At 44.2% G+C, this 144179-nt stretch overlaps 3 protein-coding genes across 6 annotated transcripts; 1 reads left to right on the plus strand and 2 right to left on the minus strand.

The window, feature by feature from the left end:
• Window positions 1-2486: 2486 nt before the first annotated feature.
• Window positions 2487-42878, minus strand: TBC1D22B (TBC1 domain family member 22B). Of its 4 annotated transcripts, none has more exons than XM_063140897.1 (14): window positions 42675-42878; window positions 38727-38783; window positions 34637-34938; window positions 32598-32777; window positions 31536-31606; window positions 30723-30851; window positions 30342-30407; window positions 25687-25801; window positions 8042-8148; window positions 6289-6364; window positions 5650-5777; window positions 5258-5353; window positions 4468-4556; window positions 2487-4045 (listed from the first exon to the last, which is right to left on the minus strand). In XM_063140897.1, exons 1-14 carry the CDS (start codon window positions 42728-42730, stop codon window positions 3967-3969), a joined length of 1551 nt encoding a protein of 516 aa, XP_062996967.1. In that variant the 5' UTR covers window positions 42731-42878; the 3' UTR covers window positions 2487-3966. The 4 variants fall into 4 exon arrangements, with proteins under 4 accessions (XP_062996967.1, XP_062996985.1, XP_062996976.1 ...); XM_063140915.1 differs by lacking the exon at window positions 42675-42878 and adding an exon at window positions 41693-41769; XM_063140906.1 differs by having other exon boundaries at window positions 2487-4556.
• Window positions 42879-45521: 2643 nt separating this feature from the next.
• On the plus strand, window positions 45522-49147 carry TMEM217 (transmembrane protein 217). The gene is made up of 2 exons (XM_063118911.1): window positions 45522-45603; window positions 47481-49147. Exon 2 carries the CDS (start codon window positions 47501-47503, stop codon window positions 48077-48079), a length of 579 nt encoding a protein of 192 aa, XP_062974981.1. The 5' UTR covers window positions 45522-45603; window positions 47481-47500; the 3' UTR covers window positions 48080-49147.
• A 7873-nt stretch (window positions 49148-57020) lies between these two features.
• Window positions 57021-62041, minus strand: PIM1 (Pim-1 proto-oncogene, serine/threonine kinase). Its single transcript, XM_063140797.1, has 6 exons — window positions 61918-62041; window positions 61541-61647; window positions 61287-61337; window positions 60778-61144; window positions 58783-58959; window positions 57021-58349 (listed from the first exon to the last, which is right to left on the minus strand). Exons 1-6 carry the CDS (start codon window positions 61997-61999, stop codon window positions 58192-58194), a joined length of 942 nt encoding a protein of 313 aa, XP_062996867.1. The 5' UTR covers window positions 62000-62041; the 3' UTR covers window positions 57021-58191.
• Window positions 62042-144179: the final 82138 nt, after the last annotated feature.

Consider the following 144179-nt stretch of genomic DNA (forward strand, 5'->3'; position numbering starts at 1 on the left):
ATAAAATGATGAGAAACCAGGTTATAGACAGAAACATTCAAACAAGCCATATAGCCAGCATGCTGGTATAGCCCAGGCTGGGGTGGAGTCACAGGTTAGATTGAGCTGGCTAGGTGCCACAGCACAGGATTGTTGTGCCGGTTTTCTTTGGCCTTAGCTAGACCTAAGGTTTATCCCGGGATTGTCCCTGCCTGCTCCCGGGATATCCTGTGTGTCATTTACATGAACAGGGATTGCCCCAGGACAATCCCGGGATAAACCTTAGGTCTAGCTAAGGCCCTAGTCTTCAAACAGCAGAACCAAATGATTTGGAACTGTCAGGTGGAACAAAATGGTGATAGGCTAAAAGAGTGGGAGGGCAACTATCGCCAGGCAACGCAGTTTGCGAGAACAAAGGCAAGGGCAGAAGGATGGAGCAAATATGGACGGAATGAAAGGCGCTGGAAAATGTGCCAAAGTGTTCAAGCGTATGCTCAGGATTTGCCCCTAGCAGTGAAGCAGCTTTTGTTTTGCAGGTGAAAATGGAGCCTAGTGCTGTAAGGACAGCAAGGCAATGGAGCCTAGAGGAGCTTAAAAAAAAAACCAAGGATGCAGCCAGGTATAAATAAAGGCAGCGCAATGGAGGCACCGGAACAGAGACAACTGCAATCAGGACTGCGGAAAGCCCGCCATTTCAGAGTGGAGTCTGGTTTCTTCTGTGGGGGTATTAATTAGTTAATTCCAGAGCGAAGCAGACCATTAGCAATCAATTACAACAAAGCACTGGCAATAAATGCAGATAATTAGCCTCCCAAAAAGTAATTACGTTTGTTCCACTCCAGTGAACTTTTTATTTTAATAGTAATTAACTTACGGTGGGGGAGAGAAAGTTTGAGTGACCTGCTGTGCCCGGCCCAGTCTGCATGAAAAATGGAAGAGTGTTCAATTCCAGCTGCGAGCTCCTCTCAATAGATTCAAAACTACCTTTTGGGCTAAGGGAGGGGCACTAAAACAACCCCCTTCACAATAATTAATGGAAATAAATCAGAAGAGCTTAGCATAGCATAACAATGACTTCATTGTTTCATGTGTCCAGTCACAGGAACATGGGACGCAATCTTATACTTAATCAGACATTGGTCCATCTGGCCCAGTATTGTCGATACTGACTGGCAGTAGCAGTTCTCCAGGGTTTCAGGAGGGATTCTTTTCCTCGCCCTACCTGGAGCAGCCAGGGATCGAACCTGGGACCTTCTCCATGCAAAGCTATCACGTTCATATGCCTTGGTTAGCTGAATCATACTTTTTGTCAAGTCCGGCCATGAAAGAGATCTATTAGGACAGCAGGTTTGAGCATTGAGATCCATGGCCAAATGAACCATTTCAAGCTGCGATGCGTACCATTAAGAGGCAACCTGTCCATGGATTCCTCCCTTTCATTAGAGGCCCTTTGGTGAACCTGCTGAATGACACTGTGGCAAAGCTGTCAGTGACCCAGAACTTCCTTTAATGAAAACAGGTTTATATGCTGTATTAATTTCTGTAGCCTGCCTGAGGAGCCACATGGCCTTTTGCTGTTGCACATCATTGAAACTAGGCTAGAGTCCAGGGCTTGTTGACAAAACCTAGCAGACTGGCTCAGGCAGGTGTGAGATCATGCTCTTTGACAGCCCCAGGCAGTGGGGACTCCTCCACTTACCCACCCCAGATGGCAAAATCTATGCTGACCTATGCAAAGAAATAAACTTGGCAGAAAAACACATGCCCTTTGGATTCCTAAAGAAGCTCTCCTGCTATACAAATCATTCCAGCAAGCCTCAGAGAGGGAAGGCAGCTTGTACTTCTACTCTCCGTCCCCCATTCTCTACTCTCCAGGATACAGAATTTTTGCTTCCATGAAGCCCCATCCAGGTCCTGCTTTTGAGATGCCATATCCCAGATGTCACCCAAAGTGATCACTCTAAAACAGTGGTTCTCAACCTTCCTAATGCCGCGACCCTTTAATACAGTTCCTCATGTTGTGGTGACCCCCAACCATAAAATTATTTTCGTTCTTCTCTACACGATCCATTGTCATGGGATGGTTTGCTAATGAAAATAATACATAACAATAGCTTTAATAATACAAAAGATGATACATGACATAGTTCAGTCAATACAGTTTCCTAAGACCATCGGAAATATGTGTTTTCCGATGGTCTTATGCGACCCCTGTGAAAGGGTCATTCGACCCCCAAAGGGGTCCCGACCCACAGGTTGAGAACTGCTGCTCTAAAAGATGATGGATCTTTCTACACATGCAGCACAGGTTGGGAAAATTCCTGCTTCAACAGGCGCAGGACTGAAGCAAAACTTCTCAAAAAGAAATCATTTTGAGATTAAAGCCATTTTAGAGTGGAGTCTGGCACAACGTGAGATTGAAGCAGGAAAGGGAGGGTTTCTCAAAAGCCTTGTTGGTTCCTCATAATCCCATGAAACCCACCACTGATTAAAGATCGGCAACACAGGTTGGTTTTTTCTCTTTTAATTAGTCATGTTAAACTAATGACCACCAGGTCGCTGTCTCAAAGGAAACAACAAAAGGCACACACACAAAAGAAAATCAAGTCAGAATGCCTGAGAAAACAACTCCAGGTTAGGAAAGCAACTCGAGAGACACTGCTTGGTGTTTGAATGGCGGCAAAGCTCTCGCCTTCTCGTGCCTCCCGTCTCCCCTGGGGTCATCCCGGAAAGAAAGCCGCCGGATTGCTTTTCTTTTTCGGCCCCGAGAGGGAAAACAAAACGAAGGTGGGTGCAGTTTGAAGCCTGACGAGATCAGCAGAAGTCAGCCGGGCGCAAGCTGAGGAACTCAGCCCAGGGGAACCGATCTGACCTGGGAGGGCACGGCTTGGCACTAATGAGACTGTGCCTGCTTGGCTGGAATAAACCGTTAAATTAAAAAACACATTCTCCTTTATTCTCTGAAAATCACCTTGAGACGGCAGCGGGGAAGAGAGGGAAGCAGCCTGGGACGGAAGCCACCCCCTCCTCTCGTCTCCCCACGACAGTTCAGAGTTTTGAAACCGGAAGCCCGTCTGACCTGCCCACTGCCTGAAGGGAGGGCTGGAGATTCTGATCAGGGCTGGGAGGGGGAGTGTCAGGAGAGGCAGGCCGGGGGCCACGAGCCGTCTAGAGACGATCACAGCAAGCTGCAGGAGTGGTCTCAGCCATCACTGCACTGCTTGAGGATGGCATTGCGGGGCCTTCTGAAAAGGGCATGCTCTAGTGCAGATAGGGAGGACAGGCAAGCTTCAGGTCAAATCCTGCTGAGCCCAAGGCGCTGGTTGCAGCAGCAAGTGCCAGGCTCCTCCGCCTTGGAGATCACGCAGTGCCGTCTCGCTTGGGAGTCAGTTTTTTTCCTGATAGAAATGAAATGTGTATTTGTCCGGGGGTGTGGGGGGGTAGGGGCAGGGAAACGTGCTAGTACAGATAGTCCGACAGCTCCAAAACCCTGACAACCAGGGGAGGAAGGAGGCCCACTGTTATTTGTAACCTAGGCAGCCTGTACACGCTTGGGACACACATTATAAATATAAAACCATATCTGCTACAAACAGAAGACTTATATTGTACATCTTTTACCCATATACACAAGAACACAATATACACATAATGCCTTGGAGGAGTGCCATTGTCACAGAAAGGAGATTTTTTAGAAGCACAGCTCCTCCACCCTCCAGTTCAATGCACACCACAGGTCAATCAATCAGTCAATCACAGGAGGAGTCCTGTCTTGTTCACTTGCGTCATTCCAAACTGTGCGTGGACAAGGCAGCCTTTTGAACACATGTGCACCAACCTACGGGGAGAGACATGCTGCACAAGAGGGGTGTGTGCGTATGTGTGCATGTGTGTAAGTGGAGTGTGTGTGTGTGTGTGTGCCTTGTTAACCCTGGAAATGCTGCACTTCTTCAGACACGTGGAGTGAAGCTAAGCCCTGAGAGCTTCTCATGTCCAACGGCGCTGCCATCCCCTGGGCAGGACTCTTTGTAAGGCATCTTCATTGGGGAGTTTGATTGAACAGCATCTGAAGAAAAACAAACAACAACACAGGCCCAGCTGGGAGTGCGCATGTGTATCCGTGCTTAGGCGGGTTAACAAGAGGCTGCAAGGCATAGATGACTCAGGCTGGGGCTTGGAGGGCGTTCAGAGGCTGAGTTTATTCTTGTAGCCCCCACCCGAGCTCAGGCCACCGTCACAGCATGGGACACTACTGGTTTGTTTTGAGTGGCACATCCACGCACAGAGTGGCAGGCAGGCACACGCAAAAGTTAAGACAGAAGTCCGATGTGAGCTTTTTACAGCAAGGAGTGGCTCCTGGTCAGAGTGTCCGAGGACTCGGGTGATGAAACGCCACAGTGATTGGGATTGGGCCAGCAAGATGGGGAGCAGAAGCAGAACCATGGTGCTTATCGACGGTAGTGATTGGGGGCATCTGCAAACATGTACTTGAGTCTGTAGGCTTCAGCGAGGAGGAGTCCAATCTCTTCGTTGCCCCAGTGTATCGTGGGCAGGTTTTGCAGCAACATTAGAAGGCCCTGGAATGAAGGAAGGCACTCGTTACACCGAAAGCAGCGAGATGTGGCTCTTGCTTTAAGCAAGGAAAAACTGCTTTAGTTCTTTTGGGGCTTCACATCTCCAAATGTCTACAGCTAAGGCAGAAACTGTAATCCATGCTGTCTTGTTTCAAGTAAGCATGCATCGCAGCCAATGGGTAAACTGATATTTACCCTTTTGGGGAAATGTGACCCTGATAACAGCTAAGAAAGACGGCAATGTATTTCAGAGTTGGAATCAAAACCCCGAACAAAGCATTTTTGACTCTTGCCCTAACATTCCATGTTCACCAGATCCCACAGTTGGGAAAACTGTTATCCTGAACATGGGAAATGTCTGGATCTCTCTTTCATGCACCTAATCACATGTCAGAGATATCATTATTCATATTGCAGTCGGTTGTCTTACGGCAGATCACCCTTCCACAACCTGGTGCCCTCTAGATATATTGGACTACAAATCCCAGCAATCTCTAGCCAGCATATACAAAACCACCATGAAGCATAAAGCAGGCTTTTAAAGGCTTCTTCAGCCAAGCAACTGTGCTAAGTGGCTGGGAGTTGTAATCTAATACACCTGGAGGGCATCTGGTTGGGGAAAGCTGTCCTAGCTAGATAAATGCCTCAAGCAGGATAATTATGCTGTATCTTTTCCTACGTGTAGTTGCCTTCTGAAGATTTACCTGGAAGTCCTCTTCATCCAAGATCTCTTTCCGCCACTTAATCAAGAATGCAGCACAGACGTATAAATGGAAATGAGAGAATCCCTCTGGCTCAGACTGAAAAACAACCCACAACACTTGGGGTTAGAAAGAATGGATTAGCATACCCGATTTCTTACTGCTTCTCCACATCTTTATGGGATTGCGTGAGAGAGAGAGAGCAAAAACTCTTTTACATCTTCACATGAGTATGCTGGCATATGAAAGAGAATGCAAAATCCCCACAACAGAAAGGCTGTCTAATCAATGGCAGCAAGACACGGACAATTGAGCATCTGCATCAAGGCAGGCACCCCAGAAAGCTCCCAACGGCAAGGCTGGACAATCTAAACACTCCCCACCCCGCACCGTACCTGGTAAGTGTCCCAAAGGCGAATGGTGCAGCGAAGAGGAAGCTCCCTCATCAGTAAATTGTTCATCCAACGAAAGGCAAACTGCAGGTATTCCACTTCGTACTTCCTAAAGTGATTGTGTACCTGCTCTGAAACAGCACATTCCATTTACACAGCTGAATGCAGAATGTCCCCTGCTGTTATTACTCATAAGCCGTATCTCAGTGAAACGGCCCCTTCATCCATACAGAGCTTCTGTTCAGTTGAACCGAACCCCTCCCACAAAAGAACCCCCCGCAAAGGCCTCCCACTGGCATAGCTTAGATGCTTCAGCCCTTTCCCTGGTGAATCACATACTCTCTTGCATGCCTGTCAGCTTATGGCCTCTCCCCCATTCCCTTTTCCGAGCAGTGTCCCATTTCTAACATTCCTTAATGTCATCTACCTAATAGATTCAGCATCTCTACTACCCAGCACAGCTACCTGGGGATGAAGAAGCCTTTACAAGTCTGCTTTCTGCCTCATGGCAGCTTTGTATAATCCAGCTCCAACATCTTTCTCGCAATGTGCATCCACAGCTGTTGGGATTCAGCCGGAGATGCGAACAACAAAGGGTGTGGGATGTTCAAATTCTCCTTCAGTGGCTTGAATCTCACCTACCATCAATACGGCTGACGAGTTCCTCCAGTGCTTTGACTTTTTTTTGGATCCCTGGCTGTGCAAACGTGTAGTTGTCCTGCAGCACAAACACATGGCGAGTTTTAAGGAAAAGCAAGTCCAGCGCACATATCCACACGCTTTTTCAGCTAACCCAAGTACTGCCCATGCTGGAAGCGCCTTCCCAGGGCTTCAAGCAGATCTTCTCAAGAACTGCCAGAGATGGAAACAAGGATCTCTATACATGCAACGTGTTCTGCCACAAAGCTATGACCCTGGGGTGGCACACGGGTGGGGGTGGCACTGGATGAATGGGATTGCTTGTGGAGCTTTCACTAGCAGTGGCTAGAAGAGAAGGAAGGCAAGAGTTGAGATTTCAACCATTTCTCTCCCTCCTGTATACACTGAAACAAGCCCATTTGATTTGGGGGTAAGTCTTTCTGGAAAGCTGTTTTCCTCATTGGCAAGTGTACAAGTGCCGTTCTGTGAATATCTACTAAATTAAGAACCCACTACAGAATTAAGCATTCACTACACTATACCAGCGACTACAGTTTCAGGAAAGCCATTTTGAGGTAGCGCTCCCTAAAATAATGTAAGTTCAGATTCAAATACAGAGTCAGCTAGTCTAGCATATTCCCATCAAAGATTTATCAGTCAAGATGTTCCTTATTGCCAAGAGGTCTATCAGCCTCCAACTGGCAGGCACTCAGAAGAATATTTAGTAGATGGATGACTCCATAGTTGTCCAGTTTTTACATGTATCCTGTACGATCTATCTAATAGTGGCCACATTCAGAAACAAATACACTGGGTTAGACGGCACTAACTTTCTTTGCATGACACAGCACACTTGTTATGAGAGCTGAGGTGCCCAAGGGCACCACTTTACAGATCCAATCCCTGCTTGGGGGTTGTTGTGTCGAGTGAACCTGGCAAGTAGGGGTTATGTGAGGATTAAACAACTCTTGCATAACCCATAGTCTGTTATAGGATAGTTTAACCCTCGCATAACCCACACTCACTGGGTTCACATTACACAACAACTCCCAAGTGGGGATTGGATATGAAAAATCTCACCCCTACCCACATATGCTGCAGCCATGGGTTAAACAGCCCATGGTGGGCTGTTGTGTTGTGCAAATTGGCCCATTGATTTGGATAAATACAACTTCCTCAGAGTACAAACAAGTATGCAAAATGAAAAATTGGGTGCACAGTTCAGTTTCCTGAAAATCCCAACTTCCATGTTAGTTTGTTTTAAAAGAAGTTTCTAGTCCTTATGGCTGTGAAAGCAACCTTGTGTGGGGAATGCCTGCAGGAATCTCAGCAGCCAGAGAATACCCAGGAACTAGCAGATGGGGCTTCAGTACCCTGCATAACTCCTTTCCTGTCCCCACCACTACTAAAACCAGAATAAGTTATACAAATGTAGAATAGATTATGGAGAGCAAGAGAAATTATGCAAATGTGCTGACTTGGCTTAATTCATATAAGTGGGAGAATTAATTTTGGGGGGTTTAGAATTTAGATTGCCTGATCACAGCATTTTAAGTTTGGAGGTTCTTTGAAGCACAGAGCACACACAGCCCTGTACATCATGGAGGTTCAAAGGGAATGGCCAAAGAGGGTGAGGTGAACGCAACACCTCCTTTGGATGCCCCTGAAGTGCTAGTGAAGCAAATATGACCGGGATTATGGGCACAGGAGGGATTGTGTTATCTGAGGAAAGAGGCGGTGCACACATAGCTCCTACCTGTATCCCATCCAGGAGTTTGCTCATGCACCAAAAGCTGTCTGCTTCAATGCTCCTCAGCACATCCTGGGTCAGGTTTGTCACAGCAAAGTTCTCTACATCCTCTTCTGAAAAACAAAGGGCAACAGAAATTGAGGAAAGGGTAAAAGTTAGGGAAATGCACTTTCCATCTGCCTCCACTACTAATTTGGTGTCTATCTCAAACCTACAGGTGCATGTAAAAATTCAGGTTAGACAGTCTCCTCCATCTGCCTCATTGTGGGTCTGCTCTTCTTTCCTGGGCTGATGGCTGCTAGATCTGAACATGGCTATGTGCAACTCCACACAAACTCAGGGGGAAATAATGCAATGGATACCTAATCCAGTGGCCAGAAAATCACACCTTTCATGGCTTGTTTGTTTCAATGGGAATGTTTCTATACCTTATGGTTGCAGAGATAGGTTTTAAAATGCCAGGTGAAATCTCAGATGCCAGAGAAGTAGATGAGTGGGACTGCTATTGTTCAGAACTTGAGTGCCATACAGAACTCCTGTTCCCATCCCATGAGTATCAGAAGCTGAATGCATTACATTAAAAACAAACAAACACATATCTGCAAATTTGCATGATTATGTAAGTAAGAGAATGTGGTGGCTGCCTGGCTAAGGGATATCACAGAGTGTCCATAATAAGAGATGCTTTGGCTGGCAGCATTGAATGGCTATGCTTCCCCTGTTCTTCTTTTACAAAGCGAAGGACAAGCCAATAAAATCTCCCATAGTGTTAAGAGCTACTGCTGAGCAACTGGCCCAATTTTCGGGTTCAAGAGGTGGAGGGCTCTGAGCCCAGGACTAGTGGCTGCTTTGGGATGCAGACAAGCAGGCACCAAACTCTACAAGCTGAATTCAGGGGAGGTCTCGGCAAAGTCTGCTTTGGACTCTAGTTCCTTCCATCAGAGTCTGGTGCTCCTTCGGAGCCTCTTGGCCTCAAACACTTTTAACCTTCCTTTCAAAACCCAAATCCTCAAAGGAGGATTTACATTCACTGATCCCTTTAAATAAACTGCCCTCTTCTGTATTCCTGGTTACCCTCTAACCTAAAGACTGCTGCATTTTAATCCGGAATGTCTATTTGGATGAAAGGCTTTAAGAAAGCATGTTTCAGTGGCTAAAACACAGAGCTGCGACATGACACCAAGTTTGTGTGAATCCATCAGATCCAGAAATCCCACACTCTGTGTATAAAGGCTGAAGTGCAAGTTAGAGGGGACATCCATGATAGGGTCTTGTAACATTTTATTGTTATTTAAAAGCCATCATGGGAGATCTTTGAATTTGATGGGAGCAGTGATGCTAGAGGAAAGGGGTGTTTAATTTATTACATTTTTATACCGCCCAACAGCCGAAGCTCTCTGGGTGGTTCACAAAATTAAAACCATGAATAGCATAGTAAAACAACCAACGATCTAAAAACACAAATACATAATACAATATGAAAAGCACAACCAGGGTAAAACCAATGGGTAATCCTGACCCATTGTCCACTCTCCTGATAATAATCTCCATTCCTTGGGATGTAACAGACCTAGATTTCCGCTCACTTGAGTCTGGTGCAGCCCAATAGCTGATCAATACACAGCCCTTGTTTATTATGTGAGACCCTCCTAATTTAATTGGCTACAGCAGCAGTTGGGGAAAGCTAGGTAGTGCAAAAAAACTAGGACAAGCTTGTGAAGTAGCCAGCTCTATGAGCATGAGGGAAAGCCCCAACTGAGGAAGCATGTTAGCTCCAGTGAGAAAGAAGTTAAAGCCGACTATCGAGTTTAGCACCCATGTGAGTTTAGCAAATGGGTGAGACGGCCAAGGCAGTTGACCTTTCCTCCCGTCTGGTAGTCAGTAATTTAGCTTTCTGGATAAACAAGCCCAATAAAAAGCATCCATGAAGGGGGAAAGCCAGCAGGGCTGTGGAGATTATCCAGTATATTGCACACAATGTCACATGTTTGACTATCTGCCTGCTGGTCAGAAGTGCCCTTCACTCATAATCCTAGAACCCAGGGCCATCCAATTAAGCTGAATGGAGCAGCAGGAGGATTCAGAACAGACAGAAGGAAGCATACAGTTAAACTATGGAATTCACTACCACAAGATGCAATGTTGGTGAAAGGGAGATTAGATAAATCCATCAATGCCTACTAAGTCATGATGGCTATACATTATCTTCAGTATCAGAGGCAATATACCTATGTATACCAGTTGCTAGGATACACTATCAGGAGGATGCTGTTTCACTAATGACCTGCTTGTGGTTTTACAATGGGCAGTCAGTTGGCCACTGGGCAAACAGAATGCTGGATTAGATAGGCTTTCAGCCTGGTTCAGCACAGTTCTTCTTATGTTCAACATTCACACATGTATACAAACAGTGCGTGAGGGAGATGTTAATGTCATACATGAAAATGTCAGAAGCCATTTGAAATGCAAATTCATTAATTTTATTTAACACTTTGCGTATCAAGCACATTCTGGGCAGAGACGCATTGAATCTCCCGGTATGAACCTACCCATACACTATGATAATAATCTGAGGCCCTCCTCCAAGACAGGTTCAGAGGATGGCAACAAGGGTGGTACCTCCACCCTGCAGTACAGAATACTCTCCCCAGTGAGGTCCGCTGGTGGCAACATTATCATCTTTTCAATGCTAGGTTAAATCTTTCCTCTACTCCAGGCATAGACTGCCAGATGTCTAAAAATAGAGGAATGTTTTAACCTAGCACTACAAGACAGTATATGATAAAAGTTGTTAACAGATCCTGCGATAGTTAATGCTGATTGGATAAAATTGTATTATATTTTTGTACGTAAATGGTTTTATTATGTTATTATATTGTATTTTTAGGGGTTTTATTTTTGTAAACCGCCCAGAGAGCTTTAGCTATTCGGTGGTAGAGAAATGTAACAAATGAATAATGTGGGTTTTTCTAGATGGCTTTATTATGCAAGTTAAGAGATGGAGTAAGAGTTGCTGGGGATCCAAACATCTTTCCTAAAAGTAGAGCTTCCATTGCTAAGAAATTAATTCCCCCGCCCCACTATCATAAACTTGAGCTGTTTTGTTTTTTAAATGATGCTTTTCCTCCTGCAGCCAGCACTTCCAATAAACTTAAAATTGCTTATTAGATTGTGTGCTTGGATACATGACCAATTGACTGATATTGGGGTAACCAGATGCAAAAGAAGACAGGGCTCTTTCACCTTTAAGAGTGAATTTCAGTAGGTGTTGGTTACCAAGCCATTTTTGCTGAGATTCTCTTATAGAATCATAGAATAGAAGAGTTGGAAGGGGCCTATAAGGCCATCAAGGCCAAACCCTCCTGCTCAATGCGGGAATCCACCTTAAAACATCTCCTCTACATGACTGTTATGTATCTTGACCATGTAAATATGCACGCACCATTGACAGTTGATGGTACTTCATTTTTTGTATTTTTCCAAGTTAAACGTGGGTGATTTTGGTATCTGAATGGAAAACAAACAAAAAATGTGAATTTACCATCAGCGAGGATGTAAGGGCCAATTCCGACAATATGAATGTAAAAGTAGCCCTTCTTCAGAAGACACCTTAAACCACAGCTTTAACTATGGTGAATAAGTTCAGGGTGACCATATGAAAAGGAGGACAGGGCTCCTGTATCTTTAACTGTTGTAGAGAAAAGGGATTTTCAGCAGGTGTCATGTGTATGCATACAGCATCTGGTAAAATCCCCTCTTCATTGCAATAGTTAAAGCTGCAGGTGTCCTCCTCTCTTTTGTATCAGGTCAAGAGGGTAGGACTCCTGCAGCTTTAACTGTTACGATGAAGACAAAATTTCACCAGGTGCTACATGCATTCAAATGACCCCTGCTGAAATTCCCTTTTCCATACAACTTTAAAGATACAGGAGCCCTGTCCTCCTTTTCATATGGTCACCTTAAATAAGGCAAAGAGGCATGGTTTAAGATGTCTTCTGAACAGGGTCAGTGAGTGAAAGTGGCCTGACTTTGGTATGAAGCAGCAGCTGCGTTATCGATTCAAGATGCAATGTGTGAATAGCCCGTCCTCCATTTAACTGTGCCCTGCCAGCTCTATGGGACTCCAAGTGTTAACTTGCTGTAGTTGGAGGGTGCAAGCTTCTGCCTTTACCCTTCAAGCGATTCCTCTCCCAAGCACCAACATTTCAGCTTAGGAGGAACGATATCACAGAACAGCAGGAAGGCTCCAATGCTGTGGCAGCCCAGCAGCAAGCAGCGTATGAGGAGCATTAGGGTAATGGAGATGGCAGCAGGGGACTAACAGGCAATGACAGCCAGGGAAGAAAAGATGGGAGATGTTTCCAGGCAGCCACCCTGAGTCTTTGAAATACACATTGTCATCAACACTAATTGCAACTCCACAGACTCACAAAAGCAGAACAGCTTTTAAACTGTTTGTTGCCCATCACAGGTCTGAAAGTTAAGTCTAGCTCTAGGAAATTAGTGTCTGCAGCAATGATGAAATGTCTGCACATAAAGAGACCCCTCAACTCCACCTGCCTCCCCCACCAAACCTGAAAGGAAAGCACCATCTACTGCAACGAGGGTATCAAGCAGAATCTCATGGCAGCAACCTCTTTAAGAGAGACACAACCATTTGCTGCCCAGGTTTTCCAACTCTATTTGGTTCAGATTGCAGCAGTAGAAGATGGCCCTCTCTAAAGACTCAAGAGCTTTATAAACTCAAAAAGGCAAGTAACTATGATCCTGTGTGGGAGGGGAAGGGTTGATTAAATTGCAGCTATCCACTTGTTCAACAATTTATTTGATCAATCAGCTGCCTTTTAATATTATTAGTGCTCAGTTATAGGTGTCTTTTTGAGAAATTGAAGGAAAATAACATACATTATAATATAACTGAATAAGCAAAAGCTACCACTCACAGTTAGGATAGACCATTTTTAATATTTCCTTTTTTGTCACCTATTACAATAATACACCAGAACCGAAGTAGTCCCACAAAATTAAGAAGTATGCCCTTTGCTTTCAGCTGCATGGATTAAAATTTGACCTGATCAATAAAGGGCAGCTCTGAATAATCAAGAAAAACTTCTGGCAATTAGTGCACTGATTAAATATTGTACCACTAATTTACGTCAAAATTCTAGGGCAGGACAAAGAGTTGAATCTAATGCCAACAGAATGGAAACTACGAGTGGAACAGATTTCTCTCCCCCCCCCCCCCCCGGCATGTCCAGTGGTGGCACCAAATTTGTGGAATGTCTGCTCTAGAGTTCTGTCACTGACCTCTTTCAAATGCCAGGATAAAACCAGGCTTTTTCAAAAGGCAATGTGCAAATCTGGCTATTTTTGGTGCTGAGTTGGAATATTGCTGGCTAATGTTATTGTGATCACGGCAGCATCTTTGTTTTAGTTTTTGCTGAAGGAGTTCTGTTTTACTGGCTCTAAAAGCTTAGAGCTTCTTCACGTTATGCATCTGTTGCAGGACAGCAGGATTCCACTGGCATTTGCCAGGTTAAATACATGAAGTGGGAAATTAAGCTGCACACAACCAAAGACTCCGCAAACACACGATATGGAGCCATAGCTACTCATGGCTCCCCAGTGCAGAACCACTGCATCCCTTGAGTGTTTGGAGATGGGCACTATTCCTTCACCCTTTATACACATTTTCCCACAAACAGTGGTGATCCCAGGCTGCTATGTAAAGTGTGAAAAAGCCCATAACTTTCAGAATTCAAAGCTATCTTCCCTCTCTATCTAAAAGAGTGGAGGCTGCAGCTAAATGTATCATTTCTTTACTTACTGGCTATATAATAGTGCAGAAAAGGAACTTGACCCATGCTCTTGTTTCTTCATTGTGTTCTGGCAGGAGCTCTGATCACACTAAGCCTTGCACAAAACCTTAATCTAATAAACAAGAGTTTGAGTTGCTATGCATAAATGAGAATGTTCCCAGTTCAATTCTCAACCCAGCCACAAGCTTGCTAGGTGTCCTCATATAAGCTAGTATCTCTTAGTCTTAACCTGCTCCCTGCACCCCATGTGCCACACAAGGACAACAGTGCTGAGCTATCTTACTCAACTGATGTAAGAACTTGCTGGGATGTATGTGAAGCACTAAGAACACTCTGAAGCATCATTATTAAGCATCATAATGTTCAAAGTTTAGAATATTCTGCATTATTCTTTATAATACTTTAAATTAATTGCCACTGAATTCCAAATAGCAAATTGCCTTATTTAAAAACATGTATACATAGAATACAGCTACCCAGGCAACTATAAATAACAATGTTTGATATCTTGCATAGGTTGGCTTTGGAACTCAGAACAATATTTGACACAGAAGTAGAGGATAGCGTTTTTTTAATATATTTTCATTCCAGATGCAAGCGGGTAAGACCATCTGGTTTCTTTGGCACTTCTTCATACATTTTACTTTCCTGGAAACAAGAACTTGGAAGAGAAACACAGGCCAACAATATGGCGCATTGGCTCCAAAGGCCAATGATATGTTAGCAAGAACATGGTTTCCACACCTTAGGAACTCGGTTTCACACCATTTGTCACTGTTAAGACTTCATTTGGAGTATTGTGTTTACCACAATCAATCATAGTTCAACACAGATATTGAGAACTTGAAAGGGATTCATCTACAAAAGGGTATAGAAAGAAAATAAAGAAAAACAAAGCCATTTTCTTTTTAGGGTATTTTAGATGCCTAATTAAAAAATCAAAACACCGGTGTGTAAAATCTAGAGAAAAGAAGACGGCTTGGATGTCCAGTATTTAAGGATCACAAGAGGGAGCAACAGTTGTTGCGTACTGTTGCTCTAGTGTAGGGTGACCTTATGGAAAGGAGGACAGGGCTCCTACAGCTTTAACAGTTGCATAGAAAAGGGAATTTCAACAGGTGTCATTTGTATGCATGCAATACATACAACTGGTGAAATTGCCTCTTTATCACAACAGTTCAAGCTGCAGGAGCTATACTAGAATGATCAGATACAAAAGAGAGCAGGGCTCCTGCAGCTTTCACTGCTGTGATAAAGAGACAATTTCACCAGGTGCTGCAAGCATACAAATGACACCTGCTGAAATTCCCTTTTCTGTACAACTGTTAAAGATACAGGAACCCTGTTGTCCTTTCCATATGGTCACCCTACTCGAGTGTAGAGGAAGTTAAATAATGTTACAAAAAAGCACTTTCCAATTGTAAGAGTGGCTCAGCAATGAAATAAAATTCCTTCAGAGATGTGAGGTTCATTTCCTTGAGGCTTTTCAAGAAGTGCTTGGCTTGGTGTCTATCAGGGATGCATTACAGTATTATGTCTCAAAGGAGGGTTTACTAGATCAGGGGTGCGGAACATGTGGCCAACTGGAAGTTGTTGGACTGCAACTCCCATCATCCCTCACTGTCCATGCTGGCTAGGGCTGAGGGGAATTGCAGCCCATCTGGAGGGCCACCCATTCCCCAAACCTGATCTAATGGATACTTTGTAGAAAACTGTAAACGTTGTCATGTTTCAGTTTCTGTTGTGCTGTTCAACTTATTCTTAGATGTAGCTCGTTGGCAGACCTCTTCAAGATTGGTCAATGCTGTCCAATTGTAGGTGTGCTGGGGATATCAAAAGGTTATGATTTTAGACCTAGCTGCTTATCATTGGAGTTGAAAGGCATGATCTTCCCAGTTGGGTCAGACACGGTATTTCTCTTTACCTACTTGTCATGGGAAGTTTGGGATTTAACAGGTGACGTTGTGGAGAATTTGTAAATGTCTAGATCACCTGTTTCACCCTGTCACCCCAACCTGCCTTACTTCCTGAGGTGCAAAAGATCATATTAGCTAACCTCTGTTTCACCTTGCCCAAGATCCTGAAGAAGGTCTTGCCATTGCATCAGTTTCCAAAAAACCCCACGGCCTATTCTTCTAAGGAACTGTCTTCAACTGGAATTAGCCACCTATGCTTGCTGGACTCTATGCTACATCTTCTGGCAGAGGGGCTTTTGATTCCTGACTGAACTATTGGCTTTCAGTTTGGATTGCAGTAACACATAAGATATGACCAACTTGCTTGGTTATGCAAGCTAGTGCCAGGACTGGGAGTTAAAGAAAATATTCTCTTTGTTTATGTAATTGACTGCCATTCTATGTTGCGTGTGGTGTTAATAAAACATATCTTTGGGGTTAATTACAACTGGTGTGCTCTGATTCCAACCTAGTTTACCTCACCTTCCTCCCATCACTGCTTTGGGCCTCTTAGCCAAGCTATTGTAAATGCGTGTGCAAACTCTCTATGGGAGTTAAGAGGACATTTACTAGGAGGTGGCAGAGTGGGGATTTGGTATCCTAGTTAGGCCTCTCTTCCCCATAATACTTAGAATGTTCTACTTCTCTACTAAGGCAGCAGGTGATGACAGTCAGTCTTGATATCTAAACCACTCCACTAAATTGAATGGGCATCAAGTTGTCCCTGCTTCCAACTGGTATAAAGCGGAGGGTGACTAGACACCCATTTAGTTTGGTTGACCTAGTAAGCTCCAGGGGTGCCAGGATAAGGATTCTTTGTAGGAGCCCAGGAACATCACACCTACACTTTCACTTCAGGGAATCACCTTCCAGGAATGTCACCCACACACATGCCGAGCTGAAAACTCAAGGAAAGTTCCGAGAAAAGTGGGTATTATGTCACAGAGAAGTCCTGTGCCAGCACCACATCTGGTATCAGGGAACCAGTACAAGGCCCACTGTAGTCCCTTCAGCCTGCAGACGGGAGTGGGCCCATGATGAACTCTTCTCAGGGTACATGTAGAATGCAGGAATGAAATGAGCTGAGAGTTACTGTGCCAGTCCACAAGAATGTGCAATACACAATAGGTACGGGGTTCTCTCTTATTAGCCCAACATTTGTTGGTGCAGAGAGCATGCAAGCTTCTGGAAGGATTCTGCCTTAAGGCAGCAGCATTATATGCAACTGAAGGCTCTATTTCCCCATTCCAACTTGCTTGCGTTGCACCATAAACATGTGACGTTTTAACAAAATCCTTTAAAAGACAATGGCCCTTTTCACACATAATGGTAAACCATAGTGTAGTGCTCTGTGCATGAACAGCTAGCCTTGACTTGTGATTTCCCTCCCCTTCTAGCAAATGTTCTGTCCCCTGAGGGGATGCATACGGCAGTGGACCAGCCGTAGGCGAGCCGAGGCTCCTCTGCCTCAGCAGCATATATTTATAAAGTATGTATAAATATCTTCTCCCAACTCAGACCCTGCTCAGATGGCATGGTAAACCATGGTTAGGCTGCTAATTCTTTTGCAGCAAATAGTTAATGAGCATGTTTAAACCATGGTTATGTAGCCGCCATGGCTAGCAATGGTTCACACAACACACTAAGTCATAACGTTTAGCTCAAAATGCTTAACCACTGTGGCTTAGCATGCCATCTGAACAGGGTCGTTGTCTCTACACAGACCCCCCCCCCCCACACACACACCCTTTAGCTCCTCCTCTCCATGGGACATCTTGGGAGAAAATAGTTCATGGTTTCTCTCTCAAGAATATTATTCTTGAGAGTAAAACCACAGAATGGTGGGCTAGAGTGGCAAGGGAGTCCAGTTTAAACCCCAGAGATCTGAGGGATGTTGAGAGTGAGGCTGGGAGGGGAATGTGGAGGCGACTAAGACATTGGTAGGTGCAGGTTGTGCGCATGTGGCTTAAACTAATCAGAGTTTCCACAAGTGTGAATGTAACAGGGAACTCTAGTTAGGTTAAGAGCAGCAGCTTCTGATTTCCTCCTTGCAGCAGGACCAGAAGAGAGGGGAGAGAGAACACAGGAGCCTGAGGTTTGCTGCTGAGCACATACATTGCACTAATTATGATTTCACATTGCGTGCAAAACCAGCCAATGCAACCTCCTTCCCTCAAGTAAAAGACTGCTGCGTCTTTCAAGTGTAGAATGGTCTCCAACAGGTTGCAAGAGTCAGAAGATCCAATGAATCCACCTCTACCACCCACAAAATGAAGGCAGGTTTCTTTTCACCCGTCAACTTAAATTCCTTTGAGCAAACTACATTCAAACCAGCCATTTCATCCAAATCAGGAAACTATGGTTACTAGCTTCAGAACAAGCCATGATCTTAAACCATGGTTTGAAATTGGTTTGTTCTTTGCTTCTTCTGAAGCTAGTAACTACAGTTTCCCAGTTTGGGTAAAATGGGAAACTATGGTTAGAGACTTGCTGGTTTGACTGCTGTGTGCTGCAAAAGACTTGCATGTGTGGACAAAATGCTTGTGCATATCCCAGCTTCAAAGCCAAAACATGATCAATCTGAATGTGGCCAGTATCTTCTTTGAAGAAATTCAATTTTATTCAGTAGAATGATCCAGCGAAAGTAAAAACAAGCCAGGAATCACATTTCCCTATCTGCTCAGAATCCACTTTGTAAGTTCACTCCCATTTCCGTGGTGCAGCAGCCTCCTGAGAGGGAGTGTTAGTCAAAAGTGTGGTTTGTCAATAGTTTGTGAATTGAGACGTAAGAACAATCCACAGAAATAAGAGCAAACCACAAACTGTGGTTTGCAAACTAACTTCAAACCTGGTTTGATATCCTGATTTAGAGGCACTCACAAGCTGAAACACTTTCTGGCTTCTTTCGTCGGCCAGGGGAGCAAAGGCTGCTGGGTTGTATGCACATGAGGCCCACCTGTCCAGATCAGATGATACTGCTGACATTTTGTAACTATAAGAACTAGTGCCTGAAGCAGAGGTGATGCTTACGGAACATAGACAAATGCTGCAATATATCCAGTTCAGGCCCACCCTGACCCCTTCCCTAAAGAGAGGCCATCAGTGCAAACAGCACAATCAGCACTGAAAACCTGAGCCAGACCTCCTGGCAAAAGAGGAGCTTTGGAAAATTCTCTTGCATGCATATTACTGAACACAAACATCTGTTCTGTAAGAACCTTAGACAGGTTCCACATAAAGGGGATATTCAACATACGGCTCCGAGAAGAACTGAAAGGCAGCCAACGGCTTTGCCACTTGGGGCTGGCATAAAGAAGAGTCTAATGTGGATATGATTGACACCACAGCACTGAGGACTTTGGAGCCAGGTTAGGAGAGAATTAATATGCACAACTGTGGTTCACTATGCATGTGGCTGCAGAGGAGAGCAAAGATCTTTGGCCTGGAATTCAACCAAGAAGCCTGGAGATTGCACTGATAACCAACAAGTGGAGTTAATTTACACTAGACGTGAAGCATAGCTCAAGGCTCTGCCTACAGGGGGCTGTTTAAAACATGTAGGCCGCTGGCAAGTGAAGGATGTTCTTTTACTTACCTTACTGAAACACATCTACTATTCATTTATACCAGTCTTCCCCAATGTGGTAGATCTTTTAGACTACAATTCCCAGCATTCTCGACCACTGGCTATGCTGGCTGGGGTTACTGGAAGTTGAAATCCAAAACATCTGGAGGGCACCAGGCTGGAAAAGGCTGGTGCATACTATGACAATAAACGATTTTTAAAAGGTACTGTTTTAAAGTTATCAACTTAGCTGGCTTCCTTTACTTGCACTTCAGTACAAAGTGCTTAAGTAAAAGTGAGGCAACCATACAGGAAGACAATTTGTCATCCAAGTATTAATACCTATCATGTACACCAGCAGCAGATAGTGTAAACCCGCGATCCCTACTGCAGTGCTTTTTTAAAAAAAAGGGACCTCCGTGGCCACTTCTGTCTGGTAAAACGATGCATACATGGTGCATGGAAGAGAAAGTGTACAGATGGTTATCTGCAGTGAGAGAAGGTCGGGAAGTGTGAGTGGGTTGTGTGTGTTGGGGCTCACCCCCACCCCCCACCTTGTACTTAAGTTCTGGTGCAAGTTACTTGTCTTTTAGCACCACCAGTTTGTTTCTGTTAAATGGGTGTTTTACGATGGGCTGCGCCCACCATAGTAGCCATTTTGTTATGGCACCCATGAGACTTACTCAAAATTCTAAATGTGCCAAATGGTCCAAAAACTTTGGGGACCTCTGGTGTAACCAAACCAAATCCCTGCCCCCCCACACCACATAAGACAAAGAAGACAACACATTCCAGAGCTTTACCTGGAAAATATGTTTCCAAATGTACACCCAATTCGGGAATTAGAGGCATTGAAAAGAACAATGGAGGACAGAAATGCACAATAGGAGGTAACTTCCAAAGAGTGCCATGACCCACAACTGCCCTAAAAGGAACTTAATATAGGTTTTCCTCTTCATAGTACTTTGAGAAGTGTTTTATGCTTCTTCTCCATATATCCTGACATCATGGGCTGTCACTATTATTCCTAGTTTGCAGAATCAGATTTAGGGAATTTATGGAATCAGGATCTACGTGCCTGAATTACACATCAAAACACTGTCAAGTAGACTGCACTGGCACTTTAATTAATGTGATTTAGAAGGGCACTTAACCAGTTATTCCCGATTGTGCCACGTTGCGGCTTTGGAAAAATAATAATCCTGGACTTTTTTTTATCTATCTCCAGTAACCAGACAGCTAAGTGGACTCAGACTAACATACATTTTGAGTCCTTGATGTCCCAATCAAAGCATGCATATCCCAGCATGCCTGCCTTGCTTTCGCTGAGAGAAACCATCTATGCTGGAGACCATGCTACTTTAAGGCAACCCTTATATTTCTTAGAAGTCACCACTCAGCAAATCTCTCTAGGACATTTGGCAACCTGGACGATTTCCACCTGTAGGACACTAAACATCCACTGCAGCTCCAGCCCTGACAATGCCCATAAGCCATTCTGTCAGATGGCACTTGCTGAAACAAGCAGCGCTCAGCAATGTTCAACTGAAACCATTGATCTGATGCAGGGAGCAGCAGCAAAAACTCCATATATAGATCTATGACTGGCAGAGGCCCAGAAGTGCTCAACCAGCTCACAAAGGCAGATGGGTTTGTGCAAAAGGCCAACTGCAAACACCTAGTCAAGAGGCAACACCACACAAGAGGAGGGAAAATTGGGGAGAGGCGTGGGGCAGAGTCTGGTCTGGGGCATTGGCCAGATATCTCATGGGGAGCCAGCGGAGGCATTTTCAGACAGGTGAGAGCAGTTGTGGGCACTTGTCTGGGGAAACGAGAGAGAAATGGTTATCTCAATCAATTGTGGAGCAAATTGAACTCTTCTCTGTTCTGGTGCTTAGGAAATACGTCTGGACCTTTGCTGCTTTTCCCTATCCGTTTCAAGACAGGGCAACCAGATGCACACAGCTCTCAATGTGGAATATCTTGATAATGAAATGGCGTAATACCCAGTATCTATGGACGATTTCATAAATTCTTCTGACATGACATGTGAACTGCTTGGCTATTGTCCAGAAGTGGGCACTTTTAACTCCTTGAGTGTCCCTTGAATGATTGTCCAAAAAGGAAAGGAAAAAAACGATGACCAGACAACATGTAGTGGGCAACAGACCTTTTTGCAAGAGGTTACTCAACTGACCTCAAAAAAATATGCTGATGCAATCGGCTGAGAATGCAACATTACCCCTACAGAGAGGGGTTAATGAGCAGCAGTGACCTTGCAGACTAAGGTTGATCTGTCACTGAGCAAAGATGCGAAAAGACAGTAAATCCAGCGTTAAGAGGTACAGGTGTCAGCATAAATCCATGAGCAAGAGTTTATTTGGAGATAACTGCCTAGGAATTCCTACCTCCAAAGAAGGCAGTCATATAGCTGCTCATTATCTATGGTTTGAGCTGGTCCTTTACTCATCCATCCCCTAATGGCACAGCCAGCAGCATTGACAGCTGAGTCAGCAGCCAGCAGGGGCTCCCCGGGGAAGCATTTTGTTCCCCGGGGAGCATCCCCACAAAATGCTTCCCCGGGGAGCCCCTGCTGGCTGCTGACTCAGCTGTCAATGCTACTGGCTGTGCCATTAGGGGATGGATGAGTAAAGGACCAGCTCAAACCATAGATAATGAGCAGCTATATAAGGAAGGTTGTAATGAGAGAGAGCAGCAAAAAGGTTGCTACTGTGAGCTCCAGGTTCTGAGGCTTCACACCAGGGAAGGGATGCAAGTCATTTGTAGCCAACAGTAGGGATGAAGTTAGACGCTCCTTGTTGAGAAAAGGGAAGGGAAGATGCATTTCCCAATATTAAAGGGGTAGTATTTAGAACTAGGAGCACTAGCTGATTCTGTGCATGCATCTTCAGGCATCCTTGGACGAGACTGACATTGACCGACATCATCAATCTGGTTTCCGGATTGGATTTGACACAAAGAGGCCTCGGTTTCCCTGATAGATAATCTATACCAGGAGGAGGGCAGCGGAAACGTGACTCTGCTAATACTTATTTTCCTCTTGGCAGTTTTGGATGCCATCAACCATGACAATCTTCTCAATAGGCTCTCTGGGTTTGGGGGAATAGGGTTCCAGTGGTTCTGTTCCTACCTGGAGAGACAATTCCAGGTGCTGCTGAGGAACTCCCGCTGGCCTCATGCCATTTGTGCGACGGGGCTCCCTCTTGTCCCCCAAGCTTTTCAACAACTTCATAAAAACTGCTGAAGGAGAGTCTTGGAATTGTCTTTTCCACCCAGTTCAGGTGCGGTGACAAAAGTGCTCAATTGGTGTCTGAGATCAGTAATAAACTCAATCCTGATAAGCCACTTCAGATTATACCTGAGTCTTGAATGCTCAGGGAGGAGCACTTTTCCTGAAGTAACAGACTCATAGTCTGGAAGTGCATATAAATCAAGCTTTATCACTGAAGGTCCAAGTGGTATGGAACACTTTGTACCAGCTGATCGCACCAGGAATAACCCTTTCAAAAAAGAGATAGCCTGGCCAGGATCATTGATGCTCTGATAACCTCCAAATCTGGCTACTGCAATTCACTGTGTGGGGCTGTCATATAAAATCTGCATGGGAATGAGAGTTAATTCAAAATACAGCCACTAGGCTGCTAACTAGAACCTCTCGCTGGGATCCTGTTTCGCCAGTGCTTTAACAGCTCCAGTCACTCTCGGTCCATTTCCAAGCACAATTTAAAGTGCTGGTGCTGACCATCAAAGCCTTTCATGGCGCATATCAACATGCCTGTGTACACCAACACTCTCTTTCCTCCGAGTTCTCATGGACCTGAAATGAGGCCGATGGAGACTGGGGAAGGGCCTTCTCTGTTGTGGGACCCCTTTTGTGGCATACACTCCATAGAGAGACTGGCTTAGTGCCTACTTTTTGGTCCTTCCGGTGCTAGGCATAAATCTTTCAAAAAAGCTTATGCAAAGAAATTCTCCATGTGATTTTCTAACACAGGGGTGGGGCACCTTTTTCCTCATGAAGGGCCCACAGGACCTACAGGAAAAGTCAATCAGGGCCTGTGGCTGTTGGTGGCTGGAGCTTCCCGCATTGCACAGCTCTTCCTCTCTGTGCCCCACTTCTCTTCCTCTCACAAAATTCTGCACGCGCTCACATGCGAAGCAAAAGAGGAAGCAATTTCCAGAGGGATGGTCTGGGCAGCAAAAGCGGGCCTTCAGGTTCCAGATAGCCGGACAACACTGAGGGCCACTGGTTCCCCTCTCCAGTTCCAATACGTCTATTTTATCTGTTTTATTGGTACTTATTGTTTTATTTATTTTATTGATAGCCAGTATGGTGTTAATGGTTAGAGTGTAGGACTGGGGAGACCCAGGTTCAAGTCCCCACTCAGCGATGAAGCTCACTGGGTGGTTTAGGCCAGTCACTGACTCTCAGCCTAAACTACCTCACAGGGTTGTTATGAGGATAAAATGGAGAGGAGGAGGATCACGCATGCCACCTTGGGCTCCTTGGAGAATGAGGAAGGATGTAAAAGAAAATAAATTGACATTTATATTATATTATATATTACATTTATATCCCACCTTTTTTCCTCCAAGGAATCCAAGGTGGCGTACGTAATCTTCCTCCTCCCCTCCATTTTATCCTCAAACAACAACCCTGTGAGGTAGGTTGGGCTGAGTCTGTGACTGGCCCAAAGTCACTCAATGAGCTTCCATGGCTGAGAGTGGGGTGACCAATTCCTTTGCCCTTACTTACCAACCACCAGTATCTCAGGTTCCTTTCCATCTTCCCCTCCATTTACAATTAGAAGGGAGTACCAAACCTAGCATATTCAATGCATAGTCTCAAATAATCATTTGTCTGTTTTTATTGGTATTGTTTTAAGTTAAACAATTTTAAATTGCTGTTTTAGCCTTTTTATTGTTTATTCCTATGTTCACTGCTCCGGAATATATTTTAGATATGGAACGCTGTATAAATATTGTAAATGAATAATAAATTCCTTCTAATATTCAGCACTGGCTGATCAAGTTTCATTTGCACGCAAAACACATGTGCAACATATGCAAAACACATCATTTATTCTGCTCACCATGAAATTGCAGAAAGTGGATTTCCAGGTGATGAAATGCTAGTCTTTGATAGGCACTAAAACATAGTTTATGGCGGCTACCAAGGCAGGTCAAGGAGCAACTTCACAAGCAAAAGAACAGTAGGTGGCATGCGTGTGTGAACTTAAGAGTGACAGGAATATTGGTGTAGCTTGGCTTTCTTGCTTCAATATTCTCAGCAAGCTAATATCTACAGATGCACAACCCAATTTGCCATTCTTACCCTACACGTTTAAAAGCAGCACTTCTCAAACTATGCGACCTGAGCAGCAGATGTGACATACTATGAGGGTCTTTTATTTCATTTCCAGGGGATTGTCTTCTCTCACTGTGCTGAAAGGACACCACTACTGTTGTGTGGCCATTTCAAGAGAGAGGCTTGTCCGTCATGCTTAAATTCTATTTTCATTATTTAAAAATGAAAAATAAAACATACACTTGTTCAGTACTAAGTACTGATATGATATTGTTGAATTTTCTGTTGTAGAGTGGGAAAGCAGGGCTTGAAAAGTGGATTTAGTTTCCATCGTTTCCATTAAGTTGGGTCAATTTAGAGGTGGATTCCATTTCCAAACATTTCAGAAGCATCGATTAAATGCAAACACGACTCTGCTCCCAAAACAGATCATGATAACTGATCTACCAATTGTAAGGACAAAGTGAAATAGCCTCCATGGCTAAGATTATTTATCACCTTATATCCTGAACAATGTTATTGTCCAGTATATAAACATGATAAATGATCTTAGCCATGATGCCATTCTGTCACCTCTCTAGAAGTTACAGGAGACAAACAGGGCTTCCCTTGAGCTGAAGAAAGCCATGAAAGTATGCAATTTCCATAATGCACCCTGATTGCATGATGTTAGCACACAGAATTTAAGTATTTTTTTTACACAACTCCAGCTATTACTCTTTATGGAGTTTTAGTCACTTGTTTTGGTCCACTGGCAATCATATGCATTAAAAAGCCATTCCTACTTTCACTGTTAAGCATGGTACACTACTGACAAAACCCAATCTAGGAGAGAACTGGAAACAGTTGAATATGTAGTCCTAGCTTTACACAACAGCCAACAGCAAGGTATTTCTGGCATGATAAAGCTTATCCAACGACAACAATCTGAGTATTCAATAGCAAGGGCTAAGGGCATGTTACAGCCATCAAGCATTGCTTACCAACATATTCAGAGAGGAATACGACAAAGAATGGAGTGACCAGGTCATTAATCCCCTGCACGTAGCCACTGGCTGGGTGTCGGATGGCCCAGATAAACAGGATTCGTTCAAAGATCTAGAGATGAAGAAGGAAAGCCATGTGCCAGAGTTAGTCATGCCCAGGGGTAGACAGAGAAGTGAAAAGTCTGACAAGTGCAGGGGCAGAAAAGTGTGGGAAAAGTTAGAAATGCACACAGGTGAAGGACACAACCAGGTTTTGGGTTCTTAGCAGCACAGAAAGACAAGATCCAGGACAAGTTGCCAGACTTAGCCAATGCAAAGGCAAAATTATTAGTTATGTATGTGAGAACTCTCTGCACTGAAAACAACCAAATGTACAAAGAACATTTTTGGTCTGTTGCTTAGACACAAAGAGGGAATCAGACAGTAACTTGAAAGGGAAATGAAATGCAGTTTCAGGATAATGTGACTTCATTTTCACTGTGCCTGCTCAATAGCAGATGATAAGCTAGAGGCTGTTTTACTTCCCTGTCCCTTAGAAGAACTGTAGCCACTAAAAGGGAAGGAGGAGAGGCTCTGCGAGAGCTTGGGCTCTTCCTCTTTCATTTCTCCAAAGAGGAAATCCCTATCTCTTTTAGAAAAAAATAATACAGGCAGCACTTTACACAACTGCAGAGTAAGTTGCTCCCTTCTTCCTCTGTTAGGCAAACGAGAGCAAAAGGCACTGGGATGACTGAGAAGCACTTAGCAATGTCTTTCCTAAAATGCAAATATTTAAATTATTGAATAGGTTCTGGCTGTCTTGTGCTGACTCTTGATAGCTCCTCCAGTGGGCTATCCCACCACCACCACCACCACCACATTTCTGGCTGCTGGCTTGGCACAATGCCATACAATGTTGCTGCCAGCATTCATTTATTGGCCTCCCCTCAAGATCTTCTTCTTGCTTGTGGTCTTCACAGGAACAAAGATGGAACAGGAATAAGCAAGAAGGGCTTAAAGGAAGGGATTATTGAGATATTATGCTCCAGCCAGAAGGCTATGGGACAGGTTTACCCTAAATTGCATACACTTTTCTGTAACATGTAGAAACCCTTATTCACAGCCCACAACTACAGCAGCTTTCAACTACCAGACCTTGGCGGTCTTGGACAGATTAGCATGTTAATGTCTTTTGCGATAAGTTCAAGGATGCTGCAGAGAACACCCTAAGCTGGCTTCTCTCCCTAACCCTATCCCCTGATTTTGCTACAAGTAGTAGACCACGTTTTTCTTTAATTCGGATAGATCTCTCTCAAAATATATCTAGAGAAGAGAGGGTTTACAGCAGGGGAGGACAACATGTGGCCCACAGGTCACATGGGGGGAATCCCAACCATTTTTGTGGCTCCTACCATTTCCCTTGGTGCTGCCAAATTTGCTGCTAAAATCATGGCAGCAAAAATTATGGCAATTTTGCTTGAAAACAAGGTGCATTCCAGAAGTGTGAGTCTACTTGTAAACCTGGTGAGCGCATCCTGTGCGTCTTGTTTTCAAGCAAAATCGTTGCAAGTTGGCCACTGTAGCAAATTCAGCGGCAGATTCGGCAGTAGTGGGGTGCAGCTCTTCAACCCCCAAGAACTGCCCACCCCTGGTTTACAGGGAGGAATATGCTTTGCATGTAGAGGTTTCCAGGTTACCAATGCCTAGCAAAACCAGTTAAAAGGATCAGATCGCAGGTGATGGGACAGAGCTGCTGGGGAGCCGCCACAAGCCAGAGTAGATAATGCTGGATTAGAATGACAAATAATTGGATCTAAAACAGCTTCCTATGTTCTTAGTTCAACATACTATGCTCTTCCCTGCTGCATTAAGACAGCCTTACCAAGTCATGACCATGTCCTATTCTGCAGATTACCAAAACAACCCTTCACCTTATGTGGTGATGTTTCCCAATTAGCCCTGGGTCAAACTTTAAAGACCTTCTCATACAACATGGTACTGTCACCATAACTGCATGGTAAGGAAGTAACACACGAGCCACTGGGCCATGCTACTGCTCGGTAACATTTCACATGAGTGTGTCAGAACAAAAATGCAGTGACATCCTAGTGCAAGTCATTTCTACCTACTGGATCATACATTGCTTCCCCCAAGAGGCTCTTGTGACAGAGCTACACTTCACATGGGTCTTTTAAAGGTACGAACCAGGACTCTGACTTGTGAGCCCAGGAATGCTTTCAAATTGTACCAGGGATAAACATGATCTCCACAACCATGAGGGCTAGAAACATGCCATTTGAGGTTTAAGAAAGCTGAAATCTTCAAGAATCCAAGCAGCTTTGTTAAGTTTCATACATAACTTGACATGTGCAATCGCAAAGGATAAACAGACCTAGCTTCAAGACACTGGTGGACAGTTTGCTGAACCTCCTTACATTTGTATCCACAATGACTGAAATCTGCAAGCAGCAGGCAAAATGTCAGATCTGAAACCTTGTTGTTTAACAACAACAACAACAAAAAGCCAGGGTGTATGTACTACTAGTCACAAGAAACTCGCTGGACTATTACAGAAAAGACATCCTCCCCAACAACTTAGGTATAAATGCCTTGACAAACTTGCCTTTAAGGAGCCTGCATAGATTCATTTTACATCCTTGCAGACTGGTCAGCACAATTACAATAGATAGCTCTTGTTAATCATACTCTGAACATGACAGTTAGCTCTGCAGCACTACCACCTATGTTAACAGTGGAGTGCTCTAGCTCTTAAGCTGAACAATGCTTTAACCCAAAATCTATAAGCCATTGTCTGCTACTAGGAGAAAGGGGGCACACACCAGCAAAAAGGCCATATTATAGTAGCAGTGACAATGGGTTTCAGAACTGTCAAGGACTTATTAATTTCAAGGCCAATATCACACAGATTTTGTTAGGTATTTATGGGACTCACTGTGTGTTTCTGTGTTCCAGAAAGCTGTAGATCTGAAACAAATTTTCATGGTTGCAAGGCCTGCAATTTTAGACAGTCCTTGCATTAGTTATCATAAATTCCAACAGCCAATGGCCTACAGATCACACCATTTCAGTCAGTAAATATTCAGTAGGATTAGGTTGGCAGAAGGATTTTGAATTAACATGCAAAAGTCAGCTTTTGATTATTAACCCTTGCAATTCTGTCTGGTCCAGCCAGAAGCTCTAATTCGTCCCTGGCTCTGCCACTAAGACACTGTATAGCCTTAGGCAAGTCACACTGTTGCTGTGAAAATTCAGCCCCAACTCTGTTACACAGACACACTGACAAAGCACCTGCAGAACTGAGATGACCTCTTGACATGTGTAGAAAATGGCACCTAGCCCAACAGGTCACTAGCCTCTCTTAAGAGTTCCTAGGAGACACTGACTCAGATGCTACCATTACCCAGCACTCATGGTAAGCCTACAAACCATAACCTTCTCTCCCCCATAAACCTGCCTAAATATTAAGATCATCCTCAGAAGGCCTCCTCTGGGTCCTCCAGTGCCATTGGTAAGACAGCTAGTGACTAGAGATGGGATCTTCTTGGTCAGGGTGACCCAGCTTTGGAACTTTTCCCCAAAGAAGGCCCACATAGGGCAGATTTCATTTTGGTGCCAGGCAAAAACCTTTTTATTTGCAGAGGGCTTTTAGTTCTTTTAGTTTTAATCTTACTTCAATGCTAGAATTCTACCTGCTTCACTGCCAGGTTTTGATTTTTTAAAATAAAGTGTTATTTTCTTTTATAAGGTACTCTGGGAGTCGTTTTGGACAGAAGAGCAGGATATTAAATGCCCTAAATAAAGGAGGAGATTAGTGTCAAAGTTTTATACTCTTGGAACTAACTAAATATAATTCTGCAATTGTACAATAGTGCATGCCCAATGGAAAAGACCCAAGCCCTAAGGCAGTCTTGCCTGTCCTGGCTGTTTATTTTTGGCAATTTCACATAATGTCTGGATACGTAGGGAAGAAGGTAGTTTTTTTTTATTAAACGTAGACCAGAAGTAGACATTAAACAGCCCCGCATTTCCTCCTCCTCTCTTCCCTGCAGCATCTAGAAAAACAAGATATGACATCATATCGCCATGTTAAAAGCTTTTCCATCCACGCAAGCAGCCATGAAGGGGCAGGGGGAACTCGATGATGTCATGACACACATTTTGTATTACTAGACATTGCCAAGAAGAGAGAGAATAACACAGAGCTGTTGATTTTCAACAGCAGGCACACATCCTCTAACATATGGTTCCAGCCTTTCCAGATGGTGCGGGTCTTGCAGGAAAGATGGACAGTTCTGCTCCCATGAAAGGGCTGAGACTAAAGCATGGATACTGAGAATGCTCCTGCAAAATAAGCCTGTTTGCTTACAATGGATATGAGAGCTTGCTTTGAGCACAGAATCTGCACTTTTAAGATGTAGAATTTAGAGCTGGGTGGCAAACTTACTTTTGGAGTGAAAAGCACATAATCCAGCTGGCTACGTTTAAATGAACAGTGATTTTCTAGTCTATCTCAACAGTGGAAAGCAGCTGACCATGGAAGAACAATAATATGCTCGGTAGAACCAAAAAATCCTCAGGAAGCCATCCTTAGCCACCAACCTAGGCCGGCAAGCTGCACTAGAGAAACGCTAGAAAGAAAAGCCTCTTCTCACCTCCTGGACTAACGGCTGCTGGAACAGAGGGATGAGGGGGTTCGTCCGCGGAATGTCTATATGGATCTGAAAGGTAATTTTTTAAAAAAGCATCAGAGAACATTAAGGATTGCCAGCCACATCTGCTCTAGAGTCACTGGTCAGGTCAAGTGTCACATCTGCTCACTTCTGGCAGCACTCTCTACTCAGGAACTCTGCCATGAGACCTCCCATGTTGTGGCAGGCCCATCACATCCTACACAACAACGGGCAGGGCTACAAGCAAAATTGCAGTGGGTTGCTACCAGGCGCATCTCTAGGCTGTGTGTCATAGAACCCCAAAACACTCCAGGATGCTTCATGACAGAAACTGCAAGCATCAGGAAGGAGCCAGCTGGGTACCTGCCGGTATGTATCTTGATGGTGTTCCTCATTTCTAGAGTCATAATACTGCTCAATGAAGCCAAAATATTCCTCCCGTTTGCGCTGCAAGGTCAGCTTTCTTCGCTCCATGTTGGCAGGGAGATAACCCTGTAGGAGAAGAGAAGTGTCAAGGGTTCTTTTCTCTGCTTTGCTCAAAGTCTATTCGTCCTACCACCACCCCTTTTCTTCCAATCGGACAGTAACTTGCAGGAGAAATGGTTTAACTAGGGTTGCAGGGTACAGTAAGAGAAAAGCCCCATCAGAACCGCACAGAAAGGCAAAAGTTCAGCACTTGAAATGTCTTCCATCTAAGTGCTGCTGAAGTGGAAAAAGCTGCACCTACCAAAAATTCCCCCTTGCACACACTGCCTTGCATTGGACCTAGCAATCCTTAACAATCATGCAAAGATTTCCAATGGAAAATACTTTCTGGAGCCCTCCATGAGATTACCATGTTATCTTCCTTCACATTCTGCAGAGGCAGCCTTCTGGAATTCAGCTACATGCTTGCTTTCCCTCAAGCTGAACTAGTATAACAACATGGGCTATTCTTATTTCTCAATCTCAGTTTTTAGTAGTAGGCACAAAGTGTACTTCTCTCATACATTACAGGGGTGGGCATGACCCTCTCCAATTAAGACATCTCAGGAAGCTGGGCTGAGAAAGGCCTGCAGAACCCAACTAGGAGTACAAGTGGCTGCCACGTTGCCTAATCTTGTTCTGCCTCTTGTGTATATTCTCAATATTTAGGATGCAGACACATTGCCCCAGCTTGCAAGATGCAGCACTCACTGATAAAAGTCTCCAAGTCACAGGTCGGACCTCTCTGGGGACACCAGGCCAGCTGCATTTCCTCAATTCATCTGCAAATGGACAGCAATTAGTTTCTTCACATACAGTAGCTTGGCCAGCATTTCTACACTAGGGAAGAAAAGGAACTCCTGACTTCTTGGAAGGTTTCAAAACTCTAAGCCCCCGAGAGAGCTTTTTCTTGGGATATATAGATTTCTATGACAAAGGTATCTATGGTTGCTTTTTACAATTATGGATTTCTAATTGTATTTTTATTAATTTTTAATGCAAAGGAATGTTTTTAATCTATGCTACAAGCAGCCTTGAGCACTGGGAAAGGTGTGTTAGAAATATTTTCAATAGATGCAGAGTTGTACTGCTTTCTTGTTTGGACCAGCCTTCCTCAACCTAGAGCCCTCCACATGCACTGGATGAGCATATTTAAAGAGATCACCTAATGTGCTTACCTGCCTATTCGGTACTATGCTCATCAGGAGATACCTTCCTATGGGTGCCAAAGATATCAGAGCTCCAGTCCATGATGGCTCAGAATAGGGCCTTTAGTGTTACAGCCCCCACCCCCTGGAACCCCCAACCAGTACAGGTGTAAACCATTCTGGATTTTTGGCACCTACTAAAAAATGTACTTCTTCCAACAGGTATTGCCAGAAAACTAATCTTGTCTTCAGTATGCAGTAATATACAGTATTTTATTATGATCATATACTGTATTGTTTTGTACATCACTTAGTAATTTATTTAAATGTAAACATTAATCATCATCATCATCATCATCATCATCATCATCATCAACCACTCCAACCTTCCCCATGCTGGCCGGGAAAGATGAAAGTTGTACTCCAACACATCTCAAGGGCACCAGGCTGGGGCCTACAGTATATCAGGTGCTTGAATGCCACACCTTTCTTATTCCTCTAGTTCAGTGTTCAGCAAAGTAATATTGCTAACAGGAGAAAGGTGCCAAAGGAGAGCACACCTCTCTTTGCTGGTATCTCTGCCCTCCACCCCCAGACCTTGTTGCTTTCCCATCCTTGGACTCACCTAGATCCGTGTTGTGGCTGGACAGAAGCTGCCGGAATTTCTCCAAGCGGGTTTTCTCACGCACCGTCATGGGAGGAGCTCCTGAAGCATTTTGGTCAGAGATGCGAGCAACAAGAGGAATGATGGGTCGGAGTGGGAGGGATTGTTGTTTGTGAAGGGGGTTACGCATACAGGAATCCTCTAAAAGAGTTTAAAGAGGTCTGTCAGGCCATGGACAAATGGGACAGCAGCAAGCACTGTCTGGAACTTCTAGAAGCTACTATTTTCTTCATGCATCCAGGATTCCCAAATCCAGGAAAGCTTCCATGCCTTTAACACACACATGGCAGCAAAAGTCCCGAAAACTCCGAATTTTCTCTCCCACCACTGGATGATGGCAGAAGCTTCACCTGTTGAACTTCTTCCTACCATGCCATTATTAAAGTTATAAATGCAATTTTAAGATTGGATAACATAAACTGGAGACCTTCTCAACCCACTCCCACTGGGCAAGTTATAGTTATTCAACGGCTCTGCTTCATTTGCACATACTACAGAACAATAAGAATCTCTGTGTGGGCATTCCCCACAATTAATGGAGCACTTTAGGACCTACAGTGCAATTGATGCAGTGCTTTAGAAGTGGTCCAGAAGAATCTTGATCTTTTTTACCAACACTAATTAATGTGGTGAAAACACTGTGCCACTGTTCAGTGATTTACATGGATGGCTCCCAAACAACACTTGTTGACTGAGGCCAAGATTCTTTGGCCTGTCCTCCAACACTAAACATAGCCAGGTTCTCACTTGATCTCCTTCCATCATCTCCTCCTGTTCAATCCCTTCCATTTGCTCCCATTTTCATCCTTCTCTTTCCTTTCTTCTTCCTTTAGCATGTCAAACAGCAAACTCAACAGCATACAGAAGAGGAAGCAGGAAACCTCGAGGGCAATTTACAATCCAAGATTCCTTTCTTCTCTGTGCCATGTGGCCAGCAGTTTCCAGAGGAGGAAATGGACGTGTGACATGGGCTCTGATGCCATCTGGTGGTGGCGCTGAGATAGGTAGGCCAATTTCTCAAAGCCAGCAGCAGAATTTGCTTCACTGACTTCTCTAGCACTGTCACAAAGAGGACAGGTCTGTATTAGGTGAACTGTTTTGAGTTGGCTTTGCATGCCTGCTCAAGAGTTCCCAGCCAAGGCTCTACGCCAGGGCGGGGGCGGGGTATCAGTGGCCTGCCAGATGAGGTTGAACTGCAACTCCAATCATTCCTGACCGTTGGCCATGCTGGATAGGGCTGGTGGGAGGTGGAGCCCAGCAACATCTAGAGGACCACAGGTTCCCTACTCTTGCTCTACCTTTACTCTTCTACTATGACCCAAGCCCCCACCCCCCATTCCAACTGGTTTGTTAGCTAAAAATGCCTTTATTCATAGAAAGCTTGGCCCAATCACCTCAGAAGAGGTACACAAGGACTGGGACCAACAATAATCTACAGATAATAGGATTGATTGCCAGGGTCACCAGGCTATTATCCCATGGAAGCATATCAGGTAAAGAAACATGACTTGCAAAGTACACCAACGTAACCTAGATTCTGTGCCAAGTGAAGCCAAGTTCCACCAGATGTAGAAGGAGAATGCTACTGACACAGACCAAGCATTCATCTAGTCTAGCACGCTACTGTCAACAATGTCCACAAATAAGAATTATGCAAATCAAGAATATTTGCATATATCCATATTAAATTATTCTGCTCGTGAGAAAGACAGGTTAAAGAAGGGAGCTAAACAAGGCACTAATGTCCTGCCCTCTAGAATATTGTATTCAAGCCTTTGCTAGCTTTCAAGAGCTCATAAGGAATTGACACCACACACTTATCCTATTTTTGCAGCCATAAGGAAAATAAATCTGCACTTCTCAGCTACAATCCAAGATTCCTAGGATGTTCAATTCTGCACTTGACTCCAAATTGTACAGAACTATAGAACCCGCACAGCTTTGACAGAATCATACACCCTAAAAGGGCCAAAGGATGTAAAGAGCAATAGGGCTCTTACCAGGTGCTCTGGACAGCTGGGCATCACTATTGGACTTGATGACCTTACAGTTGGTTGGTGCTTCACTCAGAGCTGGCTGGGGCCACTCAGGTTTCACACGCAGCCTGCTGTGGTTCTCCAGGACCTGTGCGGCTGTGGCCTTTGCCACCTTAGAGTTCAAAGTCTGGAAAGATGAGAAGTCCTCATCTTCATCATCCCCAATGTCCCAGGCATCACTGGTATCGCGGGCAAACTCATGAAAACTACTGGCCTTCTTATTCTTCATGGGTAGTGCATTAACCTTGGAACGTTCCTTGATGAAACTAAAAGAAAGGATAGATGGTGTTATTGTAATTCTCTGCACAGTCCACCTCTGCAGCTAACCTTCCCCGCCCTGCAGTTAAATTTGCCCCCATCTATTTCATTTCCCTTTTGGGTCAAAGACCTCCCCATCCCTCATTGCTCCACCCCCCACCCCCGAACAATCCCTTCTCCTCTGATCAAGTTAAGAAGGAATGCAAAATCCTTCCATACAATCCCCACCAAGTACAAGGTTCAGCGACTGAACCAGAGCTTTACAGTCTTGGCATATAAGAGGCCAAATGCTTCTGCCAAATGCCTCCTTGATGCCAAAAGGCTTCCAGTCAGGCCTGCTGTGTGGCAAGCAAAGCAAGGGAGGAGGCTAGATTTGACTTCAGTGTGCATATATGCAATACTGAAGAACTGCAAAAATGTATATACATATGAAAGTAACCACATGAGAATACTACTTCGCGATCAGGTCAATCATGCACGTAGAATAAAGACACAATTCTGCCCATTATTCTTCCAAGCCTATAAGCCGCATTTGCTTTATCCTCCGTTACGCAAGTGAAAACCCTTGTGCCAAAGAGCTGAAGAGAAAGTTCATGTCCCAACAAGAAACACAGAAAGTACATAAAGTCCCCAAAAGGTAAAATGGACCAAGACAGACTTCATCAGAAAGCCCTACTACTAGCAGCACATGTAAGAGACAACACAGGAGGGGATGGGAGAGAGACTAATTCTACTCATTTGTTGCTCTTCTTTGTAGACAAGAGGGGAGGTACATGCACCCAAGATATTTTTTTAAGTTGTCAAACTTACATAAAGTAATGCATCTGGAGAAGGGCATCTTAGGCAAATTGACAAGCAGGATCAGAAGTATTTGCACAAGAGCCCTGAAGGAATTCAGATGCAAAAAGGTACCAAGCCTCCCTAGCCTATTACTGAAACCAAATCAATACAAAAGAGGAACACGGCACATCACTAATATCTAGCCCAAAAAAGAGCTCTGTGAAACATAGGAGGTAACTGTTTTGCAGTTTTTAGATAGACTCAATAAGGGTAATTTGTTAAGAGAGGCTCCTGATGAAACTCCAGAAATTAAACACCAAACTGCCTATCTTCTCTAATAGCTAAACCAGCCTTCCCCAACCTGGTGCACTCCAGATGTGTTGGAATGCAACTCCCATAATTCCCAGGCAGTACAGCCAACCACCAGGCTGGGGAAGGCTGAGCTACATTGATAAGAGAATGAGTAATAGTTGCAAAGTAACCACCAATTCCTTATACAGTTTCTTCCTTCTCAGACATATATCTTTAACAAAAACACATGGATTAAAGCAGAAGTGGGAAGAAGGCAGAGTGACTTCTACTGGTAGATCTCTGGATGGTTTGCAGTGCACTGGAAACTATTTTTAGGTCTAAAATAGACTGTTAGCATCCCTGATCTATAGTAACTGAGATGTAGATTTGGATATATAGGTCATCCTGGTGTATGGCTCGTGCAGTGCAATAGATAATTGACTCCATCCCCTGAGCCACCATTTTGCATCTTGCCCAAGTTGGTGCACCTTGGCATTCTAGTCAGAAACTAGATCTCCCAAACCTGAAGTCTGCTGTCCCTTGGACTAAAAGACTGAAGCAGGCTCTATGCAGCCCAAGGCAAGGTCTTTTTCAAACAATACAACTGGAAAGCTACATAAATATGTGATATACCAGAACCAGCAATTGTGAAGGACAATATGTATTTGCAGTATTTATGTACCAACTCAATAGGACTACTTTCAAACAGTTAAACACAAAAATATTTAAAAATCAGAACTGAAACGAAAAACTAATATCTAACAAAACAACAGCAGCACACATACCAAAAACCAGCGGATGAAGGCTCTCTCCCCATCTCCCAAAGTGTGTGTGTAGGGGGCATGCTCCAAAATAAATTCAAGTTCAAATACAGACACAATAAGCTTAGCTTATTCCCATCACAGACTTAACAGTCAAGATTGTAGGAGTAGTTTTCCTTATTGGCGAGATGTTGCTCAACCTCCAACTAGCAGGCACTGAGGAGAAGACTCCAAAGTTGTCCTAGTTTTACATACATCCTCTGTTATACACCTGGTAGAGGCCATGTTCAGCGATGAAGATACTAGGCTAAAGGGGCATCAATATGAATTATTATAGCTACTACACCTGCAAATTCTGTTTAATTCTATCAAAATGCAAGATTGTTATAGCCATTTGTTGATTTCTATTTGTTGGGAGGGCTTTTGCCCAGAAAGGCGGCCAAGAAATATTTGAAATAAATAAGTAAATAAATTTCCAATACTAGTCAATGAGGAGACATAAAGCTTCAGATTTCCCAAATCAAGTTCTGGGTTTGCACTCAAGTCAAATCAGGCGGTGTCCAAACCAATTGTTATGGTCGGAGCTGGAAAAAGTGAAGAAAAGGGCAACTAAAATGATTACGGGGCTGAAGTATCTCCCCTATGAGGGAAGGTTACATCAACTGGGATTGTTTAGCTTGGAAAAAAGGAGGCTAAGGGGAGACATGAGAGAGGTGTACAAAATTATGCATGGTGCGGAGAATGTGGGTAGGGAGACATTTTTCTTCCTCTCTCAAAATACTAGAACCAGGCGACATCCCATGAAGCTGATTGGTGGGAGATCCAGGACAAATAAAATGAAGTACTTCTTCACTTTGCGCATAGTTACATTATGAAACTCACTACTACAAGATGTAGTGATGGCCACCAATTTGGATGGCTTTAAAAGGGGGTTGGATAAATTCCTGAAGGCAAAGGCTATCAATGGCTACTAGCCCTGATAACTGTGTGCTATATCCAGTATTCGAGGCAGTAAGCTTGTGTGCACCAGTTGCTGGGGAAAATGGGTGGGCGGGTTCTGTTGCACCATGTCCTGCTTGTTGGTCCCTGGCTGATGGATGGATAGCCACTGTGTGAACAGAGTGCTGGAATAGATGGACCCTTGGTCAGATCCAGCATGGCACGTCTTATGTTCTTACATCAGTGCACATTCCTAATTTACAGCCTTTTGACTGCTACATGGTTTATATGTAACAAGCAGCATATAAGCCAGGATGGTGCTACACAGCTTGATTATCCAAGACTTATACGCCTAGAGAAATGTATTTCATGAGGCATTTAATAAGTTTAAGAAATAAATAAATAAGTCTTTGTCCTCTTAAGCCTTACCTTTTCCCTGGAAAAATCCCCTTCGGAGATTACATGGAGTTTTGACTCCAAAATCCAACAATGTCTTGGCATGCTGGCTCAGTGAGGGCAACTATTGTGATGGGGATGCCTTCCCAGAGTGACTCAACAGTGAGGCCACCACCTCATTAAATGCCCTCTACTCAGTGGCCAATAGTTTTTGGTGAAAGTAGCAAAGAGAGGTAAATCTCAACCTGGTACCTGAAGGAGAATTTATCAGTTCAAATACAGTGCCCATCAATGTGTATTGACAGAACATTTTCTGCTAAGGCAGTAATTACAAGTCCTCCCATTTAAAAAAGTGCTTCCTCAGAATTCTCATTCTCACAAGACATTAGAGTTCATAATTTTTACCTCCAAAGATGACAATTCAAACACATGGAATACTATGTTTCAAGTCAATATATTTACTTCCAGACACAAGTTTGAAGTACTGTTGCAACTTTTCTCTTTTTGCAATAGCTTTTGTGACCCCCCCCAACTCAGAAGTCTAGAAGGATGCTATTCCACAAGAGAGCAAAATAACTGGACAAACCCCAAAAGCCTTCCTTCCGTAGAGGCAAAGGGAGAGTACTTACTTTTTGGTGAGCCGGGGATCCAGCGGAGGGTGCTGAGCACCATAGACAGGTTGAATGCTGCAGAGGAAACAAGAGACTCAAATGACTTGTGAGAAACTGCTCTAGTCGCAGCTGTGAATGTATCAAGGGCCACACACAAATTACTTCAATAACTCCAAAATCACATAGAGCTTCTAAGACAGGAACAGATACCTCCTTTAGTGTTACTACAAATGATTGATAAACTAATGGAACAAGTACATAGAAGCAAAGAGAATGGAGCTAGCAAGTGCAGAGAGCTTTTTCAATCCTAGTCACAGTACTAGACAATAGGGATTTTAGAACATAGTTTTCCTAATCCAATTTTATGTTTCTTGATAAGGAAGTGATGGCCATCCTATGCACCCATTTTAGTTCCTGTAGCATCAAACGGAAATCCAAGCACTTAGAAAATTCAGAACTCCACTAGGGTAGAAAAATTGTTTTTGGAAACTCTTTGAAATTATTAACATAGTAGATAGGCATGCATTATTCACTCTTCAGTGAAGTAGCTAGTTTTCTTACACATGCCTAAAGAGTTTTGGGGCACAATCCTGTGTTTCCTAGACAGTATCTGGGGGACATAGCATTTTTCAGTTTCTGGGATCCGAGGTTGGCACTACTGCAATACAATTTTGAGCAAGTAACTTTCCCTCTATGTGCTTCTGTTTGTTCTCCTGCCCTTTAGTCCATTTTGAGTAGCAACACCATCATAGAGAAGATTAATTATGACTAAAAATAATAAAGCCTATAAAGTTTTGCAACTGAGTTACTACTAATCCTGTGCTACTGACATTTGCTATTGTGAGAATTTTTGAAATTATAGCACTGTCTGGTTGTATTGACATGTCAATTAACTAGCATGTCTATCATACACAACTGGTCAAAATTATGAAGCTGTGACAGATCTGAAGTACCAGCAGACCTGGTAATCAACTAGCCCAGCTTTCTGATCTAGGGCAGGGTGCTCCGTGCATCAACCTACACATTCAAATACATTAAGCCCTTTAGAGATTAACTTGCATTATCTAGACTATAGCATGCTGCAAGCAAAGCACAAGATTAAACATAATGCTCTGCACCAAAACTGCCTAATCATTTCAAGGAATAAGTCAATAAACACTCTCATAGCTCAACGGTCAGCAAACTATCCACTACAAGGAAAAGAATCAACAAAATTGATAATCTACTCTGCCCTCATAACTCCTCCTTCGCTGCCCCCTTGGCTGAGAAAGGGGGAAGATTTCCCATTTTGATAAGCAGCTCTTTAAGAGTTTCCACTGCCCTCTAACCCCAAACATAATATATCCTCCTTCCCTCCTTCGAGACTTAATAGAGGCCAATTCACATGACTACACATACGCCAAGTGCTTTTTCTTCTCAGCTTGGATTATACAGTCTAAAGGATGAATGGGTCATCAGAACCATTTGTCACAAGCACAAACTTTCATAGCACAGGTTAAACAGTGATGTACAAAATGGCAAACTGTGTACGTAACAAACAATTCAGACAAGTCTGAAGAGAGAGAGAGACGCAGCGAGGCGAATACCACATCATAGCTTGCTTCAGTTCTCACAGGGTCACTTACCACCACCTGTCCTGTGGGAACGGTCATAGACACTATATATAATATATTCTTCATTGTGATCTTATTAACAATTGCTGATGGTACTTGCAAGCTACCTTGAAAGGATTTGTATCCTGAAAAGTGAGACTGAAAAAATTGTAATAATAACTTATTCACAGCATGCACAACACAATGTGGGGGTGGGAGAGAAAGCTATATGTAGAAGGGCTGCATGAATTGGCCCTTAGACTATCAGTTTATAGACTAATTTCAAGCTCACATGCTTCACAAAAAAGAGCATGTAACAAAAACTGACAAATATGCATGCACACAAATCACCTCCCTTCCATAGGCCTGAGATACCAGAGCAGCTTATTGATTGGTGGATAACTTATGCCGAAAGTAGATGAAGTTTAAGTTCACTGGTTGGTGGTTGGGCTGAAGTTCAAGTTGGCTCATTTGTTTTCCCAAAACCGGTTTACCTGGTTGAGTCAACTTTACTGTTTTAAATAGCTAGAAATGGAAGCAACGTGTTGCTTTAGACTTAAGAGGCAGAAAACATAAATGCAAACAGGATGTGGTACTGAGATAAGAAATCTAAGACGGTATGTCCTTAGCGCATTTGTAGAATTAACACTTGTCTTTTTCTTCTCAAGAATACATTAGTTGACATGTATCTGCAGTTTCCCCACACATCTGAACTAACTATTCCAGCAAATTGGTGGTGTTTGATAGAGAGACAGCATTAGAGGCAGAAACAGAATTAACTAGCATGGCAGGATTTAAAGCCAGCTAAGCATTCCAGAGGCCTTGCAGTTGTGAATTGAATTGAGACTGCAGGGTCAAGATGAGGTTAGAGGGCAGGTCAAGAATGTAACATCCATAAGAACTATACAGACTTTATTCCACAGTTGTGGCCACCCGGAAGGATTGCCTCTTTGTCTTTCCTCACTTTCTTCAGGGGCACATACTTCTGTTCATGTTAACAGGGATTGGTTATCCCCCATCCTATTTTATGGTGGCCAGACAATTGTGTGTAGTTTACCCCCATTTTCAAGTGCATTCTTAACGGATGAGGAGGGGGATCTAATCAGAGGTCATGATTACAAATCAAGGGAAAGAAGTTATTCCAAAATAATTCACGTTAAAAGTATAAGAGTGTGATCTTGCACGTTTGCGGTGTGAGAAGCCTCTCAGAGATGAAAGAGGTTGCCAGAGCCTAGACTGTAGGGATTTTATTATATTTAGCAGTATATAAGTATCACAAATAAATAAATAAAACAATAGCCAAGCCTCTTGCTGGCAACAGTTTCACCAGGGCCGATATTCCCAAAAAATACAATGATGAAGGGGGAAAGAAACTTGGATATATTCACATACCCACACCTTGAACCATGAAGGAAGAAACAGGGGAACCAGGCCCCACGCCATCCCCACTATTGTTCAAGCACTGCAAAAACTCCCACTCCACCAGGGTTGGAAATGTCTGGTGCCACAACTAAAGGAGGAACTCCCAAATGGAAGACTCGGACTTCTGCTTCAATGTTTTACAAAACCAGCCTTGTGTCCTGAAGTTGTTCACATAACTTTCCCGGCTGGACCAGGTAAAACATTGTCAATTCCTGTTTTACAACGGGCCTAACGAGTTCAATGGTTGTTGCCGCTGAAAGCCTGGCTGATTCTCTTGGCTACCTTGTCTCCTATTAATAATCAGAGAGTTCAGCCTGGGCGTAATAAACACATATGGACGTACACCGATTAGCCTGTGCAAATGAAGGAGCGACTTCTCTTCCTGGGCAAAGTCGCACTCCTTAGGCACCTGTCCGCAGCGTTTACTTTGACCGACTTTTCAACACAAAGTGGCCCAGGAAGCAGGCGGGTCGGAGGGGCATCGAGAACTCTAGTATCCCCAGCCTTCCTCACCACAGCGGGCTTAGGAACGCGGGAGCCGAGCAAGTAGCTGCCCCACCGCGACTTCGCCCGCCCAGGCTACGCGCCCGCGTCGTGTCCCCAACTAGCGAAGGAGTTCAGAGTGCAGCTGCTGCTGACTAACGGAGCCGGCCGCGAGAAAGGAATCGTGTCATGACCCCAATCCTGGGCACGGGCACAGGATTTTCTGAGTCAGACGGCCACCCTTCTTTCCCCATCTTTTCCCGCAGTTCCTCCTGTCCTTCTCCCTCTACAGAGGCGATAAGCGGGGCCACTACGCGGCTTCAAAAAGCGAGCCGCGCGGCTACGCGCGCCCCTCTCGGAAATGAATGGCGGCGGGAACTGCCCGCTAAACCGGCATCGCCGCCTGCCTCCGTGCAGAATGACTGACTAGTCGGCATCGATACCGGGTCGGAGCCCGAGCTTCCCTCACCTGCCCGGCAGCTTGGCGCTCCGCTTCCAGAACTGCTTGCTACTTTCCGCAGCCATGGCTGGGGCAAGAGGCCCAGTCCCCCCGCCGTCCCCGGGAAGGAAGGGACGAGCCGGAGCGGTGGGGCCGAAAGCCTCCGGCCGAGGCCGCTTCACCTCCTCCCTCCAGGGGCCCCGTTGCTAGTCCCCAGCGCCGCCATCTTGGATTCGGGCGGGCACTGCCCAGCCATTGGCTGCCTGACCGATAGTCTCCAAGTCTAGCCAATCCAGAGTCTCATAGCTCAAGCAACGTGAAGCGCCAAAGGGGAAGAAAAAAGCGAGGAATCAGAAGCCGCGCAGAGCTTGGGAGGCGGGATCATCCACCCATTGCTGCGGAGGGGAGGGGCGGAGAAGAAGGGGAGGGAGCAAGGAGGCCATGTGCAGTGCGGGGAAGGTGGTTTAACTGTCAAAACTAGCTGCGCTCTCGGAGAAGCGGGAATAGAAAGCCACCGTCAAAGCCAACTGTCATGAGGAGGGGCTGAACCACCCAAAGAAGGTGCCAGCTGAGGAGCCTCAGGGTGGCCGTCTGACTCAGAAAATGAACGGCTAGTGGAGGCTGGTGGCTCCGATGTCACTGGAGCTGCGAATTCACTCTGAGTTTCTGGCGGAGCCAGCCAGAACTCCAATTGAGTTCCAAGGTGCTGAACCCCATCCCAAATCGCTTCAGCACTTTGGATAGTTCCTTTAGAGTTCTGGCTGGCTCTGATTGAAACCCAGAGTGAATTCACAGCCCCACCAAAATCGGAGCCACCACCCTCCACTGGCCCGTTGGCTCGCTTGCTTTCAAATATCGGCAGATTTGAAATGGGCTCCGCCCCCTGTGTTTGCTGCGCACAGTCCGTGGCTGAAAACAATATCGTAAACGGAGGCTTGACAGCAAATCAACGCGCGAGCCAATGCTGACCTCGCCCGGAGTGGTGCTGAGTTACTGGGTGTCCCCTCCATCCGCTTGGGCGTCGCTTGCCTAAATTTCATCAAAGTGAAGATGCAGTGATAGGGGCAGAGACGAAGAGGCTTCGATATATCAGCTGAGTTGCTCAACCTCCCTAAACTAGGCTAATTCGCTTTTGCTGGATACTGTGTTAACTTTCACTGCAGCATGATCCTATTTCCTAACATCATCCATGGGACTGCACTCCAAAAGTGCTTAGGACTGCAAAATTGGAGTGTTTTTATATCCTGTGTCTTCTCTCTTTTGTTCTTGAAAACTAAGTCATTTTCACCTCTGAGGGTCACATTTTTTTAGTTTTCCCCCCTAAAATCTATCTTCAACACAAATGTAAAACCAACAATGGGAAGAATATACATTAAGGTTTAAAAGGGCTTTTTGACTTTCTGTCGTATGTTAACGAAGTTCATGTATAGTGAGAGACTGAAAGGCACTTTTTAGGAGCAAACTAAACAAGACAGATCCATATAATGCAAAAGTGTTCATAACGAAAGCAAAAGAGATATGCCGATGAGGGGTGCTAAACAATGTTTGCCATGTTTCTTCAGGGCAGACAGTCCTCTGTTTGAAGGCATCCTCATCATGCATTTCCTTTACATTTTGAAGCAGCCTTCTCTAACCTGGTGCCCTCCAGAAGTGTTGGATCACAGCTCCTATCATCTTCAGCCAACCTGGCAGGGCATAATGGTAATTGTGGTGGGGAAGGCTGCTTTAAGATATGAAGGAGATGCAGGGACTGTATTCCAGGGGTGCAATGCTATGCATGTTTAGACGGGGGGGAGGGGGAATCCTACAATTCCCAGCATTCCTCAGCCAAGGTGACTGGGGAATGCTGGGAATTGTAAGACTTTTTTCTGTCTAAATGTGCATAGATTTGTGCCCTTAAAGTAGCAGATATGTCTGTAGTTCTTTGGGAAGTGTGGTCTGAGGGGAATTTGGTCTACATCGCTTTTCTGTATGTATTCTGTTGGTATTGTCCTTTCACTGCACAACAGACAGAAGTATTAGCTATTTTGTGGCTTATTAAAAAGAAAAATCCATAAATGAAGAGTGGGATTGTTTTTGTTTGTTTTTAATGCACACATTTAGTGTAACACTCCGCTGAATCTCAGCATTTGTGGTGGGTGGGTGGGTGTCTTCACTCGGCTATCCAGCCTGCAGGATTTGCATGCTTCTAAGCCCGTAAAGGCATTCAACTGCATTATGTCTGTGCAAACAGCAGCAGTATTGGTATGGGGGTGCCCTGCACCATATTCCCTTCTGTGTATAAAACAGGGAACCATTTGTTCCAATTCTATTTATCCACTTTAAGCTGAAACAGAGGTGGAATAGACCCGCTGTGCAGCCACAGCACCATTTTTATTTTATTTTTTATTACATTTCTATATTACCCAATAGTTGAAGCAGTTTTCAAGCACTATGAACAAACAAAAATACATAATGGGTGAAATAAGCACATTGTTTGTTTACATTGTTCTTAGCTGTTTACATTGTTTTAATTTTTCTATGTTAAAAAATTAGACTATTTTAGTTATGTTGTATTATGTATTTTTATGAATTGTTGCAAACCGTCCGGAGAGCTTCAGCTATAGGGCAGTATAGAAATGAAATAAATCATCACCATTGTCATACTATCCATCTGAACAATCCTTAGAAAATTATGCCCCCAGTGTAACATGGTTCAGTGGACTGAACTGAGGTCTGTATCAGTCACCACTAGATGTCAATAGAATTCTGCCACAAATGGAAACCAGGTCCTATTTTCTATTGCAGTTGCATTCCTTATCCTCTTCCCCTTTCTACAAAACAAACAGAGAGTCTGATGAAGGCATCTGATTTTGTTTCTTTTAGTCCAGAAGAAGTTGGAAAGTGAAGGAAAAAGCTAGTTCTCTGTGCTGCAATACCGAAAACAAAAACTAGGATTTGAGATTGACAAAACCAAAAGGTATTATTATGACTCACACCCTGCTACGCAAATCTATATGTGTGTTTTTTACAGTGAAGGGGAAAACTGGACCAGTTTCTTGATTAAAGTCTTGCTTAAAATTTGGTAAGATACAATGCAGCAGATATAGACAAACCTGTTTTAGCAAGTTTGAATACTCTTCTTGTCAACAACTTTCAACATGGTACCAAATAAAGATAAACTTGAGTTTTTAAAGTCTTTAAAAATGCTGGTTGTTGTAGGACTTTTTTCTGTCTAAACATGCATAGTATTTGCCCTTCAGATGCAGAAAGCATCATGTAATTTGCATATGTATATACCATAAACTGTTGACAGACTGGATTAAGGTCATCTGGGCATCAGCTCATGTATGACTTAAGTGAGAGTCCCGGCATCACCCTTGCCTATGCCCTCTGCCAAGCTTGCTTGCCTGCTTTCCACTGTGAAACTTATTTTCAAATACAAAATCTTATTTAGAATTGTTGCTCTAGCTGCATATCTCTGATAGTTTTTATTGTGTTTTAAAGGATTTTTAAAGTTTCTAAGAGAGCAATGCCAAGCTCCCTGTCAGAGGGCTCCAATATAAGAGCCTCCAGTGTATCTTAAGAGAGGATAGAGGAAGGAGCCATCTTATTATTATTCCTGCATTGAGCAGGGGGTTGGACTCGATGGCCTTGTAGGCCCCTTCCAACTCTTCTATTCTATGACTCTATGATTCTATTACTTCCTCCCCACACCTCCTCAGAAGTTTCTAGGGGGGGAAATTAAATTCTAAGCTCCAGGGCTGGTCTATATGCCCATTAACCCCTCCCCCCCCCCAGTGTTAGGAGTCATCCTATAAATCTACAGCTGTTCCCTATCCACTGGCATACCTCAACACGTTCCCTCCATGAGATCAGCTTCCTGACCTCAGAGAAGAAGCAACCGTGGAAGTTTTCATGGTGGCTGGGAGGGGGAAATCATGGGTCCATTTGATAATAATATGTCAATTTAGACTGAAGAAAAGCATTTCCACAGGTCACCATTTTAGAACCTTTTGGATGAGGATGGAGTTAAGCATGAATACTACTTTTTGTTTAAAGACAGGATCCACTAATCTTGCATTTAAATCAGTCCTATTATGGTCCAGATTTGGAAGCCTGAGGATGCAGTAAAGCACTGCATCCTCAGGCTTCCAAATCTGGACCATAATAGGCTGGTTTAGTTCTGAGGGAAATTATACATTCTTTGCAGTGCAACCCTGTGCATGGAGATTACTTCCAAATAACCCTGTATTATTCAGAAGTTATCTCTACTGCATTCAGTGAGACTTATTCCCAGGTAAGTATGCATAGTATTGCAGCATTAGTGGAAAGTTATATTTTGGTGAAAAGATACCGCCCTGGTAGATGCTCACACACTCTTTCCAGCCTTTGGGATCTATCTATTTTAGATCCTTTGGGATCTAAAGCTTTTAAAACTTGATTTTGTTCTGACTTTTATACTGCCTGTTTGGTGCATTCTCTTCCCCTCCTTATTGTTTTATTATGATTTTATTAGAATGTAAGCCTATGCGGCAGGGTCTTGCTATTTATGGTTTTACTCTGTACAGCACCATGTACATTGATGGTGCTGTATAAATAAATAATAATAATAATATCAAGTCGATGCTGCAAACACATTTTTACACTTCCATGTTGTTCATACATCCACGTGTGCATCAACACCATTGCCTCCTCTCCTATATCAGCTGTTCACGTTCATCCCTCTTCCTCCTCCTCCTCCTCCTCCTCTTCTTCTTCCATATTTAAGCTTGCTCCCCAGAAGTTCTTCTTCAAATAGCTCTGAACACATTTTCCATATCCTTCACTACTGATTCTGTTTCCTTTGTCTTTCAGGTATTCCTGGAGAACGCTCAATGTTTTCTCTGTGTGCAGATGGCTTCTGCGGCATAGCACCAAAAGCAGGGTCTACTCTAGCTGGTGTCTATATGATTCTGATGAGCAATATGTGCCTTATCTTTGAGTATGGTCACCTCAACCGGTCTGTAGTTTTGTTACACAGAGCTGACCTACAGGAGAGCACTACCCTAGTGTGGATTATCCCATATTGTTATTACGTATCAATTACACTGACCCTTATAACTTATCCTATCTGTGCCTACTTTCTGTATTCCATCCAGAAGCGAAACACTGTAGGACTATTTATCTACATTATTTGGATAATCTTCTATGATGTCTCCTGTTGCATCAACAAAGTCCTGGTTAGCAGGGCTGCACATTTTGCTCGGTTTTCCATCAGTCCTTTGGAATGGTTTGGGTTGGCCACCAGGATTCCCGCAGACTGCTTTTGGCTCTCTTTTGTCATTAATTTTGCTTTGTTGGTTATTGAAGGCAAAAGCACAGGGAGGATGTCACTGCGGACAAGGCGGGTATCGAGACATGTGACAGAACCTTCCAGATTTCGGTTGGGCGTCAATGCTAGGAGAATCCAATGAGAATTGTGAGATTACTTTTCTATGGACTTATGCACACTAGGCCTGCACAACTTGGGACATGCCAAGAAATGAAAAGTCCACAAACCATGTACTGCTATCTTCTCGGTGTTTGATATGTCTCCTGTTAATATTGCCTGCCTGGAATTGCAAAAACAGGAAGCTGTCAAGCACTAAGTGCACCACAGTAGTTAGTTTGGTGAGCTAGGACTGCAGGTTTAGTGTATGCATTTGTGGTATTTTCATGTGGTTTAATTTGTTCTTATTGCATTACTTTATTGGATTGACCTGATATTCTTAAGAGACATACATTTCCTATCAGTTGTATCTGGAATTAATTTTCCCCAGCTTCATGTTTTGTATCATTGAGTGTGAGAGCTGTGACATCAGGCTATTGGAGTAGGATGAGGGTTTCTAGCCCATAATCAAAACGACATGCCTCTGGAAAACTGGGATTATATATTGCAGTGGAGAAAGGTGTGCCTACCAAGAATGCATAAAGCTTTTGGATGTACATATGTACTACATAACATGATGGTGATGTTTTATTGCTACATGCTAAAGTTGAAGAAAAACTAGTTTGTTCTCTTTCTTAGGACAGAACTACACATCCCCACAAGGTTGCTAAATAACATGTATGCAGGGTGGCGAATTTGCAGAGGAGAAGCAATTGGTAGGAAAGAGGTATTTAACCCCTGCACATCTTCCTCAACAGCTATTTTTTCTCTAGCAAGGTCCCAAGCCTGCAAAGAAACTTGCCAGGGAAGGGACAGACTAGAGCATACGTGAACAACCCTGCAGCCAGTCCTTCACCACTCTCCTTGCAGCTGGAGGAGCCACACCCATTTTTCCCTACAGGCCAGCTGATCAGGCATCAACTGTGGGGAAAAGCCCATTGTTCTGCCTGGACAGGTTTCTCAGTAGGGATTGCTGCAGGGGTTGGCGGCTTTCCTTCAGGCAGCCAATACTGTTGTTTCGCCATCAATATTAGTGGTGGGGAAACCGTGATCTTGGTGGCGATTGCTTGGGAGGAGCAGAGACTTCCACATTTCCCCACTCTCCAACAATCTCTAGACTAGGGGGTGTGCAGAGGGAAAGTAGCAGGAGGAGGAAGGGTTAAGCACACGTATCCTCCCACCCTTCAGTTCTTCCCTGCAAAGCTCCACCTTACCCTGCATTCATATTTTTCAGCAAATACAGGATTGAGAAACTATGCTTGCCTGCATGCTATGTTGTTCTAACCTCACACACAGTTTTGCAACAGTGCAGGCAGTCAATACGTATTTAATTGCACCCCATCATACCAACACACTGCTGGCTAGATTGAGTTCAGATATATCTAGCCCATATATGACTGCCTAATATCCTTAATGCTTAAAAACAGTTTAATTTGTAGAATTCAGTCATGCTCCTACTGTCTAATACTAAGAAAGAATACTAGAACCATTCTGCATCCTGATTTGGGATCAAAAGTCCACCAATGTTGCCACATGATTTTGTGCTCAGCTGTTTTGCCTGATATGTTTGTTTTGACAACCTGGCATTTAATCATTGATAGTTTGAACTCACAATAAATAGTTCTATTTCATGAAGTCAGTAGGAAACATTTTCTGTGCAAAACATCACACACACCTTCCATGGGCCAATAGATAGAAAACGTGCTACCCATGCAGATAAGGAGCTGTGAGAGAACAAGGGTGCTTCCACACTAGGCCTTTATTCTGGAATTGCCACTCTTCATTCCCTCACTTTTGTGAGTTAACTACATGACATCATCCCCTATTTCTTGTTTTCCCTGTACTGCTGCGATTTCTTTTGAAAGCTCACAAAACCTGAGAGTCTGCAGAGTGGGCAGGTGTTGGAAGGAATGGAACAGCAGGGCAATCTCTGCAAGTGTTGAATGCTTTAGCGCTACTCTTCCATGTTTTTAAGAGGCGTCATTGAGACACGTGCTGTGATGTTTCGGGCAGTTAAGCACTAAAGTCATGCATTGTCACTTCAGCTCACCTTCACTGGATGCTTCCAGACAAACAGCTCCTAGCACTACCAGTCAAAAGGCATTATGCAACAGTTCCGACTTTTCCTCCTTAACAGTTTATTTTTGTGGAAAGAAAAAAGACAGAAGAAGTGGTGGGAAAACACAGGACACTTACAACTGGAAGGTGACATGGTCTGTCAAATTCCATGAGTAAGGCAGTTCGATTGCATGATAAAAAGCATAATCTGGAAGTGTCTCTGCTTTCCGTTCCAATTGGCACCATTTTAGCAACTTAAAAAACAAAACAAAAAACTGTTTCAATTTGTGCTAAAGCACAGTGTAAGGATGGGTATCCAATATTATTATACACCATCTGGCTATGACAAGGTGGTACAGAAATATTTTTAAAATGCATTTATTTCTTTATTATTTAATGACATTTATGAATCACATTAAACATATTTCTGAGCGATGGACAACAGTTCTTCACAGAGACGACAAAATTACCTTTTCGAATTCCTCTTATTAATTCATCTAAAAAGTTGTGAGAAATAGAACATAAAATGAACACTGTAAAATCATTCCTTCACCTGTGCTATACCTTGTAATTTTATTTACATCAAAACAAAATTAAAATGTGGGCATTTGTTTCAGATCTACACCTTGTGTCTCATCATTACAAATGTCGAATAAAATGCACTATGAAAGCGGTATATGGAATGTGTTCTGTGCCCCAACAGCTATCAGTGCCCTTTACTGCTGCTATAAAGCAGTAGTGTAGATCTAGCCTCAGTCTAAAAGGCTGCTAACCTTTTAACTATTTAAAACCACTCATCTAATCCCCCGCTTTTATTTTTATTTTTTTGTCCTGGTGCCACCTGTGTGGCAGTTTTGAATGTAGGCAGAGAAAACAAATCCTGGCTAGGAAGAAATGCACATGCATGCTGTTTGCTTTGTTGGGAGATATGATGATGCTTTAAACTAGCTCTGTCCGCCTGGGTGCTTGTTTGCCCTTCCCCCTTCCTGGCCATGCTCAGCCTGTATGTTGTAACAAACATATTGCAAAACCAGTGTACGTTTTCCCTAATCTGTCCCCACAGGAAGGGAGCTGACCTTGTAAAAGACTGTCCCTAAAAGATCCTACAGCTTGGGGAAGTAGTATAGCTAGGGTGACCAGATACAAAAGAGAGCAGGGCTCCTGCAGCTTTAACTGTTGTGATAAAGGGAATTTTACCAGGTGCTGCATGCATACAAATGACACTTGCTGAAATTCCCTTTTCTATACAACTGGACAGTTATATAGGAGCCCTGCCCTCCTTTTCATATGGTCAGTCACCCTACCATACTAAAGGTGGAGTTTCCCTGTATGCCATAAGTCAGACGGCAGGTGGTGCTCTTTCCATATGAAAGTAGGAGAGATGGGGCCTTTAATGGAGTCTTTCGATCAGCTCCCAAATGTGGGGGAGAATTGCAGCATAGGAGGCAATTTTGACCAAGGAAAATGTCAGGGGCTTAAACACTACCTCCCTCAAAACTGCTTGCTCATTTCACATGGTCAGTGACCCACAGTCACATTTCGTTGAAAGAAAGGGGGGGAAACCAAACGTTGGGAGGGACATTAATGGATCTCCCGCAAATTGTGTAGTTTGGCTCTGATGGGAAGTTGGACTGAAACATTCTCAATTTCTTTTTAGGCAATCAATTTTTGTACTACAACAAAAGTGCAGCACTCACCCATTTGCTATCAAGCTGGGATGAGGAACCTGTGGCCCTTCAGATGCTGTTGGACTCCAACTCCTATCGACCCTGATTGCTGGCTATGTTGGCTGTAGCTGATTGGAATTGGAATCCAACAACATCTACACAGTCCCGGATTTCTTACCCTGACTACATAATGTCCAGATGTCATTCCTACAGGTTCTTCTTCGTAGTCTCTGTGCATCACACACATGGGCTCTGCACCTGTGCAGAGCCTTGTTGGGGAATCTTCCATAGCTGAGGATCGTTTTGCAGGAACCCTCCCCCACTGTCCTACTGCACATACTCAGGTGGGTTCCTGCCTTTCCCCTCAGTTCTCTTTCAACCACTGCCTGAAGAAACTCGTCAGGAGTTCACTCTTGGAGAACGTACTTTATCTTATTATTAGCTGAGGGTGGGTTTTTTTTTTCTATTTTTGATCCTGCTTTGTCCATCTCTTCGCTTCTTTCTTCGCTGTAAAAAAAAAGAAGTCTTTCCCCTTTTTGTCTGGAAAACAACTTTTCAAAAAGTGTTCTCGCTGTGGGAGTAAAGTTCCCCTAACCAATGGACACTCTCCCTGCTTACTTTATCTGGGGGAGTCTCACATCATTGAGACTTGCTCCTGTTTTATGAGCCTTTTGAAGCAGGCTCGATGCAATCACTCTGATTGCCTTAAGGCAGTTCTGTGGAAGAGGGTCGAGAAAGCAGCAGACACTTCAGAGTCTCCTCAAACAGCTTGTAAGTCTAAGGACCGAAATGTGGAGGTGCCTCCTCCGGGCCCTTCTTCTCCGAACTCATTGACCCTAACCATGAGACGCACAGATCCACCACCTCTAGGCCACTCTGTGGCCATAACCATGGCAAAGAAACTATCCAAGGGAGCATAAATCCTCTTCGGATGGATTTGAAGGATATCGGCAAAAAGCCCAAAGTTTCTTCTTTGGCCCATCTCCACCATCAATACCGAGCACCTTAGTACCGGTCCAAGACATTAGCCCCTCAATACCGATGCTTAGAGTTCCATCACCCCCAGAATCTACACCTCCAGCACTGACAACCTCAGAATCAGAGGGGGTGATAAGAGACTCCTCACCACCAAGGGAAGGAACCAACTCCTAGACAACAGAGGATCTCCTCAAGAGACCCTTCGCCTCGACCACTCCTCTCACCTAGAGGCAGTGGAGACAATTTCAGGGGCAGATCTGGCTCTCCCATCCATGATTGGGAGGGCTACTCTGAGTAGTCTACTCCTTTATATTGGCCATGCTCTGTGGGTGATTGGCCATACAGGAGAGGCTGTGATGTTTTTGCCCTCGGTCTCAGTGCCTTGAAGCACCTCTGCCTGGGTAGCAATATCCACCTTTGGCTACTGTTTTCCGCGCTCTTAGGGACAAATTCATAGCTCCGCCACTAGTTCATCCCAATCTATTTCTCTACATAGATGGGATAGACTGACAGGAAGGGAGACGCATGCCTCCCATACACAGCGTCCTCTGCCTCTACCACCTATAGTTCAAGACTCAGAAACTTCGCCTCACTCCATAGATAATTATGCATTGGACTCAACATTGATCTCGTTAGTACTGATGTCTCTACCATCATCTGATGACGCTGTGGCCACATCGGGCAGAACTTCTCCTTCAGAGGATATGGTGCACTTCATGGAATCAATGCTCAACAGCCAGTGAAGAAGATAGATAATATGGTTTTTTATGCCGTTTTAGGCCGAATCCTTGAAACTGAGGTGAGGTGGGCTGATTTGACCTGCCTCGCCTCAGTTCCGAGTCGGTTCTGGGGTGGCCCAAAGCGGCTTTTGTGAACCGCCCAGAGAGCTTCGGCTATTGGGCGGTATAAAAATGTAATAAATAAATAAATAAAAGGTCGAAGTGGATTGGTACTGAAGCTTTGGGATACCTTGGGACACTTCAGATGGCCCTGGACTCACCTCTCTTGCCGCTTCACTGCCACAACCAGGAAAACATGGCATCCACCTGAGAGCCAGGCCGCAATTTCAAGATATCATGGGATCTTTGGACTGCAAACTACGGCGGCCGTAAATGTACTAAAACATGGTATCTTGAAATCATGGCCTGGCTCTCAGGAGGATGCTGCATGTCCTGGTCATGGGGTGATGGTGGAAGTGATGGGGTGATGCGGCGGTGGCAGCAGCACAGCAGCAGCAGATGAGTGGGTAAGTCCCAGCAGCAGCAGCTCTGGGGTGGTGGGGCGAGGGAGGGAGTATGGAGTCAGGAGTCCAATGGACTTCTACCCAGACCTGCTCCCGATTTTCCTGGGTGCTGGCTGTGTGGCCTGCACCCGGGGGCCTGCAAGGCCAAGTCACCTTGGGGGGCCTGAATCCTGCCTTGGTTTCAGCACGAGGCAGACAACCCCCAAAGCATGAGGCGAATCGGGGGGCAAGCGTAGCCCTAATTGCCTGTTATCTAAAGCCAGCTATGATCATCCTATCCCATTTCACACTAAGAAAAGTGAATGGCTGGTGCTCCCCATTCATAATCCATTAGTGGGGACAAGATGTTGCACTACTGAGTGACAGCGGACTCGAAGTTAGTTCAATTATAGTGCTGAGGATAATCATTCCAAGTACATGGCTAAGGATTGTATCTAATGTTGCCCTTCCACCAACAGAACAAATATGGCTGGCAGATCAAATTTCCCCTATAGCCCCCATACCACCCCAAATCTGCTTTGAAGAGGATTTCCCCAGAGATGATTTGTGGGGCTACCAGTGGGTAGGGGGGAATGGAAATGGAAATGCCCTTTGAGCAAGCGGAGGTCCACTCATTGAGCACTGGATTTTAGCTCTAATTGCACCTGTTAAGAAGTTACTGATTTTCGCTGGGTGGGGGGAGGAATTGGGAGCAGGGCTTGGACTTGTGCATTCCTTTCCTCGCTGCAGGAAGGTCCCAAGTGACCCCACATTTTTTGTTCTCTCTTACTTTGGAAGATAAAACATCCTTCTAGCAGACATCTGCCCATAGCAAAAGAATAGGTATGAATAGTCTTCCCTCACATAACACCTTGAAAATCTTATCAGGGCTACTAACAGTGGCTGCTAAGCAAACAGCCTGCCATGGTGTGAATATTGATGCTCGCATTTCCTGTACATGCACATCAACACAAACTACATTCATTTCACAGAGACAGTTACATCCGGTGCTGCTTAGCAGCAGACTTCTAGGTTCATATGAGGTCCCATAAGAGTGACAGCAGCAGGAACATTAAAGACTAGCGAGTCTTAAGAGCTAATGCGGATATACAATGAAATTCAGGGAGAGAAAACAAGCACAGATGATATGCCAAGGTATTGTATACTTTGTATGAGAATGCTGCGTAGTACCTAGTTCCTTATTCAGAGATACAGAAGTAGCCTGAATCTCACTTGAATAAGGAATTAGAATAGGAACTGCACATAAGGAACTATCTAGAAACCTTCAGCCTTATCCTACACGCGCACAGGGTTCATTGCTCCTGCTCCCCATTGCAGTGCCGAGAAAAATGCTTAAGCTGTTACTTTCTCTATCAACCCTGGAGCTGCCTTTATAAACTCTTCAGGTGGTTATCCAAGCTTTGCTTCCTCTTGCCAGGAGATAGCAACAAGCTGCAGTAGCTGCATTCCAGAGGACAAGGACATATAGTTTGGGGAGATGTGTGGGCAGAGGTGGCCAGTCACACATGCACAGCTGTCATCTTAACTGCTGGCCAAATGCATGGTAGCTACCAACAAGGCAAGTTGCAGATCTACTTTTCCCCACCTTAACATCAAGTAGAACTTGTGTCCTGTGTTTCCACTAGCTGCCTGTGGCACAAAAATGCAAAATACTATGTCACAATGCAAATTATTCCAGATGTAAGGGAGACTTTGATGTGCAACAGGCATTGCAAATGGCCACGTTTCCTGTAACCCAGCTTTCCCCAACCTGATGCTTTCTAGATATGTTGGACTGCAACTTTCAGCATTCCTGCAGTTGGCTGGGAATAATGGGAGTTGCAGTGCAATACATCTGAAGAGCATCAGGTGTGGGGTGGGTGGGAGGCCATAACCTCTGGTTTGGCCCCCATCCTTAATGAACTGGGAACAAAACTGCCTCCCCAGAGTGCTTCAGTGCCATCTTCCATTCTCCTATATGCTCATCTTTTGCCCATGTGTGTACACCCAGTTAATCACACCCAAAATAGGGGACCTAAAGCAGTATAATGTCAGAAGCCTATTGGAGGCATGAAGGGTGGAATGTCGCTCTTGATTTTATGAGATTCTACGGAGCTAGGATCTCTGGCCCTGGATCATTTCTCTTACAGTTACCAACAGTGTGTGGGAGAAGATAGAAACAAACCACAGGAGGAAGTTACTATCACTGGATCAGCCTCAGTGCAGCTTGACATTCTGGTCATGCTTTGTCCTTGTGGGAAGGTTTTCTCAGAATAAGCTAACAGTCAAGAAGGGTTTACTGGAATTAAGGGAGGCCAATGACAATAATGCAGATTACGCACACTCACATGTGCAAATTCCATTGCAATTAATGGAACTTGCTTCAATATATTATGTTTGGAGATTTATATCCAACCCCAAACCACCATTATTGAAATGCAAACAACCTTTAGTAAATTTAAAACATCTAAGCATGGACTTTTCACCTAATGTGCAGTTTGGTCCCAAGTTGTAAAGAAGATAACACTATGAAGGCACTTACTTCCCCCAAGTTAAAACTTGGTGAAACCTAATTTGGAGCTCCAAGAACTAGAAACCACTGAAAGCACTTCTCTATACTTAAGTGTTAAACAACTCTGCATTGTATTGCAGGTACTGGTACTACCATCATAACTATCAGTTAAAATGTCAGCATAAAGGGGAGATTTTTTTTTATAAGTAGGGTTTCCCCCACACACACATTAAGAAAGTAAATTGATCAAGCAGGAGCACAGAATTGCATTACAGTAAATGTGAAGTCAGGTCCTGTGCATGGTCCCCTGTAGAAGAAAAGTTCAGTAGACAAGGGAGATGTTGCAAACATCAATCCAGGGATAGTTGTGTTATTTTGCTTAGAATATTGATATATACTTTTACGTTTCTAGCCAGAGACAGAGCTACAAGTGATTTGGACGATGGGCTACAGCAAAGTGCTTAATAACATAACAAGCAAGCAGGCGAAGTCTAGTTTTGACCTGTTGTACCAGTCAAGAGCCAGAAGTCAATCAAGTGATTCCATTTTATTTAAAACAGCATGTATAAAAAATTAGCATTTCTGAATTCCCTGTACAGTATTAGCTATTTAAAAAACCAGCAGACTACACACCAAATTACTTACACAAGCCTGACAGTGTTGAAGTCCAAGGAATCTTGCCCCATTTTCAGTAAGAGCACTATATACACATACACACATGTTCCCACTAGTACCTGTGGAAACATGTCTCAAACATTCAGGGAGGCTGAACAATCACAGCTAGAAATATTTACACATGGCTGAGAGGTGGTCAGCTGCTCCATACAGTGGCAAGACATGAAGCAGCAGAAGATAACCCAATGAGGAAGGGATTTGGGAGTGGGGAAAAGACAGGCAGAGGCAATTGACAGGAAACCAGACAAGCAGTTGCAGCAGTGAGGTGTAGGCCAAGAACTCACATGATTCATAAATAAAATAAATAAGATCCTACAAGTTAGGACATTTCATTTAAAAAATCCTAGAAATAAATTAAAAAACAAGAGTAAAAACCATTATAAACTACAATCTTCTGTACACCACACTTTGTTCCTGTATTGTTCTGTACAAATTTACAATTAATTGGGTTGCATTGTTTGTGCACTTGAGGATGCCTTCACTTTTGAGAGGCTGCAAGAAGCAAATTCAGAGTTCATACAGGGCAGCAATTAGTTTGCCAATGTATCACCCCCCAGTTTCTTTTGAAGCAGTTCTTTAGAAGGTGGAACCTTGTGAACCTTGAGACAGCAGCAATGAAGGAACGTTCAAGTAATTTTCCCCAGCACAGCTCAGATTGCAACTGAAGGCACTCGGAACAGGGTGACACAGTGAAGACAGGTAGCCAATCCAAATCAGTACCTTCCCTTCCCCTCCCCGTACCCAGAATCCCCCAATGGAAACAACTGCTCTAGTGCTCTGTTCCACTCCTTTCATATTCTAGGATTCAGCAGGTTGTGGACACTCATGGACTTGCCCAATTCATCTAGTGGCAAAGAAGTTTGCAAGGCAGGCCCCAAGAACTTCAAGTCTACTCTATCAGAAGAGATGGGTTTCTTCAAGTCTGGCAGAGTCTCCAGGCAGCAGGTGTCTGGAATGAGATGAATAGCGTTCCTGTAAAAATTCCCAGTCAACCAGACTCTGTAGAGTGAAATTCTGTTTTGTACCCCAAAAGGATCGACGCACTGCTATTTGCTAGAATCTTGAATTAGACTGTGCAAGTGAATCTCAGCTGTTTCCTGAGGCAGGAGAACATCTTGCATCCAAGAATGGTTCAAAAGGTCTTCAAAAGATGGCCTGTCAGAAGGCCTCAGAGCTAAACACCACTTTATGAGATGCTGGCACTCTACAAAAGAAAGCACAAAGTTAGGAAAAGCCTATCACTGAGTAGAATGTACAGAAGTAAGGGGACACATCTGCTGAAAAATCTCTCCAACTTGCTTCATAAAACAAGACTGGTTTATCTGACTGAAACGATCTTTGACCAATTCATTCACCTTGCTGTGCTATTTGTGCCAAGGTTAAGTGACACCAAAATTCCTTGTGTTGCCAGATAGCGTGGTATCAAGGGACCACTGAAAGCCAAGGAAGTGGTTTTAGGAACACTGGTTTGTACAGTTTGGCAACATGCAACCAAGTTCAAATTCTGGGATTTTGCTTGTGCTCTTCAAGCGCCTACTTACATGTTGCAGGCAGCCCTGTATACTAGCATATGGCAGTGACTTGAACACAACATAGTTTGAGTATCCCCCTATCAGGTAACAGCAGCAAGAATTTACCTGGAGAAACCCTTTGCCGAAAATAGACTTGTCCCCTTACGATCTCCTCATCATGCTCAAAGGGGATATCACCACACACCATGTCATAGAGTAATACTCCAAGCGACCACACCGCAGCAGACCTGCCATGATACCTGTGATACCGGATCCATTCTGGAGGACTATATACACGAGTCCCTGAAAAAGAAGGACATTGGTCTCATCATCAAGAAAATTAAAAATTCTACAGAATTCAGGTACAAGTATCACTAAATCCCTGTCATACTTTAGGTTTAGACAAGCTCCTGTAGCTTTAGTTAACTAGGAACTTAAAATGATCTAGTTTTCAGTTGTGGTAAGGTAGTAATGTATTGAATCTTTGAAAGGCAATTTTAAATATATATTTTTCCAGAGGCAGCTTGCCAATTCAATGTCTATACAATCTCCAAACACCACAATTGTTTCAATGGGGTGAAGGGGCGATTAAGTATTATTTATTTAAAATTATTCCTAGGCCACCTTTAAGGGAAGATCCCTCCCAAAGCCAGCTCTATTATGGAAAGCTCTTGATCTCCAAAAAAGGAGTAAAAACAACACAAGTTCTGCTAAAGTTAATCTGCTAAGTAGACGAAAACAGAGCTATTGTATGACATTAAGGGAGTGTCTTTGTCTTAGTTGTCCATGTAGTAATTATAAGACGTTCTGATTACACCCAAATTGCGCCTCTGCAGAAACGCTTGGTTCAGATATACCTCTGCTTTTGTTGTTGTATCCGATCTCCCTCTTCCCTCCCAACCCAGAGCTGGCAGGAAGCAAGGATAGAGGTCAGAGCTGCTTGTCTGGTTTCCAGCCACGTGACTCTTGTTTACAAACTTTGGGTTGTAAAAAAATACCTCATGAACCACCAGGGGGCACCACAAGCTTGGAAACTGAGCCAGAAAGAGGGCAACATGGGGAGGAGCAAACCCATGCCTGGTCATTAGCCGTTAAATTAAAAACAAAACAAAACAAAAAAAAAAAGCAAGGCGGCTCATGCCGCTCGGGAACTCAAGATGAAAAACACAAACAAAACAAACCGAAAGCCAGCCGTGATTTTTGAAGTCAACGGCTCTTGGAGGGAGTTGGTTAGCAACGCAAGAAGCTTGGTTAGTTTGTTAGAAACAATTTGTGGACAGGAGCAGATCTCGTTTTTTCTAATCTTAGCACTTGAATACTTGAATTACTCCTCCACACGCAAATACCCTGTTATTGTTTTTTAAAGGCAGAAATCGTCTACTTGTATTTCTTAGTAGGAAAGGAAAGGAGAGCTGGCTGTAAACGGATCTCTTTCATATTAGATTTCACAACATTCATGCCATGACGAAAAGCAACTTCCCAGTCAAGATGATTAATTTAGTGAGATGGCAAAGGCAACAGTTCTTAACAATTCTCTTCTCCCCCGCCTCCACCTTTGTACCTAGCCACCACTGGGAAGGGTAGAATACAAAATCCTCTCCTCTATCTACCATGCTTAGATAGCAAGCCATGTACCTTAAGCTTTCCGTTTTGTTTACAAGGTTAGATTAGTGTTCATGATTTTGAACACCATGGCTGCAAGCATGTTTACATTCAGCTTAGCCCTGTCTGTGAGACCCAAGCCCATCTGCATTACCTAGCAGGTGAATTAGTAGACATAATCTCAAAAGATTTACAACCGATCTGCTGCCCATCTTACTTCACTTTCTATGCTCCCACAGCAAGTAAGACTATGGATCCATCAGACTTATGGAAGAGCAATCTCATCAGTAGCAAAGGCTAGCTATTGATGGGAGTTAAATCTCCTAGCAACAGAAGTTTTGTGTAGGCAACTGGTAATCAGGATAAAATGTATTTCACAAGAAAGACAAGTCCAACAGAAGGGAGGAAGAACATGTTCCATTGCTGTGAAGTTATTGAGCACTCAACGCCAGGGAACACACTGTTTTAAAAAGTAAATTCCCTGGCTCACAGTGGTAAATGAAAGTTGATAAGACTCACCATCAAAGTCAGTGTACACGGTGTCCTTGAGCAGGGCTCCAGATCCAAAGTCTATAAGTTTGAGCTCTCCACTGCTCAGATCAATCAGGATATTCTCGTCCTTGATATCCCGGTGCAGGACGCCACAGCTGTGACAATGTCGAACTGCCTCCAAAATCTGACGGAAAAAACTGCGGGCCAAATCCTCGGGCAGAGCCCCTCGCTCTGTGATGAAGTCAAAGAGATCCTGCACAGGATCTGGCCGTTCCAAAACCAAAATGAAACTGTCTGGCCTCTCAAACCAATCCAGGAGCCGGATCACCCCTCGAAAGCCCGAGCCGACCTTTTTCAGGAGCAAGATTTCCATAGGTACCCTGGATCCACCAGGCTATATAAGGAGTATGGGGGAGGGGGAGAGGAGAGAGAAATGGTCCATGAGCAAATTGACCCACACAGTGGAACATCCAACGCTGACTGGGTGGGCTTCTCTAGAGTTGGACCATGCCAGATCTCTTTCCCAGCACACTTACCAGTTCTCCCCATTCTGAAACCCGGTCCCGGGACACATGCTTGATGGCCACCTACAACCGCAACAGGAAAAAAAGAGCATGAAAACCAATCCAGCTAACAGCCAATGTTGAAGAAAAAAGGGGGGTGAGTGGAAGAAAGGGGTATATCAGAAGGCTAGAGGAACAAAACGAATAGGGAGTGATATTTTAGGGAGGGAGGGGGGAATGCAGAGAGCACAATTCACAGAAACCCGGCTAGCGGTGCAGCCACTTACCAGAGCTCCATCTGCCAGCCTGGTGCCTGAGTAGACCGAGCCGAAACCGCCACTGCCGAGCAGCGGGCCCACCTGGTACAGCTTCTCCAGGGGTTCCTTTTCCTTTCCTGCGGAGGAGGAAGGGAATCAATCTGCTGTACCCCATCAGAGGTCTCCCGCATCACCCACGCCCCGAAAACGAACACAAAAAACCCAACCCCTGACCGCAGCCCAAATCTCATCTTTGCCTCGCGAAGACCGACCCTGATCCTTGGTGGTGTGGTGGCGGTGGGGGCATCCAGGCCACCTGCCCACCGACTAACCCAGAATGGAGGTCTCCATCACCCCTTCTCTCCTCCTCCTCCTCGCTCCCGTATTCTCCTCCCCGCCGGGCTGACCTGGCAGCGGCTTGACTGGGTGCAGATCCCCGCCGGGCGCCGAGCACAGGTGGGCCAGTGAGTTGATCTTGGAAAGCAACATCCCCGCCCCGTCCGCGTGTTCCAGGCAGGCCGGGACCGGCGGTGGCGTCGGCAGCGTCTCTGAGGCGGCGTCGGCAGGGCTGGCGTCTCCTAGGCACGGGCGGGAGCTGCGGGCGGGGTCGTGCCGGGCCAGCCTGCTCCCTCCCGTGTGGCGCGGCGGGCCCGGCTTCAGCCGCCTGTAGTAAAGTGGGAGGGAGCAGCGCTGAGGCGGAGCCGGGGAGAGCCGGCGGGCAGGTCTCCGGCACGGGCAGGCGCCGCCCCCTTGCGCCGCCTCGGCCAATCGCGGCGGCCGCTGGCAGCCCGCGCCGGGCCTCTCGGTCAGAATGGGCTGCTGAGGAGACTCGACGTGGCGGGAAGGAAAAGGCGCCAAAGAAGGGAGACAGAAGGAGGGGAGGGGGTGACGGGACGGCGAGGGTGGGAAGCAGGGGGAGGGGGCTTGTGGCGGGAAAAGAGGAGACGACAATGAGGGAGTCGGGCTGCCGAGGGCGCAAGGAAGCCCGCGCCGGCTAGGACAAAGGCTGCAGCAGCGCTCCTCTTAAGCCCTCACGCCTCTTCTCGCCGATACATGCATATCTCCTCACATATGTCAATCTTCTTCATTTAAGGTTGCCACTTCTCATCCCACCCACCCCCTGCTCTTGTGTCATTCCCAGCTGCGTTACGGACAGACATTCAGCAGGTGCAGCTTGTCCTCTCATTGCATCTTCATGTTGGGAAAAGCGGCGAGTGTGGAATGCCTGCCTATCACCCAGCCGTTTCAGGCACTGGAGTCCCGGGGCTGGAGGAAGGAAATCCCGCGCGGCAGCGTAGCTCCTCCTCAGAGACAATCATCACAACGGCGTGCTCAAGAGTAGTAAATGGCAGCCATTCATTCATATGCTTAACTTAACGTGCGCGCCCAGGGGAAGTAGTAGTATGGCGGCTAAATCGACTCCCAGACCTTTTTGACGCCAGTGTCTGGAGCAGGAGATAAAAGTTGTCTTACGACTCGGATTGCTACCATTTACTTTATCCCTAGAAATTAATGGAAACACAAAACCATAGCCCCATCCTTTCATTTGCATAAACCTTCCCCAGGTTCATTACTTGGTCATGCAAGGATGTAGCAAGCTAATCGCTCAAATAATAAAGTTGTGTTTTTGTTTTGTTTTTCAAGTTCAAACATCCTGATATAGCTCAGTAGGTTTCAAATTCAAGTAGGTGCCATTACAGGTAGGCAAACCTGTATTTTTAGCCTCAGTTACCAATCCTGTAAAATCTGAAAAATAGAATTCAGTTGGCCATCCTAACCTTCAATATTTTCTCTGGTAACACCTGATAGGCTATCCGCTGAGCTCATTCACTTGTCTCTGAAACAGAAATTGCTAAATGATTCCAGAGATGGAAAAAAAGATTACAACAAATGCTTACAGCAGCCAATTAGGCCATGAGGTCTTCTGTGTGAAGTTGCACACTACACAAGATCTTGATTACTAAACTCTAATCTGATACTGGCTGTACATTCCATATGATGGGAATCACTCTACTTAGATAAAGAGAGCACACATTGTCAACAGAAGCTCATTTAATATCTAATTGGTCTTTAATTTTGGGGAACCAGTACAACTACATTCCTAACTATTTAGATAAACTTTACATTGTGATTGCTCTTTATTTCCATAAGTGTAAAGGAGTGCCAAAATCCTTGTACAGCATGAATTTAAATTGGAATTTAACTGAATACAATATTTTGTAATTGTGCCAGGCAGAAAATCTCATGAAATTCTTTTCATTGGCTGTTTTTAACAGCTGACGCTATTGCCAGTAAAGATTTTTGCAACCTTTGTCCTGTTCATGCACAGGGCAGCGATAATTTGTATTCTGGTACAAAGGTAAAAACATGCAATCTTTAAAGGGAGGATGATAGATCAAGTTCTATCCTTGCTTTTATTCTGAACAAATAAGATTGTGCAAATAGCAAATCATTGTGCAACATTTTTTCCCTTTCAAGTACAGTCAAAGGCAAACAGCTGTTTTAAAAACAAGCAAACACTGCTTCCTTGGAAGCCAACTATTGTAGTAATTGAAAGTGAAACTGTCTATAAATACAAGTGAAACTAACAGATTTTGTCATGTAAAAGAAACCCAAAGAGGTAATGCTGGAGGGGGGGACGGACACAGTAACAAAGAATGATTTCAGGATTGCCTTGTCCATAATTGTAATATTTTTGTCAACTGGGTGTAAGATACATTCAAACTAGAATTCTCTACATCAACTCATTTTACAAGAACTAAATGAATATAGAAGGTGAAGGAAATCAGAATAGTGGATTTATATGTTCTTGTTCCCATTTTTATCACAGCTACACCCATCCAAGAAAAAGGATGTGAGGTAAATAAGCAGAGGAGACAATAACTTGCCCTGCGTGATATAGGCTATTACGCTCCTGAATAGCACTGAGCAGCTACTGAGCACAAGCAGCTTTCCTTGGGGCTATCATTGAAGGGGATGCTGACTTTCTCTGGCCCCACAAAAGCTTTCCCACTTGAACAGCAACTTCTTGTTCCATGACCCAACGAAGCATTTCACTCTCTGGCCCCAAAGATCCTCCCACCCCGTCTCTAGTGGTGGTATACCTAACCCCCTCCAAAGGCACTGTTACAGTTTGAAAATTGATTTTTTAAAATTCAAAGTTTATTACATTTATAGAACTCATATACAGAACCGTGCATATTGGGTAGAGAGGTACAAGAATATATTTGATATATATAAAGCTGAACATATGTGTGCAAGTTTGTATTTTTGGAAATGCTTAACCCACTTCCAGACGAGTGAGAAAGTTGAACTTTGGCATGCAGATAGGTCTGGCTGTACAATGTACCAGAAAAAAACTAAAAACATGATTTTGGGGATTTTAAGGTTTTTTTTAAAGAATTTAATTTTAAAAAACACCCACCTAGACTTATGCCTACAACTCCCAGCATGCCTTGGGCAGGAGTGAAGACCTACCGGCCTTTGGTGGCCATCATCTGGAAGTGGCTCAACTCTTCCCCTCAGTTGGGAGGCCTCAATCCAAATCCAGCTGCCCAAGCCCCACCTGCCCAGCCTTTACCTCCCACTCCTTGATCCCCAGCCACAGGTTCTAGATGAAGAAGCTGAGCAGAGTTGGTGCCAGCAGCTTCTCCTGCCTGGCTCCCACAGCCATTGCCACCACCGCCACCATTCTGGGAGAGCACCTGGGGCCATCTGACTTGAACACTATACAACATCAAAAGCAGGAGGGATGGAGGGTACAGTTCTGAACCCGTCGCCTATGGCACCAACCAACCTACCCGTCATTCAATTAGTCAGCCAAACCAAATGGGGCACTAATGGCCTATCTATGGGCACCATCCCGTCTTGCCCAGAAAGGAAGCAGTACTGACCCTGCATTGCTGCCTGTCGAGGGCTTAAGCCAGGCTTGCTCTCTTGCTCTGTTCTGTTTTTCCCATCCTCTCCTTTCCTCCTCATAGGCCGAGCCTGCTGAGAAAAGCTGCCATATACTGAAGCCACTGGTCTGGCCGTGAGAGTGCTCCCTGTTCGCTTTGATGGGAGAAAAAGGCTTTTGGGGTTCCCCAACCCACAAAAAGAAGTGTCAGGACTCAATCCTGACTATTTATGAAATTAACGTTATTCAGGGACCCAGGTAATGCCAGATATATCACATATATAAAGGGAAAAAATGCATTCCTCATTCTGAAAACTCACCTCATACTATTATAATCTTGCTTTTCTCAATTTTTATTTTTTAGATGTTTTAAGTAATACAGAGAAAGAGAACCAGCTGGCTTCAGTTGGCCTCAGAATGGGACTTGGGGTGGGACAGGGAGCTTAATATTACTTGAACTCCTCCACTTTCTGCTCTCTATGACTATGGGGGTGGGCCTCAGGGAGCACATGGGGAATGAGAGTTGTTGCCAGAGTGTATAAGGTAGTCAGTGGCTGTGGGATGAAAAAAGGGTGGGGGTGAACAAGGCAGTGAGTGAGGCCCTCCTGGATGCTGCATAGGGGACAGGTTGGAATTCTGGGTTGTCATGATGTGAGAAACCACCATGAACAACCCAAAAAGAGAACCCATGTTTTGTTGTTAGGTTGTGAACTCTGGATTGTTTAAATAATGGGTTGTCATAATGTGTAAACCCAGACCCATGGCTTGTTCAAGGGTTGTTTCACTAGGCTACAGAGATGGTGGGCAAGAGCAGTCAAAAATTGCAGCCACTCTACATGCCAGTACTACAGCACCACAAAGGTATTTGGGATACTGGGAGGAAGTGGGTGAAGGAGGAAAAAGAACAATCCAGGGATTGAGGGAAACAAACCTTGGTTTGTTCTATCATCTGCCAGACAAACCATGGGTAAGGCAATAAACTATAGGTTAACTCTGACTTAAATAAACTGTGGGTTAGCATTATGTGTCAACCAGGTCAGTAATTGAACCACTTTGCAACTGATAACACTAGGACCCCTCCATCTTGAAGCATGTGTGCTGTATTATCATTTTAGTGAGCACATGTCCCTTTCAAGCTGCTGCAGCTATGTGGTAGCCTCCATTGACAGTAAAGGATTGCCAGGCACCAGCAATGATATACAATGTAAGAAAGTGCTATTTACAACCTTTCTAGACAAATATTTAAAGGTCTACAGTACTGAATATGTTGTGCAAGATTCCTATGAATCTTCATATATATATAAGACAAGAGAAATTAGGAAATAAGTCCATTTTATTTCCAATTGTGTATTCAACATGTAGTTGAATCCCCCTCCTGTTTTGTAGAAATTCCAGCAATGTTCTATTGGCATATATCTAGATGTCAATGCAAGGTTACATAACTATCAGCAAGGATTATCGGCATTCTGGTAATAACAAGGGTCTTCATCATTGTCACAAGCCTGACCTGTTTGGTTGCCATGCTGAAGTCAGGCTAGATTTGGTTTTTCTGCTAATTCTGTAATGACTTCATCTCTTCCTGAAAATGTACACATGGAAAACTTGGCAGTTCAAATTCTCCTCACCCTCCCTCTTTCCTTTGTAAAAGTGGAAATCCCAGCTGAAAATTCTTGACAACAGCATCTTTCCACAGAAATTGCTGGACAAGATGCTTTTCTATGTTCCAAAGATAAGATAAATAATTTACCAGCATAGGGTTCTGATTACTCAACATTTAGAGCAAAGAGGTCCAACCACTAGCATCTAAATTATTATAGATGAAACTCATCTCTGTGTGTTGTTATTGTTGTTTCTGTTTCCTCTTTACAAGCTCCCAGCGCACCACACATATTTGGGAGGTGAATTGCTTGGATTTAGTGGGGTTTGCTGGATATTAGTGTGATTGTTGTTTTCTTGTATTATTTAAACACACACACAGCTGTTCAGGTTTCTTGCTGAGTTGAAACAAAAGTATCTAGCCATTTTTCCCAAGCTCACCCAGTATTATTTAATTTAATTTAATTTATTACATTTATATCCTGCCTTTTTTTCTCCAAGGAACCCAAGGTGGCATACATAATCCTCCTCTTCTCCATGTTATCCTCACCAAAACAACCCTGTGAGGTAGGTTGGGCTGAAAGCCTGTGACTGGCCCAAAGTCACCCAGTGGGTTTCCATAGCCAAGTGAGGACTAGAACCTGGATCTCCCGATTCCCAGTCCAACACCTTAGACACTACCCCACACTAGCTCTCTTAGGCCTCAGCTAGACCTACCTGCTATTGTGCAGTGGAGGGGTGAAGATCTTGCGATGTGTTTATCACAAGATCCTCCCTCTGTTTACATGTGGCGCGCGACAGCCTCGGAAGGAGAGGACGTCGCAGCTGCCATTTTCTTTTTTTAAAGATAACAGAAGATGTGCACAAGCACTCATGCACTCAAAGGTAGGGATTTTTTTTTTAAAAAAAAAAACATTTTCCCTGCTCACCCCACCCCACCCCCAATGGGCACAGAGCTCCTGAGGAACTCTGCGCCCCGTGCGTGGTTCCCAGCTCCTTGCAGTTACTCATGAGGAGCCAGGACAAACTGTGATGCCCGGCCACACATTCTGCAGTCTCGGGCTCAGCCTGAGACAGCAGAAAACCGGGCTTGAAGGGGAGGGCGAGATCCTGGGGCAAGGGAAGGATCATCCCTCCCTGATCCCGGGATCCCCTGTGCATCATGTGAATGCACAGGGACGATCCTGGGGATCGCCCTGGGATAAAGCCCTGTCTAACTATGGCCTTAGAGAACTTTCAGAATTTTCATTTTGTATTATAACCTCAGACATTGTAACTGGCCCATGAGACATTTCAGGAGAAACAATAACCTGGTTCATATGGCACACCAGGCCATTGAAGGCTAATTTACCCTTGAGCAGCTGGCAGAGTGTGCCAGATGCCATTATGAATATGCAACCCCTAACTGGGCATTGCTGGTTGTTGTCATGCCATGTGAACCCAGCTGGTGGGGGCTATTTTAGGGTTAAATAACCCTTGCATAATCCATGGTCTATTGTAGGGTTATGCAGGGGTTATTAACCCTCAGATAACCCACTCACCACAGCCAGATTCACACAACACAAGAACCCCCAGTTTGGGGTTGCATTATCATAATGGTGAACTGCATACCCCACAGCTCCTTAGAGGTAAATTAACCCTTAATTGGCTGTCATATCATGTAAATTGGCCCAGTTTGTGAAATGTGAAAACATTTCATAACTGAGATGTAGCATTTTCTTCATGCTGACCCTAATTTCAGAATCAATGTAATATTATGCACAAGATGCTTAATTGGCCTAGATAGATAGATAGATAGATAGATAGATATAGATATAACATTTTGCAAGTGAACTAAGCAAAAACTGAGATAACAAAAGTCACACCTGTAGCTGTTATGCATACAATCCCTCTCTGAATGTCCATCGTACCTATAAAAAGTGACACATAGGATAAGTCAAGAGATCATGTGACAGCTTGGCACTGGGATAGTTATCTTTCCATTCACTAAGACATATTTGTGCTATGCAACATTTATTTCATCCGTTGTTTTTTTCATGTACTGAGTAGGGAATGCTGTAACCAAAATGAAAACATGATTACTTTTACTTCACTCCGGACCTTTTGAAACATACATTTTGAGCTGAAAAGTTCTATCTAAACTTGGGGTGGAGTTGTTATTGTTGCTGCTGCTGCTGAGAACAGCATCTCTGAAAGGATGCAAAGGAAGAAAGACATTAACTTTTGTTCTTATTGTATGTACACAATACACAATTTATGTAAATACCTATATCAAGACAATGAAAAAAACAAATCAGACGCCAAACAATATTAACTCTGATAGACTTGCAAGTGTGTGTGATGGGGTTGGGATGGGGGGAGGAGGTGCAAGACAGATGACTCAATCAGGGCATGTTACCCTTTCCAAGGATGAAATAATTCAAAATGTTCTATTCCCTGAACTTCATCTTGATCTCAGTGTTTACCAGCGGTGGTCCCATTTGAGTTGCCATCAGTTGCTTGACATGCAAAAATTTAGCAAGCCTGCTAGTTTTCCTATATATTAGGAAGTGTTAGACACAGGAGCCGAACTGACAATCTTTATGCTCCATTTTATAGGCCAGTTGCCAGTAGCTAGCTTCTCCCTAGGTTCAGAGTCTCAGCTTTTAACATTATTTTTAATGTGTGGATTATGGCATACAGAAGGAATAAGAGGCTGTGGCCCACAGGAAAGGGAACAATCTCTTCTACTCACATTTTTGGAAGGAGATGTTCCTTCTCACCCCCTTCTTTCATTACAGCCCATAAAAATAGCTAGATTAGATCAAAGCAGATGTATTAATTCAAGGGTTAGAGCCATTCAATCAGAACAAACCCCCATAATGTTAACAAAATCAAAAAGTAAAAAAACACAGCCATGAGACAACAGAGTGAAGACTTCCCTTGAGTATTTGTTGAAAATGTATTTCCTTAAATGAACTTCCCTGCTGACTGAGATTTCTACCCACCCACCCTCCGCCTGTTAGCAGCTGATTACCAAAACACTTGCCTGGTAAGATTGTTTGCTTTGTTTTCTGCTTAAATTCCAGAGTTCACCTTGGTGAATGGGCCCTGAGAGGGCTCCATTGTTGGCCCACATCACAGTTAGGTATGCCCCTACATATTTTATGGAGATCTGGGCTTCACATGACCTGTTCACCTTAAACAAACTTCAAGCTGCTATTTAAAAGCATCCGGCCTTTTGGCATTCAGCAGTCATGTGAACTAGCAGCACTAAGAAGCTTGCACTCTGTTCTGAATGGATTACTACTGAATTCTTTAAACTGATGGCAAACGGGCAGCCCTAAAACTAATCTTCTCTGTTTACAAACACTAGACAAAGCTGCTGCCCTATTAACATGCATCATCTGACCTGCAGGGATATACAGTCAACAGAAAGCTGCCTGACTGTTTCCATGATCTATATGTCGAAACTGATTTGTGTCAACATGGAAGGGTGATTCCAATAACACAACCAATTAGAATGAATTCTTGGTGAGCATCATTGGGCTTGGCTCTGCTGAAGGACATGCAGTTAGATTGATTTTGCAACAGACAGAGCACAGGTCTATAAAAACCCAAGGCTTTACTGCCTCTGGGCATTGCCCCAGCTGCAGCCATTAATTCCAGATGTACCTGTACAGAGGCATGTGGTAAACAAACAATGCTGGTAGCTACCCCAAAAGCCTGTCTTCCCCAAATGCCTTTGCCACTACAAATGCTTTGCACTCAAATCAAAGTTGAAGCTAAATTTCAGCACTTAAAGGAAGTCAGTGTAAATTGGACATTTAATTCCTATCATTCCTTGAAGGCCAGGGCCAGATCTACACCAAGCAGGATATGACACTTTGAAAATGGCTTGAAAACTGTATAGGGAGTGTGTCCTGGTCCCCAACAGTTGTCACTACTGTTATAAACCGTTTTAAAGCAGCAGTGTAGATCCTGCCCAGGTTCTCTAGCACCTCGAATCAGGGTTACATTTCTAAGGGCTGTTTTACATGTACGATTATCCTGAATTAACAATCCTTTCATTCTGTGATTTGTGGAGATGTTCAAGGCATTGATCGGAGAATTGCAGCAAGGGACTTCTGAATTCCCTCTGTCTTGGTGGGTTAAGTGACCATATAAATTAGTGATCTCTTAATAGGATATAAACTCATGTATTAATAAATTACACAGCAATCCTCACCCCCTGATTTTCTGGCTGCAGAGGCTTAGCATAAGGGATTGGGTCCAGGTTTACACTGGATCAACTGCGCTGGCAGAAGTGGACTTCCCTTCCCCCTCTTTCTCACGGTGTCCTCTCCTGCTCCCTGATAATGCTACTCAGAGAGTCAGGAATGGGCTGAGCTGTAGTGTGTGTGCGTGGAAGGGGGGAACCCCCCCCACAACTTGGGTAAAGAGACCTTCCGCTAGCAAAGTCCTCTCTATCATGGAGGGTGCCTTCTTATAGCAGAAGACAGATTCTGGATCCAAACCAAAGCAGACAAGCCTCTCCATCATGGAAAGGATCTCCAAAGGTAGGAGAGCCTCATCCACCCTGTTAGAACTACACTCTATGGGTGTAGTTCTACCACTAATGTTGTTTCCATTGGTGGTAAGCAGCGCTAGGTCCTGAAACAGGGCATTTCAGGGATGGCTCTAAAGTTCAGCTGATCCCCAGTGTTGCTCCAGAATCTGGCCCCTTGAAAAAAGTTGCACTGGTAGGTGGTGGGTTTCTGGTCACCGTTATTCCTTCATATAGGAACAACCTCCTATACGTCAGAGGAGAGCTCTCTTTCTCTCTTGTGTCTCTTTCTGTTCCGTCAATTTCTCACCTATCTTGATCTGTCACGCACCCGTCTTCTTGCTTGTCTCTTTCTCTCCCATCCATCTCTGTCTACCTTGCTCATGTATCTCTTCATCCTACTTCCTCCAGTCTCCTCTGTTATACATGTACTGTTTGTAGTGAGGCCTCACTGCCACAAAAACAAATATGATTCAAGTTTGCTTATTCCAGTTCAGTAACCCCTCTAAACCAATACACCATGAAACGTCATCTGATATAATCCTGATGGTGTAAACAAGTGGTTAAAGAGGTCAATTTCCAAAGTCACCTGTGGTGATAAAAATAATAATCAAAGATGCTGAACACCCAATTAATTTTTGCTACATTACTTATAGCCAGATATTCAGAAAATCTCTTCCCCTGAAATTTGATCTCAGCGGCCACAGTAGCAGCCTCCCCCAGCCTGGTGCCCTTTGATCTACAACTACCAGCATTCCTGACCATTGTCCATGATGGCCTGGGCTGATGGGAGTTGGTCCAGAACATCTTTGAGGGGATCAGGTTGGGGAATGCTGCACGATAGTACAGTGACAGCAAATTGGTTAGCAACCCTAGGAAGCCTCTAGTCACTTGAAATCCATGAGAAAAATGCAATTCACACACGCAGTGAAGTTACGAGGTCCTTGTTCAGACGACACACTAAACCACAGTGGTTAAGCATTTTGAGCTAAACATTATAGCTCAGCATGTCATGTGAACCATTCCTAACCATGGTGGATACATAACCATGGTTTAAACACACTCACTAACCACTTGCTACAAAAAGGCTAGTGGCCTAACCATGACTTAGCATTTTGTCTGAATAGACCCAATATTATATTGCTCTTGTCCCTGACGTAACATCTTTTTTTCAGAGTGGAACAAAGCTGAAATATTTGTATTTCCCTCATAGCGTTAATTATGTATTAAACAAATCTCTTTCCACATAAATGAAGGCTTTCACTGAACAATTTTCTTATTTCACTTTGACCTGTATCGCATGTCAGAGAGCCATAAAAGAATCAGTTTGCACATCACGGTGGCAAATCATAGGTTAATTCATTCATGGAGATGCTTGCTGCCTGTGAGCCCCTTCTATTTTCTGTAAACAACCTCTGATTGGCCTGATTAGAGGTTGTAAGTGTGTCCTATGCTAAACAACCCAGCAGTTAACCCATGGTTTGTTGTTGTTGGGTTAATCACTGGGTTGTTTAGGGACTAAACAACCCAGTGGTCTGGGTTCATATGTGGCAAGTTCAGAAAGCAGTTCTTGTGCAACATGCCTCTCAGCAAATCGTGGGTTAATTAATTAACCTATGATTTGCCACTACAATGCACAAGCTATCTTTTTGTATTTCATGGCTCCCTGCTCCTAACAATTAGAATGCTTCTGATGTAAAAAAGGGATTCCAGCTTGCTACCTTTTTAATGCTTATTTAGAGTAACCTACTTTCCTCGTTGATATCATCAAACACCCCTCCTCCCACTATCACCTCGAGTTACAATACAAGCTGCCAAGGATATCAGTTCCTCCTTAGCTATTACAGTTCACTTTAGCACCTTCTTTGGGATGTTTTTACGCGGAGATATTTTTGGCTCTCACGCGCATTCATTCAATGCTCTTGAGACCCGGAACGGTGCCCATGCACGGCCTTCTTTAATTCCCTGCTTGTCTACAAAGCACACAAGGGCAATTGCAGGCGGTGGATGGACAACGCAGTCCACATACATGGGGAAGTGCAAGAAATCTGCATCATGGAATCCTTGCCCATACTTCCATTTCCTCATTAGAGTGTGAACTATGTAAGAAAGGTCCTTGCTGATTATGCCTAGTTTGTTCTGACCACTACTGTGCAGCAGCAAGAAGTTTCTTTGTTAGGGTCCAGGGACCAATCCTTCTGCTGCTGAGAATCCTCTCATTGGCTTGTACCTAACTGCAATGGTGCCATCAGGACTTTGGGGCAGAGGTCCCAAAGAGCCCTCATTAGAATAATGGGGGCAGAGCAACTGCAGTAAAACTGGCTTACCATATTTTGAAATAATAATATTTCTTACCCGCCTCTCTGATTGGATTGAGGCAGGGAACAACAGCAATCATAAAATACATGAAATATTGATTAAAAACATAGCATACACTGTTAAAAGCATCCTAAAAGCATCCTAAAAGTATCCTAAAATTCTACTGGATAGGCCTGCCGGAAGAGGCCTATGAAGTAACAAAAGGTGGACAAGCCATGAGACCATTAATAGCTTCGGCTATTGGGCGGTATAAAAATGCAATAAACAAATAAATAAAAACCCAGAGTATAATTATCTAACAGCACCACTGCCTAACTGGGTCTGTTTCTAGTTCTTGTCCTCTCGAACTCAGACCTGGAATAAACATTGCTAGTGAAGACTGACTTTATATAGGGGCAAATTTGAGCCCATTTCTCTCTGAGCACCAAACAGCTTACAAGGGCAGTGAGGTGGAGGAAAGAGGAGGGAGAAATGTAGCATGTGCCTTTCCTTTGTACTGACCCAGCAGCCAATCTCATCTCCCTGTTCTGCTAGCAATATGTTATGTTCCTACAAAATCACATGTCTGTCTGTTTCTGCTCTTGTTGGCTGAGAAGCAGCCTCAGTGCAGACATCAAAGGGTCACTTCTCCACATTGCAAACAATCCATCCAGTTCTGCAGTCTCTTCAGCTGCATTCCAATCTAACCAGCGCTGCCTTGCATGATAATCAGGCCTAATTACTGCTTTATCCCTTGATTGTTGTGCTGGGCCTTTGGAAGTGCAGTGTCCCTTTCTCAGCTTACATGTATATTTCTTTCTCTCCCAACTCTCTCCCACCCTCCAGTTATTTAGATCCTTTGGTCTCTTGGGATTTTACCATTATAGTCAGTGAATGGATTTTTTGGTTTTGGTTTTTTAAAAAACGGTTGGTATCAAAACCGGCTTGTGGTTTCAATTCACTGAACACAAATAACTGGAATGTCGTTCCTTGGCTGTCAGAACTGGGCTTGCAATCCATTCAGTTTTAGGAGGATGCTGGGTTCATTACTAAATTCTAAGTTTAAACAAAGATAATTCAAAGAGGCACATATATGCTATAAAATATGAGCATTTTGCCTAGTACCATAATATAATAAAGGCTTGAGCCTCAGATTGAACAAAAGTCAATGAATTTTAGATGTGTTCTAAATGATTGTTCATGGCCAAGCAATCAAATTTACTCTTGCAAATGGAGGGAAAGTATTGTAGCTAAAGTATAGTGTTGAGAGCCACAAATAAGGAAGGGCATGCGAAGGGTCAGCGCATCCTCCCTCAAGCTATAAGATCCCTTTTTAATTCCCAGATTGGTTTATCATTGATTGTTCTGTGATCTTTCATATGTCAGTTTATCTTTCATAATTCAGTGTATTCAATAGCAAAATCGGTTAATGCTTCCATATCTCCTAGGAGATTGTGAGTACATAACACAACATTTGTTTGAAGCTGCTGAAACGACACATATGTATATTTACTTTGGGCCATGCCTCAATAAAAGGCCATACTTCTTTCTTTCTTTCTTTCTCTGTTTCATTACATGAGGAACTGTGACAATAGACTTAGCTAGACCAGGCTTTATCATGGTGCATCCACATGACGCACAGGGAATCCCAGGATCAGGAAGGGATCATCCCTCCCTTGCCCCGGGATAGAGCCCTCCCCTTTGGGCCTGCTTTTTCTGCGGTCTCGGGAGACCGCGGAACGTGTCGCCTATTGCCGTGGTTTGACCTGGCTCCGTGCGATTACTCGCGCGGAGCCGAGAGCTGCGCCCATCGGGGTTAGGGTGGGGGGAGTGGGGAAAGTAGTTAATTTTTTTTAAAAAAAAAAAAACACGTACCTTTAGCACATGAGCATTCGTGTGCTCCGTCCTCTTTTTTTAAATAAAATGATGGGCGCAACGCCTCTCTTCCTGAGGTCGTCACGCCTCACATGTAAACGGAGGAGGGATCTCGCGTTAATCACGAGATCTTCCCTCCCCCGTTGCGGACTATAAGGTAAGTCTATCTAAGGCCTGAAGCTCATTTGAGACACTATTATGCATGGAAACTGATTCCCAAGAACAAAATGCACATGCTCAGCATCATTGATGAAAACCATGCATGCATATAAATTGCAGCTCACATGATACATACAAGCATCTGCTTGAAATAACGTTTTTATATTCAGCAGGTTCGCATGATCACTGCAGCCCACCGTGGTAAATTTAATAATGCACAAATAAACAGCCCCTGCCGCCCAGAATCGGACCACACACTAAACCACGGTAACACCCCACTGCAGACTGAATATTCAAAATGGTCACCAGCACGCATTTCAACCCAGTGTACTTTAAATAAACCACAGTATGTTGTAGTGATCATGCGAACCAGCTCATTGTGGACCAATGCCACATTTTAAACCATTCATAAGTAACTCTACGCACGTGCATTTTGTACTGGGAAATTGGTTTCCAAACACCAAAGGCAAAGTCTGAAGTCTCCCTAAGAACACATGCGCATGGGGGTAACTGCTGCAGAGTATTTCGCTCTGTGACCATACATTTTGGTATGAGTACGGCATGAATGATACTAATGTAGGGATTTTTGCCAGACACTGGAGTGAGACTCACAGGCACTACACAGCAAATTATTGGTATTGCTCTGGTGCAGCAATGGCTAGATATACCTGATCCAAATCCCAGTAGACTTACCAAACTGTAATCAAGGTTGGGTAAAGGTGTTACCTAGCATTTCAACCTGCCAGAAAAATAAGTTGTTTTTAAAAGTGATTATTTCCTTGATTTTCTTGATATCATGCCCTTTCTCACAAGGAACCTTGGGCAACTAACAACACATATAAAACAGTACAACATAGAAACACAATTAAAATCAGAATTCTAAAATTACAAATATAAAAAAATACAATGAAAACATAACTAAAACAGAAAACACACACACCACCCACTTGTCTATACCCCCAATGACTCTACAAATAAATATTTATTCGTTTATTTATTTGTAACATATACCGCTGAATGTAATAGAATTTTTCATCTTTAGCTGGCATCTGAACAACAACAGCATTGGGGACAGCCAAATCTCTACTGGAAGGAAGTTCCATGCCTGCAGTACCACCACCAAGAAGGCCCTGCCAAGTTGATTTTGTTTATCCCACCCTTCGTCTTAGGAACTACACCTAACAAGCCTAGGTGGGAGGGAATGAGTGATTGGTTCAAAGTTACTCAGTGAGCTTCTTGAGTAAATGGAAATTAGAATCTAGGTATTTATTGTTCTAGTCCAGCCCTCTCCACTTCACTACAGATACATATGTGTAGTATCTTGGCTAGTTAAATTTGATGATAAAGCTTGATTACCAAGAGAGTGGTGCAGTAAATAAATAAATAAACACCGAACAACAAATGTTCATGAATAGATTACCCTGCTTAAAAACACAGAAGTTGGGCATCTCTGCTTCGAGCAAGAATTGTCCTTGTTGTCAACAGACTAAGTTCAAGATGACATTGTTCTGGAACACACTGAACATCATGTTCTTGCCTGAGAGCAAGCACAAGTTGTGTGTGAGCAAATCTTGACCAACCAGCTAAAGGTGGCACAAGCATCAACAAGAGAGCACAAAAGAACACCACATTGTCCTGCATTGTGGATCAGCATCCTAGTTCCACTTTCCCTTTCAGGATTCAATTGGTTCAGTTCATAGATGGGCAATTAGCAGGCTTGGGCTGGGGTGTCAAACATGGTGCCCGTGGGCACCAGTGTGCCCATAGGCACCTCCCCTGGTGCCTACCTCATGACCTGCACCTCCTGATTTTAATTTTATTTAAGTTGTTTTTAAAATGCACTTTTTAAAACTGGGAGCCTGGAATGCTGCAAGGCTAAATGCTGCCCACCAGCACCATCTTTATTTGGGTTCAAAAGAACGGTTTTGAATTTTGGAGTTCAGCCCCCACCTGTGCCTTGTACTTAGGTTCTTGGGCAAGTCACTTTTCTTTTAGCCTCACCATTTTGGAAATGAGTTTATGAATGGGCAAGCTGGCCTAAGGCAGCCATTTTGTGAGAGCGCCAATTACATTCTCTAAATATTCCAAATCTGCCCACTAAGCCAAAAAGACTGGGGACCCTTGAATTTGGTCTACGAGTTCCATCTCACCTCTGACATAAAGAATAATGCCCCTATGTGAAGGAAAACAAATGACCAGGAACCCACCACTCACCATTACAATTTTTAGCAGCTTCGTGCAATTTTATTGCTCCCTGTTAGTATAGTTCATCTGTGAAAGGTACAGTGATGAGTACTTGTAGCCAGTCCTACGTTTATCTGAAAGTAAGTCCTGCTGAGTTCAACAGGACTAGGGGCTTAATCACATAAAGACAAATTCACTGCCACAGGCTTTCTCTTTAGGTACTGATAACAGGCAGCTCCCAATGATCAATAGGAATGATTGAAGCACAACTCATTTGTGGGGAGGGGGCGGAATCAAGAATTCAGCTTGAGCTCTCAAACAAATTGTGTCTGGTTTAGATGACACTGGTATTGTGGGATTTTTTTTGTAGTTATCCAACCTTTAGTATGCTTTGAGATCTAACTGCCACCACTCTATTGTTTGTTGAATGTAAGAATACCTGTAATCTCCCTTCGAGGTTTGTTTCAGAGCCGAATGGTAGAAACCCGAATTCTGCTCCTTGTGATAAAGAGGAAAGGCCAGTTTAATAACAAAAGTCAAACCACAGAGGAGTTGGACTCTGAAACTACAGAAAAGGCACAGTGTGTATCTGTGGTTGGTTGCTTATATTTCCTATGGAGTGTTTCTTCCTCCTCCTCCTCCTTCTGGGGAATCAGGTCGTGGGGAGAGGCTCAATGGAGGACCTATTGCCGTTGCTAATCTGCTTTGTGAATGGAGCCACATGGGGGCCTGGGGGAGGGAAAGGAAGCCACATGCCTGGAATTCCTTTCTCTGGGTGGGCTTCTTCTTGCCAGACTCTCAGGATGTGGGAAATGGAAGATGAAAGAAACTGCATTTCCAGCCTATCAGGTTACAATGCCTCAACGAGAAAAGGATGAAGAGAGAGGGAGAGGGGAGGGGTGGCTATGCAGAGGGAGAGCCCTGCTTTATTGGAAAGTGTTACGGAGAAAAAGAGAGGCTGGGGAGGAGAGAGTTTTGCCTGGGACTTGGGATGGCAGCTCATGTTTTGTTTCACATCACATCAGAGCTGTGGAATTTCCTCTGTTCTAGGGGTGCCTTGCAGAGAAGGGGCAGGGTTTAAGGTTCGCCTGGGATGAATAATAGGCCAGCAGCAACCAGTTAAGAGTGTTACTAAGTGACTGCTGTTTACAAGCAAAACCTCCTGCAGTGGTATGGAAAGAGAGGCTTGCCTGGGTGTGGAAGAGGCATATTTGTATGATTTGTACATGGAACCCCATGATGACAAGGAGTAGGAGCTATATTTACACTCAGGTCTATGTATATCATATTCTATGATATCATATCAATCTATCTATCCACCTCCGTGTGGGATATATAATCATGGACTCTTAACTTTGTGGGCTAATTATAATTGTGCCAGAGTAAGATATCTCAAATTGCAGGCATGCTGTGCAATGTGCATTTATTTATGAGAGGCCACTTAATATCAGGACGTAAGAAGAGCACTGCTGGATCAGACCAAAGGTCCATCAAGCCCAGCATCATGTTTCGCACAGTGGCCCATAAGATGCCTCTGAGAAGCCCTCAAAGCGGGGCATTAAGGCAACAGCCCCCTCTCCCTATTGCTCCCCACCAACTGGGGTTCAGGGACACTTTTTCCCTAGACATCAAGGTTCCATTTAGCCATCACAAATAACAGCCACTATTTCCCCCCTTCCTTTTCCTGATTGAGCGGACAGCAACAAATATTCAAAAACCAAAAGAAAGAAAGAGGGGTGTTTATTTTTTTAAGGGGTTATGTGTTGTTTGGTTTGGTTCAGGTCAATAAGAAATGTGGGATTATCTGACTGAAGTTTGACCTTGTCTGTGCTGTTCCTTACTCAACAGGGGAACAAGAGAAGCTGGAATGAACCCACACCCATTCCCAGATTGTCATTCCCCTTTTATCATGACTTGTCATCATGTTGGACCTTTGCTTCTGCTAATCCCATTTTTAAAAACAAAAATAGGTCAGATTCTTAGTTGCAGCCACCTTCCCCAATGCAGGCCCTCCAAATGAGTCAGACTACAATTCCCATAATTATGGGATTATTGGGAATTGTGGTCTGTCCTATCTGGAGGGCTTTAGGTTGGGGGAAGCCTAGCTTATACACTAGCTGTTTTCTCCAGAATTGACATGCTTTCCTCACTTGGCTCTTCCAGAGAATCCAAACAGTGTTTCTGCCAAACCATTTGCATGATGATATTTCTTCTGGTGTCCTCCCCTCTTTTTGAAGTCCTGCTTTTTGTGGGGTGTTTTTTTCCCTTCTGACTTTTAATGCAGTTGCAGCACTATCCTTCCACATGTGGAATGGCAAAGAATTATTGGAGTACCTGGTGGGAGGAGTGGTCTGTGAGGCCGCAGACAATGTTAGTGGAGCCCTGCCTTCCAGCGCTGATTGCCCTGCATTTCCTGAGACCTGTCTTGATGATGCCACTTTGCCGCTTGTTCCCTCAAAACCCCACAGCATCACAGCTGTGGGGTAGAAACGGCAAATCTCCACAAAAAAGCAGCAATGCCAGCAGCCATTCAGCTCATCGTGCCCCTGCCCCACCCTTTGCCAGGCCTTCCTGGGCATCCCCCAACCTACCCTGAACCTCATTCAGCTCCTGGAACACCCCCAGGTTTAATCCAAAGTAAGGTCACCACTGACAGATGGAACAAAGAAGGTGGTGACCTCAGAGTAAAGGAAAAAGTCACGATAAGTCAGCAACTTTTAAAAAGCGCAGTTTCTGCGGAGAAGGGTTCCATGGGAAGAGAAGTTGAACATGGTTCAGTAGGTGCTAAGAGATAGGCGAGCGCCATTCCGAAGGGATGGGTGAGGGCCTCCGTTGTCCTCAGCCTAAATCTATATCTGCTAACACAAGAGAAAGGTCTCTGAAGCTATTACATGGTTGGTATCTGACTCCTAGAAAACTGGCATATATTCAATCTGGTTCTTCTCCCATGTGCTGGAGGGGATGCCAAGTGTTTGGCACATATCAGCACCTGTGGTGGGAATGGGCTAAGACTCAAAAATTCTGCACTGCAGTGCTTTCGGAGATTATTCAGATTGTAAAAACTGAGGTACATATGGATTCAGAACTGGGTGTATTGAACTTATTTGTTGAAGTAAATACGAATTTGAAGCATAAGGAGCTAACTCTCATCTTTTGTTTGCTGCCGGGAAATAATAGCATTGCGTTGGAAGAATTTCAAATTTACAGACTTGAATGAGTGGTATAAATTGCTGTGGAAGACAGCAATAATGGAAAAATTGTCATATAAATTACAGGTCATGAGTGATCAATGAAAGTATGATTCTTTTGCTACTGTTTGGTTACCGTTTATTGAATATACTAATATGGCAGAACGTGGCCAGAGGGTACCTGCATGTTATAAATCATTATGGTTGTTGTAAATGGTTTGATGTTTGTTTATTTTCCAAAGTTGAATATGCTTCCTGAGGGATTCTGTATTTTTGTACTTTGCAACTCGATCTAGGAGTGGGAGGGGAGGGTGGGAAGTGTTATATGATATTGTATTTCGTAAAACACACAAAAAAAATTGAAATAAAAAGCGCAGTTTCCGGGGATAAGTCCATGGAGGCTGCAAGTTGGTGGCTACGTCCTATAAACAATGCAGCACTGACTTGCAGCCACCACGCTCTAAACAGGGTGTCTAGACAAGCCCCCAGTTTCATGGCTACCCTTACTTGTCCTGCACCCTTTGAGCAGCTATACTAGGGAGGTTGAATCTATTTTAGCCAAATTACATTTTAGAGATGCTCGCCCGGGGAGGGGGGGAGCATTCCAGTGGTGGGAAGGGCCAAATCCAAAAAGGGTGGGGCCAAAAAAGACCAGCATATTTGAAGTTAAAGCTCTTACTTCCAGTCAGTCACCAAGCCTTAAGAGAGGCATTTCAGCCTCTTGGAATGGAGCTGGGGGCGGGGGGAACTATTCAAACGCCGGAAAAACACACAAAGATTGGTGGTCAGGGGAAAGGGTGTGTGGCTATCTGGAGAACCCTGGAGGGGTGGGACCCCAGGATTAAGCCTGCCGGCCAAAAGTTCTACAACCCTGACTTATATAAAGGTTAAGGTTCCACAACTCAGCTGTTCTGAAGTGGAACTTTTGTCCCCTTGTTCCCCTTCTGAACTATGAACCAACACGATTTTAACTTGCATTTGCTGCTTGCCACTTCATTGTCATGTGGTCCTTTCCCCTGTTACTTTTTAACAGCCAGCAATTCTATTTTCTTAATTTTTAAAATGGTCATTTAGTTTCTGCGCCAAGGCACAAGTGCGCTATTAAAAATTTAAAAAGAATTAAAAACAAACCAGCAAAAGGTCTTTGCTTGGGATTGCTACGGCAAGACGCAGTAACGCTCCAGCCATGTGTGCCTTTCCTTTTGGGGACTGCAATGAGGCATAGAATGTAATATTATTCTGCATTTTTGTTCTGCGTTTTTTTTCACAGGAAACTCTATAGCTTTGTCATTTTCTCGCAAAACAGCCTGATCATTTTACAGAGAGGAGGCAGAAAACATCCTTAAATAATAATAATAAAAATATTGTGTTACCTGAAACCACAATGATAGGCCTGCTTCCAGATGACTGAAGAAGAGCAAACCCTAAACAGCGCTAAAGGACCCTAATGTGGAAAAGACCCAGGGGATCAGGGTGTAATCTCATTATACTGCTGCAATTTTGGATTGAGTCTTTTACAGGGTGTGGGGAGGAACATTCAAAGGCTTGAGTTTCAAACAATGTTTGCTTACATAATGGATTTTGACAACTTCTCATGGCCCACATTGGGGAGATTCAGATGGTGAATGTTTTCCTTTTTAAAATCATTTATATGTAAGTGCTGAATGAGCAAAACTCTTGTCCGTGGTATATGGGATGATGAACCTTTTGATTAATCCATGGTGCTGTAATCCATATCCCATCTTGTTTATTATTAAGCAATGTTTGGTTAATGCAGTTAGACTTATATTTCAGGTCTGGCCCAAGGATAGGAATGTGCCTCCTTCCATTCCAAGTACAAATAGTGCCAGGCTAGTTGTTGAATTCTACTTCAACACTGGTGATGGGACAGAATCTACTTCAACACTGGTGATGGGACGTTCTCAGATCCACTCCAAACGGGTGCCAAAGTTTTGTGCTAGTTTTGTGCCGTTTTGTGCCACAAACCCCAAGTTTTGTGCCACCCCAGGAAGCCCGGGAATGACATACCCTTAGGTGTGGTCTGGTGAATGAGAAAAAAAATCACCTAAAGTCACTGTATAGAAAATAAATATTTATATTAACATTGAATAAAGCAATCTCTTGTAATTCTCCAAAGTGAGTAAAGTTAAGTCTTCTAGAAACTGACATATTTTACTATTTTGACAACTAAGGCCGGATCTACACTACTGCTTTAAAGCGCTTTATAACAGTTTTATAGCGCTTTATAACAGTTTTATAGCGCTTTAAAGCAGTTAAAGCGCTTTATAACTGTTATAAAGCGCTTTAAAGCAGTAGTGTAGATCCTGCCTTTGTCAAAACATTAACTTTTCAGTAAACTGATACTTGCAATGTCAACTTCAGGAGGGTCCAGGTTCAGTAATCCCTTGTTCATATGGGTCTTTTTCATGTGCTGTAAATCAGGAGGTGACAAATTATTTCTTTGCTTTTGTCTGATAATGATTTCTTGTTTGTAAGGTCGTTATACTCTTCCCATGTTCCATCATCCCTACAGCAATGTGCCACATAATGCCCTATGGCATTCACATTGACAAATGTGTCACCCAAGAACTCAACAGCTCCTCATAGTGTATAGTTTACTTCACCTACATTGACTTGGGTTGGTACGTTCCGAACCTTCACAATGCATTGAACCAGATTTTTTGCATTAGGTTGGACCACTTCAACACAGAGATGTGTTCCTGTCACTGTGGTAGTCCATGTTCTCACACCAGTACAGTATGCTGGTTCTCTCCTACCAGTCTTCTTCTTACGGAAGCCGGGGCTACATTTATCTTGTGTGAGTTCCTGCAGTCCCATCTCCAGTCCAGCCAAGTCTTGTCCTTGTAGAAATAAACTAAGAATGGCCTGATTGTGGGCCTGTTGTTGCTGAGGGCAGTCAGCTTCTGTGCAATAGCTCTTTTCAATGACACTTGGATACTTTTCCAAAAATATTTATTTATTTATTTATTTCATTTCATTTCTATACCGCCCAATGGCCGGAGCTCTCTGTGTGGTTCACAAAAATTAAAACCATTCAAAGTATAAAACAACAGTATAAAACCATAATATAAAATACAATATAAAAGCTCAACCAGATAAAAACAGCAGCAATGCAAAATTACAAATTTAAAACACCAAGTTAAAATTTATTTATAGACTGTTAAAATGCTGGGAGAATAAAAAGGTCTTCACCTGGCGTCTAAAAGCATATAATGTAGGTGCCAAGCGAACCTCCTTAGGGAGCTCATTCCACAGCCAGGGTGCCACAGCAGAGAAGGCCCTCCTCCTGGTAGCCACCTGCCTCACTTCCTTTGGCAGGGGCTCGCAGAGAAGGACCCCTGAGGATGACCTTAGGGTCCGGGCAGGTACATACGGGAGGAGGCGTTCCTTCAGATAGCCTGGCCCCAAGCCGTTTAGGGCTTTAAATGTTAATACCAGCACTTTGAATCGGGCCCGGACCTGGACTGGCAGCCAATGAAGCTGGAAAAGGACTGGCGTGATGTGGTCTCGTTGGCCAGTCCCTGCTAGTAAACGTGCTGCCCTGTTTTGTACCAGTTGAAGTTTCCGGACCGTTTTCAAAGGCAGCCCCACGTATAACGCATTGCAGTAATCCAAACGAGAGTTTATCAGAGCATGGATAACTGTAGCTAGGCTATCTCTGTCCAGATAAGGACGTAGTTGGTGTATCAACCTAAGCTGATAAAAGGTGCTCTTTGCCACTGAGTTCACCTGTGCCTCAAGTGACAGTTCTGGATCCAAGAGCACCCTCAAACTACGGACCCGATCCTTTAGGGGGAGTGCAACCCCGTCCAGGACAGGGCAAACATCACCTTGCCAGACATTTGCAGAAGACATTTGCAGAAGACTATAGACTGATATCGCACAGCTTAGTTTTACAATTCCATGTGGCAACATTTTTTGGCTAAATAATGTCATTGAAGTCTGTTTTTTGTACGTTTGTAATGACACACCCCTCTTTACAATATCTGCTGCAAGATTTCCTACAATAAACCCATCAGTGTTGTCAACAAAATTCTTATAAATTTCACTGTCACAGTATGCTACACAGAATATTTGTACAAGGGCATCAAAAGCACATGTGTTCTCAAATATTGTCAATTTATCATTTACTTTAATTGGGTTCATAAGATCCCTGTTGCCATTTTTTAGAAGACCAATAGAGATAGTGTGTTTGGCCTTGCTGAGATCTATGTGAAGCCATTCTGAGTTTGGTTGTAGGTAAGATGAACGTTTCCTTTTCCCCCTTTCTTCAGACAAACCACCCCACTTCTCACTTTCTGCCATTTCTGATATGCAGTGCATGATAGCATCTTGTGCTGGGACTGGTTCAGACACTTGATTATTAGCATTAATGGATTCTAATGCAAAGCTTTCTGCTATGGTGTCGACAATATGTTCATCTTGATCAGCATTCTCTTTATTTTCAATGTTTTCAGACATGTTACTTTTAACGTATTTTGATTCTCTTGCCTGGATATTACTCTTGAGTTCAAGAACGTCTGGAACAATGGATTGCATTACTATGGAGTCTGGAGGACAAGGTGCTGCCTCACCTGGTTGAATACTACACACAGGAATTATTTTTTCTTTCTCAGTATCACCTCCATTGAGTGGTAACACCACAGCAGCAAGCTTCATAGTGCCCTCCATTGGTCTAATGTGATCAAAAACAAAGTCATCCAGATGCATGGGCGGGGTTGTATGTTGAAACACAGTGTGCTTGAGGGCCTTGAAATAAGCTTCACTGGAAGCACTATTGGCTGTAATTCTGCCATACCCATAGAATGGTACCATCACACCTGTCCACAGTGGAATCAAGTGTGAGATTTTAATAATGTCATCGACTAGGTTTGGAAGCACTTGCTGGTTGCCCCTGTAACCCTCACTGCCTTTCAAAATAACAGTCTGCTTTATCTTCTCTACCATGTCTGTGAAAGCATTGACATTGCACATTTCCCTGGAATCTGTTGGAGGTCTTTTTTTTTATGGCATTCTTCTTTGTTTACTTCTTCTGGAGGAGGAATCCCTCCAATTCTATACAGTTAGTAAGGTTTTGCTTATTTCACACTCTGTGGGTAAGCCGGACTTATTGTCATCTCCCTCAGTTTCACTCAGTGCCACAGTGATGATGTGTGTCAGCAGTGTCTTAATGTCATGAATATCTTGTGATTGCACAACTAGAGCCATACTCCTCAAGTAGAACTGACGAGTCCGTCGATGCTGTCCTCGCAGACTAGGCCACTTTGCCATTAAACTGATTGTATGTGCCACATCATTCCTGATATAGCAAGCAGGCAAATTTAGAGATTCAAGATTTGAGTTCAAAATCTTGGCACACTCACTGAGGTAGTCTGACAGTGATAGAAAATGTGTGAATGTCTGTATGCATGCTGACATGAGTGCAGTTGACTTATCTATTACAACCTCCTTAGGCATTGGGGCACCATCACGTAACCACATTTTCAACCAGTGTTGGATAGTCTCCGTATCATGTTGTTCTGACAACATACTACACACTGGATAGATTTTCTTAGTGTCTGGATTACAAACAACAACATTATACAGGAATATGTGTCCTGATTTCACACCCTTTACACCCCTATCAACCTTTCTGACTAATCCTCCAGTGGCATCAATGCTCAGACTTGGACACTTAGCAGTCTGACAGCATTGGCAGTAAATAAGGAGTTGTGCAGGACTGTGGTATCTCACATTCAGCTTGTCATATCCTACATCTCTTATAATACCCTGATATGGTGCTTTGTGCATAGCGATGGCAATGGCTAGTATTGGATCCTCATGGAAGCGAGCAGTCTTTAGAGCTTTGCATTTAGCCACACGCAGTACTGTTGCAGTAGGAAGATGACTTGGTTCAGGATTGCCAAATGACATTAGGACATCTGTTTCAAGGCATCGTACAGCACTTGCTGACATGTTTTCCTTTGTCATTTTTTGGACAGCTTGTTCCCGTGCAGCTCCAGACAATTTCCTCTTCAAGTTTGGTGGATGGTTTACATTGAATCTCCCTATATAAGTGCACTTCATTACTGCTGGTCCTTCTGACAGAGGGGCTTCTTTCTTGCATGCAGTTAGTTTTGCATTACAAAATGTGCACTCTCCTTTCACTTTCAAATATTGTTCTGCTTGGTCAGATGTAGCAACTTTCTCTCCAGTATATCTGATTTTACATGGCAGTTTTAAGTGAGACCATACGTGATGAGTCCACACATTACATTTCAGCATAGTATAGGTGCGAAGCTGCTTTCTTTTCCTGTTCTTGTATGTCACCAGTTCTGGTGAAATCATAGTCCATTCCTCTTTAGAAAAAGAAATTGTGAAATCTTTACGCTGTGTAGTATCATCAACATTGTGCTCTTCACTGTAGCTGTACTCTTGATCATTACTTCCTTCATTACAGCTGCCAACAGAGTTTTGTTCTGTCTGCTCTGTGGACACTGTTGATGAGCTCTCTTGCGTTTCCTTGTTAGAATCATCCGGGGTTACATTTAGTCCCAAGATCCGGTGGGCGTCATAGCAACCTTCAATGGCTACAGTGTACATATGAAGCGCAGAAATGTTTAACTTCTTCTCTGCGAGTCTAGCACTCAGTCTTGTCCACACCTCATTGTTTTTCCCTGCAATTTTACCATTGCTCAGCACTCTTGCAGTCCTTTCTTCAACCAGGAGAGGCATCACTACAGAAATGGGGAAGGTGCGTGGTCGTGGCATTGTTTCAGTAACTGTATAAAAGAAAAGTAGTATTATGGATGAAACGTTGAGAAAAATAACTCCTATTTTCCAGTACGTACAACACCCACCCATTGTATAACTCATCCCCTTACAGCAGTGGTGAGTTGTAATACCCTATTTCTTCGATTCTAAGATGCACTTTTCCCCCCATATAAATATCTCTAAAAATGGGGTGCGTCTTAGAATCACAGGTGTGTCTTAGGGTTTTTTTTTCTGTTGGTGGTACTGAAATTAGTGTGCGTCTTACAATCGAGGAAATACGGTATATAGAGATAAAGAGATAGAGTATTTTTTTTCTGGTAACACAGTGTGGTGGTGGTGGTGGTGGCAGATGTGAGGGATTATCCCGTAGGGGTATACATGGTGGTGGGGGTGGCCAATGGACTTCCTGACCCTAACCTAGCCTGGAAGTATACATGTAAGCTTTTTATAATTTCAAAAGAATGTCTAATAGCAATGTTACAATTAAGACTATGAGCCCTAATTTTTGGAACAATAGATAATTTATGAGGCAATTTCTTCATATAAATATAAATATGTATTGATTTTAGAATGCAGGAGTTTCTTATTAGATGATCACCAGGCCTGTGTACCTGTAGGATGAATAGCCTAGTCAGTATTGAATAGAGAACGTGGAACTTAGAATGAAATCCCTCTTTTTTAAGCTATTCTGACTAAAAATCTAAGAACAACCAATATTTAAAAATTCTATTTCCTTTTAAATTAAGATCTAGAGATCTTTGGCTTATGCTCTGTTAAACAATAAAATGTTTGTATATGCACAATATCAAATATGTTTATTAGGCAACCCGTGTAGGTTTTAGCCACAATTACAATAAAAGGAGAGGAGGGGGAAAAGAAAAGTTAGATGTGATTTTACAAATAGATTTCTAATAAAACTGCTCTTGGTATAGTGCTCAGATCTCAATTCTGCTATGAACCCAAAAGTAGATATATGAGATTAACAGCCTTGTGTAGAAAAGCTCGTTATTAGGCTGTTGCCAGCACAAAATAAGAAACTCCAGAGCAAAACCTAGGCCTTAAAAAGTACAGTCCCCAGAAGCTTTAAAAACAACAGCAACAACCCAAGCCTTTAAAAAACTTTTCAGATGCCAGATCCACTCCACGCCACAGAAAAAATACCAAGTCCAAAGCAAACCTTATTATTGTTTACAAAACTTACCTGCTGGCTGAGGCTCCCAGTGCCTGAGGGTCTGGATTTAAGGAGCTGGTTGAATGGTGCAGAACTGATAGGCCTATCTCTCTCTTCTTTCTTCTCTGTCACACAGAGACTTCAGAAACAGAGTTTATTAATGAAATCAATCCCACATACACTAAATCACTCAGCTGGTAGAACAGGACACAAAAGTAACCAAAACTTGGTTGTCTCCAATCCTCCTGTGTCTTCTGAGCTGCTTGCCCTCTGCTTTCAGGAAAGAATAGCCCACCCACTTTTCTTCTGTCCTCTTTTCTGCTAGCACTATTTACAAAACCGAACCCCAGAGTTGGTTATTGGTGGTCCCTTTAACACCCGTTTATTGCATTAATCCTTGTAGCTGAAAAAAACAGAAATCAGAGGAAGAACTATGTTCATATATGTCATGCAGGAAGAGCAGTGCAGTTCAAAAGCTTGCCTAGTTGCCCAAAGACGTTCTGTGCATTCTTGCCAGCACTGCAGTGGAGGAAAAAGGGGCAAGCAGAAGGACACATGGCCAACTTCTCTGTGAAGTATGGACTTTCACAGTTCATCAAAGGCAGTGGTGGGGAAGAGCTACCACTGTGACGAGAACACATCTCTGTGTTGAAGCTGTCCAACCAAAGGGAAAGAAAATGTGGTTCAATGAAAAAAATCATGCATTGTAAAGATGGGAACACACCAACCCAAGTCAATGTGGGTGAGGTGAATTATACACTTTGACGAGCTGTTCATTTTTTGGGTGGCACATCTCTCAGTGTGAATACCATAGGGCATTATGTGGCACATTGCCTTAGGGACGATGGGACATGGGAAGAGTACAAGGATCTTACAAACAAGAAATTATCAGACAAAAGCAAAGAAATAATTTGTCTCCTTCTGATTTACAGCACATGGAAAAGACCCATAAGAACAAGGGTTTAATGAACCTGGATCCACCGGAAGTTGACACTGCAAGTTTCAGTTTACTGAAAAGTTAATGTTTTGACTTAGTTGTCAATAGTAAAATATGTCAGTTTCTAGAAGACTTATCTTTAACCAGTTTGGAGAATTACAAGAGATTTCTTTATTCAATGTTAACATAAATATTTATTTTCTATACAGTGACTTCACATGATTTTTTTCTCATTCACCACACTACACCGAAGGGTATATCGTTTTCCCACTTCAGGATGCAGCACAAAACTCGGGGTTTGCAGCAAAAAACAGCACAAAACTGGAACAAAACATTGGCATCGGTTTGGAGTGGATCTGAGAACGTGAAATATTTCTCATTCACCTTGTTCCCAGGCTTCCAGGGGTGGCACAAAACTTGGGGTTTGTGGCACAAAACGGCACAAAACTAGCACAAAACTTTGGTACCAGTTTGGAGTGGATCTGAGAACGTGAAATTTTTCTCATTCACCTGACCACACCTAAGGGTATGTTGTTCCTGGGGTTCCTGGGGTGGCACAAAACTCAGGGTTTGTAGCACAAAATGGCACAAAATTAGCACAAAACTTTGGCATATGTTTGGAAAAGATTCTAGGTTGGCATCAACAGATTTAATATGTGAAGTTCTTTGTAAATTTCAACTTCTGTGTTCTCATCACTGCCTTTCAAAGCTGGTCAGCTTGTATTCCCATTTTATATAGGGGGGAAAGATGGCCTTTTCCCCTCTAAAATTGTTTTAGTATTGGCAGGGGATACTCACTGGGAGTCTTGGACCATCACTGGGAGGGCTCCAGGTTGGGGAAGGCTGCTTTAACTGGACTTATAGTCCACCTCAAATGACTTTTGCTTCTCCCATGCTTCTCTTCTCCATGATCAGCTGCTAGGGGCAGAGACCGTATCTGAATAACAAAAAAATTATGTAGTAAAGTGCCATGTACATAAGAGTGTGTGTTCATCTGTGGGCAGCACCTTAAAAACTAACCCATTTCAGCATGCACGGTCCCAGGTCAAAGCTCCACTTCCCCTAAGTGCATGAATATCCCTCAATTGGGAGATAACAGGAGACCGGGAAGGGTGGGGGTGTGTGGAACAGCATTATAGAAGGAGATGATAACAATGCAGAGTCAAATGCAATCAAGGTCCAATGAAAAGGGTAAACGATCCAATCAGAGTGGGAGTTACCCACTCTCAACTGGTAATCAATCTGCTAAGGAAGATGAATAGTGTGCATAAACATCTAATGAGGGGCAATTCTGCAGTGAGCTCCCAGCCACTCCCAGCCACTGTTCATCCTATCAGTGTCAGATCTGCATAGGAATTCCAGCTCAGGAACTTCCCACTAGAAACTCACTCTGGAACATTTTTCCCCCTCCTGAAGCAAGGTGACTTTCAAGTCTTGGTCTAGGAGGAGTGAAATGGTTTCTAAGTGTTATCATTTAAAACACGTCCAGCTTTGGCCCATTGTGAAGTAGAGACAGTTCTGTTTGGCTAGTGTAAATAGCGAGGTTGGTGGTGTAAGACATTTTGCTGCCTGAGGCAGCAACTAATACCCCTTCTGCCCCCACTCCCCATGGAAGTGCATAGCACCCAGGGTCACCCAAGCTCTTTTGGCACCTGAGGTAGAAAATCCCGCAACTCACCCCTCTTGGCAGTAAAAATACAACAATAATAAATCAAATAATGAACAATTCACTACCATTTCATGCCACCCCATGTCAGCTCCCTGTGGCAGCCACCTCATTGTGCCTAATGGCAGGGCCTGGTAAAGAGCAGAAGGCTATTGCTGGCACATAGTGACAGATATCATGTTAGGAGATGTGCAGGTTAATGAATTCTCAACTGTTTAAGGGTCCTCACCTGATTTTGTATTCTCTGGACTCTGCAAGGCTGGGGAGATGGAGGCTCTCCTGGCGGTGACACCTCTGACTCAGAGGTTGATGGTAAGATCATGTCTTCTGGCCGAGGATCCCTGAACATGGCACTGACTATCCTTCCCTGTACCACCTTTTTCTGTGTTGTGTAGATTCCATGGACTTGTGGACCAGTTGTTTATTTCTATGGGGCATTTGCCTAAAGGCACACTTTCAAAGGAACAAAATTCTCCTAGAAAAAATGCTTCTGTCAGTGTGTGGATGATGGTATGAAAGAGGCCTGACAATCCACAAAACACAGACAGAATGGAATTAACACTATCTGTACATTCCTACCCTGTACATTCACTCGGCCATGCCAATTTGTTTCTTCACTTCCCAAGGTTGGTACTGTCATCTTAAGTATGCTTGAGTAACTCCTGGAAATCCACCCACCCACCCCTGTTCTGAGGACTGGAGCAAATGCGGTTATCTCCTAGGACTTGGCTGTAGGCAATAGATCAAATGTCATGCTGTGGATGGCATCAGGAACTTGGCTGTAGGCAATAGATCAAATGTCATGCTGTGGATGGCATCAGGAAGCACACAAGTGATACAAGTGTAAATTGGCTTTTCATCTAAGGTGGTGTTTATATGGGCCATCACATAGTTGTGCCATGATTTTCAGAAAGCTTTAAAAAATATTAGTCTTTAAGGTGCTACAGGATTCTATCACTCTTAAACAGATTGATGATGCTGTATACAAAAAAAAAGTAATCTTCCTCCTACCCTAGCTTCAACAAAGCAGCCAACCAAACTAGACTGGTGCTGTGATTAGGACACAGGTACAATGGTGCAACCTGGAAGCTGGTTGATTGATGCCTCCTTCAGAGCATCAATCTGCTGGGCACACCCATTTTTCTAATGGCTAGACTGCCTGTGTTTGATGCCTGACACATATCCATAAAAGTATGGAAGATCTTAAGATGACATCTTAAAAATTACCTGTATATGGTAGCATCTGCTAGTCTCTAAAGTGCCATGAGACTATTGGTTTTGCTAGAACAGGTTAACAAGGCTGCATCTGGTAAAATTCATAAATAATAATAATAATAATAATAATAATAATAATAATAATAATAATGGCTTGGCTCAAATTGACCCATGTTACTGGTATGTAGACAATCTGAGCACTGGGACAGCCAGATGGTCATCTTGCCTTCTAGTTCACCCAAAATCAATCTGGCCTAGCTACACCTGTAGAGAGATAACAAAAACAAAAATAAAAATGGGGAAGCATCACAGAAATGGCTTCCAGTGTCAAGTCCCAGCATGGTGAGTATGACTCAGGCCTTAGCTAGACCTAAGGTTTATCCCGGGATCGTCCCAGGGTCATCCCTGCCTGCTCCCGGGATATCCTGTGTGTCGTTTACATGAACAGGGATGACCCCGGGATGATCCCAGGATAAACCTTAGGTCTAGCTAAGGCTCCAGTCTAAGCAGTTTTCTTTTCTTTTTTTTTTAACAAGTGTCCATAAAGGCACCCTTGGAGAGGGTGCTTCAGCAAGGTTGATTTCACTAGACTGTGAAGACTCTTCCTCTCTAACATGTGGACAGTTCCCCAATGGAAGGAACCATAGGAACTTGCCCACTGCAGGCTGAATCATGGCTGTCATCTAATTGTGTGTGAGGCCAGGAAAATGTAGCCTGAAGGCAGGCCTCTGTCTAATATGAAAGCTCCCAGTGGTTACTACAGTTGGTCGGTAACCAGTGATGCTCCAAAATGGTGTGAAAATGTATAAGGGGATCTACTGTATTGTGGCCTGTACTAACTAAGTACGTCTAGGCTTGAGAAAACCTAGGTTCTCTTTGGGCTCTGGTCACTCAGTATTGTCTAAATAGCCTTGTCCCAAGAATGACCACCAGTACAAGCATTTTCCCATACAGGCCTGTCCGGATTTTAAGATCTTCAGGCAAGATCCTGCTCTCCATCCCACTGTCATCAGAAGCACATTTGGTGGGCACACGAGAGAAGGCCTTCTTGGTGGCTACTCCCAGGCTCTAGAACGTCCTGCCAAAGGAGGCTAGGTGGTCTCTCTCTCTCTCTCTCTTGTCCTTCGAGGCAGGTCTTTGGCATATAAGCTAGTCTGCAGCTGAAGGGTTTTTTAACTGGTCGGGTGCTGTATATTTTTTGTCATTATGTTTTTGTTTTTAGGTGATGTTTAAGATAAGATTTTGTTTTTAATCTGCATTTATTTTATTGTTAGTCACCTCAAGAGGCATTTATTTGGGTATAAATGGGGTATAAACTTAAGAAATAAATGCTAAATAAATACCACCACCCTCTTCCCTTATAGGTTTCTAGAGGAAAAGTCACCCAAGACATGTTTTATAATGATTCTCTGGGAGAATTCCCAAGTGAAGCAGCCAGTTAGCTTTGACCCCCTGAGTCCAGTCTTAGTGGCTGCTTGATCATCAGTGATCAAGCCTTTACCCTGGATTTCATGCAATGTTCTCTGGCTCCACTCCAGCATCTATTCCCTTCCATCATTTAAGGATTTTCACATTTCCTAGATGCCTGTGTGTATCTTTCCATTGGTCCACTCATTCATTTTTATTTGTGTTTTACTTTGGGAAGGGATAATGAGCACACTGCACCTCCGGGTCCTGCTTCTTCAGTGCAAAATAGCAAGCAGAGTGGTATAATTGCCAAGAACAGGGTTCATTCAGAAAGAGCCAGCTAGCATGTAGTATTGTTGCCTGGGTCTGCTTCTTCAGTGGGAACCAGCCTTGCTAGACTCTGCCCATTCAGAAAACCCAAGCCTATATAGGGTGGCCATTTACAAGTCACTAAAAAAGAGGAAATGTGTCACCAAAAAAGAGGACAAAGGGGGGGTTTGCTTATCTTTCATGGTTGCTTATCATTCAACTGGACTTGGACTGAACAGCCCTTTCTAATAGGGGATGCCTTCAAAATAGCAGGCAGGCCTTCAAATGAAGGACTGTCTTCTGTAAAAGAGGACACATGGCCTCCCATTATGTTATTATTATTATTATTATTATTATTTATTTATATAGCACCATCAATGTACATGGTGCTGTACAGATAACACAGTAAATAGCAAGACCCTGCCGCATAGGCTTACAATCTAATAAGTTGTAGTAAACAATAAAGAGGGAAGGAGAATGCAAACAGGCACAGGGAAGTGTAAACAGGCACCGGGTAGGGTGAAGCTAACAGTATAGAGTCAGAACAAACTCAATATTTGAAGGCTATAGGGAAAAGAAAAGTTTTTAGCTGAGTTTTAAAAGCAGTGATTGAGTTTGTAGTTCTCAAGTGTTCTGGAAGAGCATTCCAGGCGTGAGGGGCAGCAGAAGAAAAAGGACGAAGCCGAGTAAGGGAAGTGGAGGTCCTTGGGCAGGCGAGAAGCATGGCATCAGAGGAGCGGAGAGCCCGAGCGGGGCGATAGTGTGAGATGAGAGAGGAGAGATAGGCAGGAGCTAGACCGTGAAGAGCATTGAAGGTCAGCAGGAGAAGTTTATATTGGATTCTGGAGTGAATTGGAAGCCAATGAAGAGATTTCAGAAGTGGAGTGACATGGTCAGAGCGGCGGGCCAGGAAGATGATCTTAGCGGCAGAGTGGTGGACAGAGACCAGCGGACTGATGTGAGACGAAGGAAGGCCAGAGAGAAGAAGGTTGCAGTAGTCCAGCCGAGAGATAACCAGTGCGTGAACGAGAGTCTTGGCAGAAGAGACAGACAAAAATGGTCGAATCCTGGCAATATTATATAGGAAGAAACGACAGGATTTAGCTACTGCCTCGATGTGAGAAGTAAAGGAGAGCGAGGAGTCAAATATAAAGCCAAGACTACGAGCTTCCTTGACCGGAGTAAGCGTGACATCGTTGACAGTAAGAGAGAATGAGAGGTGAGGAGAAGGTTTAGGAGGAAAAACAAGCAATTCAGTCTTTGCCATGTTAAGTTTCAAACGACGATGATGCAGCCAGGCTGAGATATCTGAAAGACATGCTGAGATACGATCGTGAACATCTGGAGAAAGTTCTGGAGATGAAAGATATAATTGTGTATCATCGGCATACAGGTGATATTGGAGGCCGTGAGATTGAATAAGCTTGCCCAAGGGCAGCATGTATAGAGAGAACAACAACGGGCCAAGCACCGAGCCTTGAGGAACCCCAATTAAAAGGGGAAAAGAGGAGGACGAGCTGCCGTTAGCAGACACGCTGAAAGAGCGACCCTCTAGATAGGAGGCAAACCAGTTATAGACAGAGCCACAGAGTCCAAGGTCATGGAGGGAATCTAAGAGAAGATCGTGATCGACCGTGTCAAAGGCTGCGGTTAGATCAAGGAGAATAAGAACGGAATAATGGCCTTTAGACTTGGCAGTAAGAAGATCATTGGTGATCTTGGTAAGGGCTGTTTCAGTGGAATGCAAAGGACGGAAGCCAGATTGAAAGGGATCCAGAGCAGAGTTATTAGAGAGAAAGTCAAGACAACGAGAGTAGACCAGACGTTCCAGGATCTTTGAGACAAAGGGCAGGAGGGAGACAGGTCGGTAGTTAGACAGGGATAGTTGATCAAGAGTGGGTTTTTTGAGAATGGGAGAGACTGTAGCATGTTTAAAAGCAGAAGGAAATGAACCAGAGGACAGAGAAGAATTAATGATGTGAAGCAAGGACGGGAGGATAGCGGGGATAAGATTAATAAAGACGCGAGAGGGAATCGGATCACGGGAACAAGTGGAAGGCTTCGATGAGCGCAGTGTTTTAGACAGTTCATCAGCTGAGACCGAAGGGAACGCCGAGAGAGTTGAAGGAGGAACTGACAGGTGAGGGGCAGGAGCTGGAAGCGGAGCAGAGTTGGCTAGATCTGAGCGTATAGTTTGGATTTTAGCATTGAAGAAAGAGGCAAAGTCGTTGGCAGACAGAGAGGCGGGGAGAGATGGCGGATTAGGCTTCAGAAGAGAATTGAAGGACGCGAAGAGCCGCTGAGGGTGCTTAGCATTTGACTGGATCAACGTTGAGTAGTGCTGCTGTTTGGCCAAGGAAATGGCAGAAGAGAAGGAGGAGAGAACAAATTTGTAGTGGACAAAGTCCGCCCAGTCCTTGGTCTTACGCCACAGGCGTTCGGCTGCCCGGGAACAAGAGCGAAGGTAGCGGAGGAAAGAGGTGAGCCACGGTTGGGGTTGAGAGGGGCGAATTATCCGAGTTGTAGATGGAGCAAGATTATCAAGAGTTGAAGATAAGGAGGAGTTAAAGGAGGAGACGGCTGAGTCCAAGGAGACGGCTGTGTAGACAGAAGGAAGAGAGGAGGCTAAAGACTGAGAAAAAGCCTCGTAGTTGATAGAATGCAGGTCACGACAAGGGCGTGAAGCGGGACGTGAAGGAGGGGGATTGTGAGTGATATTGAAGGAGACTAGATGATGATCTGACAGAGGAAAGTCAGCAATAGAAAAGTCCAGGACAGAGCAGTTCCGAGTGAGGACAAGATCCAGACAGTGTCCAAGGGAATGTGTGGGTGCTTCAGAGCAGAGCTTAAGATCGTAAGAGGAAGATAAGGAGCGAAATCGTAGAGCTGCAGCATCGTGAGGGTCATCTACATGGATATTGAAGTCACCTAAGATCAGAATAGGAGAGTTGTCAGAGAGGAGAAAGGACAGCCACGAGTCGAGATACAGTGCAAGCGTATATGCACTCTCACACACCATACCAATGGTGATCTCAGAGTATGGGTACAAGCACCAGAGAGTTGAAAATGAAAGTGTAATAGGAAAATACAGAGTGCATTCACACACCTGTGAATCTATTTTGAGATAGGGTGCATCACCTTGGATAGCTCCTTTAGAGTTCTGGCTGGTTCCGACTGAATCCCTGTGTGGATTCTCAGACCCACCGAAATTGGAGCCACCAGCCTCCTCTGGCAACTCCCTGTCTTTGTCTAGGCAAACCCTAAATATAATCCATCTCAGAACAGCTCAGTTCTTTTACATTTTTGTGCAGACGGGTTTTGTTTTGTGTTTGCTGCTCTTGTTTTCACAGTGCAAGGTGATTTGCAGTCTTTATCATCTCAATGTAACCCTGTGGGGTATATTGATAATGTCACCTTTTTACAGATGAAGACATATGAGGCAGGGGTTGGGTGATTTGCCCAAGGTCATGACAGGAGCCCAAGTCTAAGCCAAGATCTCATCCCAGGTCTTCCAGGTTCTAGGCCAAGCACTAGACCACATTGTTTTCAACGCCTTGTCAATCCCAGACAATGAAATGAGATTCCTTCCAGAGTTCCATATTGCCCTTGAGCCAACACTGTTGATATGTAAAACAGGAATCCTTCCATTCATGAGTAAAGGTTTTAAAGAAGACAGGAATGCGTCTGCCTCTTCACACAGCTCTCTGCACATGAGGGCAGAGTGAAAACACGTTGCAAATGGGTGCCTAATGAAACAGCCATTTGATTGTTTCCCCATTTAGCCTGATCTCTCTATTGAACACATGGTGAATGAACAGCCTTCCACCCCAAACCCGCAATCTTAATGTAACATGAATAGGGAGATGGGGGGTGGGGGAAGCACCAAAGAAGCAATCTTTTCACTAACGTACTGCATCCCATGTCCACACTGGGGTGTGCCTAAAATGGTATAAAATAATTGATCATACCACCATACAGCAACCTCAGGGAGCTGCCAGGGCCCTAGAGTCTGGGCAGGGGCCACCACGACACTAACACCTACCCTGACACCAGTGGAGGCTGGTAGCTCCAATGTCAGTGGGGTGGTGAAACTGCTCTGGGCTTCAGTCAGAACCAGTCAGAACTCTAAAGGGACTATCCAAGGTATGAAGCCCTTTGGAGAGCTCCTTTAGAGTTCTGACTGGTTCTGACTGAACCTGAAGCAGATTCACCACTCCACTGACATTGCAGGCACCAGTCTCCAAAGACACTACATCAGAGGCATGGTGGAAATTAAAATGGTGCGTTTTAGATCCAGCTCCTTGGCTTCTGTCAATGGTTGCTGGTGAACCACTGGCAGGTGATTCTGCTGGAGCCCCCCCCCCCCCCCGGCATAAGACAGCCCCCCCCGCCCAGAAGGCATTCTGCCAATGGCTTCTTCAGACCTGGAGCTGGCCCTGAATCCTAGCATGTCTAATGGTAACCACCTATGTTCTGACAGGGCTCCCATGTCCTTAGTTGCATGACAGCATTGGAGGCTGGTGGTTCCAATGTCAGTGGGGCAGTGAATCCACTCTGTTTTTCAGAGTTCTAAAAGACTCCTTTTGAGTTCTGACTGGTTCTGAGTGAAACCCAGAGCATGGATTCAGCACCCCACTAACATCAGAGCCACCAACCCCCACTGCATGACAGGTAGATATACACATTCTGCATCCCTGCACCTTCATGCAGGGGATGGTCCCACCTGTTGAATTTCTGTAAGGGATTCTGCTTCTAAAAGTAAAGGTGTCCAAAGGCTGCTTCCCCCTCAAAGGGGGGCAACTTTCTTTTTAGTGTCTCACACCACATGGCTCGGAACCATTGATCTCTGCACTTGCTCTCCCTGGGGCCTGCTCTTCTGGAACCAAACAAAACCAGAGACCCATGTCAATGTTTGACTTCAAAGTTTCATTATCATCTCCTATCAGACAAAATGGAGAGCCCTTCATCATTTGAGTGCTCAGGTGCTCCTGCTGCATCAGCAGAATTAGTTCCATGGACTTAGCAAAACCTGGGATTTCAGTGGTGTGTCCTGTGCAAAGTAAGAAGTGCAGTTTTTACACATACGTATGTCTGTGTTCAATGGGCCATATTTGAAAAGGGGGGGGATTAGCTCCGTGGCTCTTTGTTTGCATCTTGTTTAAGGAAGGGATGGAGTAATTTTACATGGGGAGACTCATCCTGAAGGGAGAGATGGTGTGGTATTTGATTAACCACACTAAATTAGCTAGGGTGGAGGTCTAGCATTTGGGAGGTGGGTCACACCAAATCCCCATTGGAGAGAGTGTGTTAGAAAGAGACGACCTTCTGGCTGAATTTGTGGGGCCTCAGCAGCTGTCTGGGGCTGTCCGGTTGTGCGCTCGGCATGATCGCCCTCATCAGAAGCATGCAAGCTGCCCCCACCCCTCTCTGACCCAGGCTGGGTCAATTTTCACTGCATGCCATTGAACTTGTATTGGATATATATTAAAAGTAAAGGGGAAAGTGGGGCCCCCCAGCTTCCAATCACTGAAAGCTGACTGCAGCTGTGATTGGTGAGAAATGATGTCATGTGCAGGGACCCCAGTCTCGGGTAGAGACTGGGGTGGAGAGTCAGAGTACGGGTGGAGAGGGAGGGGGGAAACAGAGGAGGGGTGTGTGTGTGTGTGTGTGTGTGTGTGTGTGTGTGTGTGTGTAGTGGCTCTTTCCTCTCCCTGAAGTTTGACCCAAGTAGGGGAACAGCCAGCGAGTGTGAGATGACGAAAACGTTGTCTCGGCCCTTTAATGAATAAAAAGAAGAGGCACACAGCATCTCCAGGGGAGCATAAGAGCACACACCTCTCACAATGGGGTGACAGGTGGTTGTCTCTTGCTCACCCTCACTTTGATCCTTCCATCCACAAGCCAGGAAAGTACTGCAATCGAAGGAATCCCAGCAATTCCAGGGAATGGCCCTTTAAGGGGCTGCTTCTGGATCCCGAGTTGCACCCTTGTTTGTCTTTTAGGGTGGGAGTGAAGATAATGAGCTGCTCTGTTTCAATCCGGGCTTTAAGGCTAGAAGAGAGCCCCACTGCCTGGCGTCAAGCTGCACTAACTGGATAAGCAGAACACTTGCTTTCAGATGTGGTGGGAGGGGAGTAGAATGTAGTCATCATGAAGAGAGGGGGCCAGGGAAGAATGAGAACTGGGGCTGGAGTTGGGGAGCACAAGGACTTGGGGTGCTTCTAAACAGAGCTACCAATTAGAAGGCATTGTGAAGTGATTCCAACTTTTTTTATCCTTAGCGGATTTAAGAGAAAAGATGGAAGAAGTGATGGGAAAACACAGGACGGTTATGAGTGGAAATCAACATCTTCTGGAAACTGTCCCCCACCCCACCCCCAGAAAATTCCGTGAATGAAGCAGGGGAATGGCTGGGTAAAAAAAAGCCTCATCTGGAAGCACCCTAGATCTAAATACAAATACCCGTCTTATGAAAAGATAAGGTGAAGCTGCAGGAATATGGGGTGTCGTTCTCCTGCAACTGGTATTTGGCAGCCATGATGCCTCTGATACTGGAGGTAACATGTAGCAATTAGGACAGGTAGAGGATAAGGGTTGCCTTCTTCTCCATGAATTTGTCTAATCCTCCTTTAAAGTTGTCCAGATTGGTGGCCATCACTACATTTTGTGTTAGTGAACTCCATAGTTTAACTACACACTGTGTGAAGAAGTCCTTCCTTTTATCTGTCCTGCATCTCCCACCAATCAGCTTCATTGGATGATCCCGGGTTCTAGTATCTCCACATGATGCATGAGCTAAAGACCCCTGCCCAGTCACTCCAGCTTACATCCCGTTCAGCATATATGTAAAGTTCAAATTTGTTTTGCCCCAGTGTGCACCACTGCCTTTTTAATGCCTGTTCTTTTCCCAGTTTGGAGAGAGCCTTTCGGAGCTCTTCATTATTGCTTTTTTGTTTTAACCACTCTTAAGTAATTTGGCGTTGGCAGCAAATTCGCCACCTCACTGCTCTCCCCAAACTCCAGATGATTTAGGCACATATTAAAAAGCACTGGTCCCATTACAGATCCTTGAGAGATCCCCCTGTTTACATCCCTCCACTGTGAGAACTTCCCACCCAAGAGGCTGAATTTGGCTCATCAGGCTGCCCCAGTCAGCCCCATCCAGCCTGTGGATGCCTCAGGTGAGGCTCCTCCACAAATTGCCTCCCTCAGAGAAGAGGGGGGGCGGGAGAGTGACTGAACCATGGGGCATTGGCTGAATCTGTTTCATTCCTCCCCCACATTCCCCTTAAAAGTCCTTACAGAATAGTTGAATTCTTTAAGAACGATTAAGATGGATATCATCTGGACCTGGTGATTTGTTTGTTTTCAATCTCTCAATAAAATGGAGAATGTCATCTCATGTCACCACCATTTCCCTCAATTTCTCCAACTCCCTCCCTGGATACATCAGTTCAGGCACAAATATCTGTCCTACATCTTCTGCAGTGAAGACAGGTGCAACTAATTCATTCAGCTTTTCTGGAATCTCCTTACCCTCCTTTAGTACTCCTTTAATTCCCTTGTCATCCAACAGTCCAATCACCTCCCTAACCAGCTTCATGCTTCTGATGTAGTTAAAGATTTTAAAATTGTAGGTCTGAATGTTTTGGGCAATATGCTCCTCAAAACCGATTTTTTTTTCATCCCTTATTGTCTGTTTGCATTTATTTTGTACAAGTTTTTAGTTACTTTTTGTTCTTCTCATTTGGACAAGATTTCCATTTTTTGAAGGAAGCTTGCTTTCTTCTCTTCCTCGACACTACTCATTAACCATGCTGGTGACCTCTTTGACTTCATGGTACATTTCCTGATCTGCAGAATACATTCTAGCTGAACTATTTTTGTGGTTTTGAATAATCCTCAAGCATCCTGAAGAGAATCGACTCTCTTGACTTTCCCTTTCAGCTTCCTTTTTACCAGTCCTGGCATTGCTGAGATGTTTCCTCTTTTAAAGTCAAAAGTGACTGTGTTGGACTTCCTTGACAATTTTCCACTTACATATAAATTCATGTTGCTAATCTGCAAGAGATAGCATTATAAAACTCAATGTACTTTGTAGGTTTATATTTGCATACAGAACATGGGAAATCTATCACGTTTGGGAAAGCCCTTAGTCCTATTGAAGTTAGTTTTTCCCCTAGCATACAATGTGGCTTTGATCCAGATTTAGGCATATTTAGAGTAGACTCATTGAAATCAATAGGACAAGTCTGAGTGAAATCAAGTCTAATTGATTTCAATTAGTCTACTCTAACTTAAGTCCCATTGATTTCAATGGGTCTATTAATTATTACTAAATCTAGATCCAGCCTATTGCCATCTGCCTGACAGGCAAATGGTTTACAGGAATAGCCTTTTCCAGCGTCAAGATGATAAACAAAGATGCACCTGGTACCTGTTGCATTTCTCTGTGTAAACAATTTTAGTGCCCTAAAAGGCACAGTCAGAGCCACTGCTAGAGAATGGTGGAGCCTAAGGGAACGTTCCCTGAGGCTTGTCTCAGCTAGTTGTCACTTGCTGTTTCACATTTAAAGGATGCCATGACATCTCTAGATTCATGACCATCTCTTCAAGGTTGGAGTGACATCTCTTCTCTCACCCAGCCAAATCAGACCTCTCTGGAGAATTTGCAATGGAGGAAAGGCACATCGTGATTTAAAAAAAGTAAGTAACAAGGAGATCTAAGACAAGAACGTTAAGTCATGAGAAGGCACCCAAGGCTTAAACGAAAAAGTGATTGGTGGGGCTCTGTTGCCATGACTGTCAACAGCTGCCTCATACATAGAACCTGACACCTGCACAAAAATAAAACCACAGGCCAAGGATTCCTTAAAAGTAGCCAGTGACTTTGGGGTTGAGTTCAAGATCATTTTGGAGTGGATTTGATGATGACTAGCACAATGAGAATTGAGCTATTTCAGTCTCTTGTACATCATTCATCCCGTTCTTCCGAAAGCCACAATAACTTACGCTTGCCCCAGGATTTCTCACTGACCTATTCCCATTCCGGTGCCAGAAATTTCAAAAGCAGCTTCATTGGGCTAGGTGTTTCTTGCACTACTTGTGCTGGTTCTTCTGCAACTGGCTGCACTAGTGCTGGCACAACAATGCTGCTTCCTGTACTTTTTGTGCTAGTGTAACGTTGGATAAAACCCTTTGACTTCAGCAGGACTTGCCTTAGGGTAGCCATGTGTCCTCTTTTGCAGAGGACATTCCTCTATTCGAAGAGCTGCCCAAGGACTGTCCTCTAGTTGATGGCATTGTCTATTTGATGGGCTGTCCAGTCCAAGTCAAATTTTAACATAAAGAACCTTCAGAAAGGAGAGCAACAGGAGTCTTGAAGTTGCCCATGCACATTTAGCAGCACCTGGTCAGAAGACTGAGCAGGTCTCATAATCTTCCCCACTATGGTGAGATGGATTATATTTCTATTTAAAGTATAATAATGATTTCTAAATTTACACTTATGCATATAAATTAGCATATAAAATATGCAAATTTGTGTCCCCCTTTTTGGGTGATAAATGTCATCTTTTTTCCTTATCTTTTTTGGGCAATCCACCAGTTCTCCCCCTCCCACCTTCACTTCAAAGCCTATCTCTGCAGCCATAGGGACTAGAAAGGTTCTGATCTGCTTTGTTTGTTTTTTAACGCATGCTGAAATTCTGAGCCAACCAAATTCTGCAGCCAGTAGCAGTACAATATTCTGCTTCTTTTCCCTGCTCCAGTAAAATAGTAGCATACACACAGGGGTATTGACAGGAACACTGTCAGAAGCTGGATTTGGCAGCTATAGTGGGAGGTGGGTAGAGTTCAGAATCATGGCTCAGGAACTGGCATTGTGCGCTCCATCTGGGGAAAACTATCTACTCCCAATCAATTTCCCTGGATGACTCAGAGTTGTAGCATTATAAGAAAGGCTGTGGGGGGATCCTTCATTCAGTCTTTCCCCACAATTAATAACATACTTATTTGGTGGTATTCTCCTTTGGTAAAGTGTACATCTAACTGGGCTTTTAAAAAGGCCTGCCTGCCGGCCTGTTATTTTACTTCTACAGCATGGTTATCTCCTTGCTGCACACACCCCCATACACCCACACACCCCACACACCCCATGGTATGTAGAAATAATACCATGTGGTTGGCATTGGAAAGGGAAATGCAGAACTTCCTTCCCTTCCCTAACCAGGCAAATTCCAGATGTGCTGGACTAGAACTCTAATCATCCTGCTGGCTGGGGATAATGGGAACTGCAATCCAACACTTCTGGAGGGCATCAGTTGGTCTACACTTTGACAGATCTATATAGAAAGGCCTTCAGTGTGGCCCAAGATGGGTCAATTCACAGAAGACAAGGCTAGGAAGCTGCTGTCATTTTCACCCCTGGAGCATCTGGTCCTGTGATTTGAGAGCTAATGGATCCTATGGCATTTCCTTTTCCTATTAAATGCCTCCCAAAGCAAATTACAACAGCAGCTCATGTTGCGCAAATGGGGAGCATCTTCCACTGGAGCTGAGCTTCTCGCTCTGGGCACCATTATATGTCTCTGCATGTTTCCTCCTGGAATGAAAGGAATTGCTCATTTCTCAGGTGCATTCCCCACATTCCTGGCTTTGTGAGCACAGGCAGGAATGCTGACCTTGCTGACCATGGGAAAGCCTGTTCTCTGCTGTAGGGAAACAGGTCTCAGAGATCAAGAAGGGGAGGAGGAAGTCAGAGCCAAAGGTCCTTTCATCTTTTCAGGGTCTCAGGCTACCCATAGATCCAGGGCAAGCCACTTGGGAGGCTGCTTAGAGAAACCAAGGCACAGGGGAACACATTTTTTCCTCTTGTGCAACGATTCTAGAAAGGGGGTTGGATCCCTGGGAGCAGGAGGGAGAAGGGGGTGCTGGGGTCCAGCTTAGACGGACATTGAGCACATCGTTTCCTTTGGGAAAGCATAATAATTCATCCCAGGTTTAATGACCCAGACCACTCAGTGGGACTGAGCTGTCCTGTGGGAAATGGGGTTTAAAGTGTGGCACTTCCTCTTCCCTGCTGCTTTTACGCTGCCCCTTAACCTCACTGATGCGTATCACAGAGTGGAAATGCCTTGATGGTGGGAGGGAACTCTTTAGCTTAATTTCTAAGAGGCAAGCCAAGTATGTTGCATCCTACTTTTGCATCCTCCAAACCAGAGTAACTCTATCTTGAAATGCAAGGGGGACCAACACTAAAGCCTCTCCTAGAGGAGGGCAGGGAAGAGAGGAAGTGTCAGTTTACGCACATTTGTTTGTTTGTTTGAGTTTCAGCATGCTCAGCCCCAAAGGGACTCAGGGCAGCTACCCACACATTAAAGTACTCAGTTTTCAACACATCAGATGTAAAAGCGGCAGTGGCGGGGTGGGGGTGGTTGGGGGTGCATGGGAGGGGGTGGGATCACAGAGAAAACAACAACAGAGAAATGAAAACATTTGCATGCAGGCACACCAACCATATAACCTATCTATGACTTGTCCAAGACTTGTCTGAATAGAACCAAAGTTTAGCAATATATTTTTAAAGTCTGAAAGTTCAGGCACAAACAAGGTTAATTCAAGACATTTTGTGACCGTGTGCGATTTTTTTTCCGTTTGGGCCTCTCTTCAGATTAAATAATAGGCTGTGAAAATGGTTGAACAGCAAGTGCTTGGGCAGGGGAGATACTTGGGGGATGAATGGGGATCAGCAAAATCATTTCCCCCCCCCCGCCACCCCTGCAAAAAAGAAAAAGAAAAAAAGAGTCATACCAGCCCTTACTCATTGAGTTCCCAACAACTGCTCTTCCAACCCACCATTTTCTCAATAATCTTTTCATCCTTGTATCTGGCTACACCAGTAATAAGAAACTCAAAATAAAACTTTACAAGTGATAAGAACATTAAACAGTGTTAACCTCAAATTGGTACACATGCTGGGGTGGGTGGGATGTAAACTGCATTGCCAGAGGAAATTGAAATGCAAAACGTCTGGACAGTGATGATCACCTTAACCAGTTGTCATTCATAAAAGATTGCCGGGTGATAACACAGACATCATTGCAGTGGTGAAGTGATTAACATAGGTGACGTGATTTAAAACCTCTTTGTCCCTATTCAACACACAGGAAACAGAGATGAATCTCTTGATGAATTGTACTTGAGCAATTCCACATTGATATCTGTTTTGAAATTCCTTTGTTCAAGAATAGCCACATTAAGGTTGAAGTGTCATTGTCTGTCCCCCCTCCCCACCACCCTAGATTAAGAACATAAGAGCAGCCTTGTTCATGCATTGGTTATTTCTCGGCTGGACTATTGTAACCTTCTTCTGACTGGCCTTCCTTCTTCTCACATCAGTTCCTTGGTTTCTTTTCACCACTCTGCTGCTAAGATCATTTTCTTGGCTCACAGCTCTGACCATGTTACTCCACTTCTGAAATCTCTTCATTGGCTTTCAGTTCACCTCAGAATCCAATATAAACTTCTCCTGTTGACCTACAAAGCTTGTCACAGTCTAGCTCCTTCCTATCTTTCCTCTCTCATCTCACACTCTTGCCCCGCTCGTGCTCTTCGCTGTTCAGATGCCATGTTTCTTACCCGCCCAAGGGTCTCCACTTCCCTTGCTCGGCTTCGTCCATTTTCTATCGCTGCCCCTTATGCCTGGAATTCTCTTCCAGAACATTTGCGAACCACAAGTCCAATCACAGTTTTTAAAGCTCAGCTCAAAACTTTTCTTTTTTCTAAAGCTTTTAGAACTTGATTTTGACCTTACTTTTATATTGTTAGTTTTATTCTCCCCTGTGCCTGTTTGGTGCATTCCCTTCCCTTTCTTTTTGTTTTATTATGTTTGTATCAGAATGTAAGCCTATGCAGCAGGGTCTTGCTATTTTATTGTTTTCCTCTGTACAGCACCATGTACACTGATGGTGCTAAATAAATAAATAAATAAATAATAGCAGCCATGCTGGATCAGACAAAGGGGCGATTTAATCCAGCATTCTGTCCACACCAGCTGCCAATGGGAAATCCACAAGTAGGACATAGTGCAACAGTACCCTCTCACCCATGTTCCCCAGCAACTGGCATATATAGGCATACTGCCTCTGATACTGGATGTAGCATACTAGCTATCGGGACTAGTAGTCATTGATAGCCTTCTTCTCCACGGATTTATCCAACCCCCTTTTAAAGCCATCCACTACATCTTGTAGTGAAACATTTTTATTAGTCCTTTCCCCCTTTTATTGTGAATTTAGCAAAACAGAACAGAAAAGAAAAATGAAAAAGGGACAAAACATTGCATGCATAGAAATATTAATATTCCATCAAGTACAACATTCTTTTTTAAAAAGGGGGGGAGATTATGCTTAGGTTTCAAGAAAAGCAGACCAAATGTCCATATATTTATCCACTCACAAGTTGCGCCTAAATACCATCCATTCAAATGTTTAGCATTGTTAGGTCTTGTGGTAAAACATTGCCATTCCAGATGCTGCCACAGGCTGACACAACTACCCCTCCGGAAGACATTCAAAGTAAAGCTAATCCTCTTCTGCCCCATAACCCTAAAAGCCCCCTCTGCAGCTCTCTGTCTCTCTAAAGTAGCAGCACAGAGAAAGTGTGAGAAGTTCTAGAATTGAAACACAAGTACAATATATCTCACTGTAGTAGGGACCCAGCCTTCCCTACTACAATGAGATTTATTAACTTATGTGCCAGTGCTCAGGCTGCTCTCCAGTTGCTGACTGTTGATGAGCAATTTCGACACCACTGTAGTCTCCATTCATAGAGTTCTTTATCTTTCAACTGGACTTGGACTGGACCAATGGAGGCTGATGGCTCTGATGTCAGTGGGGCAGTGAATCCACTCCAGGTTTCAGCCACGGCCAGTCAGAACTCTAAAAGAGCTATCCAAGATGCAAAGCTCCTTTAGAGTTCTGAATTAAACCTGGATAGGATTCACCATCCCATTGACCTCAGAGGCACTAGCCTCCATTGAACTGGACAGCCTTCAAATAGAGGATGCCATCAAACAGAGGACTGTTCTCTGTAAAGTAGGACACATGGCCATCCTAACGAGTGCCGAAGGGCATGATACACTTGACTGGTTGCAAAATATGAGTCTTGGAGAGGAAGCAGCAGCCTGGTACCATGCCTGGAGAGTAATAATCCACATTTTCAAGTCATGCTGCAGTTGGTTACATTGTGATCTGGTACAGACGCTGCTGATATTGTCTCAAGCACAGTTTGCACCTCCCTGCCTTGCTCTCATGACGTTGCCCAGATCCTAGGGAGCCAGAATAGCCTTTGCCAGCCTCATTACTGCGCAAAGGAGAACCCCAGGGTTTGCTGCCAGCCAGGCAGCTCCTCCTTCTCTGCCCCCACTCCATGATGGCTGCTTTCCTGACCAGGAGCCTCATAGCAGTCTTGCGACATAGAATGAAACCAAGCCTCCCTGATTTGCAGGTCTCAGGGCTGCTACACATGCACAAGTGTGCCTGCAGTGGCTGCGCTCTTGGCCCACTGCTGAAACATGCCTCCGGGATATCAGCACAGTGCCAAAGCAGCACCAGTTGGTCTGGTGTCACATGCGTCACTGACCAGTGCTCCATCCCCAAGTGGGGGAACTGGACACTCAGCATCCGAAGGAACCCTGTAGGATAGGTAGGCCATGTGGCAGAGATGGTCTCCTGCTCAGCTGCAGCTCCCCCCAGGGCTGAAAAAAACCTATTCCCTAGCCTTGTTTCCTAGATACTGTTATAACAGTTGCTTCGTTACCCTCCTCCTTCCGCCTCCCACCTCCCTCCTCCCCCTGCCCTCTGGAAGCGTGAGCTTCATAGCTACTGCAGAGAGAGGAGGAGGCGATGGAAGCCAAATGCTAAGTCCACCCCTTGCAATGTGTAAGGCTGTGTGGTGGTGGTGGTGGTGGTGGTGGTGGTGGTGGTGGTGGAGAGTTTGCCATGTGCAAAACAAACCAGGTGCCAATTCAAGAGCAATTCCGTCAGAGGGAAGCAAACCATTCATAAGCTTGGCTTTCCATGGGGAGACAGCAGCGCTCAGGATTCCCCATAATAAGAGAGACAAGCTATCAGGGGAGCCCTTCCCTGCTGCTGCAGCTATTCACAAATGCCCTGGTGTGTCTCTGTTGCCATCATCCCTGGCCTGCCTCCCATCCGTTGCATCAGGAAGCGGTTTCTTTTGTTCTGGTGATGAAACCACCTGGCTGCATGCAAGAACGTGTGCCTCGAGTGAGCCTCAGAGAGCCTTCCCCAACCAGATGCCCTCCAGATGTGTTGAACTGCAACTCCCATCATTCCAAGCCAGTGTGACCAGTGGAATTTGGCTGTCAGGCTGAAAAAGTTTCAACAACCCTGATTTACAGCTACTATGTGGGGACAATTTTCAATAGCTCCATGTTGTGGCTGTTAACATGAAGTGGGATTGTTCAGACAACACACTAAGCCATGGTTAGAGTGCTAACCCTTTGGCAGCAAGTGTTTAAACCATGGTTATGTAGCCACCAGGGTTAGGAATGATTCACATGACTCACTACATCGTGGTTCACATGACACATTAAGCCATAATGTTTAGCTCAAAATGCTTAACCACCATGGCTTAGTGTGTCATCTGAACTGGATCACTGAGATGTTTGTGTGCAGGGCTCACTATGTGGTTATATGGAGGCATTCTCCCCCCTTTATCACCACAGCATAAAATAATTTACAGTGAGATAGGTCACTATCAGCTCCCTTTTACAGAAGGAAGAGTAAGGCCACCCACTGACCCCTGATCTACCTAATGCAATATACAGACATTGACAAAGGCCGCACAAAGACTTATCTGGAATGATGTAATAGTATAGGATAGTAAAACACCAGGGTTACCCTCATTCTCTTCCATCCTGGTCTCTATGGATTTAAAGGAGAGGGACTAGTGCCATGCTCATAAATTATCCCTGAAGTCCAAATGGGCCTGTGATTCCATCCCAGGCTGTCTTCTAATGCTTACTCAGAATGCAAGTGTGGACTTCCTATTGCCACTCATGCCAGAGGCCCAAGAAACACAATGAAACAGTAGTGTTCATCAGTGTTGTTTGGCCATGTAAAAAGTCTGATTGTTGCTACCAATCATACTAACTAAGTCAACCCACACGGTATTCATGATACCACCAGCCACAGCACAAAAACAGGGTTCCATGACTTTCTGGAACCACAAAGTCACAACAGCATTTGGCAATGTCCTGGATGTATATAGACTGAATGCATGTAATTCATTATGATGATGATGATTTTGATATCAGAAACAGGCCTACAACTGATCAATACATGGAGGTCAGGAGCAGAGACAGCAATCCCGATCCCTTCATGTGCTCAGTCTACACACGTTCTAAATGTGTGTAAAGGGCTATAGTCTATGCAATATCTGCAAACTTGATCTTCCTAGCTGTGCCTTGAAAGTGAATGGCCCCAGAGGGGAGATCCCACAGCCCACAATTTACTTTGATATAGGATAGTATATTATCAGTAACTAGTTAATAACATGATAGTGCTGAAAGGCCAATGGGGAACAGAATCCCATTCTTCTAGGCCAAATAAAAAACATACATCTGCTTCCCCAAAGAAATCACTATGGAAAGAAAAACAGAGCCAAAGAGGGGAAGAGAGGGATGTATTTGCACAAGGTCAACTGATTGATCTGGGAGTAGGTTTCTGTATGTCCCAGCCTGTATTTGCATTGTGCACTTCCTCCTTTGTTGGCTGTTCTGAAAAACACTTCTTTAGGAAGCTGGGTTGGGTATCAGTGAGGAGCACATAGCACCAGGTAGGCACTTACCCACTGGCAAAAAAAGAGGATACAGATTTTCATAACATTTGCATAGGCTAACTTATATGTATAGATGCATGATTAGAAATAATTGCTATAATTTCAATAGAAAAACAATACATTTCACTATCATGGTGAAGATTGTGTCCAGATGACCTGTGTCCCTGCTCAGGCTGCTGTCTGTGTGCTGACTTTTGACAGACAATATCAAGGCCCCTGCTTTCCTCTCTTACGGATCTTTCTCTTTGAACTGGACATGGACTAGACAGCCCTCCAAACAGAGGAGGCCTTCAAACAGAGGACATTATTCTGAGAGATCTTCAAATAGAGGACTGTCCCTCTGTAAAATAGGACACATGGCCACTCCACAAGGGACATGTCAGTGGAGGCTGGTGGCTCTGATGTCAGTGTGGAGATGAATCTGCTCTGGGTTTCAGTCAAAGCCAGTCAGAACACTAAAGGAGCTAACTATCCATGGTGCTTTGCAAGGTGCTGGTGCAGATACAGGCCAGGAAGTTGCGCATGATGCTGCAGCAGCAATTAGAATAGGCACCATGTAGGCCGTGTCAGCATAAAAATTCGGAGAAGGAAGGTCATAAGAGGATAACATTAGGCGGGGGTCATATCAGGACAATATCACATTACAGAAGGTAACACTGTGAAACGCATTTCATGACTGCATTTCGTTACGCTGGAGAAGTTGGACGTACATCCAGTGCACATTCAAGCCCTGCCACCTACGAATGCTTGCAAATTTCATTCCATGCTGTCGTCCCATGCCTGCCCACCCTGCAAGTGGTGACGCAAGATCAGTTGCACTTTGAGGATTAAAAAAAATGGAATGAAAAAATATTTTCTTTTTCAAGATATTTGCATTTCTTTTGCAAGATACTTCCTACACTTCTGGTTTTAGTCCTTGAGCACTGAATTAAGAACTTGAGAATGCATGATATATGTATATATTATATATGTACATATATAAGTAGGTAGGCATGACAGTTAGAGCTCACTCTTCCTTATGAAAGGTTAGCTTTCATGCGCCTCCCAGTGGTCTCCCATACAGACCCTGATTAGATCCATGCCCACTGGGTGCTCCCAATTGGGCCTTTTGAAAGACACCTGTGACCATGCGAGGACAAAGAAGACTAACAGCATTTGGAAAAATACATGCAGGTGGTGGTGGTTGCACAAACTGTTCTACTGAGATGATTTTGGATCCTAGAACTTCCACCCCACCTCTATAGAGGCCATGATATGACTCAATGTGAGAAATACTTCTTTTTCTTGCATCATCTCTGTGTTATTCACTTTATAGTATCTAAAGAGGCACTGATTCTATAGAGAAGAGATCTTCATTGTAACAAAACATTTGTAGAACTGATGAGACAGAACGCAAGGAATGTCACACTGAAGGAAGAATCCTCCTGTTTTGGTACACTCTGACCTCAAGATCTCATAGCTGAAACATACAAGACTGACAAAGATGAATGAGCAAAGGGAATATTACAGTTATTGCACTGTAAGGAGTGGAGATTGTGGCAGAGTAAGATCCATCTACCACACTTGAGACAGAACTGGCAAGCTTTAAACAGGATCTTTACTTAATATTAACAGGCATCTTCTTGTTACAATTAAAAATAGGGGAAAGTGAAACCAAAACCAGCACCCCATCTCCCTACATGCATTTAGTGGCTTTTCAACCAGTTATTTTCCCCCTTCAAACAGTGGCATTTACCTAATGGCAGTTGCTTATTCTGCCAGAGATGACAGGCCAGTACTGATACAATCTGTTTACATTATCCCAGTGTAAGAGGACTCAAGATTGCGGTCTGAGATTTGTTCAAGTTTCACAGGAATTCGGAAGAAAATGCTTATCCATTCAAACTGTCTAATTTTGACTTCCCCTCCACAAAATAAAAAAGTTGCAGGGGTACAGTAGGCCATCTAGTCTGCCCCCTGCTTGATGCAGGAAATCCAGAGACCTCCAGTGAAGGAGAACCAACCACTTCTCTAGGTAATTGGAATCACTGACTGGGTTCAGACAACACAATAGTCAACGGTGTGGTAATAATCAACTCGACAGTTGTTTATCTTGGGGGTACTCCCCACACAACATGGTAACTGTGGTGTGGATTAGGATCAGCATTGCATTGACTATTAGTCCATGCTGACTCAATCATCCCTCCCTCTCCCCCTCTCCCCCCTCAGTCCTCCTACTAGTATTGGTGCCAAAAATCTATCCTGATGGCTGAACTAGAGTGGCAGCCACCGCTTTGACCACTCGTGCCATGCATCTTTATGGCTGACGAAATAACCAATGGTGGCCAAGGAATTAACCAACGGTACCCTCCACACAACATGATAACCAATGATGGTTCAAATAGCAAACTCTGCACAGCATTGGTTATCTGCATTGGTTATTTCGGCCAAATAACCAACCGTTGAATTGAAACAGCATTTGGAAAAATACATGCGGGGGGGAATGCATTTGGAAAAACACCCTCCACACAACACGACAACCTATGGTGGGTTAAATAACCAACTGTCAACTATAGTGTTGTCTGAACCCAGTCTAACTGCTCTTACAGGGCAGAAACCAACCAGGCACTTATGCTTCAGCTGATTTCTTTCTACCCTGTTGATTCCCTTCTGCAAGCAGTTCTGCAGGTTCCATGGCACAAGTGGGACCCACCACTTATGCAAGGGAGATTTAGCACTTCCTATGGGAAGCCCAGAAATGAGTGCAAATGCTTGTTTCTGGAAGGAAGCAGGTCAGCAAAGCTCCCTTATGTGCCAACCTGCCTCCTTCCAGAAATGAGCACTAAATCGGGGGGGGGGGGGGGAGGGGACGACACACTTGTACAAAGCAATTGGCAAGGCAGAAGAGAATTGGCAGGGGCGGAAGTGTCCCGTTCAATTCTGCCCACTATTAAGGTGTTTCTCCTAACTAAAATCTACCCACCTGTAACTTAAGCCCATTCAATCTCTGCTGGGGATGCAGATAACAAGTCTGTGACCTCTTCTATGTGACATCCCTTAAAGTATCTGAATTTTATCTTCACAGGCTATATATATACAGTTCCTTCAACTTTTTCTCTTACGACTTGTTTTCCATACCCCAAACCATCTATATTGCTGTCTTTTGAACCTGTTCCAGTTTGTCCACATCCTTCTAAAAGTCTGGTACCCAGAACTGGATAAGGTATTCCAGATTATATCTGACTAGCAGGGAATAAAATGGAACTATGACTTCTATTAAAAAGAACCTAAAATCACATTAGCTCTTTTTGCAGCCACATCACACTATTGGCTCATGTTCAGCTTGTGATTGATTACAATTTTGAGATCCTGTTCACAACTGTTATTGCCAAGCTAGGTATCCTCATTATTTACCTGTGCATTTTATTTCTTTATTTTTGCCTACATGCAGAACTTTGCATTTCATCTATTGAATATAATTTTGTTGAATTCAGCCCAGTTTCCCATTCTGTCAAGGTCTTCTGGGGCACTAATAATCCCTCCCAGGTTTGTTTCATCTGCAGATTTGATAACGACTCCCTCCAACCCTTCATTAGTCACTGATAAAAAAAAAAATGCTGAAGAATTTAGGGCCCAGTTGTGAGCCCTGTGCTGCTCCACTTGGAATCTCCCTCCAGTTTGAATGATGAGCAGTCTTTTGAGCCAATGATGACCTTTTATAAAAAAAGAATGGTTGTCTAATCAGCTGTGAATCCACCTGGAGGTGTTAACATCTAGCCCACATTTAACCACTTTGCTAACAAAAATATCATGGGGGACTTTGTCAGAAGCTTTTTGGAAATCATGAAGCATTACGTCCACAGCATTCCCACAATCCACTAAACTAGTAACGGAATAATAATTTTAAAAAAGGAATGAAATTAGTCTGGCAGGAACATCACTATAACAGGCCTATATTTGGCCTGTCAGAAAAGGGATTTCCACCTTTCTTTTCTTTGTTTCTCCTTTCCTCTTTTCTTTTTCCATCTCTCTTGAGGCAAGAGTAGACATGGAGGCACTTTTCATCCTGAAACTGATAAATTAATTAACCGGAAGTTTATCTTTCCTTTTTAGAGAATCCTCTCTCTGTGTGTTTCATCCATTCCCCCTTTTAATTTCTTTATTCATCATGATCTATGCACCTCTTAAAAGGAAACTTCAAATTCTTTCTGAGGTTCCAATTGCAAGTCATTTTTGCAATCATCGAATTACAATGATCAGGGTTTTTGGGTTTTTTTGTTTTTTTTTAAGAAAAGCAATTCTCCCCTCTTTTTGTAATCTTTGCTAATGATCACCCCAAGAGGTTTTTACATTACAATGCCATTTAACAAGCTGGAGTTGGCATATGTCTAGCACTGGGGTTTCATTCCTTGTAGGAAATGTAATTTATTGTGGAATGAGAGCTCACCCCAAAAAATGTATGCAGCTTTTCTCCACAAATTGGTGGTGTCATGTCCTTAATAAAGTGGTGATATGAGGAAGTTCATTGTAAATGTGAGGCAGATGGTAAAGCAGGGACTAATAAGATCAACAATTAATCCTTCTAATTGAATAATTGTTCATAGGCAGTAAAGATGGTGATGGTGGTGGAAACCATCGAATGATCCATGCGTCCTTTCTCCACATGACAGTTACTACATAATAATAACAGCAAAGCAGGGGCCAGGCCTTGACAGTATAAGTCACAAAATATGTACCACAACCATGCAGGTTTCCCCTAAAAAGAAACTAGGGCAGGATCTACACTACTGCTTTAAAATGGTTTATAAAAGTAGTTACAACTGTTGGGGCCCAGGACACACTCCGTATACACTTATACAATTTTAAAACCATTTTTAAAGTGTCATATGCTGCTTGGTGTAGATCTCGACTACTAACAGCTCTATCCACTGAACCTTGCATGGGCCTTAGTAGTAATCAATCAACATAGATTGATTAGCTCAAACACTCTTTCGCTATGGCAGGGGTGGGCAACCTTTTTTCTGTTGAGGGCCAAATGCATAAGCTGACAGGGGCTGCATGTCAGCAATGAGTCAAAAGTCCTTTTCTCTCCCACTTCCTTTTCTCTCTTTTCTGTCTCTCCATCCTCGTTCCTGCCCAAGGCTCTTTCTACACGTAGGATTTTTCCAGGGATCATCCCTGTGCATCCAAATGGGAGATCCCAGGATCAGGGAGGGATGATCCCTCCATTTCCCCAGGATAACTGAGACCTCAGTTATCCCAGTGTTACCCACAGTCCTGGGACGATCCCGAAGACCGCGGGCGGTGTGGGTGCCCATCCCGGCTTCTTCCCTCTTCCCAGGGAGTCCAGGGCCATCAAGGGTGGAGTGGGGTGGGGAGTGGGGTTGGGGCGCTTTTTTTTTTTACCTTAAGTATTGCTGGAGTGCAAGTGCAGCTTTTTTTTTAAAAAAAAAATGGCCACCTCCACACGCACAATGTCCCTCCTCCCATCCATGTGGACATGGGAGACGATCCCGGAAGAAGGTAAGTCCAAGATCGCCCCCTATCCCTCTATACCTGTATGGTTTAGAAAGGGCTCAAGTGGGCTACCAGGGAAGGCACAGATTGCTTTTGCCAGAGGTCTAAACTGATTGCATGCAGACGGCTTTTGAAATTAGACTGAGGGATGCATGAAATTAAGCTGAGACCACAAGATGCCCATCCCTGTTCTGTGGAGCTTATTGTTTAGGGATTGGTGGTTTGATTCTTAAAATACATCACAATAAGACAACCCAGGCCGACTATTTGGAATTGCTGGCTGTAAAGCCAGCCTTTGATACCTCAGCAGGTAAGCTGTTAACGATGACATTGGCTGAGCTCTATTGATTGACTATTACCAATCTAGAAACTCCAGATTTTCTTATGGTAAGGACTTCTCCTAATTTGTCTAAGTATTTTCACGTGTTCAGTCTCAGTTACTACATTTGAGAAGTCATCAGCTATGGTTCAAAGCTAATGGTTATATTAGCATGAGGCTGTGGCATTTCCTTGTGCTTTTCATGTTTCAGTTATTCAGAAGCCAGAGGAGTCCTTTAGTCTCTCCGTAGTAAATCAGGAAGTATCTCTTTCTCACTTCCAAAAGATCAATGCCAGGGCAATATGCCTTTAACAGACTGATGTAGCACTGTGGCTAAGAAGCGGAGCTATGAGTTAAGAAGCCTCTGGTTCAAACCTTGCCTCTGCCATGATTTCAGCAAGCCACTCTTTCTCAGCCTTGATTCCCCTGTGATATATGGAGGATAATAACACTGGCCCACTTTGCATGACATGGGTACCCATGGTTTAAACAAACCCTGGGTAGCTGTGAACAAATGGGAGAGAATTGGAGGTTGTTGGGGGAAGAACAAGCTGGACTTGAAACCCAAGAACAATTCTGGGTTTGGATGACATGTCCCTGGGTTTTCTGACTCAGTAGAAGCATGCAGGCAGGCAGGCAGGCAGAAGCAGCACGCTCACTCCTACTTCACCATCAATAACCCATGGTTAATAAACGGTGGGTTGTTTTCAATGTGCAAACCAGGGGTGTTGAACCTCTTTTAACCTGAGGGCCAAATTCCATTTCAGAAAATCTCCCGAGGGCTACATTCCAGTGATGGGTGGGGTGGAAGGCAAAAAGGGTGGGACCAAAATACCCCCCCCCAAAAAAAAAGAAAGAAAGAAAGAAAGAAAGAAAGAAAGAAAGAAAGAAAGAAAGAAAGAAAGAAAGAGAAATACCTGCCAGTAAATAAGCTTTAGGAAAGGAATTTCAATCTTTTAGAATGGGGGGGGGGAATGTGCAAAAAACAGGGAACCACCCCTGCCTTGCAGATTTCTTGTTAAAGATTGCAGCTACGTAATGCATGTGAATCACTCTGAGCACTTGAAAGTACTATGGTGATAATGAGGATTATGATGACAATCCCCTACAATACGCATGGAATAAATGTCAGCCTCCTCAGTGACAAAATATTGGTGCCCCCCATCTTCAGCTTGTACACAGACTTACAACTTTAGGTGATGCATCAAGCTGGGGGAAGGCTGCTCTAGGAGAAATTTCCACATGCACCTCGGCTTTACTGCCTCTCCCAATGATTAGTCTTCTGCCCTTCCAATGTGTTCCACCCACTCCTCTTAGCTAGTCTTGTGCAACACCCAGTGTAACTTTGCTGTCTGTCTCCTTGCTATTATTTACATCTTTTCCATGCTGTCATCATGCTTCCCCAGCAGTCATCATTCTGTGCTTTCCCCCCAACGTCAATGAGGGGATAACCGAATCTCATCAAGAGGCCATAACTTTGTACCTGGTACCTGTATATCCCCCCCACCAGCGCAGAGTAGATAGCATCTTTCAGAGGTGGGTGGTGCTGGTTTAGATTGGGGAAATGTCAAGAGGGGAAATGGGGAAGGAGTCCTGGGTGGGTGGTGGGTGGGGGCAGGCAGCTCCTTGCTAGTGTTTGTCACTTGGGAGTGGTGCTATTAAAAGCCTAGAAAACCATTTCCCCACTTCAGTGCTGTGAAAGAGATCCACCTTCCTATCTATAAGTGTGTGTGTGTGTGTGTGTGTGTGTGTGTGTATGTACACACACAATGCCATTAGACAGTAGGGCTGTGCACAGGGCCCCTGAACTGCTTCAGATCCCGATCCAAACCAGTTCGGGTCGATCTGGACCTCCCCTGATCCACTCCGGAACCAGATCCAGAGCGAGATCCAGATCAATATTTGGCCCCCATTTTGCCTCCCCTTCCCCACTTACTTGCCTCCACAGTGGGCAGCGGAGGCAGGTAAGTGGGGGAGGGGGGACAAAATGGGGGCCGAATAAGCCCCCCTACCCTTACCTGGCTCCGCCATCCGCTGCCGCATGGACCGCGGTGGCGACAGACGGCAGAGCCAGGTAAGCCCCCCTTCCCCCTCCCCCACTTACCTGCCTCCATCGTGGTCCGGGCGGCGGCTTTAACTGATGCCCAGGCCTAAGACCGGAAACAGGCCTGTTTCTGGTCTTAGGCCTGGCCATCAGTTGAAGCCGCCGCCCGGACCACGATGGAGGCAGGTAAGCCCCCCCTCCCTCTCCACTTACCTGGCTCCCCTGCCATCGCCGCACAGACCGTGGCAGTGGCAGACGGGGGAGCCAGGTAAGCTCCCCTTCCCACTTTCCTGGCTCTGGAGCTTCGGATCAGTCCGAACCGCTTCGGGCCATTCCGGACCACCCCTGATCCGCTCTGGAAGGTTCGGATCGGCCCACTCTGCTTCGGATCCGGGGATCCATAACAGAGCGGAGCACACCCGTATTAGACAGTTACAGGGGAGGAGTTCTATTTGGGATGTATGCCAGCCTGGTGCCCTCCAGATGTGTTGGTCACAACTCCAATCATCCCCTGCCAGCCTGACAATTGGCATCTAGAGGACACCAGGTTGCGGAAGGCTGATGTAAGCACTATGCCCATTACACTAGCAAAGCACAGTATGCCCAGAATGTACAGACTTGGTGGAGGCACTTGCAGGGATGGGGAAAGACAGGCGAATCACAGTGTCCCAAGCCATTCTGTTAAATTTAGTTAGTGGTTTGACTGTAGGGAAACTCTGATTTCTGAAATGTAACTGTTTGCATGGGTAATGTTGCCTAAGACACACTCACAAATGAGGGTATACTGCAGAGTGCCTGTGCAAAACAAGTCAGTGGTGTAGGTAGGTAATGTTTGATTCTGGATTTAATGGCCTTACCCTTCTTTAGATGGAAATGTGCATGACTTTGCTTCTTTCAAAATATGATACGTCAGCCCGGGCTCCTCTTACTCAATCTGCCAAATGAGCTCCTGAACATCTGCCCCAAAGTCCCTGTCCTGACAGCGCCACTAAAAAAAACAGTGCTCAAACTACAGGGTTGGGAAAGGAGGCCTCCCCACTAATGTTTGTGATGGTTTTCTTAGCTAAACATTTGGAAGGGGGAAGTTGTGAATTTCATGAAGTGTTCTCTTCCTTTCCCCCACATAATTCAAGCTCTGTTCCAAATCCATATTTTTTTGGAAAGCCCTAAAACAAAAAGAGGTTTTGCAATCTGTACTGACCTTGGCACCTGTGCATCAGGAGAAGAGGAACAGAACTAATAAATATGTAAGTGCCGGGAGTGCTATGCAAATATTCAATACTGCGAACATCAGTAATCCTGTAGACATGTATCCTCTTTAGCAGCTCTTTGGCGCCACTGTCCATCCCTGACCAGTTTCCTGTTTGTACTCTTGTAATTTCCTGAACGGGAAATATATCCACAGCATTACTGCTTTGTCACAGACCCATTCATGCTGCTCTACAGTGGGCAATCCTCACTTATGTTGAGTTTGGTCTCCAAACCTATTGAAGTAAGTGAAGATGCAATTCCCCATCCAGACGATCCTTGCAAGTGGCACACTGCACAGTTGCAAACTCTGCATGGCCATGCAAGGAAAAGAGTGATGTCAGTGCACCAAATGATGTGTCAGTGTCATATGACATCCAGTTTTCAGCAGAAAGACCCAACCTGAAGACTGTGTGAAGCTCCTTTGGAATGAAATGTTAAGACAAAAGGTGGGACATCTATTCCTTGCCCAAGCATACAGATACTTGCCTTTGCCCTGACTAGGCAGACTTCAGGCTTGCAGGACCTACTATTGTTATTTACTATTTCGGTGAGAACCACCAACTGAAGCCAATGGAATAAGATGCACACTTGGAATGAAAGAATCCTGAGCCCAGGAATGTGTTGTCAGTATCAGAACTGAATGGCACTCACTGGCCTTTCACACAAACACACACCCAAATCCACTCCCGATTACCCCCAAGCTTTCTTCATTTCAGCACTATAATTTTAGGCAATTGGGGAAGGGAGGCAGGGTCATTGTATTGCTGCTAATGTGAACTAATTGGGAGTTAGAGAAATCCTTGCTGATTTATTGTGCATCATATCCAGTACTAGCTCCTGCCCACCACTGCTCCAAGGAAGCACTCTGAAGAATTAGAGGCATGCCTAAGTCCCATTAGTATTAATGGGGTTTAAGCAGAAGCACACCTACCTGTCTTTGTATCATGCCCAGCAATGTGACTAAACAAGTGAATCTCTTGATGGTTAGAAATGTGCATAACAAATGGGCCAGACATAGTCCCCTATAGGCATAGCACCCTGTAAGTAAATAGCACTGTCCAAAGGGGAGGTGACCCTCGATTCAATCCTAAATGGTGTTGCCCAGGATCTAGTATGAGATGTGAATGTTGTAGAACCAATTGGAAACAGTGACCACAAGTGCTATCAGTTTTAATATGTATTTAAGTGGGAAATTGCCAAGGAAGCCCAACGCAGTCACATTTGACTTCAAAAGAGGAAATTTCTCTAAAATGAGGGAACTATTACAAATGAAGATGAAAAGGGCAGTCATGAGGGTTAAATCCCTTCAAAATGATTGGAGGTTACTCAAAACCACAATAACAGAAGGTCAGCTCAAATGCATACCACAGGCTAGCAAAGGTAGCACCAAGTCCAGGAGGTCACCAGGATGATTAACGAGCAGTGTCAAAGAAGTTATTAGAGAAAAGAAAGCTTCCTCCAGAAAATGAAAGTCTTGCCCAAATGAGGAAAACAAGCTTGTGCAAAGGAGATGTAAGCAGACAATAAGAGATGCAAAAAAGCATATTGTGGAATGTATCACTAACAATGTCAAGGCCAACCATAAAGAATTATTTAACTATACCAGAAGCAGGAAACCAGCTATGGAGGCAGTTGGACCATTGGATGATAATGAAGTTAAAGGAGTACTAAAGGAGGATAAGGAGATTCCAGAAAAGCTGAATGAGTTCTTTTCATCTGTCTTCACCTCAGAAGATACAGGACAGATACTTGTGCCTGAATGGATGTTTTTAGGAAGGAAGTCTAAGGAACTAAAACAAATAGTGAAAAAGGCAAATTCCATGTATGTATAATTAGAAAAAGAGTTGAAAATAAAATACCCAAGATCATACACCCCTTATACAAAAGTGTGACTACACTTAGAATACTATGTATAGTTCTGGTCACCATTCCTTAAAAAAAAAGGACATTGTAGAGTTGGAGAAAGTGCAGAAAAGGGCAACTAAAATGATCAAGGGGTTGGAGCAACTCCCTTATGAGGAAAGGTTACAACATCTGGGATTGTTTAACTTTGAAAAAAGATGAGTAAGGGGATACATGATAGAGGTGTGGTGTGGAGAAAGTGAAGAGGGAGAATTTTTTCTCCCTCTCTCATAATACCAGCATCTGGGGTCATCCCCTGAAGCTTATTGGTGAGAGATTCAGGACAAATAAATGAAAGTACTTCTTCACACAGTGCATGAACTATGGATTTCACTTCTACAGAACGTAGTGACGGCCACCAATGTGGATGACTTTAAAAGGGGATTAGACAAATTCTTGCCAGATAAGGCTATCAATGGCTACTAGTGCTGATAGCTATATGCTACCTCCATTATCAGAGGCAATATGCCTATGTACACAAGTTGCTGGGGAACATGGGCATGAGGGTGCTGTTGCACCCATGTCCCTTGTGTGGGTTTCCTGTGGGCAGCTGGTTTGCCACTGTGTGAACAGAATGCTGCTGTACATGGACCCTTGGTCTGATGCGTCATCATGGCTCTTCTTATGTTTTCACCAGAAGTGGGAGAACAACAACCAGTCAGTAGCGATACACCAGGGTGAATGAATGGAGAAGCAGACCAAATTGATTTGGCCTCTTGATTTCATACAGCAGAGTCCTGCTCATTGTGCAAGAAGAAGTGGTCTTTGACATACCACTCCCATTCTTTTGTAGCACCGAGCTAATTGCTGCCTGCTGCTGCCATCAGTCCCTCCTTCGGTTTCCACAATATTTGCCTTTATAGCATTGGTGGATCCAGCCAGCCCCTGCTGTAGAGAAAGCATTGTAAGATCTAAAGTTTCAGTAGCGCACACTGGGTCACATATTTTCCCTATTGACACACATTCCTCTGCAGCACATACCGCCGGCTTTGTTATCAGTGCTGTGCTTGTTTGCTGGGAAAGGGTGGTAGTGGAGTGGGTGACCCAATGCTTCCTTCCTTTCCTGGAAGCTGTGTTTTTTTAGAGTATTACGATACATCTCTGATAAGTTCATTTCACAACAGACGGCCAAAAAAAAAAAAAAAAAAAAAAAAAACTCACCAAGAACACACACAACAGTGGACTTTGGAGCGGTGAGAAGGCGGAAGGGGTGAGATTATTTCTCCGTTCTTTGAGCATTGCCCAACCCCTTAGTGACACAGTTAGTTAGTCGTCCCTTGATTGCATACAGAGCTGAGAGCATGTTGTGGTTTGTTAGTGCACAAGGGGAGTAATAGTGGCTCTTAAACCCAGTTGTAAAACGTGCCCTGCTCAGCTGCTGGAATGTGGCTGGAAGAGGCCCCTCCATTCAGCAACGAGACAATTTGCACATTCCATATTCTGCTCTGCATGCATCCTGTGCAAACGTTGCAGCTTGGCATGGGGTTCACATCGCACAGAACTTGGATAGCATTCCTGGTAAAGAGCATCAAAATCAGCCTTTCCCACCCTGGCTGGCTGGGGGATGCAGGGAGTTTGTAGTCCAATACATCTGGAGGCCACCAGGTTGGGAACGGCTCATCTGAACATTAGCGCTTCATTAGGTGGCTTATGAGATGGTGTTGAACTTGGATTGGTCCTTACTGGATTTATGATTTTTGAGTGAAATCCTTCTTACCATGTTACTCTTTTGCCCATCCTAAATCTACATGAAGTCTATAGAAGTTTTTATTTTCACAAGGGTCTGGGGAGGGGGTGGTTTAAATTGGGGTTGAGGGCTTTTAATGGTTTGAGGGTGAGGGTTTTCATGGAATTGTTGTAATGTGGGTTGAGGGTTTTAATGGAATTGTTTTATGTGTTATTGTAAAGCGCCTCGATGCCAGAAATGGTGAGGCGGCGCTATAAAAATGCTTTAAATAAATAAATAAATAAATAGTACCTAATGAAGAGAAGTTCAAGTAGCTGAATGTGAATAGCTCATATAGTGGTGGGAGATTTTAGTCCAGATCTGTTTGACCAGTTCAGTTGTGACACAGTGCTTATTACACACACACACACACACACACACACACACACACACGTTATCCTCAGTTAATAATGTTTACATTAACCAGGTGAGCAGAAAGAACCCCATATTTTGGTAACTTGGTGACTTACCTTCTACTTAACCTCAATCTCGGAGCCACTCCTTGCACATGCTTCAAAATCAGAAGATGAAATTAGTAAAGTGCTGGCTTTCCAAAGATTACTAGTGTGTGTGGGGGTGTTATTTAATTAGCTCACATGTTAAATTGTAATCTATGGAAGCTTGAAGCAAACATACTAGGCTGCTTCTGGCACCTCCTGAAAGCAAATCTATTCCAGGAAGCCTTCTTCAACTGACCAACCACTGTTTTTATTGGTCCTTTGTTAAATTGAACAATTTTAATTTGTTGTTTTTAATCTTCTTTCTTTCTACTGTTTTATTCCTATGTGCACTGCTCCAGAATCCATTTTAGATATGGATCGGTATATAAATATTATAAACACCACCACCACACACATGATTTATCCCGCAGTTGTGAACAAGGAGCTTCTCTCTGGGATCTGGTTGCAGTCCCCATCAAAGACATTTTTGAGAGATTAACTTCAAAGTATATATTTTCCGGCAGTTTAGAAAATGTACTTAAATGCTGTGTGTATACATTTTACATGCCACATAGAATACCAGACTGCACTCCAGAAATGTTCAGAATTCGCTGTGATAAAGAAAGACAGGCAATATTATGCCAGCCAAACAGGAAATGTTGGCTCATGAAGTCTGGTATTACTTATGAATTCACTATACAACATAGCAACTGATACACACTGTGACCATGTAGTTACTGTATCTCCCAAACAAATGCAATTGGAAGGTGTGGATGCTTTATCTGAGCTTCTGTCTCAGGCAGCAGGGTAGCACCATAAACAAACAATAGGTATATGATAATTAAGCACCCACAGACGCTCCTCAGTGTGAAGGTATTGTTCCTATTATTATAGTAGAAGGTTTGCCTGGCTGAAGTCCAGGGTGTGTTAGCATCTCCCCACAAAACTCACTACTCAGGGATTTTAATAGCTCAGTTCTAGGCATACTCATTTAAGGATCAGATGAGTTGCCTATTTTATGATTCCTCAGGATTAAAGGAATATTTTCAAAGGTTCCTGGACTACTAATTTCCTGTACAACACATGTCATATAATGGGAGCTTGTTTTTAATTAAGACATCTGTTATCAAAGCCCTAGCCTTCATGAGGAGCCTTATGACAAAGGTGAAAGAAGAAAGTGCAAAAGCTGGGTTGCAGTTAAACCTCAAAAAAACTAAGATTATGGCAACCAGCTTGATTGATGGATGTGGAATGAAGACACAAGCTAAGAATGTGGATTGAAATACATTTACAATCTGTGCACCACCACCTAAGTCTGTGATAATTCCATCAGTCCCCAGAGGGAGGGAGGAATATGCAGCACTGTGTGTGGAAATAGATATAGAGACCATATCTGATACCACAAACTTCTTCAGCAGTGGCATAATGACCTATAACATAATGGTAAACCTCAAAAAAAACAAGATTATGGCAACCAGCTTGATTGATAACTGGCAAATAGAGGGAGAAAACGTGGAGGCAGTGACAGACTTTGTATTTCTGGGTGCAAAGATTACTGCAGACGCTGACTGCAGCCAGGAAATCAGAAGACGTTTACTTCTTGGGAGGAGAGCAATGACAAATCTTGATAAATTAGTTAAGAGCAGAGACACCACACTTGACAACAAAGGTCCGCATGGTTAAAGCAATGGTATTCCCCGTAGTAACCTATGGCTGCGAGAGCTGGACCATAAGGAAGGCTGAGCGAAGGAAGATAGATGCTTTTGAACTGTGGTGTTGGAGGAAAATTCTGAGAGTGCCTTGGACTGCAAGAAGATCAAACCAGTCCATACTCCAGGAAATAAAGCCAGACTGCTCACTTGAGGGAATGGTATTAAAGGCAAAACTGAAGTACTTTGGCCACATAATGAGAAGACAGGATACCCTGGAGAAGAGGCTGATGCTAGGGAAAGTGGAAGGCAAAAGGAAGAGGGGCTGACCAAGGGCAAGATGGATGGATGATATTCTGGAGGTGACAGACTTGATCTTGGGGGAGCTGGGGGTGGCGACACCCGACAGAAAGCTCTGGCGTGGGCTGGTCCATGAAGTCACGAAGAGTCGGAAACGACTGAACGAATAAACAACAAAAGCCTTCACCTTAAACTTTCAAGCTGAAAGAGGCTAAAAGGTGCCCTCAGTGGAAGATTCAGTGTCTCCCGATGTGAGATGTTGGTGGATACGTGTTGTATGAACTAAGGGCGTTGGAGAATAAGCCTCTTGTGTTTGTTGTTATCTACCAGTTCTACACCTAAAACATTATGATCCCATCAAGGTAATGCTATATCCCTCTTGTGCATTTATAAATAATAATAATAATAATAATAATAATAATAATAATAATAATAATAATAATAATAATTTTATTTCTTACCATAAGTTTTTTTTTAAAAAAAATCCCCGCTCCCCCCACCCGACCCCCCATGGGTGCAGTGTTCCTGAGGAGTCCTGCACCCCATGCGCGGGTCCCAGCTCCTCGCAAGTAACCGCAAGGAGCCGGGACAAACTGTGGCACCCGGCCACATGTCCTGCGGTCTCAGGCTCAGCCCGAGACCTCAGAAAAACCAGGCCTAAAGGGGAGGGCGAGATCCCAGGGCAAGGGAAGGATCATCCCTCCCTGATCCCAGGATCCCTTGTGCATCATGTGAACACACAGGGATGATCCCAGGGATCGCCTGGGATTTTGCCCCATCTAGCTATGGCTATTGGCAGGCATTTATTTAATTAAAATGCTCCAGAATATTATATTCCTTAAAACGCTCCAGAATATTATAGACAACAAAGCCATGGAGACTGGTGGCTCCAGTGTAAGTGAGATGGTGAATCCGCTCCAGGTTTCAGTCAGAACCAGTCAGAACTCTAAAGGAGCTATTGATCCTGACTGGATTCACCATCCCACTGACATCGGTGCCACCAGCCTCTACTGCAATGAAGTATGCATTTTGGTGAGGTAGTGGGCTCTCTCTTACTGGGCATCTTCAAGCAGAAGGTGGACAGCCATCTAAACAGTCTCCCACAACCTGTTGCCCTCCAGATGTGACGGACTATAATGAGGGTAACAGGCTGGGGAAAGGTGTACTGGAAACTGAGAGATGCTTTATCTCTGGATTTTCTGCATCATGCAAAGGGTTGGACCAGATGTCCTATGAGACCCCTTCCAGCTCAATGATCTGTTTAATGTGGTCAATATCTCTGAAAGCTCAACATCGCCTAGTAAGTCCGTGGTATAGATCTTCCCTTCCAGCCCAAATCTGTAAGCACAAAGGCATCCATTCCTTCCTCCCTCGCTCTAGGGCCTTGCATTCTTTCCGACTTAGAGCTTATACAAATGAGCGTCAGGTGCCTGCTTTGTCACTAGGTTAAGGTAGAGGATGCTGGTGATGACTTTCTCCACCCTTTGCTGCCGTCAGGGAGCTGGCCGGAGCTCTAGCCTCCCTCGGTGCTTGACAGCAGCCTCACTTTCAGATGAAAGAGCGTAGTAGATTTCCTCTTAACCCACATCCTTTGAAGCATATCTTAGTGTGGAAGCGGAAGGCAGAGTCACAGGTGAATCACAGATAATGAGCAGGTAAAAGCCTCATGCAGGTTTCCTCCCCAAGCAGCGCAACGTGCTGTGGCCTGCCAGCCAGCCAGCCAGCCAGCCAGCAATACACCTCTCTGGCTCAGGAGGACACAATCTGTGGGATACGGGCGCTCAAGCTTAGGGGGCAGCCAGCTTTGCTTGGCAGCATTCTCCCTCCCCTAAGAGGAACTTGTCTCCAAAGTGCGCCAGACACATCCATCTTCCCTCGCCATCCCCATTCCCCGAGGGCTACAGGGACATCAGCAGCATTAATAAGCGCCGGCGCCTTGCTTTGCACAGAGCATCAGCTCCTTCCAAGTGGATGATTTCTTTTTAGTTAACCCACAGGAGGCTCTGTGGAACAATGTTATTATATTGTGATCACAACACATCACCACAATGGGGATACCTGGTGTGGCACTTCCACAAGCCTTCTCTCTTTGTCTTCCCCCCTTTCCCTGGCTTGGCGTCTGGAAATGTGCCCACACTGCCCTATTGCCCTTAATCCAAATTCATCCATTAATACAAATACAGTAGTTCTTCCAGATCACAATTCAGAGGAGAACATTTCTGATTGAGCTCATAGAAAGAGAATACATTGTGCCAATAGTCAGATCCGTGCAAGGGAAAGGGGAGGGAAAGGCAGAAGTAGTGTACAAAGGAAAGCACAACATAAATCTTCCAACCAGGATAAACATCCGGATGCAAGTGCACCAGTGACCTCCCCAGATCTCAGACTGTTTGGTCCAAAATTGGAGGAGATCTCCTAATTTGGATGATCAGAAGTAAGGTTCACTATAAAACTTTCCAGAAGTTCCCTAATTTTTCCATGTGGGGTCAAGGGCACCATTTGAGATTTTGGGGAGGCTGTGTGGAAGATGACACTTTCCACAAGCTTGGATCTTGGATACACTTAATATTTCTGTTTCAAATTATTGTAATTATTGTAATTTTGATTCTTTTAAAGTCATCTTGGGAATTTGTTGAAAGCAGGGTTTAAAACAAAACAAAAACAAAACCATGAAAAAGCAGGATTTAATGGTGCTTTCTATGGTTATTTTCTTATTTATACCTGACAATAACTACAATTGTAGAGTTAAACCCATCAACAAACCGCAGGTTAGCCACTGGATTTTTTAGCCCCTAAACAACCCAGCAGTCCAGGTTCACACATCAAGACTGGACATAATGCAAGAGAAACAATGGGCAAGTTCACATGTCATGGCAGCAAATCATGGGTTCGTTAACTCATGATTTGCCAGGATGTGCACCATGCATGAACTGCTTTCATTTTTTGTAAGCAATCTTTGATCAGACCTGAGTTCAATGGTGTTTATTTGCAGGTAAGTGTGCATAGGATTGCAATCTTGGTAAGTGTCCCCCCCCCCATTATTTATACCAATGCAACAAGCAATAACAGAAGTGAAAGGGGAGGAAAACAGAATAAAAACTTAAATGTTTTGAAAAGCAAGTATTTCACACCTTTGTGTGGTACAAGACTGTCAGGAACAAAAGGAGGTTCTCATAAATTATGTCCCTCTTTTTATTTAGAGTGTCAGTTTCTCCTCCACCCTCAATTCTTTTTTCATGCAGTGGGTAGGGGCGTGTGCTTTTGTCATGGCCACTTCATAGCCATTTAATTGTCTGACACAAGAGTAGCTCAAGGAGCTAGCCAGGAATATCACCATTAAGATACACAGCCGCAGTGCCCTAAAATGGCACCCTTGACTTCCTTCAGGGGTTTCTGCTGTTTTGTGCATTTCTAGTTCTCACTAGAAATTAGCCTCAAGACAGGTGCCAGAGCAACCTGGACCTCCCATGTCTGAAAACCTTTATGGCAGGGCTTTGCTGGCTAGGGCTGACAGAAGTTGTAGGCCAAAACTTCTGGAGGGTCACAAATTGCGCACCTCTGCTTTAAGGCTTGGAGCCAGAGCTAAAATAACCCATTAAGTTGTCAGGTATTCTTAATTATATTGCCCTGTGTTTCTCTTGCACTTTCCATCTTTGCTAGATTTCAGCACAGAAAGTGTCAGAGGCCCTTTCTACACCTCCCGGGCTTCCGAGAAGGAAGGGGGAGGATCTCGCGATATTATGCTTGCGAGAGAGGATGTCGTGCCTGCCATTTCTTTTTCTTTTCTTTTTTTAAAAGTGGAGATGAGTACACTTGCGTTCCAACAAAACTGTAAGTTTTTTTTAAAAAACAAAAACAAACCCGCTACCCGCTCCCCCCAGATGGGCACAGAGTGCCCGAAGAGCTCCATGCCCTGTGCCCATTTCCCGTCTCCCCGCATTGGGACAAAGCAGGGGCAGACAGCCACACACCTCCTGCAGTCCCAGGATGATCCTGACACTACAGGAAGAATTTGGATTTCCCAGGGTTTATTTATCCCTGGAAAAACCTGTGCCCGTCCCCCACTGCCCCCAGGAGTCCCTGTGCATCATTTGGATGCACAGGAACTCAGACATGACCAGCCTGGACTATTGAGCTGGTGAAGAAACAGACTAAGGCCTTTGCTAGACCAGGCTATATCCCAGCGTGATACCCAGGATCGTCCCTGTGCATCCAAATGATGCACAGGGACTCCTGGGGGCAGTGGGGGATGGGCACAGGTTTTTCCAGGGATAAATAAACCCTGGGAAATCCAAATTCTTACCCTGACTTTTTCCTTTGAAGTGAGGTCACCACAGCCCTTTCACCATGTGACCTCGCTCTGGGGTCAAGCCGGGGGCATTCTTGGGCAGATGATGACTCTGATTGGTCGATGGAAGCCAGGAAGATGGCAGGGGCAGGCTTGAGTACCAGGATGACCACCAGAAAACCCTGCACTTCTTCATGGCATGGGGATTTCCTGCCCCCACCCAGTAGCAGCGATACCGCGGGGTTTCAGGGGTAAGGAGTGGCAAAGTGGAGCCTAGAAGACAGGCTCCTTCTCCCACACAAACCTGGCTTTGTTCATTTTATTTATTTTCGACATTATATACTGCTCCCCATTCAAAATTTCGGAGCAGTAAACAGATAAAATAGAATAAACCAGAAAAAAAACAATAGATTTTTTTAAAGAAACGAAGTGCAAAATAAACCATGGCTGGTCATTAACGGAAGGCTTCCTGGAGCAGCAACATTTTCAGGAGGTGCTGGAAGGAATACAAAGTTGGCACCTGTCTGACCTCCAGAAGCAAGGAATTCCATAGGAAGGGGGCCACCACACTGAAGGCTCTTTCCCGGGTGGACTCCAATCGGACGATAGGTCTATGTGGAACCACCAGGAGCATGCCCTCGGATGACCTCAGTGACCGGACAGGTTCATCATCTGAAGCCCCTCTTTGGGTCCCTATCTTCTGAACACCCTGTCCCATTATTTAAAATCCATAAATAAAACTGAACTGGAGTTCCAAGCACCTGAGTCCAATTGCCATTTTAATTTCCCAGCATGACTCCCAAATATCTGGGTCACTGCAGGAAGTTAATACGGCAGCCCCCAGCCATTCGGTGTTGCTTGGAACACTGTTACTGCTTGCCCCTGCTGCTGTAATTTTGTTCGAAACATCTGGAAGGCACCAGATTGCCTGCTCCTGACCTAGAGAAAATTAGATTTATTTAATTCATTATTTAAAACCTTTTTTGGTCACCTTTCAGGGCAGAAGCCCTTCCAAGACGGCTTACAACAATAAAATACATAAAAAGATGAATGACATAAATCCCATTGAATAGGTGGGAATTGCTTAGCGGTACTTTGGAACACCTTATTTATCTTTGGATTGCACCCAAGGGATTGTACAATGTGTTCTTCGCGAGCATGGATTTTTCTTCATCACATTGCACATGCAGTGTGTAGGTTTTTCTCACACTTCTTTGAATTCCCAGTCTTTCCTTTTCTCCCCTTGAGGGAAGCAATAAACAGACTCCTGGGGCTGGGTCTAAAATAATTAACCTGAGCACAGTTTAAGGTGTTACAAGGGAGAGCAGTTTAACCATGACCTGCAGCCTCCCAGTGACCTCTGAAACCCACCAGGAATTCTTTGAAGAGAAATTGCTGTTTATCATAAACAGGCAATTGGTGGGAGGGTTCTGGAGGGGGTGAACTGTATCAGCCACCTCTCCAGCTGGTCAGTTTACTCCAAACTGGCCTCTGCAATTATGTGACCCCAGGGCATCCTGGGATTTATTCTAGCTGTCATATCCTTCTCCCCTCCCACTCCCACCATTGTCCAGGTGTGTGTCTATGCACACATGCATTTCTCTCTGTGTTTTCTCAGTTTAGCCAGGAGAAGCAGCAGCAGCAGCAGGAAACATCCTGTTTTTCATGCAATTTCATACCCCAAGTTATCTGAAGAGAATCAACTTCAATAGTAAGAGACCTCTCCATCTCTCTAGAGCAAAGTCCTCTATGAGACTTATGGCTTTTCCACTCTCCTGCGTATGAATCAGGAGCAATAAGCTCTGGTTCCCTTGAGCACCTTTGGAAATTTGAGAATGTTTCAGGGGTGCCCTTACAAAATGGTTGCCCAGGGGCAAGTGAAAGAGGTGATAATGAGCCCTTCCTATTTTACTATTGTTTGTGGGCAGAAGGGAGATCTCCAGATGTTTTGGACTTCAACTTCCAGCATTCCTGACTATTAGACATGCTGGCAGGGACTCCTGGGAGTTGAAATCCAAAACATCTGGAGATCTCCCTTCTGCCCACCCCCAGTAGAGAGGATGTCAGAAAATGAGGGAATTTATCAAGTAGAGGCTAGACACTTCTTTCATGCTACCAGTTGGAATAGTAACACTTCTTTGCAAGATTGTTTGCCATTCTAATTAAAATCTAAAGACTGCATTTCAGCTGGTTGAAGACTATTTGTTAAAGTTCAAGGTGTTTTATAAAATGAACCTATAGAGTTAGAAGTAAGCACCACCATTTTTAGGAAGTTTACTCCCAGGTCTTGGAACTGCAGTCATACAGATCCTGACAAGTTGGGTATCATTCTATGTAGTGCTGCTGTTGTGGCGTTACCCCACAATTGGGTATCTTGTATACATCTAGTTAGTATGTCTGGTGAGTATGGAATGTTAGAACTGAATGGTTGTGGTTTGTGATGTAATAGGTAGGGTGGGGGAAGGAGTATATAAAGAGTGACTGAGGGGAGGAGCAGGGGGTTGTTGTTAGGGTGTTGGGTTGCTGAGTTTGGTTGGGAGTGGAGATAGGAATTGTTTGTGGAGTGAGAGGAGATTAATTGCTAGTGATTTAGGATTGGTAGAGAGAGAGAGAGGTGGTTGGTGAGTGAGGAGTTTGGATTAGGTAGGATTGGAAGCATTATATTTTCATTTGAAGCTTTTGACATTACAATAAAGTTATTATTATTTTGTTAGCTACCAATTACCATGTGTCAGCTTGGCATTATTTACCTGCCTTACAGTTATCAAACACCCACACCAGAATATACCCACAGTACATTTAAAAACAGATCCTATATTTAGCCTGTTTCCCTCATCGCTAGGGGAAAGGGTTTATTTAGCCCTCCCTCAGGTTTTCAAGTGGTGATGCTTGGCCTCAGAAGGGTTTATGCGGCGGCCCGACGGCTGGCCTAGTATAGGTGTAAAGTCGCAGCTGTTTTGAAGTGTGTGTGTGTGTATACACGGAGGAAGGGAGAGTCATGAATTCCTGCATTTCAAAAAGTAACACTATAGCACAACCAGATCCTGATAGTGTTCTGTACCTTTAAGAGTTTCCTATGCACACTCACCCAGGAGTAAGCCCCATTGAACACAGCAGGACCTGCTTTGAGTAAGCATGCATAAGATTGGGCTACACAAGACTGTAAGATTTTGTGCAGCCATTTTGTGCCCATTGATCCAAAGTAAATTCCTACTATGCTCAGTGGGGCCTAAGGCTGCAGTCCTCCTATGCACCCTTACCTGGGAGTAAACTTTATTGAACAGAGTGGGACTTACTGCTGGGTAAACATGTGTAGGCTTGCACTGCACATTTGTGGCAGAGCTTTTCCGAAGGTAGCAACTTGGTTATGGGATGCTCTGCCCCCTGGAGAATTAAGTTAAAGTGTTGGTTGGGGTCTTGAACTGATGATTGATTGGCCTTTCTGGGGGGCAAGAGAGAACCCCAGCCCTACTTGATGGTGCCAGTCGTACTTCAAAATACGGCTCCTGAAAACGTTTGATCATTCGCAGGTAACCAATGTAAACTGTAAGGAAGGGAAAGTTACAAAACTGTACACTTGCAAAAGAGAGCATGGCTACAATCTGGGATAAAATTTCTCTCTCACCTAATCCTTCGTTTCCTGCCAGGGTAGGAGGGAATGCAGTCTCTTTGGCACAGTGATCTACAAATTGCCCCACCCTCCTCATGTTGGGGTGAACTGAGGCCTTGCATTGGATTAGGATAGTACGTCTGGGGTTGCCAAACTGTACATTCTTTGGGGTTTAGGGATGATGTGACATCATGGTAAAAAACCAAGTCAATCAGGCTTTCCCAAGTGTTGTATAAGTGTTTGGTGGAGTTTGGAAGTCTGCCCGCCCTATAGACTGTGCCAGATAGCTTTGGGTCTCAGATACACCTGTGAAATGATTGCAGGTGCTTGGAGTGGGCGGGGCGCTTGCACAACACCTGTCTACAACATGCCTGCTACCCGGCACACCAGAGTTTCAGGAGTGAGGATTACAACATTCAGGAATAAAAGCAAGACAGCCTCTGGAAGATTGGAGAACCTGGCATTCATTTTCCTCCTCCACAGGCCTGGAGGATGATCCAAGTCTCTACTGTAGGAGGAAAAGTTCATTCTCTAAACTTGCATATTCTTTCCCCTTGCCCAAATTGATTGAATTCGTGCAGATGTGAGATGATGTAGTATTGAGTATGCATCTATAATAGCCATTTACTGTTGACTTCCTGCAGTAAGAAACAGTTTCAACTCTGTTTACCACATCCATTCATTCTGAGTATCTCAAGCAAAGCCAGTCCAAGATTATGATGATTATTAATGTGAGTAAATCAACATTTTTCTGTTCGCCCTCCCCCTTGTATCCTCTTTTGCCTCTCTGGTTGGTCCAGCCCTAAACTCCAAGTTCTGGAAGTGATGATGACTCTGTCCTCCTGGACAGGGCACACTGATCAGAATCAGCACTGTGGCAAATGTGATAAGGAAAGTGAGAAAGCAATGTAAATCAGGAAGAGTAGTTACTAGAGCTGCATGCATGAAGCTGAAACCCAAGGCTGCTTGCAAGAGGTTTCAGGTGACTCACGGTGCACAGGCTTCCTAGCTCAGTGTTAGCTCTGGGGGGCTGGAGGGGAAATGAGCTGCTCTCTTATTGGACCTAACCAGCCCTTTTTGACCCAACACTCAACTGGGGAGATTTGCAAATCTCCCAGGAGAATATTAGCAGAGAGAAGCTAATGGGGGATCCCTGTTTTGCCTCACCAGTCAATGTATAGCTGGGTGTCATGTCACATAAGCAGCCTTCCCCAATCTGGTGCCCTCCAGATGTTTTGGAAATCAACTCCTATCATCCCCAGCTAGTATGGCCCACAGTTGCAAATGCTGGGAGGTGTAGTCTAAAATAACTGGAGGCCACCAGGTTACAGACGGCTGCTGATAAATAGAAGCCTCTCCCAGCCAATGCTCAATCTGGAAGTTGTTTGTATGTCTCCAGCTGAGTGCTGATGCGTGGGGGGAGATGGCTTGGCAGTGAGCCCAGCTGATTCCTGTCAGCCTACTTCAGGCTGGTATTCACATGTGCTGGCTTCTGGGAAGTGGGCAGCATTTGTGCAAATATGAGAAACGCAACTAGCAGCCACCAGACACAGCCCTGCTGATGATACCAGAAATGACTACAATGTGTGCAGGTGAAACAGAAGCACAGGAGCTGGCACTGAAGTTGCCATTGGCAATGGAATACGATCAGTGGTGTAGCAGAGCCAGGGTCCACAGGGTCGATGCACTGAGACTTTTTGATTAGCAGGGATGCTGGTGTCATCTGCCGCTGGCACCTCCACACCCCCTCCAGACTTCCCTGTTTCCTCTGAGTGTAGCTGCAGTCATCACAGTAGCTGGGGCTAAATGGATTTTCCCAGCATCAACATATTGTCATAGGGCAACACAGTTACCTGCATTTTTAAAAAATTTCCTTGTGATGTTCTTATGGGGATCATCACAATGACCACGTGCAATTCAAAATTTACCATTCTGCCACTGAATACGAGGCGGGGGGATTAAATGTGAGCATCTTGAGTATCATTGCAGAGTTTAAACTCATACAAAAAATTTAAAGCAGCCATGTTGGCCATAAGAAAAATGTCAAAGTCCATAGAGCGTAATACCTTTATTAGGCCAGCTCAGAGATTACCAAAAAAAAAAAAAAAAAACCATTCAAGCATTTGAGATCTCCAGATCTTGAAAGCTTGCATGGTTTGGGAGATTTTTTGAGTTGGCCTAATAAAGGTATTTGCACTACATGGATTTTAGAGTTTAATCCCAGCTTTTGCCAAGCGCTTCCAGCAAAGAGGAATAGGGAGTGGTGGCTGGTGGCTCTGATGTCAGTGGGGTGGTGAATCTGCTCCGGGTTTCAGTCAGAGCCCATCATAACTCTAAAGGAGCTCTCCAAGGTGTGAACTCCTTTAGAGTTCTGACTGGTCCTGACTGAAACCTGGAACGGATTCACCACCCCACTGACATTGGAGCCACCAGTATCCACTGGGCATAGGTAATTTATGTATTTATTCATTTATTTTTATATATAATATTTATGTAATGCTCCACATCCAAAATATTTTGAAGTGGTGAACAACAACAGATAGAATAAAAACACCATATTAAAAATACTATTTTTAAACGAACAGAGAAACTATCTTTTAATAGTAAAACAGAAGCTCTGCAGAGAATGATGTACATCTACTGAAACACATGTAGTCGCTTTACCATACCGTGCCAAAATGAGTCCTTTTCAGGCATTTAATGTGAGAAGAATGGACATTTGTGGGCTGGTGGGTTGGCTCCTGGTCACAGCACTTTCATGAGGACAGCTGAAGAGATCTCCCCCGTATATACAGCTGTACATGCAAAAGTCCCTGTCCGCATTATCAGAAACCACGCCTCCACATGGCTCGTGGCCACATGGAGATCACTCTCTGCAAATATAGCTAATGGGCAAGCATAGATTGGGGTGGGGTGGAGGCTTGCTCAGACACACTAATGATGCCTGGATATGGCTATAATGCAGAATTGACATGAAAGGGACCTTATGTGCATTCCGGTACATGTACTGAGGACCCTTTGCAAATGGGACCTTGAACATGAACAGGAGTGGTCCTGATAACTCTCCCACCCACCCCACCCAGCATTCATTTGTACCCTTCATGAATGTCATGAATGAACGTCTGCGCAGCCTAATCTGATTAGCGGCGTTTTATGACCTCTCTCTGAAGGAGTGCAAATGTAAACACAATCCCTCCTTCTAAAGGCGAGCATTAAGGAAGCAAGAAGTAGGCACAATGGAATCCCTGCTTTTGATTAGGCTCAGAGTGACAATCCAGGGCAGAGAAATCCAGCAATAGGATTTGAGCCCATTCTCTTAAGTCTCCAGTTGTCCAGCCTTCCCCAACCTGGTGTCCACCAGATGTGTTGGACTGGAATGCCTATTGTCCATCATGGGAATGATGGAAGTCACAGTCTAACACATCTGGCAGGCATCAGGTTGGCGAAGTCTGATCATTCAGCTCATCGGTGGAGAAAAGGAAAGAAATGACCCTACTTTGGGACCTTTGGCTGTGCGAGCCCTAGAGCTGGGCCCTGGCTTCTCTTCCATGGGATTCTTTTGACCATGCTCAGAAGAAGCCAATCATGCTTAGCTTTTGTATGGTGCATTAGAACAGCCCTTCCCTATCCTGGGGCCCTCCAGATGTGTTGGACTATGACTCCCAGAATCCCCCTAGCCAGTACAGCTGGGGGGTACCAAGTAAGGGAAAGCTGCTTTATGTGTGACGGTAGGACCTCATATTGTTACCCCCATGTTGCAAATTGCAGGGTGGGGGAGGGCACTGATGTTGTCAGTGGCTTGTCTACAGATTTGAGAAGACTGAGAGGAGACGTGATAGCACTCTCCAAATACTTGAAAGGTTGTCACACAGACGAGGGCCAGGATCTCTTCTCGATCCCCCCAGAGTGCAGGACACGGAATAATGGGCTCAAGTTACAGGAAGCCAGATTCCAGCTGGACATCAGGAAAAACTTCCTGACTGTTAGAGCAGTACGACAATGGAACCAATTACCTAGGGAGTAATTTGCTCTCCCACACTAGAGGCCTTCAGGAGGCAGCTGGACAGCCATCTGTTAGGTATGCTTTAAGGTAGATTCTTGCAATGAGCAGGGAATTGGACTCGATGGCCTTGTAGGCCCTTTCCAACTCTACTATTCTATGATTCTATGATTCAATGAACAGGTGAGATTTGAACAGGTGACTCCCCAGATAACAATCGTACCCACTATGCTACACCTGGTTGTGGTTTGCACTGCAACCTCCCCTCAGTCCTGGCCCAAGGCATCTTGCCACCAGCAGGGAGAACACATGGCTCCACTGCTGCCTCCTCCCCCTTCCTCCTCCCCCAGCCACTGAGTACCCCCACACACACACACTGAAGCCTGCTCCTCTGCCTCATGCCCCTTCCCCTCGCTGCCTCCTCTTTCTGTGTCTCATGCCCCTTCCTCCCATCCACCTCTTCTTCATACCACTTCCTCATTGCTGGGCTCTCGTGAGAACTTGGACAGGTCTCACAAGAGCTTAGCTGGCTGGCTGGAGCCCTACAGTAGCAAAGCTAAGGGGAGGGAAAGCATGCAGCATGATGGAAGCAGGGTGGGTGGCTGCTCTAAAAAAGCCCCACTAGTCATCGCTGTCTCGCCGTGGCAAACAATGGTGGGGCTTTCCAGTGGTGGTGAGCCTTCCTGGCACAGGCAGCAGGGGACAGGGCACAATTCTCCACTCCTCCTGCTAGGCTGCCTGTTGCAGGTGCCTCAGCTTGCCTCATGATAGGGCTGGCCCTGCTTCCCCTTTTCAAAAATTCTGGCAGATGCTGGTTTTAGGGAAATGGAAGGCTTGTCAGCCTCTTGCAATATTATGAATCAAACTTGCCAAAGCACCTGACTCCCAGTTAATGAGCTCCATCACACCCAGCCCTGCAGGTATTACAAAGGACTACTGCCCTTGCAATACCCCTGTCATTCCAGTCCTGCCTCTTCCCACAGCCCTGACAGACTTTCTCCATGTTCTCCACCCTCCTCCCCTCCCCATGGTGGTGGCAAGGAACTGCAAACTTGAATTCCCATCAATTCTGTTCTTCCCACTGTAACTCATCCCTGCTTTTCCTCCTCTACTCCTTTTTCGTAATCCTCATGGTCGGTATCACTTACAAATGCCTACTTGAGATGCAGCCAAGGAAAGTGTAGTATTTACTGAAGATGTGACTCTGTTACCTGGGATGCAAAATATAAACTCTCTGTTGGTACCTACTAGGGATTCCCAAACTGTGTCCTGCAAGGAAGCTCTGCAGAGTTCTGTAGAAAACACTTAGGGCCTTCACAAGGGAATGGAAGCAAAACAAAGGCTGATTTAACAGTGCCTGGCTCAGTCCCATATCCTTTCCAGGATTAGAGTTGATAGATGCAAGGAAAAGAGGGGTGATACCTGTTTTGGGTGTCCTCAAATTACTTGAAGGCTGAAGAGGGAGAGATATCAAGGCTGCTATCCTACTTATCCTACTTTGGGATAAATTTCATTAAGTTGAGAGACATTTCCAAGTAAACACATATAAACCCAATTTGCATGGTCACCATGGCTTAGACAAGCCATGGTGGCTTGTTTAAGTTGAGGCACCTGCCAACACAAGCCAGTCACCATTTGTGTGTCATCTGAAGCTGGATGGCATGACTTGTTTGAGGGAGAAACAACCCTCAGATAATCCAACATGCCATGGGTTATTTGAGGGGGGTTTCCCACTCAAACAAGCCGTGCTGCCTCAGCTTGGATGACATGACAAACCACACCTGGGCAAGTAATTAGGCAAATAGTGCCTCACATGTGCCAGCATGCACCATAGGTTAAACTGTGTTATTAAAATATGTTATTTTAATTGTCAGAGTACTCCTTCTGCCATATTCCAAGATGCACTGAAACGTATCATTTTCTCAACAAATCAGCATGCAAATGTGATTTTATTATTTATTTATTTATTTATTTATTTATTTATTTATTTATTTTGGCTTTCAACTATAGTTTTTTTGGGTTGAGCAGGTCAACAATGACATTAATTTTGATGGAAAGACAGTCCTTCCACCATTTTTACAAATGGTGCCCAAGCGTCTATTGATATATGCAATCAGACATTTTTCTGTCTTATCCAGAAGAATTCACTGATCTGTATCCCATGATGGGCATGTTCCATATGACAAAAGTAGCAAGAAAATACATCAAGAAAATACATCAGTGGAAGTGGCATGGATGATGCCCTTATTGAAGCAGAAATTTTTGGCCATAACGCTATCCAGTCAGTCCTGAATGGAAGTCATTATATTCGGTCTTTCCAATGTATGATAATAATATCAGAGGCAATACAAACACTACAGTGGAGTGCTTTTTGGTGCAGAGAGGACAAGTCAGTATTTTTGGAAGTCATTCAAGAGGTAATAGACCAAAAAAAGCTCACAAAATGTTTGAAGCACAAACTGGCAAGGTTGTATATCTGAGAACCAAGTTTGAAGCTTTTGTTAAAGAATGTGGAGGGAAATCTGAACTGTGTAGGTAACTGGGAAATCTTCCTCAAGATAGTTTCACTAGTGAAAAACTTGATTGTTGCTGATCATGATGGTAACTGGAATCTTCATATTGACACTGTTGAGTCTTTACTTCCCGTTTTTCATACATTTGACTGCATCAATTACCTATGGTATGGCAGCTGGTACCTGGATAGGGTAAAGAAACTGGAGCATGAGAACCCCTTCATTTACCAAAACTTCACTGAAGGACATTTTGTTGTGAAGGATAAAGGGGTTCAGTGCTGTAGCACCTGATATGAAGTTGGAGCAAACCATTCAAAGATACCAGAAAAGTTCAAAAGGTATTGTCAGGCCTTGATGTCTTAAGTTATGGTTCAGACCTGTATTAGCACCTCAGGCAGGAGAGATTTAAATCAAAAAATAAAAAGCTGTCAGACACAATCTCTAAAATAAAGCTACCATCTTTTGCTACAAAACGCATCACAGAGCCTACCACACCCAAAGTGATAACTAAGAAAGTAATTGCTCAAGCACATAGATTATTATTATTATTATTATTATTATTATTATTATTATTTATTTATTTATATAGCACCATCAATGTACATGGTGCTGTACAGATTACACAGTAAATAGCAAGACCCTGCCACATAGGCTTACAATCTAATAAAGTTGTAGTAAACAGTAAGGAGGGAAAGAGAATGCAAACAGGCACAGGGAAGTGTAAACAGGCACCGGGTAGGGTGAGGCTAACAGTATAGAGTCAGAACAAACTCAATATTTAAAAGCTATAGGGAAAAGAAAAGTTTTTAGCTGAGTTTTAAAAGCTGTGATTGAGTTGGTAGTTCTCAAGTGTTCTGGAAGAGCGTTCCAGGCGTAAGGGGCAGCAGAAGAAAAAGGACGAAGCCGAGTAAGAGATATGGAAACTGTGAAAGAAAGGGTAGAATCAATAGAGACAATTATGGTGCATGATGTATTGCCAACAAACATGCTGTTTGATGTTGATGCACCTACAAAACCAGCAAAACACATTCTCATAACACGGCTTGAGAAGCATCTCTCCACTTCGACAGCTATTTGCAGCTATTTTGACAGCTATTTGCAGCTGTCAGTAAAGGAGTGCAAGAGGATAAGAAGAGAATCTATCAGTGGTACAATGCATCTGGGTGTAATTAAAAGCAATATACCAATACCTGTTCACCTTGAAAAATTCTGGTCATCTACTTCAAACAAGACAAATCTGAAGAAGCTAGCACAAACAAATTGCAAAAGGAAGCAGGGAAAGCTATACTTCCACTGATATCTAGAGGTTCAGTTGTTGATGATGAGCTGGAACCTGCTGTTTTATTCAAAAGAGAAGGTTCTCATGTTCTTGAACAACTAATGGATAGATTGGAAGAGGCTGACCTTAGAATTATTCCACATGTAGGCTGGGCAGTTTGCAACAATACAGAGAGAGTTGTGCTTTGGAATGATACAGATGTCATCATCTTGCTTCTTCGATTTATGTCCAATTGGGTTTCCAAAGGTATGTCTCAGTAATGTTTTGGAACAGGGGAAAATGATCGCTTCATTCCAGTTCATGAAGTCTTCAAAAAGTTAGGTTCCCAGATGTCAAGAGTAGTCATAAAGGCTCATATTCTAACAGAAGATGATGAAATGAGCAAAATCAGGACAAAAGTTGGAGCTCTAAGTGCTGAACCAACAAAATATTTTACTGAATTTGGGAAAACACCTGATGACTGTCATTTTGAGGAAGTGGAGAAGTACCTTGTACGCATCTGAAAATCTCACTCAAAATGTGACACTTTTGACAGTCTGTGTTTCAGTGAAAATACAAGATCTGGACCAACCAGTGAGCTTCCTTCCACATCATGCTCCATAAGAGAGCACATCACAAGAGCATTTTATCTGGTAAAAAGGTGTATGTGCCTCTTAGAGAGTGTTCATCCAGAAATAGACCCATGTGGTTACAGATGGGTAAATGATAATGATGTCCTACAACCCAAAAAGTTATTGAATTTCCTGCAAAGTGATCTTTTATGTGTATGTAACTGTAAGGTTTCTGTTACAATAAGATGCCCAGGTCGAGACACAGTGATCAAATGCACAAATTTCTGTAAATGTTTGGGGAGAAATTGCAAAAACGCTTACGTTAAACTGCTTTAATATTTCTACATAAATGTGTTTTTTTCTGTTTTAGCAAGTCTTTAGATACAATAGTAGCACCTGATGAGTATACGAAATAAAATATATTCAAATTTCATTCCTTTTTTTATATGAATGATGCAATAAACCATAATGTTTTAGCATACATTATGAAAAAATAACCACATAAGCTAAACATTCACATTACATGGGGCCTTTCCACACATCGTACCGAGGCCGCTTCTAAGCGACCCCAGTGTGACTCCAAACCAATCGTCTAGCTTACCTTTGGAAGAGACGAAGAAGAGGCGTCCTTGCCGCCACCGCCACCGCCACCCACCGACCTCCTCACCGGCCGGTGAGGAGAGCTCGGCAGAAGAAGGCGGGGTGGAGAGTGGAGGGAAGAGAGCGGACGGGCGAGGAAAGGGGCGGCGGCGGAGGAGGCCCCTGCGCGGTCCCAGGGGCGTGGGAGGCGCCCTCCCATTTCCTCGCCCATCCGCTCTCTTCCCTCCCACGACCCAGCCCCGCTGCTGGGAGCTCTCGCAGGGCCTCCTGGCTAAAGGGAGACGGAGCCTGGAGCAGCCCGCCCGCAGTCTGTGCTGCCGAAGCACGCCTCCTCCGCTGGCTCTTCTGGGGACGATTAAGGTACGTACTACACGAGCATTTTCGGGGCGCCCTCAAGGGGCTTCGGGGCACCTTCGGAACGGTGTGTAGACTCCCCCATGGCCTATTGTAGGGATAAAAGTTTGGGCACCATTTTTAAAAATGGTGGAAGGACTGCCTTACCATAAAAATTAATGTCATTGTTGACCTGCTCAACCCAAAAAACCTATAGTTTAAGGCCCAAATCACATTTGTATGCTGATTTGTCGAGAAAATGAGACATTTCAGCGCCATCTTGGAAAATGGCAGAAGGAGTAC

Source organism: Elgaria multicarinata, chromosome 1 (genome assembly GCF_023053635.1).
Source record: "Elgaria multicarinata webbii isolate HBS135686 ecotype San Diego chromosome 1, rElgMul1.1.pri, whole genome shotgun sequence".
NCBI classification, from domain to species: Eukaryota; Metazoa; Chordata; class Lepidosauria; order Squamata; family Anguidae; genus Elgaria; species Elgaria multicarinata.

Bases quoted from the DNA above. Each gene is read 5' to 3' on its own strand.
- TMEM217 (XM_063118911.1), top strand. From the start codon at position 47,501: ATGTTTTCTCTGTGTGCAGATGGCTTCTGCGGCATAGCACCAAAAGCA.
- TBC1D22B (XM_063140897.1), bottom strand. From the start codon at position 42,730: ATGGCTGCGGAAAGTAGCAAGCAGTTCTGGAAGCGGAGCGCCAAGCTG. The intron at 31,607-32,597 runs GTGAGTCCAAGG...GTCCATTTGCAG, and splicing joins CAGCCACAACACGGATCTAG to ATGAATTGAGGAAATGCAGC. The intron at 4,046-4,467 runs GTACATGTTTGC...GTTTTTCTTCAG, and splicing joins GCTGAAGCCTACAGACTCAA to ATGCTGTTCAATCAAACTCC.
- PIM1 (XM_063140797.1), bottom strand. From the start codon at position 61,999: ATGTTGCTTTCCAAGATCAACTCACTGGCCCACCTGTGCTCGGCGCCC. The intron at 58,960-60,777 runs GTGAGTCTTATC...CTTCTTTTTCAG, and splicing joins CGTGTACACTGACTTTGATG to GGACTCGTGTATATAGTCCT. The intron at 58,350-58,782 runs GTAAATTCTTGC...TTTCTTTTGTAG, and splicing joins TCGGCAAAGGGTTTCTCCAG to AGTGCCAGCATCTCATAAAG.